This window comes from Mus musculus, chromosome 9 (genome assembly GCF_000001635.26).
Source record: "Mus musculus strain C57BL/6J chromosome 9, GRCm38.p6 C57BL/6J".
NCBI classification, from domain to species: domain Eukaryota; kingdom Metazoa; phylum Chordata; class Mammalia; order Rodentia; family Muridae; genus Mus; species Mus musculus.
This window is the reverse complement of record NC_000075.6, coordinates 57,346,901-57,468,796: the sequence shown is the minus strand read 5'-3', so window position 1 is coordinate 57,468,796 and position 121,896 is coordinate 57,346,901. Positions and strand designations below refer to the sequence as shown.

Sequence of the window (121,896 nt, the reverse complement as noted above, 5' to 3'; positions counted from 1 at the left end):
CCTTCCTTTTTGAGACAGTAGCTCATGTGTATCCTGGTAGTCCAGTACTTCCCCACTTGCTGTGTAGATAAACTGGCTTTGAACTTGCACTGACCCCATTGCCTGTGTCTTGGAAGGGCTAGGAATATTGATGTGAATCAACCCACACACCTGTGCTCTCTCTGTCTCTCTCTGTCTGTCTCTGAGATCTCACTATGTAGCTCCAACTGTCCTGGAACTTATGAAGATTAAGCTGCCTTTGAACTCACAGAGACAAGCACTCTGGATTTGGATCCCCGGAACTGGGGTTATGGTACTACCATATGGGTGCTAGGAATCAAACCCCAACCCTTTGTAAGAGCACAACAAGTACACTTAACCACTGAGCCATTTCTCCAGCCCCTCATCAAGCTGTCTCTTCCTCTTTCCCGGTACATCCCACAGGTCCCTGCGATTGGTATGGGGGTTATTCTTCCCACTTTGCAGATGTGGAAGTTAAGGCACTAGTTGCTGGCACTACTGTATGTTTCTCCTTTCTATGCACTCACTGTGCTCTTGTCCCCAAGGTGCCCACCTAGCACCTGGACGAGGAACGGCCGAATATTTAGCACCACGGACAGCTCCTGCAAGGTGCGGAGGCGCCGGTGCCTTGCTTCTCGCGAGCGCTCGTGGAATAGCCTTACGAGCAGTGTGGGAGTCTCGCGAGAGTGGTTGCAGCAGGCAGGGCGGCACGGGAGCGCGCGGGCCCGCCTCGGACGCGCGCGCACGCTCCCCGCCCCCAATCCGGGAGCCGCTCGCGGCCCGCTCCGCGCCTGATCGCCCGGTGCAGCGCAGCTCAGCGCGGCGCAGCGCGACTACCTTTCTGCAGCCGAGCGGTCGGGGCTGGTGAGTCCTGGGCCTGGAGACCCAAGGAGGGCACTGCGGGGAAGCTACGAGCTGGGTTGGAGAGGTGTCAGCGGCTCCAATTTTCTGCCTTCAAAGAGTCCCTCTTCATTTGAGGGGGTAGGTCGAGCTTCTGGAGAGGTGGGGAGTCGAGGTGACCTTTCCTGCTTGGGGTGGTAAGCGCTCTTTGTACACCCCTAAATCCTCCTCCCCATTCCTGTTTCCTCTTTCCTCTGTCCCCGCAGAGGGAGCCCGGGATTTGGGTGACGTCAGGCCCTTGGATGGAGCCTGGGCTTTGGGCCCTCCACCCCACAAACCCCGAGTTCCACCTGGCATTCCCTGGAAGCCGGCCTCCTCCTTTTGGGATGGCGCATGCGGCCGGGGATGGGAACGTCTGGAATCTAGTGACCGTGGTATCACAAAAGGCACCTGCAGGTGGACCCAAGTTGTACTCATCCCTGGAAGGCCGACCTTTGTACCGCGGGTCTGAGCAGCCTGGTTTTTGGAGGAGGGGGATGGGTGCACTGCCTAGGGCCCGGATACCACCAGGGCTTTGGGGAGTGGGATGGGGGTGCTGGATGTAGCGCATCCAGCATTAGCACCAGTCAGTCACGAGGAAGGAGGGGAGATGTGTAAGAACCAATCCCCGTCCTTGCCTTGAGGTTCTCCTGATCTGGAGTCTGGGGGAGTCAAGTAAGACTAGGACTGATAATTGGTTGTTAAAGGCCGACTTGAGGAGATCAGCAAAGGCCAGGGCTGGAGACAGAGACAAGAGGCAGCAGCTGTCAGGAGGAGACTTTCTGGAGGTGGGATTTGGAAGGAGGCAGAGGCGAGAGAGGGCATCTCAGTGTGGTAATGGACAAAGTTCAGAGGTGGGCATGAAGCACTGCTGCTCCACCCCAGCCTGTCTGTGGTGTGTGTGGGAGGGATGGTCTAGAGAAATGTGCAACCCGTGCGTTACCCATTATGTCTTCTCCATCAGGACTGTGAAAGAGGGAGATGATTCTGGCAGGGCCACGGTTGGCAGAGAGATTTTGCTTGGGGTTGCTAGTTTAGCGTCTGTGGGAACTTGGAGAGATAGGACCAGCTCTCCATTGCTGAGAGAGAACCGTGGCAGGGATGGGCCATCGAAAATGGAGTGTTAGTAGAGGGGATTAGGAGTCCTGGGACTTGTGGCCATTTCTATTTTTCTTTCCTTTATGTTTTTAAATTGTAATCTACATATACATATATATGGGTGTTTTGCCTGCTTGTATGTGCACCATTGTGTGCAGTGTCCTCCGACCCAGCGTTGGAGCCCATGGAGTTACAAATGGTTGTAAGTTGCCATGTGGGTACTGGGGAAAGTTTGGTCTTCTGGAAGTGCAGTCAGGGCTCTTAATCACTGAGCCATCTCTCCAGTGTGGTTGTCTCTTTAGCCCCCTCTTTGGCTGGTCACTGCTGAACAAGTTGATACCCCTCTCTGGGTATCTTTCTGCTAACACTTTCTCTAGGGACAAAATAAGTGGACTAAGTAGTGACCTCCCTTGAGGAAGTGTCTTGTTCTGTTTAAGAGAACCCTCTGAGTTCTCCCTTTTCCCTCTTCCTCTCTGCCTGTCAGGCCTCCTCTCCACGATACACTTCCTGCCTTGCTGTCAGTTTGGGGTCTGAAGCGTTCCTGAAGGAAGTGATACAGCTGGCTCAACAGAAGTGCTGGCCTTTGCCTCTTTAGGGGAAGGCACCCGTCTTCCTGGGGAGGATATCCAAGCTTTAAGTCTTAAACATGGGGTGGGTATGCTCAGTGTGGGGCTCAGTCTGCCTGATCTGAAATCTTCTCTCCACCATGGACCTGATTTTTCCTACTGCAGGGCCTGTCCCCTGACTTCATACTAAGAAACAGAACAAGTTAACATCTGGGTTCAGCCTCCAGATTGTGTGGTGTCCAGTAGGAAGGCACATGCTTGTAATCCTAGCAGTTAGAAGGCTGAGGCAGGAGGATTACTGGGCATTTAAGATCAGCCTGGGCTACTGAGCAAAGCTCTGTATTAAAACAGCTTCCATCTGTGAGGGATGGAAGACGAGACTGGATGGGTGAGATAAGCACCAGTGACTGCTTTAGAATTTATGTGGTAGGATGCAGAACAGTGATGTTTGGGAAGGGTCCCAGAGGAGGTGTGGGAAGTGATAGGGTTAAGGAAGGTGATAGGCTGCTGGTTTGGGGTCACTGGGGGTGACTAGACATGGTATTCTCTAAAATGTTGTTATGTATAGAAATTTCAGCCTGTGGTAAAGAAAGAGGGTAGCGGGGAGGAGGGATTTGTATATGATTGGCATAAAGCTTCAAAATGCCAGGTGCAGGATCTGTGCCTGCAGGAGGGCACCACAGCGTTAGCAGCAGCACGATGATAGCACGCCCAGGAGAGTGCTGGTTTTTGAGGGTGATTCATAGCGTTGGGCTTCAGGACTGCAGATGGGATTGAGATCAGGAGAAGAGGGTCAGAGGTCAAGCAGGAAGTAGAAACGTCTGTCTTAGCCAGTAGGCAAACAGAAGAATGATCACTTCTGTGCCAGAGATGAGGGGCTCTTGTTGGCAAGCTGAGAACACTTGGAACTAGTGTCAGGCCCCTGGCCGGACCTGGGCCAGGCTTGCCCTCCTTTCATTGACCACCGACTTTCATTTTCACGATTGCAGGACCAGTCACACTAAGGAATTGATTGAGTTACAGTCTAGGTTTCGTAAACAACCTTCACTCAGGTTCTGTTGGATCAGGTGTGATGGTGAGTGCCCATACTCAGCAGCTGGGAGGCTAAGGTGGGATTGCTGAGATTTCAAGGCCAGTTTGGGCTAAATAGTGAGTTTCAGGCCACCCAGGGATACCTAGCAAGAGCCTGTGTCAAAACAAACTAAAACCTAACCTACCCAAAATTTCAGTTATGTATGGTATCTTTTTTTTTTTTTTTTTTTTTTTTTGGTTTTTCGAGACAGGGTTTTTCTGTGTAGCCCTGGCTGTCCTGGAACTCACTCTGTAGACCAGGCTGGCCTCGAACTCAGAAATCCGCCTGCCTCTGCCTCCCGAGTGCTGGGATTAAAGGCGTGTGCCACCACGCCCGGCTAACATGGTATCTTATGTGATAATAAGATGCTTTATTAAGCCTACATTTTTCAGAAGTGGTGTAACCTGCTCCCCCCACCCCCTAATTACAAAAGATTCTCACCTGAAGAGCAAATACTAATCCTCCATTAAGAGTTTTGTTTATAAAAGCCAGTGCTTTCTTTCATTTCCAAAACCACTCCTTTCTCCAAGAAAAAGGTAGCCTTGTCCTAAGGACAAAGGACCCCCAGACTTCTGGTTCTGTGATCTCAGCCTCCTGCAGCCCCTCTGAGTCCTTCCTTTCAGACACAAACTAGATTTCTGCCCTGGATCATTCACGGACGGACGGACGACTTTATGACTTCTCTGTCACTGACTGCTCACCTTGGAGAAATGACTTGGGGCCTGTGATCGGGGTCAGGCTGCAGTGAGAGCTGGGGGAGCATCTTCCCTTGAGGCTCCTATGACTTAGTTTTTACCTCCACTTCCCTACTTGTCTACCTTGTTTTGCTGGAGGCCTTGATTTTGGAAACAGGTTCTCATTCCATATCCCATTCTATTTGTGGAAGGCGGTGCCCCTCAGCCACCCCATCTTGTTCTCACTGGCATATGGTCGCTCACGTCCTTGGGTTCCATGCCCTCAATCACTGGGCCATTTTGCCTGTGTGTCCTACTGAGAAGCAGATTCCGTTCTGGATGCTCCATTCAGAATATAGAAAGCGGTTAGATCAGGGCAGTGTGACCCTGCTTTCACCAGGGTGTCCTGTCTTAGTCATAACCTTATGTCATCGAAAACACCTAGAAAGTCTTCCTCACTCTCATCTGCTCTCCAGTCTGTCCCATGGCAGGAATATTTCAACCTGGACTGTAAGCCCAAAGACCTTTACTCAGGATGCAGGTGATGAGGGTGATGAGGGAGACGGAGCCATGCCCCTGTTCCTGCCCTCTTCCTGTCCACTGTTCTTTTTAAAAGTAAGAGCGTTAAACTTTTAACATTTTATTTCCATTTTATGGTGTGGGTGTTTTGTCTGCCTGTGTGTCTGTGTATCACTTGCATGCCTGGTGCCTTTGGAGGCCAGAAGAGGGTGTTAAATTCCCTACCCTGGTTGTGAGCTGCCACGTGGGTGCTGGCTGGGATTTGAAACTGGTCCTCTGGAGGAGCTGGCAGTGCCCTTAACATGTGGGTTATCTCTCCAGCCCTTTTCTTTTCCTTTCTCTCTTTCTATTGAGACAGGGTCCCATCATGTAGCCCAGGCTGCTGTCTGACCCATATTGATCTTGCTGCCTCTGCTTCTCAAATGCTGGGATTATAGGTATGTGCTGCCACTCTGGGCATTTCTCATGCATCTCTTGAATTCTAGCAAGGAGGGTCCTTGTGGAAAGCCCTACACACTACGTTGGATACTGACCCTTTGTGTGTCCCAGAGTACCACTGCCTGTCAATCATGTCCCTCACTGCTGCCTCCTGAGCCTCCACCCTGCTTTCTTTGATGTCTTCCTCCTGGTTTGTTAAGGTAGCTGTGTTTCCTGACCTGGAAGAAAGCCTCCTACCCAGTGTCATAGCTGTTGTAGTTTTGTCTCCTTCTGTAGCCCAGGATTAACTTAGCCCTTTTTTTTTTTTTTTTTGGCAGGTTATGAGGTGGGTATAGGGAGGTCTTTTATAGCACAGGATGGTCTGTAACTCACTGTGTAGCTGTTAATGACCTAGAACAGACCTTCTTGCCTTTGTTGCTAGAACTTTGGGTGTGTCCCACCACACCTATTCTGTAGGGCGTTGGAGATTGAACCCTGAACCTTGTGCGTGTAGACAAAGCTCCAGCCCCAGTTTGCTTTGCCTTGTTTGGTTTTGAGATGGGATCTGGCCACCTGCGTTCTCCTCCCAAGTGCAGTTACGATAGGCATGCACCATCAAGCCTGGATTTTTTTTTAAAGATTTTATTTTTGATTGTGTGCGGGTGTGTGTGTCTGCCTGTGGGTATGTGCACGTGAGTGCAGGTGCCTTGGAGGTCAGAGGCGTCGGGTCCCCTGGGGCCAATATGTGGGAGCCACCTGCTGTGGTTTTAGCCACTTCCATCCCTTCTGCTCCTTGACACATCTCTTCTTTTCACTCAGATTTTCCCAGTTTCTTGGTAGCATGGCTCTCACTCTGTTGCTTCCTGGACACTGTGACTTTCTGACTGTCGGGTCAGCCTAAGTCACATCTGACTGCTCTGTGGCCATGGCACTGTTGACCTAGTTGGCCAGTCATTAAAAAGATTAAGATAGATCTGTACTCATTAATAGGAAAGTTTTTATTTCCTTATTTAAAAAGGTTTTTCTTGGGGCTTGAGAGGAGATTCAGTGGTTAAGAGCAATGACTGCTCTGTCAGAGGACTTGGGTTTGCTGGGGAGATTTTCCGACTCTTTCCCAGCAACCAATATTGATTGGGCTCTCGTGAGTTCTTGGGGGTCTACTAGTATCCCGAGACCTGAGCGAGAGGCTCCTCATTGAGTCTTTCAGGTTTAGTTCCCAGTACCCACATGGTGGCTCACAACCATCTGTACCTCCAGTGACAGGGGCTCCAGTGCCCTCTGACGGCGGCGGTGGCAGGTACCAGGCATACACCTGTTGTACATACATATGTGCACACAAATCACATATACACATAAACTAAATTCTTTAAAAAATATTTTTATGGACTGGAGAGATGGTTCTGTGGTTAAGAGCATTGGCAGCTCTTCCAGAGAGGACTGTGTTCAGTTCGTTTAGTTCCCAGCACTCACATGGTAACCCTAGTTCCAGGGGATTTGACACTCTCTTCTGGCCTCCACAGGGCCTGCACACTTGTGGTGCACAGACATACACACAGGCAAAACACCCAACACATTAAATAAATCTTTTGTGTATTTTTTTCATTTATTTGTGTGTGTATGTGTGTATGTATATGCTATAGCATACTTATAGAGGCCAGAGGACAACTCTCAGAAATCTGTTTATTTCTTCTGGCATGTGAGTTCTAGGGAACTCAGGTTGTCATGCTTGACGGCAGGGGCTTCACCCGCCGAACCGCCATGCCACATGGCCGTCCGTCCTTCCTTCCCTCCTTTTTTTTTGAAATAGAGTTAGGATTCATATTTATTTTACTTGTTTGTATTTATTTTACATTGAATTCATTCCTCATGCAATAAAGTCTTGTTTCTTCCGAGAGACCTTTTTGCTCCCTTTACTGACTTGGGACCGTTTTGTTCCTCTTCGGTGAGAATCCTCTCAGTGTGGGAGGGGGCCTTATGCATGTGTTGAGTCAGTCATGAGGTCTCTGTAGACAGTGGTGCATCTTGGGTACTTTGCCCAGTTGGCTATGTTGGATGACTAAAGAATCTGGGTTGAGGCTGGGTGGTGGTGGCGGCGTACACCTTTAATCCCAGCACTCAGGAGGCAGAGGCAGGCGGATTTCTGAGTTCAAGGCCAGCCTGGTCTACAGAATGAGTCCAGGACAGCCAGGGCTATACAGAGAAATCCTGTCTCGGAAAACCAAAAAAGGAAAAAAGACCCTCCAAGAATCTGGGTTGAAATCCTTAGGTTCTGTAGTACTCCTTTCTGTTATTGTTGTTTGGTTGGTTTTTGAGACAGAGTCTCTCTATGTAGCCCTGTTTGTCCTGGAACTAGCTATGTAGACCAAGCTGGCCTTGAACTCACAGAGGTCTGCCTGCTTCTGCCTCCAGAAGAAGTGCTGAGATTAAAGGTGCCATACCAGTTTCTGCTTTATTCTTTGCAAGTGCTCGCTCCTTCCCCCTTCTCTTTGAGGCCCTCCCATGTGCTAGGGCTACAGGAATGAGCTTCTTATGGTTTTGCTTTATTGAAAAATTTATTTTATTCAATTATGTATGTATGTATGTATGTATGTATGTATGTGCACAGGTATGTGCATGTGAGCATAGATGCCCTTGGAGGCTAGAGGGGCCAGATTTCTGGATGTCTAGACTTTCTCAAGGGTCTAAGCCTTCTGATGTGGGTGCTGGGACGCAAACTCAGGTCCCCTGCAAGACCAGTACCCGCACTTAATTGTTGAGCTAATTTCTTCAGCGACCACCACCATAGCCCAAGATGTTCTCAAACTCAAAACATAGCCCAACTATGACCTTGAACTTCCTGAAACTTTTGTCTCCATTTCCTAGGTGCTGGGATTAAAGTATGAGTCACCAAACCTGTCTTAAAAAAAAAAAATTCAGTAGCTGGTGTGGTGGCGCACGCCTTTAATCCCAGCACTCTGGAGGCAGAGGCAGGCAGATTTCTAAGTTCGAGGCCAGTCTGGTCTACAAAGTGAGTTCCAGGATAGCCAGGGCTACACAGAGAAACCCTGTCTTGAAAAACAAAAAACAAAACCAAAAAAAAATTCAGTATTCTCTTTGACCCCGTGTCCAGTCGCACTTATTGGCCTGGGCACATCTACTGACTATGCTCCTGGGCCTTCAGAATGATGCTCACTGCTATTTTAAAGGGACAGCTTTGAGATACTTGTTGGCTTTCTAGGTATGCATGCCCTGGAAACCATGCCTGGAAACCTTGAGCAGTTTCATGGGTGAGTTCTTAAAGTGAGCACAAAAGTGTGAAGCTACTGATGCCATGATTCTGTGACTCAGGGTAGAGATGACCATTTTCACAGATCACCTTATACCACATAAGGAAAGAGAAAGTGAGAGTTTATTAAGAAAGGATTTGAACATAGCCCTAAGCATGAGCATTAAGAGAGAGGGGCACTTAGGAAAAGGCTAGGCCACACCCAAGTCTGGGTATAGGCTTCTCAAGAGAGTTGCATTGAAACATTTTTATAAGATGTTATTGAGTGGGGCTGAAGAGATGATGGCTCAGTGGTTAAAAGCACTGGCTGCTTTTCAGGAGGACATGGGTTCAATTTCCAGCACCCACATGGCAGCTCACAACTGGCTATAACTCTTAGTCCTGGGGATCTGATGCCCTCTTCTGGCAACTACAGGCATTGCACGCACAAAGTACAAGACATTCTTTTCAGACTTAAGGGGGGGGGGGCAGATGAGAAGAAAACATTGGATTATGATAAGCCCAAGCCAACCAGAGCTACACATTGAAACCCTGTCTCAAAAAAAAAAAAATCAGAATATGACACAGCATATTCGATCTCATATTTGTGATATAGTTATAGCTATACATTAAATGAAGCAGAGGATCTGGGGCTAGGAGTTTGGCTCAGGAAGAGAGTCCTTGCTTAACATACATGAGATTCTGCTACAAAACTAGCAAAACTGGGATGTCTAAAGGTTAGGCAGTTTAAGGATGAGTGCAGAGAAAGTAGATTTTGGAATTTCCTTTTTTTAATTTCATAGACTTAAAAAAATACTGTGGTGTGCATGAGCACGTGATATTTCTGTGGGGGCACATGGAGGTCAGAGGACAACTTTGGGGAGTCGTTTCTTCTCCACCTTTATATGCAGTCCAGGGATGGAGCAGAGGTTGCAAGGCTTGCTTGGCAAACACCTTCACCCACTGAGCCGTCTCCAACCTGTTCTTTTGTTTGTTGTTTGTTTTTTTGAGACATGGTCTCTGAAGATCTCATGATAGCCCAGGCTGGCCTCCTCCTAAGGTCTCATGATAGCCCAGGCTGGCCTCCTCCTAAGGTCTCATGATAGCCCAGGCTGGCCTCCTCCTAAGGTCTCATGATAGTCTAGGCTGGCCTCAGACGCCTGATCTTCAAGCCTTTATGTCCCAAGTACTAGGTTTATAACTATGTGTCCTACAAATGTTGAATTTGTTCTTTAAAAAATATTTTTTTTAAGGAGGGAGAGTCAGTATTCCCCAGGAATGAGCTGCCTAATTGGTTATCCAATACCAAGTCAGCCCTAAACATATGTATATATGAACAATAGTAAATGGACTTAGCAGGTGATTGTGTTTACACAGTTAAACATGCATACACACATATGAGAATAATAATTTTAAAAATCCATGAACATGAGGGGGCAGGGAAAGGGCATAATGTAAATACAGTACTCATATATAAATTCTAAAAAAAAAAAAAAAGAAAGAAAATATTTTTCCTACAGTGTGGTGGTGCACACCTTTAATCTTAGCCATTAGGAAGCAGAGATAGGCAGATTTCTGCAACTGCAAGGCTAGTCTAGCGTACATAGTGATTCTAGGCTAGCCAGTATAGTTATATACTGACTATATACACGCTAGCTATATAATAACACTCTGTCTCAAAAAATTAGATTTATTTGTGTGTGTGTGTGTAATGGGGGTGGAGAGGGAGGGGGGCAAGTGAGCGGGAGCAGAGGCATGCATGCACATCATGGTACATATGTGGAGGTAAGAGGACACTTTCGGAAGTTGCTTTTCATCTTTCATCTCGTTGTTGTTGAGACAGGTTTTCTCTGTGTGGCCCTGGCTGTCCTGGAACTTGCTCTGTAGACTGGGCTGACTTTGAACTCACAGAGGTTCACCTGCCTCTGCCTCACCACAGCTGGCGTCCACCCTGTTTTTGAGACAGGGTGTCTCCTGCTGAGTCTGCTCTTCCTGCCTTAAGCAAGCTTGGCTTCAAGCTTTCTAGAGATTTTCCTGTCCCTACCTCCCATCTTGCTATAATGGGATTACAAGTGAGAGCCTTAACCACGCCTGCCTGGGATGCAGGGATTGATCTCATCATCAGATCTGTGTGGCCAGCGCCTTCACCCACTGAGCTATCTCCCCACCCCTCAGAGTTTTATTTATTTATGATAAAAATTTTAGCTTTTTGGCTGTATAAAAGCTGAGTTGGGCCTTTGGGAGGATGTTTGTTATCTCATCAAATGCTGAGGCAAGATTGTCATGAGTGTGAAGGTAGCTTAGGATACATAGTGAGTCCTGAGCCAGCCTAGGGATACAGTGTGATAACCTGTTTCAAACCAACTGACCCACCAACCAACCCCAAAGTAGACTGAGGGTTTTTGTGGTTTTGTTTTTTGTTTTTTTATTGTTTTTGGAAGGACAAAATCCTTCATTGTGTCCCGTGGCTTTAAGGGCAAAGCCAGACCTTGCCCACAGCCTTCGAGAAAGGGATGACCCCGTTTCCTTTTCATCCCTTCCCACCTTTTAATAATAATGATAATGCGCACATGTGTGTGTCTGTGTATGGGTGTGCACATGTGCATACACATGCCCAAGGAGACCGGAAGCTGTTGGATCTCTTGAAGCTGGAGTTCCAGGAGGTTCTGAGCTGCCTGGGAACTGAACTTGGGGTCAGCAGTAGTAAGTGTTCCTAACCACTGAGCCTTCCCTCCAGCCTCTTGCGCCTTTTTACCTGTCCTTTCGTCCCTCCCCTGAAGCTTTCTGTCCCTCTGCCCCTGTATTCCTTGCATACCTGAGGCCACTGCTCTTTTAGCCTCTTCTGTTCTCCTCACTCCTTTGCCCAGCTAACTCCTATCTGACCTTCCTGTATTCAGATCTGGAACTGCTTCCTCTGTGGCAGCAGGTACCTTAGAGGTGTCCTGATTCCCACAGCTTTCCGAGTTACTGTCCAGAGCACGTAGACTGTGTTCTGACTGCCCATTTGCCGAGTGCCCTGTTCTTGCCTCCTGCCTCTCATTCCAGCGAGTACAGTGGCAGACTCCCACTGCATCCCAAGGCCCCGCACTTGCCTGCATCTGTTTCTTACCACCTGTTCAGTTCATGGCTTGCCCCACCTACTTGCATCAGAGACCCTCCCAAAGCTCTTCTTGTTCAACCCTCCCACCCCCCACCCCACCCCCATTGATTACCTTCTTTAATTATTTTTCTATTTTTGTAAATTTGACTCGGTATCTCATAGTGGCAGTTGTCTTTCTGTAAACAGCTGCTTTTCTTTTTCTTTTAAAGAGTTGTTTATTTATTTATATGGGCACATGTCTTCAGCCACACCAGATGAGGGCATTGGATCCCATTACAGATGGTTGTGAGCCACCATGTGGTTGCTAGGATTTGAAATCGGAACCTCTGGCAGAGCAGTCAGTGCTCTTAACCACTGAGCCATCTCTCCAGCCCTGCTTTTCTTTTTCTTTTCTTTTTCATTACTAACTAAGGACCCTTCTTTGTGAGATGGGGCCTTTGGTAGTTCAGCTTAGTCTTGAACTCCTGAACCTGCTGCTGCTTCCATCTCGTTATTGCTTGCACTATGGGCATGCTTGGCCATGCTGGCTCATATTTAACTTTCAGATTTAACACTTTTTGGCAACAATGTTACACAGATGATTGTGTGTCCTTCTGTGGATACATTGTGATTTCTATTCTGTCATCACAAATGCTAAGTTTAATCATTTGGTCTGCCAGAGTCTCTCATTTTAGGGATAGCTTTTCTCTCAGAATTAATAAGCAGTCTAAAATGTGACGCTCGCACTGTTGCTTCTCCATAGCAACCGCCTCACAGTGATTGAGGTAGCCAGGTAATCTCCGCCTGTGTCTGCTATGTCTGTTGTTATGCAGGGATGGCAGAGGAGGGTGTGTACGTGTGGTATGTGTGTGTTACATTGGTGTGTGTGTCCTTACCCGTGTGTGTGAGTGTGAATGTGTGTGCCCATGTGAGTTCACCCAGAGGCCAGTGAAGGATCTCAGACACCCTGATCTAGCCTTCTCCACTGTATTCCCTTGAGACACAGTGTCCTACCTGGAACTTGCTGGGCTTTGGCTAGGCTGGTTGGCAAGTCCCACTGGTTCTCATATCTTCTCATGCCAACAGCAAAGGGTTACAGGCGCATATAACCATATTCAACTTTTTATTTAGGTGCTGGGGATTCAAATTTGGTCTCTCATGTTTGTACAGAAAGCCACTGAGTGATATATCTAGCCCCAGAATGGTGATTTTTTTAAAAAAATTCAGTCATTTCTTCTGCTTTATCAAAGAACTCTGTAATGACACAGTGGTAATAGCACTGGCTGTTCTTCCAGAGGACCTGGGTTCAATTCCCAGTATTCACATGGTGGTATTGCCCCGTGCCTACTTCCCCCTTGGATAGCCAGGCCTATAGGGGTTCAGGATGCCATCGATGAGGGTAAAGAACACAGTTGGGGATCAGCTTCGGGGACCTGGTTTGGTTTATTGGGTGGGAAAGGGCATATCCATGCCCCTGAGGAGTTGGCCAGGGACTCTGGGGCAGGATTTGTGTGGCTGTGCACCGATGGCCAGGGAAAGGGTGTTGGAAGATGTGTCATCTACATACTTTGGAGCTATAGGGCGGGGGAAAGGGAATCTTATAAGGTCAAACAAGGAGTGAAGCCTGATAGCTGTCAGGGTCATAACTTCCTGCTAGGGTTGATGGTGGGGTGCTGGCTTTGTGCTCTGAGGTGGGATGGGCAAGGTAGTCAACTCCTGCCATCTCATATCTTAGGTATCTGGGGTTGAAGCTCCCTCCACTGTTCTTCCATAACCCTCGGCCATTACAGTCCCACATGGTGGCTTGTAACCATCCACAACTCCATTCCCAGGAGAGTCAATGCCCCTTTCTGATACTACACACATGGGGAACATAGACATATGTTCAGGCAAGACACTTAGACACATAAAATAGTAGACATTAAAAATAATGAAAAAGGACTTTGCTCCAACACACTTTTTTTTTTTTGGTGCTGATGGTTACAACCAGGGCCTCCCTTGTTCGTTCGTTCTTTCTATCTTTATCTATCTCTATCTATCTTAAAGATATTTTTAGTTTAGTTTATGTGTCTAAACGATTGGCCTGCGTGTGTGTGTGTGCGCGCGCGCACACGCACGCATGTGCACACCTGCTGGGAACCATGTGTCTTTCTGGTTTCCACAGAGGTCAGAAGAGGACAGTGAGTCCTTTGGAACTGGAGTTATGGACAATTTTGAGTTATAATGTCTGTGCTTGGAACTGAACCTGAGTTTTCTGCAAAAGAAGCCGGAGCTCTTAACTACAGAGCCATCTCTCCAGCCCCTCCCCCCCCTGTAATTTTTAAATTTAATGTGTGTGCATGCACATAGGCAGGCATACAAGCCTCCTGGAATACTTGTGGAAGTTAGAGAACAATCCGTGGGCGTCGTTTCTTTCCTTCTGCTACGTGAGGCCTAGAGATTGAACTCACGTCATCAGGCTTGGTCTCAGGCACTTGACCTGCTAAGCCATCCTGCCTGCTCAAGCCTGTACATTCTAATCACGTGATCTACCCCTGAGCGATATCCAAGGTCCCTTCATTTCCTTCCGTCAAGCCCTGTATCCCAGGCTGGCTTTCACCTTGTGCTCCTCCTGCCGCAGCATCGTGAGTGCTGAGGTCACTAAGGTGTATGCGCCGCTCTGCCAGGCGACACCTTTTCCAGTGTTTTGTGACCCATTATTAACATTACTCATATTTGCCTCTAACTTTTTATTTGGAAACATTCACACCACTGAGAAGGTAGAAGGATAGTGAGGATGCCGGGTGTCTTCTCTCAGATGGATTCACTGCTAACACTTCCGCCGTCATCAGACTCAGAGGTGGCTTTTATCCGCTGAGCTCTCTTACAGACTGTGTCCTCATGTTTGACATCATAGATTGGTTTTTCTTAAAAACAAAACAAAACTTTATATCAGCCAAGCTTAGAAAGTGGTGAGTTGCCATTGTACTTGACTGTGGACCCTTTTTTGGTCTTGATTACGTACGTGTTCCCTTAGAGTGCTGTCCTAGCAGGTGATTGCACAATGGCTTTCTTTAGCATTATGTAAGCGTGGGCTTTTCTACCCATACCCCATTTTCTTAATAACTATTTGGAGGCTTTTTTTTTTTTCGTATTAAAAAAAAAAAGTTTCTCTGTATAGCCCGGGCTGTCCTGGAACTCACTTTGTAGACCAGGCTAGCCTTAAACTCAGAAATCCATCTGCCTCTGCCTCCCAAGTGCTGGGATTAAAGGCGTGTGCCACCACACCCGGCGCTATTTGGAGGCTTATTATTTCTGAATAAATGCCTAGGCCAAGTTGGGTCTCTTCCCTGATGAGCTTGTAGCTTACATCATCCCGTTTATACTGCTCTGTGTCTTCCACACAGTTACCTTTCCTTAGTTTCATAGTCCTACTTCCGCAGAGTCTGGGTGGGATTCTTTTCCCATGCTTGACTCTCTCCCAGAGTTCCTCTCTTTGCCAGATGTCCCACCTTCTAATCCTGCCTCAGCTCATTGGCCATCAGATTTTTATTGACAGGTGATGCTTCCACACAGTACAGAGGAGATGATCTCTACAGCCTTAACTGATGACTTAATGCATGCGCCAGGCAGGCTTCTGCTCAGTTTCTGACCCCTTGTACTCCACATGCCGGCATGAAGCCCTGCCTGCCAGTCTTCCCACCATGGCCACAACACAGCTTGGCTCCCCTGGACCCTGGACCACTTCTCACCCATGCTTCTGGTTGTGGGCTATCATCATTTGCCCCATGGGCTAAGTGACTGGGAATCTGGCTTTTTTCCTTTTATTCTGCAGACTCACCTCTGGGTCCCTTGTCCCTTGCCTCTCACTTACTGCACCTGTCTCCAGAGTGCTAGGGCCTCAAGTGCGAACCAGCCCAGGAGGCTGGTTTCTCCTATGTGACTGACAGCAGGGGGCTATGGACTGCTTCGTGTGCAGGGCAGGAGTCACATTTGTCTTGATCAGAGAACCAAGTGGGTCGTTATGTTTTGTTTTGTTTTGAGACAAGGTTTCTCTGTGTAGGACCTGGATGGCCTTGAACTCACAGAGATCTGCCTGCCTCTACCTCCCAAGCACTGGGATCGAAGGTGTGTGCTACCACTGCCTGGATAATGAAGTTCTACTAAGTGAACACAGGGCAGGAGGGAGGGCAGGAGGGAGGGCAGGAGGGAGGGCAGCTTAGTCTGCAGGGCAGAGGATGGGATGCCCTTGCCTACCTTCTGTGAGCTTTCTTTCTGTTTATTTGTTCACTTGTTTATTTCCTATTGTTTGTGTTACATGTGATGAGAGGACAAGTTTTGGGAGCCAGTTCTCCTCTTCCACTATGTGTTCCAGGGCTCTAAGTAAAGTCATCAGATGTATGCCACTTTTCTCCAGCGGAGTTATCTCGATAGCCCTGGGTGGGGTTTTCTGAGGGCAGACTTTGTGCCTCGAAGCAAACAGTGGTTCTAGTTTCATTTCTGTTGCGATTATAAAACACTCTGACCAAATGGGGTTGATAGTACATACCTTTAATCTTCCTATTCAGGAGATAGAGGCAAGTGATCTCTGTGAGTTCAAGACCAACCTAGTCTATATAGTGGGTACCAGGCCAGCCAGGATTGCATAGTAAGACCCTGTCTCAAAATAGAACAACAAAACAAAATATGCTGGCCAGAAGTGACTTAGGGGATGGAAGCGTTGGTTATGCTTATACTTCCAGGTTATTATTTATCACTGAGGGGAAAGTCGAGGCAGGAATGTAAACAGCTAGTTACATCCCGTCCATAGTCACGGGCAGAGACAAGGAAACGTGGAGGCACTGCTTGCTTACCACCTATGTTCAGCAAGTTTTCTTCACTTACATAGTCCAGGGTCACCTGCCCAGGGAATGGTGGTCTGGGTCTTCCCATATGGATCAACAGTCAGTCCCTCACAGACACACCCATAGACCAGCCTGACCTAGGCAATGTCAGTTGGGGCTCTCTTCCCAGGCGACTCCAGATTGTGGCTAGTTGACTTTTAAACAGCTAGAAGGACGTGGCCGATGCGGACTCCCCGGGGTGAAGAGCTGCTGCACGTGGGTTCATTCCCGCAGTGGGGATGGATGGGAGCATGCCATGCCTCAGAGATGGAGAAACACAGCGGGAGCGGGAGGGAGCTGAGGCAGACGGTGTGCTGATCCTCATGCTCATCGAGTCTTTCTTTCCTTCCAGGTCAGGACAAAGAGGTGTGAGCAGGCTTACTGAGCTGGCTGATCCATCATGGCGGGTAAGGAGAGGCAGGGTCATGCTGGGGTAGACATGGAAAGAAAGCATAAAGTATCTGGCCCTGGTCCTAGCCTTCAGAAGTCTTGCTTTTTATGTGCACTCTTGTCTACTTGTCCCCCTAACTCCCAACTGTGGCTTGTCTGTCTGAGAATGTCATAGCTCCATCTAGCCCTAGGTTAGATTTTGAACCTGGGGACCTGAGTTGAGCATCTTGATAGCCCTGTCTTACCTGACCAAGTCGCAGCATGGTTGGCCTATCCCATTCTCTGGTGCTGATAGATGCTGTTTTAGCATCTTTGATTTATTTGGGTGGCCTATTCAGGAAGTAGGGACATTTGGGTGGGGATAACAGAGCAACCAGGGCACAAGGCCAGGAGTATATAGGATCTATAGGCAGTCGAGCCAGGAGGGGAGGGACATATAGGACCTATAGGACCAAGAAGGGAGGCCAGGGGAGATATCCAAGGTGATGCCCTGTGCTGTGTCTCACCCACAGAGAAAGTGAACAACTTCCCACCATTGCCCAAATTCATCCCACTGAAGCCATGTTTCTACCAAGACTTCGAGGCAGACATCCCTCCTCAGCATCTCAGCTTGACCAAGCGCCTCTACTACCTCTGGATGTGTGAGTGCTGTGGGGATGAGGGAGAGGTGCTGGCCATGGGGAGGGGTGCTTGCACACCCTGCTTTCCAGCTGTAGCATCTGCATGGCCTGGGAACACCCCCTGCTGGTCCCGGCAAGCTCACTTTCACTGGCCACTTGCCTTCTGGGCCTCAGCTTCTTTCACGTAGGCCTCTTTTCTTCCCCTCCGTGTTCTCTCTTGTTCAGAGTGCGGTTTCTTTTTGCACTGTTATTTCTTTTTGCTTCTTGACCCCCTTCCCACTGGAATACTTTTCCAGGGAACCTGTGGTGCATTTGGAGAAGAGCCTTTCTTTTAAAGCCTCATGTTTGTTGATGTGTTTCTCAAAGAGAAGAGCATTCAGCTGGGAGTTAGGAGACATGGAATCTGGCTTGGGTGCCCTACTTCCCAAACAGCAGGTTCTCTATTGTAGAAAGAGAGTACAGCTCAGGGATAGCTACGGTTTCCGATAGCTGTGTGGTGTAGGGTTCTAATGCTCTGAGGATTTAGGGATGAGAGTTTAGAGGTGCCTGTTTGTCATGGTCTGAGACAGGCTAGTGGAATGGTGCTGTCATGAGGTCTATAGACTTGACCTTGCTCAGGGCAATCAGAAGATACTGCTTAGGAGTGTGAGGGAGGACAGGCTGTAGTGTGTCTGCAGTTGGCCTCTGTTACAGGTGGCACTGCCTTGACTCAGTGCCCGTGCTCAGTTGTGTCAAGAGAGTAGTAAAGAATGCTGTCTTGGGCTAGTGGGTATCTCAGTTTGGGAAGGAGGAGTGAACACTCTAGGCCCACAAGCCCAATAGACCTGGAGCCCAGGTATAGAAAAGTTGGATGTGGTGTTACACACTGTGATCCCAGTCCAGGGCAAGCTGGGAGGCCGAGGTGGGAGACAAACACCTGGTCACTGGGAAGGCTGGCTGAGTTTGGAGTACAAAGTGCAGAAACAAGAGGGACCATGCCTTTACAAGGTACATGTAAAGAAAGGCTCCCAAAAGTCGTCCTCTGACCTCCCTATGGCAAATATACACGGACACAGACGCAGATACATAACACACACCAGAGAGAGGGAGAGGAGAGAGAGACTGAGAATAAAAAGCAAGCAAACAAAAATCACCGTCTTTACAACATGCCATTCATAGGCGAGTAGTCAGTAATAGCAAAGGGTCATAGACTGTTCCATGACCTGCCTTGGCCTATGAGCAGAGAAGGGTCTCCTGCCCTATAACGTGAGAAGAGGAGAAGTTGGACAGATATGGGTAGCCTGTAGCTACTGGAAGGAAAATGAAGTTACACCTGATAGCTTTTTTCCCCCCATTAAATGAGGAGGGGACTGGAGAGATGACTCTGCAGTTAAGAGTACTGTCTATTCTTCAGAGGACCAGAGTTCAATTCCTAGCTCCAAGATGGAGGTTTACAACTGTCTATAACTCTAGGTTCTAGGCCCTCTTCTGGCCTCCACAGGTACTGCATGCAAATACAGATAACATATGCAGGCAGAATACCCATACACATAAATAATAAAAAATAAAGGTTAACAGTTTTAAAAAATATATGGAGGAGGTCTGAGGGTGGGGGTTTTGGGGAACGTGGGTGGGGTTAGCATCCTTGCCTTTGTAGCAGAAGGTGAGGATGCTAAACCCAGCCTCCAGGATCTCAGAGGCATGCACAGGGTCATCTGAGGTTTTCTATGAATTTCTAGTCCTTTCAGGCTTCTCCACTGCAATACCTTTTTTTTCTTAGGGGCATTCAGCTCAGGTAAAGATGTGCATTAAGGTCATTCTGGGTTAATGCACACCTTTAATTCCTGCATATAGGAGGCAGACACACATGGATCTCTGTGAGTTCAATGCCAGCCTTGTCTGCATAGTAAGTTCTAGGTCGACCAGAGTCATATAGTGAGAACCTATCTCAAAAGAAGAAAGAAAGGGAGTATAACAAAGAATTGCAGGCTCTATAGAGCTGGACAAGGAGAAGAGTAAAGACAGAGTGCCTCGTGGCTGGAGAAGTACTTGCTGAGTCAGGGGGTGCCCATCCCAAAGACAGAGAGGAGAATTGCAAGATACATGCTAGAGTAAGTGAGCTAGAGACGGGTGAGCCTGGAAAGAGCGATGCTAGCCAATATGATAACGGATAGTGTCTTTTCTATGTGAACAGCCAGGCCAACAGGCCAACTCTGAGTTTGGTCCTTAGAACCCATGTAGTGGAAGGAGAGCACCAACTCTGACTTTCCCATGTGTGCACCATGGCAAACACAGACACATACACATACACACATACACATACACACATACACATACACATACACATACACATACACATACACATACACATACACATAGACACAGACACACACACAGACACCACACACAGAAATTGCTGTTTTAAAAAAAGCAAACAAGGGGGCTGGTGAGATGGCTCAGTGGGTAAGAGCACCCGACTGCTCTTCCCAAGGTCCAAAATTCAAATCCCGGCAACCACATGGTGGCTCACAACCATCTGTAACATGATCTGACGCCCTCTTCTGGAGTGTCTGAAGACAGCTACAGTGTACTTACATATAATAAATAAATAAATCTTTAAAAAAAAAAAAGCAAACAAAATCAGTAAGAACAAAGCTCTAGGAAACTTTGAATCAATCAACAGGAGTGGAGGAAACACCTGATATGCACAAGAAATATCTATATTTGTTATAGGGTCCCTGAGATGGGTGTAGCTGTAGAGGTGACATAGTCAGGCTGGGTCAGAGTTAGGGGCATTCTGCCTGGCCCTGGGCTCCTGGAACTCCACCTACATGAGAAGATCTTGTCCAGAAGCTGGATTTAAGAGCTATAAATATCTCCTTAAGTCCTTGCTAGGTGCCTGTCAGGTGCCATGGTCCTGAAGAGAGATGTATCTGAGCCTTGAGACTCAGAAGGGGGAGCAGAGGTGGTTGGCTGAGGCCAAGGTTGAGCCCACCTTCCTTTGTTAACTTGCAGGTCTTCGGAGCCTCATCCAGGGTTCGAGGAAGGGCTCTCTGAGGTCTGAGGACCTGGGTGTGTGTCAGTGCTAACATTTCTGTCAAAGGAAGAGTCTTTAGACCTCTGCTGGGTGTGACTGAGTGATATGACTTCTAGGATCTTCTAGGTGAGGTGAGAAAGGAAGGAGTCTGGATCTCACACTGAGGAATTTCTAGTCTGGGTGACAGATTGGGATTGCACTTGGGGAACTGCAGGGCAGCCCAGATCTGCAGGTCAGAGGAAAGGGTCATAGGTAAGGAAGACATCTTGGAGGAAGAAGATAGTAGTCTAAGAAATGTCTCAGACAAGGACTGAGTTCCCAGCCACTGCTGTCTGCCCTACTGAAGTGCCAGGCAGGTAGCCCCATGGTTTGAAAAGATGTTTTTAGGTCTTTTTCTCCTTCTATTTCCTGTCCTTGCTTTGTAAGAAAAGATAAGATGGTCTCTTGCTTTGGGGTTAGTGATCGCTGTGGATCTGAGAGGACCAAGGGCTGACCTGTGGTCTTATGTATAGAATCCCGGTCTCTTGCATGCTAAGCTAAATTCTTAACACGGCCCTCCCAACCCCCCCACCCCCCCAACACACACATCAGAGGCCTTGCTTACTAGGATAGGACCCTGAGGCTTTGAGATCCTTCCAGGGGCCTTGCTGGGCAGAAGCTCTGCGTTCTTCTTGCTCTAGAGACTCTTGGTTGTTGGGATTTCTCAGATTCCTAAGGGTGAATTGGGGAAGTGTTGACCAAGCTCCCAGCTTGCTTTCTTATAGTCTATACTCTTGTGTGTGTGTGTGTTTCTTGTGTATTCATTGGTATGGCTTGTGGGTCCCCCCCTCCCTCTCCCTCTCCCTCTCTCTCTCTCCCCCCTCCCTCTCCCTCTCCCTCTCTTTCCCCTCCCTCTTCCTCTCCCTCTCTCTCTCTCTCTCTGTGTTTGCATTTATGCATGTATGTCCACATATGTCCATATCTTGCTGCTTGTCTGTGTTTATGCCATGTATTTGTTTGTGAGTCTATATGGAATCCCTGGTGTGTGTCTCCATGTCTGGACACTCACGTGTCTCTGTATGGACTTTGGTGTCTGTGTGTGTATCTGGTTTCTATCTCTGTGTGTGCATGTGCTCCTGGGTCTGCAGTGAACAGCGTCACGCTGGCCGTGAACCTGGTGGGCTGTCTCGCGTGGCTGATCGGAGGCGGGGGAGCCACCAACTTTGGCCTGGCCTTTCTCTGGCTCATCCTCTTCACACCTTGCTCCTACGTCTGCTGGTTTCGGCCCATTTACAAGGCCTTCAAGTAAGTGGTTGGTGCCGACCCCAGCTCCTACCCCTATTTCCCTCTGACTGCTGTTCCACACTCTTATCTTCTGTTTCCCTTGGGATTCCTGGGAGTTCCTGGCTGGGTTGAGAGGGTTGGGAGTGGGACCTTCCTTAGTTCCTTCCTTCTTCAGTTTTCCCTTCTTGTTAAGTTTTGCCTATGGGGCTGTCTTGGTGGAGCTGTCCATCCTTGTACCAGTGGGGAATGACTGGTTTGGTACCAAGAAAACCCTTTATTCACGTGTCAGTGGAAGTGGCCATCTAAGACCCATGGATGCTATTCATGGGCCAATGATGCCATCCAAGCCTGTGCCAAAGGGAATACCTATCTATGTATTGATGGGGTGCCAGGGAGTGTCTATCCAGTGCCAACTGGGATTTCCATTTTTTGTGCCATTAGAGCTGCAAGACAGCAACAAAGCTGTCTTGGTGCCAGCAGAATATACATTTCAGTGCCATGGAGCCTTAAATCTCTTTATCGACAGGACTCACCATCTATGTGCCAATTAGCTACTGTTTGGTGTCAGTAAGGTCTCTTTTCTATGCCACCGAGACTTGCTGTTTCTGAGTCTATAGAGCCACCCACCCCCATTCCAGTTCCTTGATAATGGAGCTGCTTGCTTTTCCCACAACAGAGCCAAGTATCGCTATGCCAGTAGGGCCGTTAATCTATGTGCTACGGATGGACGGTCCTTTTATGGGGGCAGCCCTTTCTTGCACACAGGCCTAGCTCATCTCTGAATGAAGGCCATCCTTTTTACATTCTCATTCAAAGCACACTTGTGTTGTTTGCTCGTCCTTTTGCCCAGAGGAGCTTTGGGAGCTCGAGTGCAGGGAAGCCCAGTGCCTCTGCCCAGGTGACAAACCATCTTCTCTGCCATAGGACAGACAGTTCCTTCAGCTTCATGGCATTCTTCTTCACCTTCATGGCTCAGCTGGTCATCAGCATCATCCAGGCTGTGGGAATTCCAGGCTGGGGTGTCTGGTAAGTGCCAAAGGTCTGACCTGGGCTGCTGGAGTAGCATTCGGGCTGTTCGCTTGCCTGGGTGCTAAGGTACTTTGCTTTTATGGGCACTGAGTGGCTTGTTTTCTGTTTTTTGTTTTTGTTTTTGTTTTTTGTTTTGTTTTTTCTGAGACAGGGTTTCTCTGTGTAGCCCTGTCTTTCCTGGAACTCACTCTGTAGACCAGGCTGGTCTCGAACTCAGAAATCCTCCTGCCTCTGCTTCCCAAGTGCTGGGATTTAAGGTGTGTGCCACCACTGTCCGGCCACTGAGTGGCTTGTGTGAATAGAAAGAGAGGCTTTGTGGTAGTGGAGTAGTGTTCACCATAGATTGGAGGGGAAGGAGACCTGGGAAGGGGTGTCTTGGGTAGCCAAGGCGTGTCAGATTTTGTAGGAAAGCTGGGGAGGACAAGCCTTCTGGCTCAGGGGCTCTGGGAGCATAGGCTATGGAGTATAAGAAGTGTGGCCACTCTGTGGCTCCTCCCTGTGGCAATGAGATGACCCTTGGGATGGCTCCTGGGTTCCCTTTTCCTACATCACAGCCCCACAGCTGGCTTCTTCCTACAGCGGCTGGATTGCCACCATTTCCTTCTTCGGGACGAACATCGGCTCAGCAGTGGTGATGCTCATTCCCACGGTCATGTTCACAGTTGTGGCCGTCTTTTCCTTCATTGCTCTTAGCATGGTATGTGTAAACATCAAGGGTGAGGGGGTGGCTGAGGGAGGGGACTGTGACCTGAAGCATTCCTCGTCTGGGTTACAAGAGGATTCAGGAGGCTGAGGAGATGGTGGGTAAAAATGCTTGCTTCATAAGCAGAAGGTCCTGAGATTGGAGTCCACAGATCCATAGCAGGTGGCAAATGATTGCAACACTGTAGCCGGGGAGCAGAGCAGAAACAGGCAGATTCCATGTCTTAGGGCCGGTCAGCCTGGCCGAAAGGGAAGGCTTCAGATGAGGAGGCCTTCTCAAACATGAGGTAGAGAGCAATGGAAGAAGGTAGCTGGTGTTGACCCCTGCCCTCTACAGACAGGCAAGTGAACCTCCTCTGTGTTTGCATACAGCACACACAAGTGGGCTGCTGGGGAGATACCCCAGTGGGTAGATATGCTTGCTGTGCAGATGTGGGGATCTGAGTGTGATTTCCTGGAACCTGTGTAAAGCCAGGCACCGTGAGCTGTAATCCTAGCGCTCCTGTGGCAAGATGGGAAATGGAGACAGGAGACCTGTGGGCCAGCTAGCCTGATGCACACGGTGGCAGAAAAACCAAGAAACCTTGTCTTAAACTAGGTGGAAGGCAAGAACTGAGACTAGAGGTTCGTTCTCTCTCTCTCTCTCTCTCTCACATAGACACACACACACACACACACACACACACACACAACACACACAGACACACAGACACAGAACACAGAAGTCTGAGTTACTTACTCCGTGAGCTGATTTTTCTTTTCTTTCTTTCTTTCTTTTTTTTTTAAAGATTTATTTATTTTATGTATGTGAGTACACTACTGTAGCTGTCTTCAGACCCACCAGATGAGGGCATTGGGTTCCATTACAGATGACTGTGAGCCACCATGTGGTTGCTGGGAATTGAACACAGGATCTCTGGAAGAGCAGTCAGTGCTCTCAACCGCTGAGCCATCTCTCCAGCCCCCAAGGAGGACTAATTTTTCACAAAAGGATCCTATCTGTTTCCTGAATAGCTGCCCACCCAATTTTTTAAAACATTATTATTGTTTTGTTGTTGTTGCTATTGTTATTATTGTTATTTTTGGCTTTTTAGACAGGATTTTTCTGTAGCCCTGTCTGGCTATCCTGGAACTCACTCTGAGGACCAGGCTAGCCTCGAACTCAGAAATCCACCTGCCTCTGCCTCCCAAGTGCTGGGATTAAAGGCGGGTGCCATAGTGCTCAGCTTCAATTTTTTTTTTTTTTGAGATAGGGACTTATGAAACCCAGGCTGACCTCAAACTCAACATGTATTGAAGAATTACGTGCCATTGTCTCCCCAAGGGCTGGGGTTACAGGCGCGTGGCAGTTACCGCTCCTGGCCTTTTATTTATTTTTATTTTTGTTTTCTAGACAGCCTCTTAAATCATGATCCTCCTTGCCCCTTTAGGGCTTGCAGGGTGCAACACTGTGCCCTGCGTGCTGTCCTCTGCTTAACCATTCCCTGTGGTTGCTTCTGCAGGTTCATAAGTTCTACCGGGGTAGCGGAGGCAGTTTCAGCAAGGCTCAGGAGGAATGGACCACTGGAGCGTGGAAGAACCCACATGTGCAGCAGGCAGCCCAGAATGCAGCCATGGGGGCTGCTCAGGGTGCCATGAATCAACCGCAGACTCAGTATTCTGCCACTCCCAACTACACGTACTCCAATGAGATGTGAGCCAGCCAAGCCCACCAGGAGGCAGGGCTGGGGGCCAGTGGGACAGGGGGCTTAAGCCACATCTTCTGTGTGGTGACCAAGCAGGGTTCCCCCTTCCCTTTTCTCCTCCCCAACTTTGTACAAAGAATCAGAGTTATATATATATATATATATATGTGTGTACGTATATGTATATGTCTATCCCTGCCCCCACCTTTGGGTCCTCTGGGAACTTTGCACTGCACAAGAAGTGTTTTCTGTGCATTGGTAGCCAAGCCTATGTCCCCTTGTGAGATAATGTACAGTGGCGATCTCTTGTTGTGGTGCTAGATGTATGTTTAGAACTAAACCAGCCCCCTCCATCCATCAGGTTGTCCCCTCTGACCCTGGCCCAGAGACTCCACAGGCCAGGGGGAGGCCTAGCAGGGAGCCAGATACCTTGTGCAGGGTGATGAGCCTAAGCTATTTCTGCCTTTAGTCCCATTGGGAAGCAACAGTATTAGTGTTCATGGTGATAGGCAGGTTCTAGGCGATGGGACAGAGAGGATGTCCCCTTGCTCCCTGTAGTCCTCCCTCCACCTCCTCTTCCCCTCGTTCCTCCCTCATTGTGAGATTCTTTGTGCTCATTTCCCTAGCTGGCTCCTCCGTGATCTTTTTCCTCCCCATGTAGCTTTTCGTTGTCTTCCTAAAGCGGGGTGTCTCAGTTATGTCTGCTTTTAAGACTACCCAGATACCCCCAATCCGCTCCCCAGTTCCAGGAAGCTGACATGGGAGCTCAGCCAACCCTGACGTGGAAGGGGCACCCAGCTTGGGGATTCTGAGCCCATTTGGTACTTGATACGGGGGAGGGGGGGGAATGGAAATGCAGAGCTGATCTCCTTGATTCTGCAAGCCTGGCCCGCAGAGGCAGGCATCTCCTTTTCCCTCTCCTGGCTTCCACCCCTTGCTGCCCAGATCCACCTTGAGCCGCTCTGCATTTCCCGCTGGCTTGTATGAGGCACTTGCCAGGTGTAAAGGCCGTGGTGGAACAGAGGGCATCATTGGTCGCTGGGGGAGGTGTGGCTGGCCCCAGCTCAGAAGGGCTTCTAGCTTCTCAAAGTGACCACTGGATTCCTGGAAGGAGTAGCTGTTCTAATTGAGTCTGGCAGAAAGGATAGAGGTCAGAAGGTTAGGTCTGAAGGGGGAAGATCTGAGGAGAAGTCAAATAGGACCCATTGAGAGGGTAGTTCACCTCTCCAGTCTCCCTTGTCCTGGCTACAGGACACATTCTGCAGAGATGCTCCCAGGCCCAGTTCAAGCTGCAAGCACAATGTCCTGAGTAGGATTCCTGGTTGGCAGGAGGAAGGGCAGGATGGCTCTGCCTTTAGTTTTTAGTTTAGTGTTCTGTCCTTCCCTCCTCTTCCATTCACGAGAACGACAGGATTCGATTCCAGGCCTTTCCTTAGTTCTCTTAGAACCCTCATCTCTCTCTAGACTGATCTTAGTTCCTGGGACTGTATCTTTCAAGCAGGGTGTGGACATTGTCTGGTATCTTATTCCTCTGCATGAGGCCTGAGGTGGGTAGGCCTTACCAAGGAGCAGCTGGCTGTTTCTCATCTCCTTGCAACAGAAACCCACCTAGGCTAGGGAGACTGGAAAACCATACCACATTGGTTTGCCTTGGACCCTAAGACTTGGTTTCAGGCCACCTTGAGCTTTGATTTTTCAGCTTCTTCCTTGTAAGAGAATCCAAGAGTGTCTGGAAAGTTCCTTTCCTGTTGACTCCCTAGGCTTAGTTGATTCTCTCCCCTACTGTTTTCTCTATGGAGAGCAGTTGTCATAGCTCCTGCTACCCTGAGAGATTCTAGGGCTAGGCTCTTCCTCCTCTTCCCTTCTCCCAGCTCCCTTTCTCTTAGTCCTCTGTTACTTCCAGGAAAGCTGTGATCCAGCTGCCAGCCTAGCATCCACAGCTGTTGGGTGTTACCCCCAGTCAACTTCCTGTCCTATCGGCCTCTCCTCTTTCCTGGCTCACACCTATTGGCCATGCCTGGCACTGCCCTTGGGAAAGCCTGTCACCAGTGTCTGGCCCAGCTGCTCAGGCACTGGGATGCTGCATCTTCAGGCAACTATGCACTTTGATGAGGAGAGAGTGAGAGAGATGGGGCCGGGCACAGATGGTTTGCTTGAGGGGTGGGAGGGCCTGGTGGATGCTGGGAGTCCTCCTGTCTGTCGCCAGCCAGTGACCTGCTTTTGCATTCTCCTGGTGCCCACTGCCCCTTGTTTCTGAGAGACACAAACTATCCCCTCATTGGCAGTTGACCTGCCCGAGCCAGTGTCTATCTGTGTAACTGGATGAATATAATAAAGGGATCATTTGACCCTGTATGTCCCTCTGTGTTACTTGTCTCCATGTGGGTCTCAATGAAGCCTTGATGTGGGATGTGAAGCAGGGTTGTGGAATTGAGTTGAGTGGATCTGTGATGCCAAAAACCATGTATTTTGTGATCCTTCCTCTGAAGCAGCCCTGAGTAGGCCATGAAGTAGTTGCCACAACTACCAGTTAGGAAATAGGAGTGGCCTGTAACACTGAGTGAGGCGCATGGCCTGACTGTGTCTGTGACTTAGGGTTTCCATTGCTGTGAAGAGACACCACGACCAAGGCAACTGTTATAAAAGGATAACATTTAACTGAGACTGGCTTGCAAGTTCAGAGGCTCAGTCCAGTATTGTCAAGGCGGGAAGTATGGCAGCATCCAAGCAGTCATGGTGCTACAGAAGCTGAGAGTTCTATAACTTATTCCAAAGGCAGTCAAGAGAAGACTGGCCTCAGGTGGCTAGGAAGATATATTTGCCCACCCCCACAGTGACACACTTCCTCCAACAAGGCCACACCCACTCCAACAAGGCCATACTTCCTAATTGTTCCTAATTCCCTGGGCTAAGCATATTCAAACCACCATAGCCCTTAGTGTTAGGACTAGAAGACTGGCCTTCCTTAGCTCCCATGGTGGGTCTCTTGAAGCTGATTGAGTGGGCTCAATGAACATGTAAGTTCTTGAAATTTCTGATTGCTGCAGGGTAATGACTACAACGATTCGAATGTGCCTAGGCTTTGCCAAAGATGTGCTCTCTAAGAATGTTGTCTAGATCCTCTGTGATGGTCATCTCTCAAGATTCCTCTCAAGTAGCAATGGGCACGGTAGCACACCCCTTTGATCCCAGCACTTATGAGGCAGAAGCTGGCAGAGTTCTAAGTTTCAGACATGCCAGTTATTGAAAGAGAGAGAGAAAGGAAAGAAAGAAAGAAAGAAAGAGAGAAAGAAAAGAAAAAGAAAGAAAAGGAAGGAAAGAAAAAGAAAAAGAAAGAAGGAAAGAAAGAGAAAGAGGGAGAGAGAGAGAAAGAAAGAAAGAAAAAAAAGAAAAAAAGAAAAAGATTGCTCAAAGTGAGCCTTTCAATGTCGCGGCTCCCCTGCCTAATGTGGCTTTAGCCTTGCACAGGGAGCCCCAATGACTACAACTCCCAGAAGCCACAGAAATAGACCACGACTCCCAGAAGGCCATGCGATCACTCGCTTTCTCTGGAGTCATTTAGAGCCGGAAAGGCGCCTAGATACCGCGATACTTGCGGGTATCCTGGAGCTGGTGAGCAGTGGAAGGGGCGGGAAAGCTGTGTCGGTGGTGCCGCCGGGTGGGGCGGTGGGAGAAGCTCCTCTGGTCGCTGTGGGTCCGCGTGAAGGTCCATGTGTAATGTGTCAGATGTGGGGCTATAGGTGTGACTCCAGTCTCAGAATTGGGGGCTATGCAGCTGCACCGGTGCCCGCAGATATCATGCTCTATCCTTAGTTTAAAAGACACCCACACTTGACGCTTACCTTTGAAAAACTGCAGCATAAGGTGCCCCCCTCCCAAAGATTTAGGACCGCCCCGAAATACAAACTTTTTTTTTTTTTTTTAAATTACGTTTATTTTGTAAGAGGGGTGGCTGTCACAGCGTGCGTGTTGAGGTCATAGGACGACCTGCAGGACTCAGTTCTACCCTGTAAGTCCCGCCCTCATTCAGGGCCTCAGACTTGTCTGCAAGCTACCTTGCTGAGCCAACGTGCCTCAAATTGTATTTTATAATCATAAACGAGAGAAAGGAGAACGCTGGCAGTATTTAGATGCTTAAACCCTAAACTTGCCGAGTGGCATTTCAAATTAGAGTTAGAGCAGTTTTTGTCAGAAAAAAAAATGTCACCGTCACCGACGTTTGGAATATTGGAAGCCAGAACTAGATAGTGGGCAGGAGAGATTCCCAGCTGCAGGAAGTGATGCGTGTTTGGGAGCTGGGGTCTTCTGCTTCTTTCTAGCAGCTGGGAACCAGCAAGGCTGTGATGTATCTTCCTGACACGTGTCCTCAAGAGGTGTACAGATGAAACTGCAGTAACTTTAGAGGCAAACATGCCTACTTCCGGTTTGAGACATCCATTGGAAAGCCAAACATTTTGGCTGCAACCAGCATTCCTTAGGTGCAGTGTGGTCACACTTTCTTGGCTACAGTCTTGCCCGTATCCTGTGGTCACATTTTCTTGGCTACATTCTTGCCCATTCTATTACTGGTAGGTATACATGGAAATTTTATACTTTGTCCTTGATTAAACTGAGAGAATTATAGTCTCACACAGAGGCCTCTTTCTCTGCTGTGTATGTGTTCTCTCTGTGTCTCTCTTAAATTTCTCTCTCCCTTCCCCTCCATTCTCCCCCTCGTTTTTTTCTCTTTCCCTCCCTCTCCTCCCTCCCTCTCCCTCTCAGGGTCTCACTGTGTAGCCCTAGCTACAGGACTTAGTATGTTCGAATCTCAACTCCTAGAAATCTGTTTGTTTCTGCATTCCAAGTGCTGGGATTAAAGGCATGTGCCACCAAACCCTACTTTTTCTTGAAATATACATAAGACTAAGTGTAAGTTCTGTGGTTATAATAAAGGTCAAGTAAAAATATGAAAAAAAATTGTTCCCTGCATATGCAGCTTAGAATATAAGACTGGTCTAGGTAGCCAGCGCATCAAGTGTATCCCTTGTATGTGTACCTCAGTCTATGAGGGTGGGAAGAAAAATTAATCTGAAGTCCAAGGATGGCCAAGAGTGACTCAAGCTCGACTCTGGAGGTTGAAAGGGAACATTGCACCATGTGATAAAATAAGCTTGTTTTTTGTTTTTTTCTTGGGAGGGTCAGTAGTGGTGGGAGAGAATCAGATATTATAATGTTCAGATATTATAATGCTGGACACTTCTGGACCAGCATGATAGGTCAGGGAATGCAAACATGTACAGCCTTATCTTGGTCTGAACCAGTGGGCTCTGTGGTTAAGATGGAGGGTGGTCTACCATCTTAACTGTCTGCCAGAGCTAAAGGAAGTGTGCAGGAAAATCCGTGCTCTGAAGCATCAGAAGGGGCGTTGTTAACCAGCTAGGAAGAAGCACAGATAGGGACCGTTTCTACGTGTGCAAAAGTTTCTCTCTGGCTACTGTGTTTTGGAAGTTATACTTATTACATAAGCAGAGGATCTTTGTGTCTCTCTGAAGGAGAGAGAAGGCGCAGGTTTCTGGCAGTGCTTTACCTTCACGGCTGGCCGCCCTCATCCCTGAGCTTAGGAATCACAACCCTTCAGTCTCATAACCCGCTGCCTGCTTGTCCACTCTTCTCTGCTGTTCCTGTGAGTGACAGGAACCCAGGAGGTAAGGTACTGCTTCTAGTCATCCTGACTGTGTTAACAAATAAAACATTTAAAAGTCAAAAGGCGTTAGTGGAAACTGGATGGAGAAGGAGACTAAACTGGCTGGAATTTGATCTTAGAGAGCAAACAACCTTTTGCTACCGGCCACCTTTCCTGGGACTCAGGATGAACAAATCAACCTTGCTTCCAAATGTGGGCTAAATAATCTGGTTTCTATTCTCTCTCTGTGTATCTCTCTCTGTGTGTCTGTCTCTGTCTCTCTATCTCTCTCTTTCTTTCTATCTCCCCCCAAACCCTTCGCCAAGAAGAATGGTTTTGGTCCTGAGCAAAGCTTGGGCCTCAGAACAAATGATGTTTCTTGGGCCGCAGAACATTGTGCCTTCTGTGGAGAACAGCTGAGTGAGCAGCAGAGTCCTGCCTCCAGTTTAGCCGACAGCTTTCTGTAACATGACTCTTAGGAATGTTATCTTTTTGAGGTCCAGGGACTGCACATGGAATTGTGCGTCTTTTTTACAGGACTCTCCTGTTCTTGCCACATTTGACTGAAGAAGGACAACGGGGTCAAGGTTTGAGGACTGACAGGTAAGTTTTCCTGGAGATTCAAAACTGTGCTTTTCAACAAGCATTGGGGCTCAAAGTTCTGTCAGTTTGAGGGCAGCCTAGTCTACAAAGCGAGTTCCAGGACTGCCAGTGGTCTGTTACACAGAGAAACCTGTCTTGGAAAACCAAACCAAAAAGAGAAAAATAAAATGGATGTGCTTCTTATGGAGCTGGAGAGATGGCTTCTGTTCTGCTCTCACAGAGAACCCAAGTTCTATTCCTGTCTCTGTGTGTACACCGAGTCACGTAGCTCACAACTGCCCAGTACTCCAACTTCAAGGTGACCGGATGCCTCTGGCCTCAGAGCACCTACATTCAAGTGCACATACTCACATGTACACACATAATTTAAAATAATTAAACAATAACAAAACCCAGACCTGTCTCTCACCTACTAATGATGTACTCTGGGAGAAGCTGGTAGTAGGTCCCATGGACATTGTCAGTTGTTAACAGCGCTCCCCAAACTTTGGGTGGGCTCATGTCTCTTAACAAGCCTGGTCCTGATTACAGCTCTTTATTGTAGCAAGGATTCGGTATTGGTGGTAGGGCTTGGGTAGAGAGAAGGCGCAGTGGTTAAGTGAGCTTTCTCTTGTAGAGGACCTCCGTTCAATTTTTTTAGACCCGCGTGGCAGGTCATAACCACCTATAACTCCAATTCCAGAGGACCTGACACCCTTTTCTGGCCTCTTTGGGCACTTTTCACAAGTGATGCACAGACATACATGCAGTCAGAATACCCACACACATGAGACATACATGCAGTCAACCGTCAGACAGACCTAAACAGTGCCCACACACATGAATAGTGAATATATAAAGTAGATCTTTAAAAAGTACTGGCAAGGTGAACTTTACGGTTGGGAGTTGTGCCTAGGGAACTAATCTGTGCTTAACCCCTTTGAGATGGGTACCTGGAATCACCTCAGCTCTAGTGGATATATACCTAAAGGTTACAGGCAAATGCAGAGAGGCCCCCTGTGGTTACCCAGGCATGGAGGGAGCTGGAGCTACTGGGTTCTCCTCCCGTGGCTGACCTTGACCTTTCATAGAAAGAGCCACTTAGCACCATCTTTTGCATTGATTCACGCTGCACTGGATGAGGCTTCAGAAATCAACTGTTCCTATGCCTTTCATATAAGTAAAGGGTTTGGGGGAGGGAATGATCCTGACGCAAGATCACACACCAGGTCAGGAGTACAGCCTTGGACAGGACCCGGGACTCTTGCTTCCCAGGGCAGGTACTGTGTACTGTTTATTCATCCAGCAGATAATCAGGGCCGTGATGGTGAGGTAAGAGGTGGGTGGTGGTTAATCTGGTCATCCTTAGGGAGATTGCTGGTAGAGGAAGAAGCAAAGGCAAAGGCCTGACGTCTAAACCGCGAGAGATCATTGAAAAGGTTCCATGGAGAAAAGGGCCATCCCGACATCCACAGAGTCCCTAAAAGCAGCAGTGCTGTCTTCCACACTTCTCTGCTCAGGGTTTGGTTCTCAGTGACTGTGGCTGATGGAGCGAGGTGTGCTGGCCCAGCCTCCAGGGTAGAGGTTCTGATGTGAGCATCAGCCGGAGGAGGAACCCAGTCAGCTGCTCCTGTGGAGTGGCCCACTGCGTCGTATTTGACTCTTAGAAGTCAGTTTGTGTTTTGGAACTCAGCCTGGTGCACAAGGATGGGACAGGCTACAGAGCTGGCTCCAGACGAATTCTCCTTGCCTGTGGTTCCAATCCACTGGCATCCAAGTACCTTGTCCTCTCTGTCTGCTTCACCAGCCAGCCAGCCAGGCACACCCCAGTAACTCCCCCCGGTCTCGGCCCTCTCACACATCACCAGCACCGACATTGCTTTCTCACAACAAAGCACCAGGTTCTCACCTCCCTTGATATTCTGGCCCAGATCTGAGGGACCATGCAGCCCGGCTGGTCCCTCCTACCCCTCCTCGGGACTCTTCAGCGTCTCTCATAACTGACACCGTGTTCTCTGCCATGCCATTCTCCTTCAGACCTCTGCACTTTGCAGGGTTATTCCATTTGAAGTCATTTCTTCTTGCCTGAAAAAGTGCTCATCCTTCAGACTCAGCCTGAACGGTACCTTTATGTGACACGGTCTCTGAGACAGTCCCTGGGCAGCCATGGCATAGGTATGGCTCTTAGAGCAGTGTATGGAGAGGAGGCCTGACTTGGTCATCATACCGCGTGCTCCCAGAAGCTGGGACTTTTAAAGCCCACAGCAACTCCGGCATTTAGATGGCCTAGGGCATGCCACATGCCCCTTGTTCTGTGACTGAATGAAGAGGATGCCCTTTCTTCTCTTTTAGATTCTAGACCCAGGCTTCCTCAGCCCCCAGAAAGCCACCAGACCTCACATGGAACCAAAGGCCCCATGCCCAGCCGCCGTCCCCTCAGAGGAGAGGAAGTTCCGTGTTCTTGTGGGCGTCACTGGCAGCGTGGCCGCTCTGAAGCTGCCTCTCCTGGTATCTAAGCTGTTGGACGTTCCTGGGGTGAGTATCTTCTCAAGATGAGTGCAGTGGCTTCTGGCACTAAGGAGTCCTGCGTCTGCAGGGCATGGGATTTTCTTTCCCCTTAATCCTGGTCTGTATAGAAGGAGATCCTCTGTGTGTGCTGGTGAGTGAGGCACACAGGAGACAGACTAGTGTATAAGATAAGCAGGAGCTAGATTAAGTGAGATGGTGTAGGCAGGGTGTGACCCCACACACTGACCCTGAGGGCCCGTGACAGCCTGTGGTCTGAAGGGCAGAAGGGTCTCAGCACTCCATGCTCCCCCACTCCCGCTCTTGTTCCTCCCTGAGCTCTGAGGCTCAGCTCTCTCTCCTTGTTAGATACCTTGCTTGTTTCTAACACACCGAAAGCCCCAGGGGCTGCTCACTGCTTGTACCTCTTGTTTCAAACCTAACTCCTTCCAGTGTTCTTAGATACTCCAGAAGCCACTCCTGTGTGATGGGATGGGAGATTTTTTTTTTTTTCACCCTCTGTTCTTGGCTAGGCCACCTCAACGTTGACTAATTTTATATATGAGGATGCAGGAGCAGAAATTCCAAGACTGAACTATGACCAGCTCCAGCAGGTAGATGCTTCCCTTCCCCAGAATCCTCTGTGGGTCTGCGTAGCCTCCTGTTGTTCCTGTGTTCCATCCAATGACCACTGCTGTGGGTTGGCTCCTGCATATAACTGCTCTTTCTCTTCACTTTTCAAATCTGTACAAACCCTCCACTCACACACATCTTCTCTGCCTGTTCCAGCCTGGGTGGTTTTATTTCCATTTAAACTCATTTGACATAGTCCAGAGGCTGCGTTGGTCACTGCTTGTGTTAGTTAATCTAGCACTAGTTTTGTGGGAGCACACATTAAGACACAGCCGAAGTTGCTTTTCCTTCCTTGTGTCTGAATAGCCCCCGAGGTGGGGCTACCTAGGTGGCTGTATCCTGCATGTCCAACAGAGGGCGCTTCTCTCACACAGATGACTGCTGTGGGTCCTTCCAGTCTGGGACTGGAAAGGCTTGTTTTTTTTCTTTCTATAAACTTCTACTGAGAATGAACCTCCTCTCTTTAAGTCCCTCCCTGCCCGCAGGCTAAAATAAGTGATGAAGATGCCAACCGTGCCACAGTCAGGAGAAGGGAGACTCTCATGGCTGCCCTCTGCTTCATGTGCCCCAGAGCTGTTGGCAGAAGCTGATCAGATAGAGCCTGGAAGGCAGAAGGCCTGGAGAGGGGTTTTGACGTTGTCACTGCCCCCTGGGGAGAGAGTCTCTCAAACAGTTCGTTTTCCCATAGCCCCAGAGCAAGTGAGTTTCCGGGTAGGAGGATGGGGGTAGGGAGTCCTATCCCAGGACACAGATGGGCAGCCTCAGAGCACAAGGGAATGGCAACACCACCACTTCCTCCTAGCCCACGCATGTGTGGGGGTGTGAGGAAAGGACTGCCTGCAGAGTAGTGGCTCCACCTACCCCAGGCTTTTTTAGCCTGGGCCCCTGGGAGGGAGGACAGGCTGTGTCTGGAACAGGCCTTGGCCCGTTCTTTCTCTGGCTAGGGTTGGAGCCCAAGTGAGGCAGCCAGAGGGCACTGACCTGTGGAGGCCTCTCCTTCCCTTTACTCTGGAGAGCTGGCCTTTCTTGTTTCCAAGTAGGGATGATTCCTCCTGCCCATCCCCCAGGTGTGGAGATGGAGGGCAGATGGCACAGTTAGACAGCAACTTGGCACAGGGCTTGACACGTGGGAGCACTTAACAGTGTGTGTTTCCTGCCTGGCACTTCTCTTCTGCTATATGTAAGGGCCTCTGGGCCAGCACACGGCTTGAGGTACTGAGACTGCTGAAACACCAGCACGGGAGAAGCCCCTGGAATGACAACCTTTGCATTTGTGAGGGTCCCCAGGCCGTCATTCTGCAGGTCGGCCGCTAGCTGAACCAAGCTTTGTCCTGTAGGGCTCCGAGGTGTTGTAATGCCCTGTGGGCGTAGCCTGTAGCTTGTCTGATGGACACTTCTCTCCCTTCTCCGTACTCCTCCCTTCAGTTGCTCCCCTGGGGGACTGGGCTTCCCAATGCCCCTTTTATATCAGGGTCTTGGTCCCTTGGAGCAGTCACCCTCAGCTCTTTGCTGGGGCAATCATTCATGTGAACAAGGTTTCCCCCAGTTCACTTGAGGACAGTCAGCTTATGAATGGGCAGTAAGCACCTGGGCGTGGGTTGTGGGTAGCTAGCCATTCTACACACATACAGCTAGTGTGGCAGCATGTGTGGGTGTCCTGGGAGAGCCTCAGACCTGGAGGCTGTGCCATCACACCACAGGTAGGCCAGAGAGATCAGAGTGAGGCGGGGATAAGTGCTGGCCTTAGCTGATGACCGTATACATAAAGTCACCTGCAAAGGAGTCCAGGAGCCTTTTTGTGAGGCAGAGGAGTGTGCCTACAGGACCGGGAGGGACAGTTCTTACTGTAACCCACCTGTAAGCCGAGCATTGGGACCAGGGGGTGAGGATTTAAGGGTCAGCCTCAGCTGCAGGAATAGAAATGTGGCTCTGGTGGTTGACTGCGTGCTGCTAGGGACAGAGGCCTGGAAATTGTGATCTCCAGCCCACGTCAAACCAAGTGTGCTAGTGCAAGCCTGTAGTACTAGCACAGGGGAGACAGAAGCGGGAGACTTGGCAGTTCAAGGCCATCCTCAGCTACATATCCAGTGTGAGGCCAGTCTTGAAAACAGACAAGAAGGAGGAGGCATAGAGGTTTCACAACCCTGGGACCCTGAGCAAGTTTACTTCTGTTTGTGTTTCCTTTCTCAGCCTTAGTTATCCACGCAGTGAAGAGGAGGCAGGTAGACAAGGGGTCTCTCCTGAGCATCTCTTTGGCACTGGTGTTAGAAGATTCTAGATGTGACAGCAAAAGGGACCAGGACAGAGGTCACCCAGGAGGATGTTTTGCAAATCTTTAATTGTCATGTACTTGGACAGCAATGCCATCCAGGTTGTCAACTCAGATTTTACACCTTGGCAGGAAGTCCGGCTTGAACCTTTCAGACCAGTGTGGTGGAAACAAGACAGACACCATAGTTGCTTTTCAGGGCAAGTGGGAGCAGGACTGAACACCAAAGGGAACATCCCCCACAGAAGGAGTTGTGGTAGTCCTTGGGTTTACAAGAAAGATAAGTTTCTAGCATATCTATCAAGACACTTGGGGCTGAAAACGAGAAAGGAGGACCTTGCTCATAGGTATATGAAATAAATTCTGCCTCTCCAGACAGCTTGTCAATATATAGAAAAAGTGTAAACGCTCAATAGCCTTCACTTCACTCACAGAGTTAAATCCCATGGTTGCAAAAGCTCACCCGAGTACGAGGATGCCCACTGTAGTAAGTATTGTTGATGATTTCAGAACAAAACTGAAAACAAGCTGAAATCTCTGTGCACAGCTCTGGCACGCCCACGGGGCAGCCTCCATGGGTTCTTGCAGTGGTCTGGAACTGCAAGATCGCTTGAAGTGATCGCTTCCTACTGCTGTGCAGCACTCCGCAGGGTGTTACCAAAGGGCAGGTCACAGTCCATGCCCCAGGAAGCCATCCTCAGCAAGATTACAACAACAAGACCGTAATAGTAAAAAGTGGAAAAGATTTATTCAGTCTGGCCATACTGGGAAGGGGCTAAAGAGATCCCTTTCCCTCCAGATCTGTCTTCCGGGCCTTAAAGTGAGATTTCTATTTAAATAGAGGACCCTAGATTTGCATATCTAAGCAGTTCCAGCTGAAGTGCAGCCTGTGCACAATCCTTTCCCCCTGGCTAGCCCAGGCTTTAAGCTTTCTCTTCTCCCAGCATGAGGCTCCTGGGGGAGTTCAATTACTTGGGGCTCTACTGTTTGAGCAGTTTGATAGCCAAAATAATATCTCTTCAAAATATCTTACTTTCTGCCAGGCCGGGTAGGGGGCTAGAAGTGAAGTAAACCATAGAGCAGATGGGAGCGTCCACAGGCCGTCTGGGCCTTAGCCTCTTTTTGTATAACCTGCAACTAAGAATGGTTTTTAAATGCTTTCCCTTTTTTTCCCCCAGCGCTAAGAATCAACCCCGCAATGGTCTCATGTATGCTAGATGAACAACCCCCTACTAAACTGCATCTCAAGCCTCAGTTTTTACATTTTAAAATAGTTCATCAAAAGTAGCTTTTAAAAGTGGTATTTTATGGCTTATAAAAGTATCAGGGATGGTGGCACATGCCCTTAATCCCAGCATTTGGTAGGCAGAGGCAGTTAGATCTCTGTGAGTTCAAGGACAGCCTAGTCTGTATAGTAAGATCCAGGCCAGCTGGGTTACATAGTGAGATTCAGTCCACAAACGAGCAATCAAACATGCCAGGAATGGGCTGGGGATGTGGTTCAGTTGGTCAGGGGCTAGCCTACCATGCTGAGGTCTAGCTTCAACCCCTAGCACCACATAATCCCGGCATGTTCCTGTAATCTCAGCACTCAGCAAGCAGAGGCAGGAGGATCCGAGGTGCAAGCTCGTTTTCAGCTACATAGCAAGTTTGAGGCCAGCCTGGGCTACATGAAACTTTCAGAGGGGTATGGAGAGGTGGTGAAGAGCCAGCCTGTTCCATCTTACTCCTAAAAACCATCTTATAGTAAAGACTAACTAGGTTCAGTCCTGTTTATGATTAAATCTGTTTCTCAAGGATTGGGCTGTGCCCCACCTGTAACCTTCACTACAAATGGTTCTATACTGCCTGTTCCAGGAATGGCAATCATGTCTTTGTTTCAAAAAGTTAATAACCATCTTGGACCCTACCTTTGTTTCTAAAGGTTGTTATGGTTGCCTTGTTATGACTACCTGTTGTTATGTTCCTCTTGTAACTGTGTCTTTCAGGAACCCGTGCAAGACTAACTTGTTATGGCTATGTCCTGTTCCTGAAACCTTGCCTATTTTGCCCTCCAAATCCCCCATTTGTAAACCCCCTACCCTAGAACTATAAAAACCTCACCTTCCTCACCTCCGATGCTGTCCTCTCGAACCTGCCTTAAGGGAGGCAAGCAGGCAGCCTGTGTACACGAATCAAAAAACTTGCTTTAATTAATTGCTCACTTTAATTAATTTGGCCATGAGGATTTGCATCAGTTGTCTTTCTCTTCCTAGCTTTGGGATTAGCAATGGCTCAGTGACTTCAAGCACTCACTGCTTTCCCAGAGGACCTGAGTTTGTGTCCTAGCCCCCATGTTGGGTGACTCACGAGTGCCTGTAACTCCATTTCCTGGAGATCAGCCCAGCCGTCTGTGAATGCCCACGCTTATATGTACTGTGATAGTGTGCGCAGGGTCCTTTGGAGGTGGTTGTGAGGGAGATGGACTTCATTTTGTGTCAGGGTTCTCTACTGCATGTCCCAGTCAAGAGGCCCCATGCTAAAGCTTTGATGTGTTGTCTCACCACAGGATAAGCACAAGGCAGACGGGGTTTGGGTGCTGTTCCCCATACTCGAAGGCATTAGAATACTTGGCCACAGTTGGTGGTGCTGTTTGGGCAATTTAGGAGGTGTGGTCTTGCTGGAGGAAATATGTCACTGGGGCAGGCTTTGAGAATTCAAAGATCCCTCTCATTCTCCATTTGTTACCTCTGGTTCTTGCTTGTGATTTAAGATGTGAGCTCTCAGTTTGTTCCTCCTGCTGCTATGCCTGCTGGCTGCTCCTCTATAGTAATGATGAGGGACTCTTACCAGCTGGAGGAACCAGCAGCCCCAATAAACCCTTCCTTCTCTAAGTAGCTTTGGTCATAGTGGTCTATCACAGCCATAGATTAAGTAACTGATGCAGGGGGTATTTCCTCTTTCAAGTCCTTTGCTCCTGTGGGAACGTTATCACATGCAGGCGAGAGACTCCCCTCTCTGCCTGTGCGGAGACTTCAAAACAGTGCACAGAGCTGGTTCCATTATTACCATGAGTTCTTACTGGTTAATGTTTTGAGTTCATGGTTCTCTACTAGAGCAGCCATGTCTCTAGGGACCCCTGAACAATGTGCAGAGACAAGTCTTGGTTACTAGTAGAGAGCAGGGATGGAGGCCATGGGATTGTCTCACACTATGACTGTGAAGTATATCTACATAGGTTTCTTTGTTCTCTGCCATAGCCTGGACCAGACTAGGGCCCTAAAGTAGAGGCATCACTGAGAATTCTGTTTCCATTGCCCTCTCCCTCCCCCATCTTTCCAGAGACCCAGATTCCAGATTCAGCAGAGAAAAGGAAACCAGCCTCGTGAACTGGTTTCAGGAAGGAATCTCTATAAATGCTAGACACAATGCAGACAGCTTATGCAATCATGTCTGGCCAGGCTTCAGTCACATCGCACAAAGAAGTACCAGTTAAAAATACTTGATACAAAACCTAATCTTCAGAGGGATCTCGGTAGGGGACCAAGCACAGAGCTGACTCTCGGGAGTTATGCAGTGTGGGGGAGATTTAATGCACAGCTCTATTCCACCAGGACCCACAGGATTTCAGAGAAAGCATGGGGGGGGGGGGGTTCTGCCTTCAGGACGTTTTCTGCCCTGCCAGAACGCCTTAGCATTTATTGCCTGATGTGAATGAATGAATGAATAGTATATAGTGTGGTGTGGTGTGTGTGTGTGTGTGTGTGTGTGTACATGCACAAGTGTGCACGTGTGTGTGCATGTGTGCATGTGCTGATCCAGGACCCCCCCAACCCTTGGCACTCAGGACCTTTTTGCTAAGTGAATGAAGGTGAAAGAACAAACCCGACAGGGCTGATGAGTCAGATCAAATGGCATCTCTTTAAAACCAGAGAAACTAGCCTGGGCTTGCCTGTTAGCACTGGGGGTGGGGAAGGGCATAGGGAAGCCCTGCCTATCAGATATACGCCACATTACTCCTTAGGTGAATACATTCCCCCCAGGAGGTTCCCTAGCAGCGAGGCTGTATACCTTGGGAGGGTAGCCAGAGTGTGGACTGGCTAAGAAGTAGTGCAAAAATCTTGAAGGAAAGATCTCAAGTAGAGTTGTTGCTTAGGGTAGGAGCCCTAAAGGATGATCCAGGTCATCTGTGGATCCAGGCTGACCAGGAGATCCTCTGGAGGTGGCATGTTTGTGGAAAGGCAACGTGAAGGCACTGGGGTATTGAAGGATGTTTGGAGAGGAAAGCAAGTGAGGCGCCAGAGGAAGCCAGGACCCCCTAAGCAAGAACAGTACCAATTTGGGATGATTCCGAGCTAGCCCTAGGTAGAGTCTTTCCTTACAGCTGGCAGAGGCTTTTGAGATTAGAGTGGAGTCCTTTGATCTTCAGAGAGTAGCTTTCCAAGGAGGCTTACAGCGGAGAAAGTATAGACCCAGTGTTCACAGATGACTGGGAAGTTCTTAGAAACGGAGGGCGAAAATCCCTTACTGCAGTGTGTTAAGTCTGGGCTGCATGAAACCTTGTCTTAACAACCACAAAGCAGGTGGCGTGTGCCTTTATTCTCCACACTCATGAGACAGAGGCAGGTGAATCTCTGTGATTTCCAGGTCAGCCAGGACTGCATAGTCAGAATGCCTTATTAAAAAAAGAAAAGAGAAGAAAAGAAACGTGAGTTCTGTAGGGCTCACTGGGATCAGGCATGGTAGGACCAATTTTGTTGTTGGTGGTGGTTTTTTTTTTTTTTTTTTTTTTTTTTTTTTTTTTTTTTTGAGACAGGGTTTCTCTGTGCAGCCCTGGCTGTCCTGGAACTCACTCTGTAGACCAGGCTGGCCTTGAACTCAGAAATCCGCCTGCCTCTGCCTCCCAAGTGCTGGGATTAAAGGCGTGCACCACCACGCCCAGCTGGTAGGACCAATTTTATTCATATGTGTGCATATGACTTCAGAAGCTAGAGAAGAGCATCAGATCCCATAGAGCTGGAGTTACAGACCAGTTGTGAACTGCCGTGTGGATGCTTGGAAGCTGAACCTGGGTGCTCTGGCACAGCAGCAAGCCATCTCTTCAGCCCTTAAGCCATAACTTAGACTTGAGACTGTAATTTTGGCTTTAGGTGTTAGGTAAGCACTCGATCTCTTAGCTGAATCTCCTAGCCCTAGAGGAGATCTTTAATGGATATCTTCCTAGACCCCTGGAGATGTTTGTCAGGCTGTTTGTAACCAGTGAAAGATCCTATTAGAAAAAGGCTGTTCCTGTTGGGATGCAGCTCAGTTGGTAGAGTACATGCTCAAAGCCCTTTGTCGATCCCCACAACCAGGTAAAATGTGAGAGATGATAGAACTCTATAATACCAGCACTCAGGAAGATTAGAAGTTCAGGGTCATCCTTGGATTTATAGGATGTTCAAGGCCAGCTCGGAATACCTGAGACCCTGTGTCACACGCAAACGAGAAGGGTACAATCCCGATTCTCTTTTATCCCTCTTTCTTTCCTCCTAACACGTGGCCTTGTGGGAGGTCTCTTGTCCTCAACTGACTCAGCATCTTTGGGGGCTTTGGGGCATACTGATGGTGGTTACAGGTGGAGAGGAAGCCAGGCAGAATAGCAGAATTAAGATTCTAGGAGCTGCCATAGACCAGGCAGACAGCTGGCTCTGTTAAGTGGGCATTTATGAGAAAACTGAGGGATGACATGCCTGATTGCACGGACGAGGACTTCGCGGAGCTCTTGCTGATTGCCAACCCCATATGTACTGGTGGGAGTCGTGGTCGGTGCTCTGTGCCGGTGTGCATCTTCTGAGACAGGGTCTCTGTACCTCAGGCTCCTCCTTTCCCTCTCCTTCCTCTTCTACCCTTCTCCCTTCATCCCCCAACCCTCTTTTTTTTTTTTTTTTTTTTTTTTTCTGTTTTTGAGACAGGGTCTTGCTGTGTGCCATGAGCTAGTCCCAAATTCATGCCCTCCTGCCTCAACTTTCAGTGCCGAGACTCTAGGTATTGTCACCACACCTGGCTTAATTTAACAGGTTTGATTTTTTCTTTTTGTGTTTTGTTTTGTTTTGTTTTGTTTTGCCACATTTTCCTGTTTTTCCCTTGTGGAATTTATTAGTCAGATTCCCCTCCCCTCATTGGTCTTCTGGTATTTTTTTCATAGTTTTATATTTTTGTTCAAGTATATACCAACTTTGCATTGAGTTAACTCTATTAGTTTGTTTTGTTTTGTAAAATGTTTAAGATTGCTTTTTGGCTCTTGTCTCAAGAGTCTCGCTGTATAGACTTGGCTGGTCAGGACCTCACTAAGTACATCAGCCTGGCCTTGATCTCTCAGAGATCCTATGGCCTCTGCTACCGAAGTACTGGGATTAAGGACGTGAGCCACCATGCCCAGTGCACTGCATTTTTTTTTTTTTTAATTTTTTGTTGATTCCCAGAGAATTTGACATCACGCACCCCAAATGTCTCCCAGTCCCTTCCTGTCTTCCTCCCACCCATACAGACCCCCACACCCTGCAGAGAAAACAAAACAAAATAGAATAAAAAGAAAATCTTGTGGAAGCTGTGCTGTGTCACAGTGTGTCACACATCTCCACTTGCAAATGTTCCCTGCAATGAGTCATGAGTCTGCCTTGGGGCCTCTGGCCTCTGCCACACCATCTCTACCAGATCCTCACAGGAACTTCTCCCGGATATCCTGACATTGCCTGGTGTCATAGAGATCCTGTAGCTTTGGGTCTGCAGGCCCAGCCCTTTCACAGGCTCCAGCAGATCCTAGATGAACCCTGGGTCTGGGACTGGGAGGCAGCTGGTCTGGTCAGCTCGCCAGCTCTCCTGTGCTCAAACCACCAGGGCCAGCCAGCTCTCCAGTATTGCCCTTGCTAGCTCAGCCCGTGCCTCAGCCAGTAACGGGCAGGGTCAGCTCTCCTGCTCTCAAGTCCTGGGTGGTGGCTTACCTGTGCCTTTGCCCAGGGGAGGTGCAGGACCCACTCTCCCGAGTGCTGCAGCCAGTGAGCGGCAGGGCCAGCCCTTCCAGACTCACCTGCACCCACCCCTCCACATAGGGTCTGCTCTACTTTGCTGTCCAGATGAGGTACATTGAATTTCATATTTCTTTATAATTTTAATTTCCAGGAGTTCTTTTTGGTCTCTAAATAGATCTTTAAAAAAATAGCACTATGGAGCTCTAGAGGTGGCTCACCAGTGAAGGTCCTGGCTACTCTTACAAAAGACACGGGTTCAATTCCCAGGACATGGATAGCTCATAACTGTCTGTAATTTCAGCCCTGGGGTGGGGTCTGCTTTTCTAGCCTTTGAAGGCACTGCATGCTCATGGTGCTTGGATATACATGCAGGCAAAATACCCATACACATGAAAAGAAATACAGCACTAGGTCAGCGTCTGCTGGGTGCATCCCTCAGCTCTGAGCTCTCGCCTTGCATCGTCTTGAGTTTCTGCATTTAGTTGTTTGATTTTGTTTTCTAATGGAGAGGGTTCTCTTCAAATGTCTGATATTCTTTAGCTGCGCCTATTTAGTCGTGAAAAGCTGGGTGCCCAGACTCAGTTGGGAATGAAAGATTCGGTTGGGAGCCTTCAGTATTTAGTACCTCACAATTTCTTCCCTGAAAACCCCCTAGTAGTCCAAGGGTGGTTGGGTTTTCCAGAAGGCTCCCGGGTCTCCTGCCTGTAGACACAGTGTTGCGAGCTTGGTTGGGAATGCCCGTGCCTGGGATTCCTGTAGATGACCTCTAGCCCAGGGCTGCTTGGCTGCTGGTTGACAGCTCAGAGGGCTGCTGGGCTGGGCTGCTCCTCTGCTCCCTGGGCTGCCTCCCTCCTTTCCTCTGGCGGGCTTGTTCTCATTGATGTTCTGGGTCTTGATCATTCGGTCTTCTAATCTCATCTGCTCATGTTTCCTCCCACTTTAATTTCCCAGAAGTGTGTTGATGGGTCATCACTGCTGTCATTCCCTCCTCTGTCCTTCAGAGTTTCATTTACTTTACTTGGCCGAAATGTATTATGTATTATTATTCTATTTATAGTATTGGATATCAAACAAAGGGTTCATGCGAGCTAGGCAAACACTACCACTGAGCAACACTGCCAGTTCTTTTCCTTCTTATTTTGAAACAGAGCTTTACCAAGTTCCCAAGGGGACTTCCTAGCCTCCTGCCTTAGCCTCCTGAAAAGCTGGGTTGTGGGCATGGGCCACTGTACCCAGCTTGAGTGAAGATGTGATTGTTTTTTACATGTTTATTTATTTATCTTGTATGTGTACATACACTGCATGTATGGAGAGATCAGAGGACCATTTGAGGGAGTCAGTTCTCTCTTTCCAGCATCGGATTCTAGGAATTGAACTCATGTCTAGGTTTAGTGTCAAGTGCCTGTACCCACTGAGCAGTCCTGTCAGCCCAGACAATGTGTAGTGATGTGCAGATTATTATGTATTTACATTGATCACATTTGGACCTAGTTCTGCCATCTATATTTTTTCCATGTTGGGAATTGAACCCAGGGCCTCTACGATGAGCCTATTTCCTAACTTCTTCTTTTTCCAGCCCCCCTTTTTTCCTTGGACAGTCTCACATATCCCCAGATGACTTTGAACTAGACTTCACTATTTTGCCAAATGTACCTTGAATTTCTGATCTTGCGTCTACACCTCCCTAAGTGGAGGGATCACAGGTGTGTGACACCCTGCCTGGTTTTACGCAGTGTGGGGATCAGACTTAGGGCTGTGTGCAAGAGAGACAAGCACTCTACCAACTGAGCTATATCCCCAGTCCCCTCTGGTTTTGAGACAGTGTCACTATGTAGCCTGGGCTGGCTTTGAACTCATAGTCCTCCTGCCTCTGCCTTTTGAGTGCTGAGATTGCAGGTATGTGCCACCACATGTGGCTACCCCTGGCGTTGTACTTAGTTCTTTCTACCGACTCTGTCTTCTCTCTGCTGCTTTCCCTTTTCATTCCTTTGTTATATAGACTGACTTTCCTTCTACTTGGAAAGTTACCTGTGATGGAGTTCATGTGTCATTCTCACAGTGTAACGTATTAAGCCCATACTTGAGCTTTTCATTGTCTTGACCCTTACATGGTCTCCCCTTTCGTCCATTCTCTCTGCCATTGCTCAGAACTGGCAAGGTTGTTCCTGGGTGCCGTAAGAGAGGCCACCTCAGTGAAGGTCTAGTTTAAAGCAGTGGTTCTCACTCTTCCTAACACTGTACTCCTGAATACAGCTCCTTATGTTGTGGTGACCTCAACCATAAAGTTATTTCCTCTGCTACTTCGTAACTGTCATTTTGCTACTGTTATGGATTGTAATGTAAATATCTGATATACAGATGGTCTTAGGTGACCCCTGTGATAGGGATGTTCTATCCTCAAAGGGGTTGAGACCCACAGGATGCATACCACTGGTTTAAAGGCTATCTAAAAACATCCCTGAGGTTTTGGGTATGATTAGGGATGGTAAGTAGGAGACGTGAGGCACAAGGGACAGGTGAAGAATTCTGAAAACTTTAGACCTGCGGCTACTCCTTAGCCTTCATCTTTGAGATGTCTGCTTTTTGCCCCAGCTTGGCTCTAAAGAGTTGTGCAGAGGGCTGATGAGATGGCTCAGCAGGTAAGAGTACCCGACTGCTCTTCCGAAGGTCCTGAGTTCAAATCCCAGCAACCACATGGTGGCTCACAACCATCCCTAACGATATCTGACTCCCTCTTCTGGTGTGTCTGAAGACAGCTACAGTGTACTTACATATAATAAATAAATAAATCTTTAAAAAAAAAAAAAAAAGAGCTGTGCAGAGCATGGTCCCCCCACCCCACCCCACCCCACTCTGTGTAGGGGAGAAACAGCCAAGGGAAGGGCTGGTGACCTGGCTATGTGCAGAGAGGCTCCCTCGACCTGAATCACCAAGTTCTTATCAGGCAGCCAAGTGGATGCAGCAGAATTGGAGCTGTCAGGGTTTCTCCAGCGGCCAGGATACTGAATTTCCTTTCTGAGATCTTCCAATTTATACATTCATTAAAACTTCTTACAGCTGTCTAGGCTACGTGACGGCCCATGGTCAGACACTGTGGCCTTTGCCCACAGCCATGGCTGTCAAATGATTCTTTCTGTCACCCTTGACTGGCCTTCCTCCTTGATGAATGTCCTTCCCTGAGTCAGTGCTTTAACACAGGTTAAACAGCCCCCTCATTTGCGTCAATACTTTTCCAGTGATTGACAGGGTGAAGACACTCATTCTCCCCAACGAGGGCACAGATTTTATTTTCCCAGAGCCTGTCTGCAGCCTGAGGCCCCTTCCCACACCAGACCTTGTTTCTGAAAGTAGGTGAGGGGACTCTGCTGTCTCAATGGAACATGGATTGTGGCACCGTAGGGCCCACGACTTGGCCCTGTGAGTCTCCTTGGTCACCCACCCCCCCACCCACCCCCACACACCCCCGCTGCCTACAGTAGGCTTGAGTTCCCTTCCATTCTCTGCTGCCACTGCCTCCGGCCTCAACTGCAGAGAGTCAAGAGCCGCTGGTTATATACCCGAGGCCGGAGGTGACTCATCTCTCAGCAGCCCCTTGAACAGGGAAGTGAGATGTGTGCACCTGGCAGGGCCTGGCCTTTGAGTGACAGCGGAAGTAGCTGTGTAAACATGAGGTTCATTGCTAAGGGGAAGTCCTGGTCAGCGCCAGGCTGTGAGGAGAGCATCTGCCTTCTGCCTGTACTGGCCCTCATGTGGCCTTTCCGCCTGTAGGTCTAGTAATGTTTCCATTTCTTCTCCCTTCTCTCCACTTTCTTGGTGACAGCTGGAAGTCACAGTGGTAACAACAGAGAGAGCCAAACATTTCTACAGCCCTCAGGATGTCCCCGTCACCCTCTACAGTGACGCTGATGAATGGGAGGTCAGTGTGGGCCCATTGCTTTTCTTCCAGCAGGACAGAGCTGTCTTCCCTGCAGCCTATGGCCCTGGCTGCTGGAGCACACAGCCTGGGCTCAAGTCGGTGGTCAGGGCCATCTGGGTAGAGGCGATGAGGAAAACATCTGTCTAGCTCCTGGCCTGCGGGAGGCCTGTGGTACCGCCTTCCTTAGGCAGAGCTCAGCTTTGGCCCAGTGCCCTGGGTTGTGTCCTTGTACTTATCTGGGCTGATGAAACCACAGAGGCGCTCTGTTCCCACCACCCCCATCCACGTGGCCCTCAGCATCCAGAGTGCCTCACTTCCCACGGCCGCTGGCCGTGCCTCTGCCCTCCTGCGGTGGGGTGGGCACCAGTGGAGTTGCCAGGCACGGAGTGTGGGCCTCATAGGGCTGTCCTGCCAGGACGTTTAAAACATTTCTGGCTGGGCTGCCCTTCTCCCCCTCCCCCTCCCTCTCCATTTCTCACCGCCCCAGAGTTCTTCTACTGGCTTGGACAACCCAAGCATCCGCCTCAAGCAGACAGGCCAGGAGTTCCCTGCCAGATGTCAGTTCTCCTGAAAACCAAACCATAAAGGGAATACGCTGAGAGAGACAAGGAGCGTTTGTTTCCTCAGGCCTGCTTTCTGTCAAGCTGCTGGCTCCGTGGCCGGTGCTCGCCAGCTTTGCTGTGAGAGGGGCTAGGTGGAAGTCCGAGGGAAATGGAGCTGGTTTCCTTGGCTTTTTAGCTCACTGTACCCAGCCTGTGTATGTGACCACCATCCCCTCCTCATGCACATACTGAGAGGGACTGGATTGGTGACCCCATTTCTTTTCTCTGGCAGATGTGGAAGCGCCGTTCTGACCCGGTTCTCCACATTGACCTGCGGAGGTGGGCTGACCTCATGCTAGTGGCTCCCCTCGATGCCAACACTCTGGGGAAGGTGGCCAGTGGCATCTGTGACAATTTGCTTGTGAGTGATTCCTGGTGTCTGTTCTCTCCAGCCTTGTTCCCAGTCTGCTGAACTGCAGGTTTCACTGTACAAGGAAGTCTGTTACTATGGGAGCAGGTTGTCGAGCATCCCCCCTGTCACTATGGGTACAGGTTGTCGAGCAGCCTCCCTGTCACTATGAGATGCAGGTCTATCGAGCAGCCCCCACCCCCGTCACCATGAGATTCGGGTCTATCGAGTAGCTCCCCTGTTACTATAGGATGCAGGTCTATTGAGCAGCCCCCCTGTCACTGTGAGATGCAGGTCTATCGAGCAGCGCCCCTGTTATTATGGGTGCAGGTCTGTTGAGCCCCCTCTGCTCCTGTCTCTTTAGCAAGAAGGTTGAAAATCTGGGTCCAGTGGACCATCTGGCCTTGCTGCTGGTATCTGGGCGTGTCTACCTTCTCCTGCCCACAGTGGTCAGCCAGGCGCCCCGCCCTCAGCCCTCTGCTCTTCCATCATCCTTCCTCACAGGTCTCCCTCTGCATGCACCTCCATTGAATTCCCTGCCTTTACTGCTTCCCCGTCAGGTCCTCCTTCCCACCGGCATCTAGAAACACCCCAAAGCTAAGACCCAGTTTTCACATTATCAGGGAAAGCTTGGGGAGAACGAGAGGGGAAAACTGGGTGAGAAGTGATTGCCAGATTGGCTTAGGCCTCTGAGACCTCCTGGGAGCTGCTCCCTTCAAGAGCATCTGTCTTCGTTTCTGTGATAATCCTGGGAAGGTCTTTGGTCACCTCTCCCTCTGTTTCTTGACCTTTCACCTCTCATGTTCTGGAGACTTCTACTGGGGACACGGGGAGTGCTGGCTCTGGAGAGAGGGTTGTGATCACCATGCAGACAGGGGAAATTTCCATGCTGAGCACTGTAGGCTCAGGTGAGCCCATTAGTCTTTGGAGCCTGCTTGGTGCTAGGCACTAAGTAGACCTTTAATAATACTGCTTGTATGTGGTAGGAAGTAATTCTCTCTCATAAATATTTTTTGTTTTTGAATTTATGTTTGTGTTTGTGTGTGCTTGTGTGTAGGCTTGTGTCAGACTTTTGGCAGTCCTCCTGCCTCTGCCTTCTGAATGCTGGCATTACTGGTGTGTGTTACTCAGCTCAGTTTTAGAGTTGAAAATGCTGAAGAAATAAATATTGAAGATGCATCAAGAACTTTAGGATATCACATATGATGGGGGCCCTTCATCTGGGCCCTGTGGCATAAGCCTGTAATCCTGGCAACTTGAGAGGCTGAGGCAGGAGGATCAAAATCTCAAGGCCTGGTGGGCTACAGAATGAATCTCTAAAGAAAGTAAAGAGGGCTGGAGCAGAGTGCTTGTGGCAGAGTGCTTGTGTAGTGAGTGGGAAACCCCAGGCTCACTCATTTCCCAGGATGGTGTGTAAAAGAAAGGCGGACACTAGTATCCTTATTTGCTTATGAGGCGCTCTTCTGGGAAGCTGCTGGTGACCCAAGCATTGTTAGACTAAGAATATAGGATGGGAGGAACACCCTCCCTGATGCTGTGGCCAGGAGCAGACTGGGAAGGACAGGGAAGCAGAGCTGGGTATAGCATGGTTGTCACTGCCTAGTAGAAACTGGAGAGGGGGTACTCAGCCGTGCACCCTGCTGCGCTCCCATTGGGAGGTTAGCAGCAGCTGATGTGATAAAACACTCCAACCTCAGAGCTGAACCCCAGCCACTTTCTTAGGCTTCCTCCTTCCCTCTGAAGATGCAGGCCACCCCCCTTGTTGTTGATGTTATTGTTATTGCTGTTATATGCGCTGCTCCTCCCCCATTAGAAACAGTCTTGAGCTGAGTTGGAGAGATGGCTCAGAGGTTAAGAGCACTGGGTGCTCTTTCAGAGGACTGGGGTTTGATTCCTAGTACCCACGTGGAGGTTCACAACTGTCTGTAACATCAGTCTCGAGATCTGGCATCTTCTTTTGGCCTTGGTGGGCACCAGGCACACTTGTGATACACAGACATATATGTGGTCAAGACATGTAAAACAAATATAATGTCATGTAGACCAACTGGCCTGGAAATCCTGATCCCCTCTCTCTTCCTTCCCCAGGTGGGATTGCAGGCATGGCCTGAGGGCCTGGCTTTTTTTTCTTCCAGGCTGCTTGCTACACCTCTGTTTTTGAGGTTTTCTTCTTCAGAATTGGCTGGACAGTGGAACATGTTCCCCAAACTAAGCATTTGCCTCAGTTTCCCTTGAAGACAGATGTCTGACACAATCCCTGGTGTTACGGTTTGAGCTGTTGGCACTCTAGGTGGTGTGGCCACCTCCTCCTCAGTATCTTCTTAGAGACCTGAAGGATGCTCAGCCTGCTCCCTCTTTGCAGGCAGTTGTCTCCAGCATTGGAAGGATGCTGGAGAGGAGCCTGCTAGATGTTCTCAGTCCTGCTCTCCAGGCCCTATGCCTGGGGATGGCTGTCTCCGTCTGTTCTGGCCTGGCTTCTGTGCTAAGTTGTCAGGTCCAGAAAGAGGAGTCGATGCCCCAGGTTGCCAGTCTGACGCTAGTCTCTGGACTGGGATCCAGCCGTCTGCCATGCCTGAGCAGATTCCCAGGGCCAAGGCTGAGGCACCCAGCATGCTGCCAGCCACTTGGCTGGAGCGGCAGTGTCCTCTTCCCTTCCTACTGCTAGTTGCTTCAGAGGAGCTGTGGTTTGTCCAGGAAACACTGAGCTGCGAGTCAGACAGTTGGGAAGTAGCCCTGCCGAGGGCAGACAGGTTGGAGTTTGCTGTGGTCAGCATGCTCTGTTTTGAGGGTTCTTAGAGCCCAGCCCCACCCCGTTCCTACACCACTCATCAAGGGTCCTTTCTAGGTTTGCTTATGACTCTGTCAAAGCAGCAGGTAGCACAGAGCCAAGAAGAAATGTGACTGAAGGTGTCCACCCACAGCCAGCTTGTCTTCTTGAGAGGAGCTGGTGGGAGACCAATGTTGATGCCTGGGACGAGGCAAGCAACCAGATTCCAGACTGTTTGCTGTCCCAGGAGGGGGCAGGGGCACTCGGGACTCGGGACTCTTTCTGAGCAGGGGTGTCATAGTTGCTGTATCCCCGGGAGCTCTCAGGAGGAGGTGGCTGCTGAAGTCAGAGCACAGGAAACCCGTTTCTTCAGGAGCAGTCTGTGGCCTCCCAAGCCTGGGCCTGGGGTAATGCAGGAACCCTAGCTGTGGGACCCGTACTTAGTACCAGGCTCTCAGCTGAGAATGTTGAAAGCTTTTGCATTTTTGCTGGGACCTGGGGGTACCCACCGCTGACATCAGCTCTTAGGAAAGCAGGGGACCAAGAGTAGAAGGTCTTCTGTCACATTGTCAGTTCAGAGGCCAACCTGGGCTACGTGAGATTGTGCCTCAAAAAACTACTACTATACCACACCACCATTAAAAACATTCACAGTCTTTTTAATTAAAAAATTATTTTATTTTATTTTGAAACAGGATCTATGTAGCCTTTGGTGGCCTAGAAGTTGCTATGTAAACCAGGCTGGCTTCAAACTGGGAGAGCTGTGTATGCCTCTGCCTCCCTAGGGCTAGGATCAAAGGAGTATGCTACAGTGCCCAACTTTTTCCTTTCTTTTTAAAATGATTTTCATTTATTTGTTTGTTTTATTGTATGTGGGTACACTATAGCTAGCTGTACAGATGGTTGTGAGCCTTCGTGTGATTGTTGGGATTGAATTTTTAGGACCTCTGCTCACTCTGGGCTACCCTGCTCCGGTTGGCCCTTCTTGGCTTGGGTAGTTCCTTGGCAGGCTCGGTCCCTGCTCGCTCCAGCCCAAAGATTTCTTTATTATTATAGATAAGTACACTGTAGCTGACTTCAGTCGCACCAGAAGAGGGCGTCAGATCTCATTATGGGTGGTTGTGAGCCACTGTGTGGTTGATGGGAATTGAACTCCGGACCTTTGGAAGAGCAGTCAGTGCTCTTACCAGCTGAGCCATCTCGCCAGCCCCAAGATTTTTCATAAAATAAAATAAAAATGACAGGGTCCTGGTATGTATTCCAGTCTGACCCTGAACTTGAGATTCTCTTGTCTCAGGCTCCAGAGGGCTGATATTACAGGCGCATGTCACCATACCTAGCATTCAACCATGGTTTGATATCAAGCTTGCATGACTTCAGAATTCAAAATCTCAAGACTCTGAGTTGGAAATAATCAGGGAGGGAAGGTCTGAACTGGTCTGCTCTGGTGTGTGACCTGGTGGTATGGTCTGGCTTTGGGAGATGGTGAGGCTGCCCAGTCAAAAGGATGGCTGTATAGGTCGCTGTTTGTATCTGTGTGACCTTGGACAACTGTTTATCTCTCAGGGAGCTGCAGCTTGCCCATCTCTGAACAAGGGACAATACCTTCCTTATAGGGCTACAGTAAGGGTTCTTGAGATAATGGATGACGAAGGGTACAGTGTGCTGGATGTTTTCATTCTCAGAGTTTAGTTGTAGAACTGTTGCTACCCAGAAGTAGAACTGTTGCTGAGTAGAGCGTGAACAGTCTGGTTCCTAGCTTTCCAGTGAATAGTGAAGCTGGCCTCCTGTCCCCCTGGGATTGCTTCTCTGTCCTTCAGTTGTGAGCCTGTGTGGAGACTTAGGCTGTTGGGCAGGGTCATTGTATACAGGATGGAGGTCTGTTGGAGGTATCTGGGTCACTGTGGGTGCTGATTGGGTATCTCCTGTGTCTAGGACCAAGCCAGAGCCTGAGTGGAAATGATGAGGGATGAAGAGACAGCCCTCCCTCCCAAGGATGCAAGAACAGATCTCTGTAGATGGGTGATACCCCGTCATCCCTAGGCAACAGCTGCTCTGCTGACCATGGCAAGGACAGTAGGGAGGATTTGGGAGGACCGAGAAGGGTTAGTAGGCAGAGCATCAGCATCTCCCCCCACTCCCCTTCTTTATAGACCTGTGTCATCCGGGCCTGGGACCTAAACAAGCCCCTACTCTTCTGCCCCGCCATGAACACTGCCATGTGGGAGCATCCTCTCACCGCACAGCAGGTAGCCCAGCTCAAGGCCTTTGGCTACGTGGAGATTCCCTGTGTGAGCAAGAAGCTGGTGTGTGGAGACCAAGGTAGGCTTCTGTGGTGCAGTGGGTCTCTGGCCCATTGTGACCTTAGACAGAGCTGTTTTCTGAGCTCAGCTCTCTCATCTAGAAATGAATCCTTGTCTCTTAGGCTTGCTAGGCTGAAGCGAGACAGTATGTGTGAAGTGTCTGGTGGAGCCCCTGGCAATAGAACACTGTTAATGGAGGGACTCCCGGGCCTGTCCTGGGCTGTTTTGGAAGGGATAGATATGGTAGCTCAGGCAGAGCTGGACTTGTGCTTCTCAGCCTTAGGATGTGGGCAGAGTACACAAGGGAGATCTGCGTGGTAGCCACAGGCCAGGTCAGCTCGTCTGGTGCCTCTTAGTCACGGTAAACTTTGCTTCCAGGTCTAGGAGCCATGGCTGAAGTGGAGACCATTGTGGCTAAGGTGCAGGCCGTGCTCTCCCAGCATGGTAGCATCCAGCAGAGTTGACCTGGGATTTCTGCCGTGATGCCCCTGCACCCAGTGAGTTCAGCCTGAGCTGTTGAAGAAGGATATCAGCACAGTATGAAGCGCTTGTGCTGGTTGACGAGGGGCTAGCCTGAACCTTCTTGGGATTTCCCTTCAGTCTAACCCTCTTCAAGCTACACGGAACCACAGACCCAGGTCCTACCTTCTTTCAACCAAGAGATGCCTGCTTCCTGGAGGCCCTCCCATTTCTTTCTGGGATAGCCCAAATAGACTAGGCAAGCACGCTGCTACTGGAAGGGTAATTGAATGACTGAGGGACCTCCTGCCTGGGAATTGCTTTTAGACACACCATGGATGAAGCTGGGCATGGAGGCTCACATCTGTAATCCTAGCACTCAGAAGGCTGAGGCAGGATTGCTACAACTTTGAAGTTGGCTTGGGTTACATAGTAAGCCAGGCCTTTGAGTGTGATAGCCTATATCAAAACAAAAGCAACAAGAAGAAACACCATAGCTCAAGATCCCTGACATAGCAGGACACAGCAGGCTCCTGGTCAGGCTGGAAGCATCCAGTCTTTGGTGCCCAGGTGTCGCACACAGTCAAGAAGTCTGTGAGGTGGCCAAACTCTTCAGATTTCCCACAGTCTGTACTGAGAGTAGGGGCACGAACAGGTCTGGGAAATAAAGAAAAGTGACCTTTTAGGAGACTGTGTCCTTCTTTACATCCTGTCTGTGGCCTCAGAGGTCAGGGGCATGGCCATGTGAGGCCAGAGAAGGTTCCAGGCTGACGACTGACTAGCACGCCCACATTCCTGTGCAGTCTCAAAGCAGACAGGTCAGATTCAGATCTCAATCCCACCTCCAGACCCAGACTGACCCTCGTTTTTCCATCTGCTGGGTCATGCGTCCATAACAGAGCTGCCGAGAGGATTAAGTGAGGCAGATGTGAAAAGTGCATTTGTCTCTTACACCCACAGGGGATACACGCTTGCTCCCAGCAGCTCCTGAAGCCAGAACGCCATACATTATGACGTCTTTCTTTACATAAACTGTGACAAATTTTAATTTATAAATTAGGCCCAGTAAGAGATCAGCAACAATAATAAAATAGAACAGTTATTCACTTTGTTCTGTAATAACTTATTTTCCATGCTGAAAGAAAAATAGAACAATTAAAAATATAATAGAGCCTGGCAAGATGGTTCAGTGTGTAAAGGTGTTTGCCACCTTGTGTCACCAAGCTTCACAGTGTGAGTTTAATCCCTGGGAGTCACGTGGCGGAAGGAGAGAACCAGCCTCTGGAAGGTGACCTCTGACCGCCACCTCCACTCTCACACTGTCACAGGTACTATCTGCATGTGTACACACATACAAAACAGATACAGTAAATATTTAAAAACTTGTGTGAACTCAACATACAACTTTAAAATTGTATCAAGTCAAGAACTTAGACTTTCTGTTGTTTTGTTTTGTTGTCTCGAGACAAGGTTTCTCTTTGTATCCCTGGCTGTCCTGAACTTCCTCTTTATACCAGAGTAGCTTGGAACTCGGAGAGCCTCCCGTCTCTGCTTCTCGAGTGCTGGGATTAATAGTGTGTACCATCACACTTGGCCCAGAACATCAAAGAAGGTTGATGCTTCTCTGGCTTCCCCGAGTTGTCTGCGTCCCGAGTCGTGGGCTGTTCCTGAGGTGAGAGGTTGCTTGAGCGCAAGGGCTATGCACCAGTGGTACTTGATTTGTAACGCTGCTGCAGTAGCGGACTGTCAGTCATATTCAGCACGGACATGCTAGACTAAGTGATGATTCCTGTCTGGGTTGAGATGGAACAGGAAGTGTGGTATTTCGTGCTCCTCAGCGCAGCGTGTGACTTAAACTATGGATCGTTTTAATGAACTTTGGTATTTCAGGCTACGGTTGACCAGGTAACAGAGAGCAACATTGCACGTAAGTGGAGACTTTTCTAACTGCTATGGAATACCCAGAATAATAAATGTCAAAAAAAAAAAAAAATGAGTGTGAAACCTGTGAGTGCATACATCCCACAAGCACACATGAGTGTGAAGAACTTCCCTGACATGAACTGAACAGTCCATCTCATGTCTAGGGAAATTAGCCCCAGATCCTCCACTGACACTTTATGGAGTGACAGGTAAGCCATCGGCAGGCTGCAACCTTTCCTGAGCTCCAGGACTCAGACTTGCCTTCTGCTCTCCATGCTGGACCTCTGGCTCCTTCCTCTCACCATGTTGCGCTTGTCTGGAGATGCCTATTTACGTACACTAGGCCAGAGGACTAGTCTCTGGAGAGGCTTTGGCTGAGAAACCTCTTGCTGTCTCCCTTTGATCTAGTGACTCCGATATGGCCGCAGTGAGGCCCTCTCTGTGCATTTGTAGCTGGAGTGGGGGCTGCTTCCTGCTCTGGCTCCTGGACTAGGCAGAGTAGGCAGCCCATGGATATCCTGGAAGCATCGCAGGTACAGTGTTGATGTACCTGAGCATGGTCTCCAGCCGCCTCCAAGAACCCTTCTATCTTGACCTTAATCTGCCATGGACCACCCCAGCTGGTTGTGGGGGTCCCTGGAATGTAGGTTCTCGAGGCAGGTGGATAAGGATTTGGCTGTGACAAACAGAAACAAATCACAGAGGCAGTTTGAATCTGAGTGTATTTTGCAGCTCTCAAGCGAGGGTTTTTTTGCATAGAGAAACAGGTATTACAGCACTGAAAAGCTGTGTTCAGTGAAGCAATCAGGTAGAACAGATATTAGGATCATTTGATACATCAAAATACAAAAATCATCTAAGGGTAGTGGCAAATATCCAAAAACAAACTAATAAGTCTTTATAATCAGTTACTATTTAATATGTAGTTCCTGTTCTTCTGTAACTCTTCAAAGCATAAATTTAAACTGTTTTAATTCTTTTCATTTAAGGCTTTTTTATTTGTTTGTTTGTTTGTTTTCTTTTTGTTTTTCGAGACAGGGTTTCTCTGTATAGCCCTTCGTCCTCGAACTCACTTTGTAGACCAGGCTGGCCTCGAACTCAGAAATCGTCTGCCTCTGCCTCCTGAGTGCTGGGACTAAAGGTGTGCGCCACCACGCCTAGCTTATTTAAGGCTTTTTAAAACAATATACCAAAACCTACTTCCGATGGCACACGTGCATCCATATAAAATATTATTGTTGGGAAAGTTTATATTTATCAATACTATCATATACATGATTTATAAAGGGACACGCTGGTTTTCTCGGAGATGAGGTTGTGTTTAGTGACTCTATTTCAAGGGACGGGTTTGTAGCCATAATACTGGCTTAAGATCTTGGCCTAGGCTATCATGAACATCTCATATATAGGAAAAAGAATAGAAAACATAAAACAGATAAGTTGCCAAGAGAACTACTGCTCAATAATCCTTCTCCGGTGAAGAGTTCCACAGCCGGTTCCAGGAGGCCTCCCCCGTTGATGTCGGTCGCCTCAGTGTGTGGAACTTGTCACACAGATCCTACTGGAGTTGGTGTGGCATTAATCAAATGACCCTTAGAATAAAATCCCCTTAGGTCACTAAAGAAAATGGAACCTAAAAGTAGCATCAAGATGACTCAACAGGAAAAGTTGCCTGCCACCATGCCTGTTAGCCTGAGTTCAATACCCGGGACCACAGCAGGGAAGGAGAGAGGCATTTCCTGAAAGTTGTCCTCTGACTTCCACATGGGCATAATGACATGCACACCCACATGCATACAAAATAAATAAGGAAATACTAAAAACAGACAAACAAACAAACAAACAAAAAAAACAAAAAAACCTCAGCTGGGATGAAGCAACAGAAGAGGAGTGCTTTCTGCCTAGCATGTGCAAGGTCCTTGATGGTAGACTAAACCAGAAACCTTCAAACATCGAATTTGAGGCCTCTCTACACTAAAAAGTGAGTTCTGTGGCAGTCTGAACTGCACTGGGAGACCTCCTCTCCTTTCCTTTCCCCGCCTGCCCTGCAATGCTGTGACGGGTTTCTCAGAGACAGTACATGGGGAAGAGAGCCTGCAGCACTAAGTGTCAATAGGTCTTTAGGCAGTTCCCAGGTGTGTCTTGTCACCTCACCCTTTACCTCAGAGCCCTGCTCCTGAATGGGAGGAGTGATTTTTAAAAGTCGCTCTTCCTTTCTGCTCAGTGTGTGTAGGTGAGGCTCTGTGCTAGAGCACTTTAAGGAAAGCAGGGCCAAAGGTGGCTTCTGGTTACCTCAGTGTAGCATGTGTAGGAGCAACCAAGTGACAAGTGTCTTTACAATAGAAGTAGCCATAGACTACCTGTATCTTAGGGTTTCTATTGCTGTGATAAAACACCATGACCAAACACAACTTGGTGAGAAAAGGGTTTATTCCAGTTTTTAGTCCATCACCAAGTAAAGGCAGAACAGAAACTCTAGAGGAACCTGGAGGCCAGAACTCCAGGAACGATGCTTACTGGCTTGCTCCTTGTGGCTTGCTCAACCTGCCTTCTTATAGCACCCAGGACTATAGTACTCAGGTGCCCAGGGGTGGTACTGCCCTCAGTGAGCTGAGCCCTCCCACATCAGTCATCAATCAAGAAAAGTGCACTACAGGTTTGTCACAGGACAATCTGGTAGGGTCATTTTCTCAGTTGCAGTTCCCTCTTCCCAAATGACTCTAGGTCTGTGTCAAGTTGACATAAAACTAGTCAACACAAGGTATAAAATGCTGTTTCAAAGGCTATGGCAGAGCCAGGCATGGTGGTGTATTACATGCCTCTAATCTCAGGACTCAGTAGGCAGAGGCAGGCAGATCTTTGAGTTCAAGGCTAGCCTTGTCTATGGACACAGTAAGACCCTGTCTCAAACAACAACGGTGAAGGGAAGGCAAGCATGGCGGTGCATGCCGTTAACCTCAGCACTGCAGAGGCACAGGCAGACATAGCTCGGTGAGTTCTAGGCCAGCCAGTGAGAGGCCATGTCAAACAAATGCTGAGAGCAGAAGATGTCACCGTGCCTGGTCCTGCCACTGAGGTTCACTATTACTGCCACCTAGGGCAGTCCTGCATATCTGAGCCAAATGCGACCAGGAAACGCAGGACAACTGTCAGGTGCTGTGGTGGTAGTAACAAGACAGTTTCTTCTGAGGCTCTGTGTTTTTTAAATCATCATGGGCAGAATTGTTCTTCAGAGAATGTGTTTTAGTTTCTTTTTTTTTTTTTTTTTTTTTTTTAGGGTACACAGCATGTATAATTTTGATTTGTTATGCTTATTTGCTTGTTTTGATTTTTTTTCTTTCCATTTTTTATTAGGTATTTAGCTCATTCACACTTCCAATGCTATACCAAAAGTCCCCCATACCCACCCACCCCCACTCCCCTACCCGCCCACTCCCCCTCCTTGGCCCTGGCGTTCCCCTGTTCTGGGGCATATAAAGTTTGTGTGTCCAATGGGCCTCTCTTTCCAGTGATGGCCGACTAGGCCATCTTTTGATACATATGCAGCTAGAGTCAAGAGCTCCGGGGTACTGGTTAGTTCATAATGTTGATCCACCTATAGGGTTGCAGATCCCTTTAGCTCCTTGGGTACTTTCTCTAGCTCCTCCATTGGGAGCCCTGTGATCCATCCATTAGCTGACTGTGGGCATCCACTTCTGTGTTTGCTAGGCCCCGGCATAGTCTCACAAGAGACAGCTACATCTGGGTCCTTTCGATAAAATCTTGCTAGTGTATGCAATGGTGTCAGCGTTTGGATGCTGATTATGGGGTGGACCAGAGAACCGGACAGCTTCTGGGACGGGCAGAAGCACAGAGCCGCTGAGGCAGCACCCTTGGCGGGCCGCAGACAGCCGGCCACCTTCCAGACCAGAGGACAGGTGTCCGCCTGGCTTGGGAGGCGGCCTCAGCCTCAGCAGCAGCGGTTGCCATCTGGGTTCCAGGACTCCGCGGGACCTAGGAAATTAGTCTGAACAGGTTAGAGGGTGCGCCAGAGAACCGGACAGCTTCTGGGATAGGCGGAAGCACAGAGCCGCTGAGGCAGTACCCTTTGCAGGCTGCAGACAGCCGGCCACCGTCCGGACCAGAGGACAGGTGTCCGCCTGGCTTGGGAGGCGGCCTCAGCCTCAGGAGCAGCGGTCGCCATCTTGGTTCCAGGACTCCCTGGAACTTAGGAATTTAGTCTGCACAGGTGAGAGTCTGCACCACAGAAGCTGACAGCTTCTGGGAACTGCCAAAGCAACACAGCTTCTGAGAGAGGCCCTGTTTTGGGCCTTCTTCTTCGACCAGGAGGAGGTCCAAAAACAAGATATCTGCGCACCTTCCCTGTAAGAGAGCTTGCCAGCAGAGAGTGCTCTGAGCACTGAAACTCAGAGGAGAGAATCTGTCTCCCAGGTCTGCTGAGAGACGGTAACAAAATCACCAGAAGAACAATCTCTAAACAGAGTCAACTATAACTACTAACTCCAGAGATTACCAGATGGCGAAAGGTAAACGTAGGAATCCTACTAACAGGAACCAAGACCACTCACCATCATCAGAACCCAGCACTCCCACTTCGCCCAGTCCAGGGCACCCCAACACACCCGAAAACCTAGACCTAGATTTAAAAGCATATCTCATGATGATGGTAGAGGACATCAAGAAGGACTTTAATAAATCACTTAAAGAAATACAGGAGAACACTGTTTTAGTTTCTTAATAACTTACAGAACTCTGTAAGTTTGGCAGAAGAAAACATTTGGGTCTGGAAATTGCAGTCTTACTTAGAAGCCTGCATGGCGTCTTCCTAGGATGCTGCTATGCTGGGCTCCTCCAGATGTTCCTCTGTGCCCACCAGATGTTCCTCTGTGCCCTCCAGATCTTCCTCTGTGCACAGCTCACCTGGCCCCTCGGCCACTGTTTCGATGCCTCAAGATAGGCCCTGACCTTGCTCTTCTAACTCTTCCCTTGACCAAGAGCCAACCCTGAAGGGCCCCCTGTCCGCTGCCAGAGTGGACAAGCCATGTTCTTTCCTGCCTCTTATCTTTGCACATGAAGCTCTATTGGAAAGACATTTGTCACCCGGCTGACTCACAAATGTGTTGCTTGCTCAAGGTAACCAGAAGTCACCTCTGCAAAGCCTTCACTGGCCCACGTAGGCTGGATTAAATGGTCCTTACCCAAGTCCTTGTGTCCCTGTTTATTAAAACACAGGATTAGAATTGTCTTTCCTTTGTGTCCCTCTGCCATTGGGCTCTCTTGTACAGCAACAGTTATCTTGTGCCTTACAGAACCCAGAAAGTCATTTCAAGTTTATTGTGCTGTCAGGTGTGTGTGTGTTTGTGTGGGTGGGGATGTGGGGCAAGAGTAAGGGTCATATCCTGTTCCTTTCTGAACAAAGATGAAAACAGCAAATCATAAAAAGCAAAGATGGATAGATTTGACTATAGAAAAAACAAACAGGTTGCCAGTACAGATGCCCAAGGGACTCACCCGCAGCTCTTACGATATGCAGGATCTGTCACTGACGTATGTGTTTGAGACAAGGTCTAACTATGTAGCTCAGGCTGGCTTTGAACTTGAGATCCTCCCTCTTCAAGCATCCCAAGTGCTGGGATTACAGGCATGCACCACAACACCTGGGTCTCTGTTTTTGTGTTGCTGAGGGTCAAATTCAGAGCCATGAAGCACAGTACGGGAGGCCAGAGATACAGTCATTAAAAAGAATTTACAGTGTAGGAACAAAGGGAATTTATTGAAAATACCACAAGGGAGCAGCTGGCAAGTTCCAGGGAGGAGAGATGCAAGGGGACACGCAGATATTCTTTTAGACCAGTTGTGTGGGAAGATATTGGTCTTTATCCCCCTTAATGTTTTATTTATATGTGTGGGTGTTTTGCTTGCGTATGTGTTATGTATGACTGGTCTATAGTTATGTATGACTATGGGCTGCCATATGGCGCTGGGAATCAAACTAAGTGCTCTTAACCGCCAAGCCATCTCTCCAGCCCCAAGCTGTGTGAGCTTATCATCATGGGACTTTTGTGTGTGTGCTCGTGACTGAGAGAACACACAGACCTGGGGTTATCCGGTTAAGTAGTAAACCTTACAGCCTAGGCTTTTCTCGAGATTAGCCATTTGGATAGGGTCATAAGTCAACTGCAGTTAGAGTACAGAGTACAGATGCCTATATAAGATATATGTTACCAGAGACTGGTATATACTCCAGGTGGTCATCAAGTGACTATGGGAATTCAGTTCTCTGTTTTTTGTCTCTACCCTAGGATCTCACACCTGCCAGGTAACAGCACTGAATCACATACCCAGCCCATATTTAAGCTATGAATTTAGACGCTGCTTACTGACTAGAAACAGACCAAGAACACAAGAGTAATAAGAGGATTAAGAGTTCGCGCTAAGCCATGATGACGGGGCATACCTACGACCCCAGTACTTGGGGAGTGGAGGCAGGGGAGTCAGTTCAGACATTCTCAGGTACATCGTGAATTTAAGGCCAGTCTGAACTATCTTAAAAAACAAAACTCAGAATCGGGTGTGGTGAGTCACCTCTTTTAATCCCAACACTTGGGAGGCAGAGGCAGGTGGATCTCTGAGTTTGAGACGACCCTGGTCTACAAGGCGATTCCAGGACAGCGAAGGCTGTTTTGTTCCTAGACAAAAGTCTGGGGTCTGAAGTGTTGGCTCAGCTGGTAAAGACACTTGTGGCCAAGCCTGGTCACTGGCCCTATGGTGGGCAGGGAGAACTAGCTCTCACAAGTTATCCTCTGACCTTCACAAACACCATAGCTTTAAAACGTTCACATAGAAAAACAAACACATGAATTGTCCTTAAACTATGTACCCACTTATATGATGAGAGTGATATCAATCAAGTCACATTCAAATGAAAGGTTTTTCTCTTAGACATCATATATGTTTTCTCATCATATATGTTGCTAGGAACTGTAGATTGATGCAGTCTTTCTAGGAGACATCTAGAAATATATACCACAACTCTGTGTGTCCCTGCTTTAGTTCCTGCCTCCAGGTTCTGGCCTGGAGTTCCCACTCTGACTCCTCTTCCCAAAAGACTGCAGTGTAAGCTGAAATAAAGCCTCTCTCCTCTCCCCTCCCCTCCCCTCCCCAAGTTGCTTATGCTCACTGTGTCTGTCCGTCCAGCAGTAAAAGGCAAATTGGGAGAGCAATGGAAGACTGGAAACTCTTCACTGTGAAACAACCAGAGACTGATTATGACTAAATAAGTTGGAGTCTGCCTGCTGGACCACTACACAAGACACAAAATGCAGTTCTAGGAAAGCTCCTAATCTGGGAAGATTTCTGAGGCGAAGTACAGGAAAAATCACGTATGGCACGACAGTTTGTGTATAAAAAACCTGAGGGGAGGGGAGCTGGTTGGTGGCACATGCCTTTAACACCAGCACTCTGGAGACAGAGGCAGGTGGTCTCTGAGTTCGAGGCCAGCCTGGTGTACAGAGTGAGTTCCAGACAGCCAGGACAAAATCCTGTTTTGAAAAACAAAACAAGACAAACAAACAAACAAACAAAAAAGGAGGGGGAATAGATTCATACTGGTTTGTGTGTGGAACAAATATATACTGGGAATGAGTAAGAAACCCTTTGGCAGAGACTTTGAGAAGCAGTGGTGGGAGGCAGACTTTGTTTTAAAATCTCAAGCCAGATGAACATATTATCTGACACAAAACTAGTAAATTGTTTTAAAAGGGTTCTGCAACACTTGTCACCTGTAGGATTACCAGGGTTGTTGAGTCAACTGATATGGCTGTGCTTAGTCAGGGTTTGCTAAAGGAGCAGAACTGATGGAGCATATATACATACATACATATACATACACACACACATATATACATATGTATATATGTATGTGTGTACACATATGCACATATGTATATATCTATATAGTGTGTATACATGTATATGATTTATTTGTGTGGCTTCCTGTTTGTAGTCCACCTACTCCAACAATGGCTGTCTCTTGTTGGAAAGGCCAAGAATCTCTTGTGGAGTCCCAGAGGATTCCTAGAGGGCAAGATAGACTTCAGTCTTCATCAGAATTCTGAGGAAGGAGATTCTAAGACCAACAAAGGAATGCTTCAGTAACACAACAGATGAACTTGCCAGCAAAAGTATGGGCACACAGAAGAAAGTCAAAAGCTTCCTTCTTCCGTGTCCTTTATGTGGGCTGACACCAGAAGATGTGGTCCAGATTTAGGGTGGTCTTCCCATTTCAAATGATCCAATCAAGAAAATTCCATAAGGTGCCCAACTGCTTGGGTTTTAGCCATTTCAAATCGTAGTCAAGTTGACAACCAAATTTAGCCATCACAGGCTGGCTAGGCAAGTGTTCCCTTCCTTTCTTCTAACTGAAGTATGATAACCAGGATGTGGGTTTTGTGCATAAAAGACAGAGGCTGTAAGGCTTAGGGTTTCATGATTTGGGCAAGTTCCCCATGTAGCCACCAGCCATCAATAAAGACTTCCTGTGTATGTGGTGGTCTCTGGTGGGACGTACCTTGTAATACAACATGTGTGTGTGACTTGGAAAGCCAGGCGGTGGTGGTGCACGCCTTTAATCCCAGCACTCAGAGGCAGAGGCAGGTGTATTTCTGAGTTCGAGGCCAGCCTGGTCAACAAAGTGAGTTCCAGGACAGCCAGGGCTACACAGAGAAACCCTGTCAAAAAAAGACTTGGTAATGAGTTAATGCAAGGCAAAGCAGGGAGAAGACTTGGTGGAGTCAAGAAGAGATTTTCATCAAGGTCTTTGGAGTAGAAATGGGCCCATTGTACCTGTCACATGACTTCCCTGAGTGTTCCTAATAAGCCATTGAGGTCTCTGGCCTCAAGGAACTTATCATGTAAGAAGAAGATTAAAGGTCGGCCTGGGCTACAAGAGATCCTGCCTGAAAACAAACAAACAACAACAAAAAGCAAAAAAAAAAAAGAAAGAAAGAAAGAGAAAGGAAAACAGGAAGAAAGAAAAAAGAGAAAAAGGATAAGCAACAACAGAAAAAAGACTAAAACAGCATTTTTGTGGCAAGTTGGGGTGGGAGAGAGGGAACTTAATGGCACCTTTGTGTTGGAACTAGATTTATTCACAGGCCAGGCTATATATGTTAATAATGCTTTGCTACCTGTATTTCTTCTTTCTCCTGACAGGACTGTGTCCTTGTGTTCACAGGAATTTTGGTGTTAGGAAAACAGATCAGGACTCAGAACTGGGAAGGTGGGAAGAAAAAGGAAACAAGCCTTGTTGTTTGGGTTTGCCCGGATCTCTTTTGTTGTGGCAAATTCTGGCAGTAGGTAAAGGAGTAATAAGTTAAACCAAGGAATAAAGAAACTAGGCTCTTATGTTAACTATGTAAGAACTGAGAGGGACCTGTGTACAATCGGTAGTCTCAGGCAGGATGATGGCCAGGGGCTTGACTTAAAATAGGAGTCTGCAGATGGGTAGGAGATGAAGGAATTTTTGAGAAACATTGCTGAGAATTGTGGGTTGGACTCACTTTATATTCTCCCTTGGCCGGTGTGTGGTTTTAGATGCACAGGACTGAGCCACGTGGAGCCCCAGATTAGACAGGTGTCGTATGTGGTCTGCGTGACTAAGGGTTTCCCTGATCTCAATAACTGCCTTCATAGTGCAGCTCCGGATAGTTAGGGGGCACAAAGAACTCTGTCTTAGGGTGAGAAACTGAGCGCATGCCCTTCTGGTTGTGTGGGCTTCTCTTCCAGCCTTGCAACCGTCTCCCAGCATGCTCTTGCAGGAGACCTGCTCCTTAGCATTCTCCTGGTATCAGCCGGAGCATTCCTGTCCCTGTACGTGGACACCTCTAGACACCTGCTTTTCCAGTCTTGATTTAACAGCTCCTTCATTGCATTTCCTCCCATAGCTTCCTTCACAAATATACTGTAGTTTTGAGGTCAGCCTCAAACCCCAAAAATGCACACTTTGAAACAAAGCATCTTGGAGTCAGACCCCAGTGAGAGGCAGGCTGTGTATCCTGAGAGCTTCCTGATGGAATGAATAGTCTCTGATAATCTAGCCAGGCTTGGTACCACCCGGGGTAAAGCAAAGGCACTTAGAGGTCGGGCCAAGGGAACTAACTACCCGTCATCTCATAGCAAAAGAATGTTGGTAGCAGGTGGGTGTGGAGGGCAGCTGTCCAGTGGGAAATCTGAGCCTTTGGGAGTCTCGCAGCTGTGATGCAGGTGTGATCTGGAAGCTTGCCACCCCTTGCCGCCATGGACTGTACTTATGGTGGCTTCTTATCTGCTGAGATTAGGTGGTGACCTTTTACCTGCTAGCCCAGATAGTAGGCCCCTGGGTACCGGAGGCACAGCAGATTCCCTTCTGTCCCTCGAGATTCCTAGAAGAAGGAGAGTTTCAAAGGTGCCTTTCATTTAGGGTGACAAACTGAGCACATGTCCTTCTGGCTGTGTGGGCTTCTCTTCCAGCCTTGCAACTGTCTCCCAGCATGCTCTTCAGTGGTCTCAAAAGTGAGGACTAAGGGATTTCCAGCTGCCTTGGTGGGCAGAAACTTACAGACATACACTCAAGGAAGATGAAGCAAAGGCACCCCAGTTAAGAACAGGGCCAAAATCATTTCTTGCTCTTGTACTTTGAAGAGATCATGGTTAAGTCTGAGCTTGGAATCTCACATGTCACTTGGATCTATTGAGAAATCATTTTCCCCGGCATCAGAAGCAGAGGTATGGTGAGGACACTGGCAGGATGGGGGCAAGGGGGAGAAAGTACTGGAAGGGAGCTCAGGCTTATCTGGTACCTGGCCTATGGCAAATGTTTGCTCCTGCCTCCTATCCATCCTTCAAGGTAAGCATTGTTAACCCCATTTTTACAGGTAAGAACCTGAGGTTCTCAAAGGGAAGTGAGGGAAGGCCAGCAGTCTCTCTGTGCTGATGGCCTGAGTCATCCTTTACTAGGAAAGAACCTATTCGGCTGACTCACAGCAAATCTCTGGATCATCTGAGTTTTGTCTCCTGATATCCCAGGAATCATAAGTCTGCCATGTGGCATGGTGCGAAGAAATCAGGATCTATATATATATCTTCCTAGTTTGGCCAAAATGGTAACTAAATTACTTTCTTTTAAAAAAAAGATTTATTTATTTATTTATTATATGTAAGTACACTGCACCTGTCTTCAGACACCTCAGAAGAGGGCATCAGATCTCAGAAGAGGGCTCAGGTGGTTGTGAGCTATCATGTGGTTACTGGGATTTGAACTCGGGACCTTTGGAAAACAGTCAGTGCCTTTAACCGCTAAGCCATCTCTTCAGCCCACTAAATTACTTTCTATTAGCAATTTCAGTGTTTTTTGATTGTCTGCTTGCTTGCTTTAAATTTATTTGGGATGCAGAGAAAGTAGGCAGTGGATTGTGAATCTGAACATAGTAACAGAAACATAATGCAGACCTGGCCAGTCACAGGGGGAGGGGGAATGATGGTAGTTAGTTCTCACACAGGCTGGGCCTAAGCTGAATAGTGTTACCACAGACTTTATTGTCTGTCAGGGCTGGAGAGGAACATGGTAGTAGAGGACACCCATCTTCAACAGGCTAATCAAAGGAACAAGTAACAACAGAGAACTGTGGCCACATTGAGAAAAACAAAGAGGTCTGTGACATCTACCAACTGTCTTTTGTTCTGAGATAAGAAGCTACAGCACCTCATAGTAAAACAGTGGGAGGCTAGATAAAGTAGCTTTTTTTCTATCTCAGCAGGAATTGTGAGGCTCTTACCTGAAGTCTCCAGAAGAAAAGGGGAGAGAAGCCTGTCTCTGCTCCTTGTTCTCAGCCCTTGTATGACTTTCAGAGTGCATGATCACATGGTAAAAAGTTCACTACGAGTTTGCACATAAATTCAGGTTATAAATTGAATAAGAGGCTTGTAACAGAGAATGTCTACGTGTATATCCACTAGGAGAAATTATCTGGCTAAACATTCATCATTTGTTACTAGCTTACAGATTCATGGAGAGTTAAAAACAACTAAGTTGTTCTTGAAGTTTTGTATAGATAAACCCAGTCAATAGTTTATCTCCTGTCCTTGCACCTGTGGTGTATATCCTCAGCTCCTTCTTTATGACCTTTAGTTAATGGTTTTTATAACCCCTTGGAATGTGCTTTAGGTTTTAGAAGTCTGTTTGTTATCTCAGAAGCAACTAAGCTGTTCTGTTATAAAAGGGGCTTGGATGTCTTTGGGTCACCATTCAGAAGCAGTGGTGACCCTAGCATGCTGGTTGTTTCTGCAGAATAAACACTCTTTGTTCTTGCATACTATTTGAGTCTGGGATCTTCTTTTAATGGTTTTCAAACCCTAACAGCAGGTATGCATAACTTAGCATGGTCAGGGCACAGTCCCATCCATGTTGGCCCATCTTTGACTATGCTCCAGTCTTTTCTGCAAGGTAGTCTGTGCAGCCTCTTTCTCGATGAGACAAGTGTTCCTCTGGGTACCATCAGGATTCAGCCTTTCTCTTCTGGTAAATTCCAATTTCTTGATGTCCATTATTTCAGTAGTCTGATAACCAAAGGAAAGGGGGTAAATGTCTCTCTTTATAACACCTTCCCTCCCACCAAAGTGGTAAATAGAATAATGTCCACTGTTTCTAGAAAAACAAATTAAGATCTTAAACTATTTGTCTTAGTCACTGTTCTATTGCTGTGAAGAGACACATAACCAAGGCAGGTGTTATAAAAGAAAGCATTTAATTGGAGGCTTTCTTACAGTTTCAGAGGCTTAGTCCATTATCATGGCAGAGAACATGGCTCCACATAGATAGGCATAGGAGCAGCAGGAAGGAGGAGGTGGGAAGAAGACTGAGAGCTTTCTTTAAAAAAAAAAAAACTCTTTTGGCTTACTGTTGGCTGTTGCTCTTGCTAGGTGTAACCAGTAAGTGCTCAGTTAAAGAATGTTTGAGGATTAATAACATCTTGCCTGGCCCACAGGAATTTGAGGTCAGTGGTGCAGGAAAGGCAAGAATGTAGAGGAACAAGTCCCCCCCGTCCCCCCCCCCCGGCCCTGAAGGGACAATCAGCAGGGACCCAGGGCAGGAGAGAAAGAGAGAGAGAGAGAGAGAGAGAGAGAGAGAGAGAGAGAGAGAGAGAGAGAGAGAGAGGAGACACGAAGAATGAGAGCAAGACAATCATACTGATCAAGCTCTGAAAACTGGAAGAGCCTGGGAGCTCTCTGAAGGTCAGGTGGCAATCTTTAGCTCCTGAAACCAACGGTCACAGTGTCTTCTTTTCCCATAAATATTCTTACTGTTATGACCACGAATGTTCTCTCAGGATTGTTTATGTAAGCTAGAAAATATCCACAAGGCCATGGCTGAGGCCATGGCTCCCGGCAACAAGTTACTTTAGTTTTAGAAAGCAAGTCAGGGCTCAATGTTGGGTGTGTAGGGGTTTGAATAAGAATGAACCCCCAGCTGGGCAGTGGTGGTGCACGCCTTTAATCCCAGCATTTGGGAGGCAGAGGCAGGCAGATTTCTGAGTTCGAGGCCAGCCTGGTCTACAGAGTGAGTCCCAGGACAGCCAGGGCTATACAGAGAAACCCTGTCTCAAAAAAAAAAAAAAAAAAAAAAAAAAAAGAATGACCTCCCCCCCCCCCCCAAAGGGTCATATATTTGAATGCTTAGTCATCAGAGTGGCACTATTTGAAAGGATTAGAGGGATTAGGAGGTGTGGCCTCTTTAGACTAGGTATGGGCTGATTGGAGGAATTGTGTCACTGGGGATGAACTTTGAGGTTTGAAAAGCTCATGCTGAGCCTAGTCTCTTTTTCTCTGCCTCTCTGCCTAAGGATCAAGGTGTAGCTCTCAGCGGAAGCTCTAGCACCTGCCTGTGTACTGCTGTGCTCCCCACCATGGTGATACTGGACTAAAATTGTAAGTAAGCTGTCAGTTAAATGCTTTCTTTCATGAGAGGTGCCTTGGTTATTGTGTCTCTTCATAGCAATAGAACAGTGACTAAAACAGGCATTTGAGTTTTCTGGAGATGACCCACTGTTTTTGCGTGGCTATGATGGGTGAGCTCTAAGAGTACAGGGCCTCTTAGAGACTTCATCCCAGGATGGTTTCTTGCTGCTGATATGCCTTTCCTGCCACTATTCCATAGCCTAATGATTCCTGGGCTTCAGCCCACCCTATTGGCTAGATTTTCTGCACATCAACATGAAGATGTACTTTCATGTAGTAATGCTATGTAAACAAATTGATGATTTCATAATTCCTGACCATGGTTTTATAGAACTTCTAAACTGATATAACTAATCTCAAGCCCCCTATTGAATAAAGGCTGCAAATAGAGATCTGTAAGCCATCATGTGTCACAGGCTAATTGCACTAGGAAAAGAAAGCAGGCTTGAGACAAATTTATGGTCAAGGAAAACATTCCTTCTAGGTTAGGTGTGACTGGTAACTAAAGGTCATAAATTGGGAATAGACAATTTATCGTAGGTGCAAAGATAGAAAATAAAATATTGACTAGTCTATACAAGACTTCAAAATAATGAAACACTAGGCAGATGATTTGTCTCCTGACAAAACTATGCTAACTTGTGATACAAAATTTATTGCTTTGAACTTATAATGAACTTATGGGGGGTTAGTGACAGATAATGAATATTTAGTCAAATACTAGTCTTAATGGAAATACATGTAAAAATTCTATTGTAACTCCTAAAACCTTTCAATCTATGACATGAATTATTGCCTTAAGCTTACTATGAACTTATTGGAATGCAAAAGTGTTTAGAAAATCATGTAATAAATCATCCTGCTGTAACCGTTCTACCTGATAGTTGTATGAGGTAATTTTTTAGAGAAAGTATAAAAACCAAGAACCACATAAAACAATGAGGTAGCTTTCTTCAGCTTCATACAGCATGTGTGTCTTTGGTCTTTCTTTTCTCTTCTCTTCTCTTCTCTTCTCTTCTCTTCTCTTCTCTTCTCTTCTCTTCTCTTCTCTTTTCTTTTCTTTTCTTTTCTTTTCTTTTCTTTTCTCTCTGGTTCACTAAGAGTTAGTGAACTCCAAGCCTAGCCAGCAAGGGGCATTTGACCCAGAGAGAAAAGAGACAAATAACTAAGATTTTTTTTTTTAAATCCCCTGCTGCTAACACAAGTTTACTGCCAGAAGGCATCAGCTTTTGGCTATAGAATAGCAAAGAGTTAAAGAAAGAGAAAATTTACCAATCGCAATTGCAACTTTAGGCCCTGTAACTGCCGATGCCACCCATCACTGCCTACCTCAGTCTACCTGGATGCTGGGCTGGTCACTGGCACTTGCCAGAGGTTAGTAGTGACTACTCCATATGGATGACCTAGGGTTTATCCTTTGTTAGTTCTCAGGCTGATTAGGCTACCATTTAAGTTTAGGAGACCATGTCTACATCTCTAACCCTCCAGCTCTGCACTGCCTGGCGAGCACACTCCACATCACAAATTCTCCTCTAGGACACTTTCCCTTCTATGGGTTGAACTTTGCCTCCAGGATATTCTTCAGAGGTGAGACTATAGTCTTATCCCCAAGGCTGCTCATACAGTTTAGTTTTTGTGTATTCTTTAGCAAGATGGCTCCCCTGCAAATGTTGGGTAACAAGGTCTCCAGAGGATCACAACCCTTCCAGTGAAGTTTGAGCCAGAAGGGGAAAAATGGCCTCCCATGCCATGGAAGCTATAGTACTGCTAATGTACCCAGAATATTAGCAAAGCTTGTGTCTATGTGTTCATGGGAGGAGAATATGCTCTCACTGGCTTCTTGGGTCTCTTCATGGCCTCCAGTCCTTGCCCCACTGGAATTGCTCACTGTTTCTTCCTCACCCACTGTACTCTGTTCCACTCACAACTTCTCCTCCAGCTCCTCCAGCTAGCCTTGTTTCTACCTTTGCACACAGCACAGTATTGACTGGAAATGTCCTCTTTACACATGGGATTGGAGTTCATCTGTCACCCTGTGAGGTGAGTCCTTTTACCAGTTACTTTCCCAGTGAATAAACTGAAGCCGGGAGAGGTGAGGTCACTCACTAGGTACAGTCTTAAACCAGATAGAGTTCTTGGGTGACATGCTGTTTAGCTAGTCCTCAACACACACACACACACACACACACACACACACACACACACACACACACATAGACCCACAGACAGACACACAGTTCTTTCCTGCCCTCATTCCTTTCTTAGCTAACGCTATAGCTCTTTTAGAATTGTCCTAATTAGTTTTATTGTCAACTAGAGACAACCAAGAATCATCCAGAAAGAGGGGATCTGTATAGCCCTGGCTGTCCTGGAACTCACTTTATAGACCAGGCTGGCCTCGAACTCAGAAATCCGCCTGCCTCTGCCTTCTGAGTGCTGGGATTAAAGGCATGCGCCACCACGCCCGAAAGAGGGAATCTTAATTGAGGGATTACCAGCTCAGATTAGCCTGTGGCCATGTATGTAGGATACTGTCTTGACTGTAGATTGGTGTAGAAGGGCCCCACTCATTGTGGATGGTGCCAGTCCTGGGCTGGCTGTGCTGGAAAGTATAGGAAAGCTTGAGGAGTAAGAGCCAGAGCAATAAACCATGTTCTTCCAAGATTTCTGCTCTGAGTGCCTGCCTTGTGTTCCTGCCCTGACTTCCCTCAATGACAAACTGTGATCTGAAAGTGTAAGTGAGATGGTGTAAACCATTTCCTCCCCAAGCTGCCTTTGGTCATGGTGTTTATCACAGCAACAGAAGACAAACTAGGAGGAACACCCTCGGGAGGTGCCCTGCAGGGCTTGGCATCCTGGGATCTCTCACCTCTATCCAAGAATATCCTCCACATTCTACTTCCCTGGGCCAGCTGCAAGTGTTTGAAGCAGTGCTGGGCCTTGGTGCAGAGCCAAGTCTAGAACACAAAGTTTGAACTATTAGTGAATGTGCAGAGGTTACATAGGAAGGCTATGGGAGCTGCCTGGACTTTTTATCATATACTCACATCCAAAAATACTGCTCCAAAACAGTTTATTAATCTTCATTCATTAAACATGACCAACCTTCGATTATGAAGCTCTGGCTTGTGGAAACCTCAGGTTATTGTACTTGTATGAGGTACCCTAGGCAATTCGGCCACTTCTGAAATCAGGAACCTTCCTTCCCTTGAGACCCCGTAGTACACTGGCAGGAATACTGTAAAGGGACATGTGGACCTTACCCTTATGCTATTCAGGTATTGAAACAATGGACTCCAAGAAATTGGAATTGTTCTAGGAGTCCCAAGCTGGGAGAAGGAAACGGCTGAAGACTGATGTCAGTCAAAGGAGGGACCTTGTCTTCTTCAAAGAGATTTCCTGCAGTCTGACAATGTGTCACACCACCTTATGGGAGAGACTGGAGCTAAGACAATGGTGACAGGTGGGACCACACCAGGCTGGGACTGCTAGCTATGTTTCCTCTTCCTCACCCATCTCTTTCTCCTCTTTCTGCTTGTGTGTGTGTGTGATATGTATATGTGTGTGTGGTGTGTATATGTGTGTGAGGTGTGTATATGTGTAGGGGTATGTATATGTGTGTGATATGTTTGTAGATATGTGTGTATATATGTGTATATGTATGTGTGTGATATGCATATGTGCAATTTATATATGTGTATGTAATTTGTCTGTTATGTGATATGTGTCTATGATACATGTGTGATATGTGTATGTATGTGATATGTGTATGACTATGTGTATATATGTGTGTATAATGTGTGTATGTGTAGGTGTGTAATAGGTATGTGGTGTGTACATGTGTGTGTAGTTTGTTATGTGATATATGTATATGTGATGTGTTTGATATGTGTGATATGTGTATGATATGTGTGTATGTGTATATGTGCTGTGAGCAACATGTGTGTGGGTATTTATATGTGTGTGATATGTATTTGTGTGTGGGTATTGTGTGGGTATGTGTAATAAGTGTGTGTGTTTGTGTGTGTGTGTATGTATGTGTAATGTGTATGTGTGGGTTTGGGCACATATACATTTCTGTGAAAATAAGAGGACAACTTCTGGTGTTGATCCTAACTTTGTTAAGATGGGGTCTCTTGTTATTTGATGCTGGCTGCAAGCTTCCAGGGTTCTCAGATCCCTCCTCTCATGGTGGTTAGAGCACTGGGCTATAAATATGCATAGGCTCTGAGTTCTAGACTCAGGCTTTTATACTTGGAAAAGCCTGTTACCCACTGAGCCATCTCCTCAGCCCAGTTATGCACTTGGCTGGCCCTCTTTTTACACCTAAGCCTAAAATGAACTTCAAAGATGGGCCTGGCGGCACTGCTGGGTTTCCATTTGTTCCTTCAGTTCTTTCCTGTCTATTGGCAGTGGAAGGATGGAAGCACAGCTGCATGCTGTTGCCCACAGCAACCTGAGAAGTTCCAATTTGCCTTAGGGACCTCCACTCAAGCAAACCCAGTATTCTTGTCTTTACCACAGAAAAAAAAATGTCGGGATAAATCAGTATGAAGAGGCAGAGTTGGAGTTTATTAAGAGATTACAACACAGATTTTAAGCATGATGGTTAAGAAAAAGAGGCCCCCAGGAGAAGACAAGACAGAGAAGACAAGACATACCTGCGTGTGGTTGTGGGCTTCTTGAAGGAGAGCTGAGCTTAGGTGTGTTTACACTGGTTACGTAGGAGCCTGAGCCTTTCTAGATTACCGATCAGAAATTGTAATTTACAGCAAGGTTTAAAGATTTGCCTTTTGTAAGCAAAATTGTAAGGTAGATTTGTGAGGGGTGTTCCTTATATTTGGGATAAGAAGCAAGTGTCAAAAACCCATAATTGTAGATTATTTTAGTCCTATATGAGCACATTTGATTTATTGTCTTTGACATCTTTGATTGTACTGTTTTTCAGAAGAACACGCATTGTCTCAGAGGGGATTTTGGCTTAGTCAGTAGTGTCTGAAGTTTCTTGATGCTGTTAGAAGGGTAGCCAAACCAGATGACAAAGTAGAAGAGGCGTTTTACAAAATTATTCTTATTTTATGTGCATGAGTGCTTTGCCTGCATGTATGAATGTGTACCCTCTGTGTGCCTGGTGCCTGCTGAGACTGGGAAAGGGCATCAGATCCCTGGAACCGGAGCTACAGATGGTTGTGTGTTGACATGTGGGTGCTGGGAATCGACCAGTAAGCTTCAAAGGCCCTTTTTCTTTATCAGTGTTGAGGTTCAAGGAGTTCATTTTTCATATCCCCTTTTATCTCCACTCAGAAACTAGGCCATGGACCATTTGCTCTCTATCCTGAGTGTAAGGTACTTTACTGCTACAGCTGATCAGCTTGTCTGAATTGCTCTGGGACTGGAGGCTTCAGCCTCCCGGTTTGGCACCTTGTGGTGAGAACAGCTGGAGGCTAGGTAAAAAGACTTGCAGGGAATTGTGCTTCTCCAAGTTAAAGTCTTGGGGAGGAGAGGGGAGAGGGACTTATCTCTGCCTTTTGTTCTCAGTACTTGCATGACTCTCAGAGCATGCATTCACATGGTAAAAAAGCTCACTGTGAGTCTGCACATAAATTCAGTCATAAATTGAGTAAGAGGTTATAAAAGAGAATGCCTACATACATATACACTAAGAGCAATCATCTGGCTTAACTTTCACCATTGGTTACTGGCTTTCAGGGTCACGAAAAGTTCAAGACAGTAACTAAGCCATCCTTGAAATTTTGTTTAGACAAACCAAGTCAATATCTTATCTCCTGTTTTTGCACCTGGGGTCCAGTGGTGTATGTCTTCTTTATGACATTTGGTTAATGGTTTCTGTAACCCCTTGGAATGTGCCCTAAGTTTTAGAAGTCTGCTGTTATCTCAGAAGCAATTAAGCAGTCCTGATATAAAAGGAACTTGAATGTCTCTATCTGGGTTGCCAATTCTTGGTGGACTCTGGCATGCTAGGAGTTTCTGCAGAATAAATGCTCTTTATTTTTGCATACTATCTGAGTCCAGGGTCTTCCTTCAGCGATTTTCAGACCCTTATAGGTTTAGATGTTTGTCACGGTGCCAGCTTTTCCAAGGGTAGAGGAGATCCAATTAACCCATCTTTCTTTCTTTTTTTTTTTTTTTAACACTTTTTTTTAAATTAGGTATTTTCCTCATTTACATTTTCAATGCTATCCCAAAGGTCCCCCATACCCACCCACCCCCACCCCATCTTTCTATTTTGTTATTTTTATTTTTAAAAAATGTTATGGACCAGTGATATGGTTCTTCTGGTAGAGGTACTAACTGACTCCCATAAATTGTCTGCCACACATGCACAAGTACACTTGAGTGTGCATGTGCACTGTGCTTTCACACAAACTAAATACAAATGCAATAAAATAATTTTTTTCCAGTTACTAGGAGTTGAATCCAGGTCCTCACACATGCTAGGCAACTAACAACACAATATCACTGAGCTGCACTTTTAGCTCCTTTTAAAGTTTTACTTAATTTTGGTTTTTCAAGACAGGGCTTCTCTGTAGAGCCCTGGCTGTCTTAGAACTCAGTCTGTAGACCATCTAACCTTGAACTCAGATATCTACCTGCCTCTGCTTCCTAAGTGCTTGGATTCAGGGAATGTACCACCACCACCCGGCTTAAACATTTATTTTGAAATGGTACTGCTCTGTAGTCCAGACTGGTCTTGAATTTGCAATCTTTCTTCCTCAGCCTCCCAAATAGCTCAGATCATAAGCATTTACCTCTGCTTACAGCAAAAGTAACTTTTATGATACAATAAATAGGCCAGTTGTGTGTGGTGGCCCTGTAGGATAAAAAGTTTCAGCGCATTTCCTGGCTTTGAAACCCCACCAATCCCTGAACTCGAAAACTCACCAATTTCTGGGCTCAGGACTTGAAATCCCATCAATCTCCATCCTGGAAAACTCTACCCCCAACCCTCCCCAACAAACTCTATATAGAGCCTACTTTGCCTGGCTCTCTGCTGCTCATCCCACCCCACACCCCACCCGGGACAGAGGCAGCTGCCCTTTGTGTCTTTTCCAATAAATCTCTAGTGTGAGGTTTGTTGTGAGGTGTGACTTTGTAGTATTTCTTGGTTCTCAACTGCCAGATTAAGTCCCTTCAGAGCTGTACTACTTACAAGCACTGACCAGGAATCTTAGTACTCAGGAGATTGAAACAAAACAAGAGGATCAAAAATCACGAGGCCATTTTGACCTACATACCAAAAGCCGGTCTCAAAATCAAACAAATAAAATGCAATAAACATATTTGGGAAAGACAAAAAGTAAATAATTAAAGTGAGTTTGGTAAGAGTTCAGGCACAGTGAAAGAACAAAAACCAAAGCAACTTCTTAGCAGGATCGCTCTGTGCTGTTATGTAACAATTTCCTCTGAGATTGAAACATTTTATCCTGCAGAAAGCTCCTTAAGCAGGAAGATAAACAACTCAAAATAGCTTCAGGAAGTTCCTGAAAGTAACCAGATTCATTAGGCTCCTCCTTACCATAGTAAACAATAAAAGCTAAGACAATCCCTCTCAGAGGAAAGAAACTGAGCTGCAAAGATTCTGAGACAAGATCCGCTATGTGGGAGAAGCAGAAACCAGCTGAGCGGCCTGAAAGAGATTTAAATCAGTTACTTGGAAAGGACACTCTCCACCCAGTTGAGCGGCCCAAAGGCTGCACATTGTGTTCCAAGTTCCCAGCTTTGTGAGCTGTCAGCCATGCTTGGTGATGTCAGCCATGTCTTGGTGATGCAATTGTCTTTGAGTCATTTCTGCTCCTATAAGTAACCTCTCACCCATATTCCTGTAATTAATCTCAGTAAAATTCATTAATTCACTGGATTGGACTTTATCCATATTTTGTTCTTTCTGGAGTGAGTAGGTGTGTATTGTGTCTCCCAGGAAGAGTTTGGTCACACAGTAAATGCCAGTCTGGGGTACATAGTGAGTTCCAATCCCCAGGGCTACAGAGTGAGACCTAGACCTACTATCTCCCCCCACCTCATCCTCTACCAACACACACACACACACACACACACACACACAGAGAGAGAGAGAGAGAGAGAGAGAGAGAGAGAGAGAGGATTTTAGACCTCTAAATTCTCAGTGTGATAGTTTCAATGGCCTCCATAAGTTCATATATTTGAATTTTTAGTGTTTAGTTGATGGAACTATTTGAGAAAGATTAGAAGTATGGCCTTGATGAAGAAGATTTCAAAAGCCCACATTTTTCAGTTTCTCTCTCTCTCTCTCTCTCTCTCTCTCTCTCTCTCTCTCTCTCTCTCTCTCTCTCTCTCTCTGACTAGGCTCACAGGCTACTGCTCCAGTGCTATGCCTGTCTGCCTGATGCTCACCACCACAATGATCATGGTTACCTTCTGAAACTATTAGCCCCTAAATTAAGTGCTTTCCTCTATAAGTTTCCTTGGTCATGGTGGTTTGTTTTTTTTTTTTTTTTAAGATTTATTTATTTATTTTTTTGTATATGAGTACACTGTAGCTGTTCAGATGGTTGTGAGCCTTCGTGTAGTTGTTGGGAATTGAATTTTAGGACCTCTGCTTGTTCTGGTCAACTCTACTCACTTCAGTCAACTCAGTCACTGCTCGCTCTGGCCCAAAGATTTATTTATTATTATACATAAGTACACTGTAGCTGTCTTCAGATACACCAAAAGGGGGCACTAGATCTCATTACAGGTAGTTGTGAGCCACCATGTGGTTGCTGGGATTTGAACTCAGGACCTTCGGAAGAGCATCCAGTGTTCTTACCCGCTGAGCCATCTCGCCATGGTATTTGACATGGTAATAAAAAAAAAAAAGAAAAGAAAAGCAAGATACTCAACAAATTTCTAAAATCATATTAAAATTCACAAAGCATTTTGAAAATAATGAGACATTTATATTTCACCTAGCAATTGGCAGACTCATTGTATAGAGAAATTTGGTCAGGTGACGGTGACACACACTTTTAATTCCAGCACTCTCTGTGAGTTTGAGGCCAGTCTGATCTAAATAGTGAGTTCTAGGACAGCCAGGGCTACAGAGTGAAACCCTATTTTGAGAAAGGAAAAAAAAAAAAAAAAAGAAAGAAAAAACCCCAGCAGATTTGGGTTCAGTAGTATAGAACTTACCTATCATGTGTAAGGCTCTAGGTTTGATCACCTGAATGAGTGTTCCTGGGTGAGAGTCTCTCATTAGGTAGACTAGACTGGCTTTGAACTTCTGGCCATCCAGTCCCAGCCTCCTCAGTGCTGCTGTTGCAGAATTGTGCTGGAGAGATACAAGGCACCCTGCCCTTGTCTCTGCTTTAATCCTTGGCACTGAGTCTCACACTCCCTTTCATGCTAAGTCAGCCAGCCAGCTCCCCCACCCCACCCTCGGTGCAGATGCCTCCTGCCTTTGAAGGAAGGAGAAAATTAGTGCCCTTGAAGTGATAAGGCCTCCACTCTAGAGCTATGGGGGAAGAGGCAACTAAGTGTTCCCAGACAGCTGTGGCCAGCTTGTAAAAATACACTAGCCTCTGATAATGGAATAAGTTATTTCTTCCCAGGTCAAAAAGATTCTTTTCCTGCTGTATGGTCCTGCCTTGCTGTCTGAACAAACATATTCGGTTCTGAAGGATACCATTCCTTTACCCTCTACCCAATCATGTAACACCAAGGCTCGAAAGCACCAGCTTATGCATCTCCCATATATACTCCAAACCCCTAGACGTGAGCATCGCATTCCTAACCTGCAAAGCAGGGAAAGCTGTGATCTGAGTCTGGATTCGAATAAAGGCTCTTTTGTGTACTTGCATCGGTGTTATGATCTCTGGTGGTCTCCTGGGCATAATAGTGCTACCAAGACGTCTCCCCACCCTTGTATATTAAAGCACAAATGTGTGGAAAAGGGTAACAGAAGGCAGAATAACAAATAAATCACAATGCCTGCACTTCAGCTTTTCTTTCTCTGTGGGCCATGGCTGGAAATTACAACTTAGTGAGTGAGGAGAAAGTCCTTTAACTTAATTAATTAATTAACTAATTTAATGAGGGGAGAGAAAGGGCTTAGGGTGACAGTGTCAGAAGACAAGTCCACTCTTCCTTCTACCTCTTCTCTCTCTCTCTCTCTCTCTCTCTCTCTCTCTCTCTCTCTCTCTCTCTCTCTCTCTCTCTCTCATCTGTCAGTTTCTGTCTACAGGGGATTAGTTGTCTCTAGAGCTTCTGGCTGATTCTCCTGTCTCTCTGTCCCATATCACGATAAGGATGGAGGAGAGCTACTTCATCTGGTTTTTACATGAATTCTGAGGCTCACACACTGTTCAGCAGGCTCATACAACAAACAGTTTTCCTTGCTCAGCCAGCTCTCTATCCCTGAAAGTCCTTTTAAACAAATAGTCTCCAGGTAACTTATCTATACACCAAAATAATAAGTAAATATACTAAGAAATAGATTCGTACCAGACTTATAATGTAGACAGTCACCTTCTCATTGTGTACAGCAATGAGCTAAAAACGATCACAGATCTAAAGTAAGTAACTAATATAACAAACTACAAAAATATAAAATATATACAAAAATAGAAAAATTAGTCTTGATCAAATATCTCTTAGATATGACACACACAAAAACCATGATCCACACAGATGTAATGATTCACACCTATAATCTCAGCACTTAGGTGGCTGGAGAAGAGGGATTATCCCAAGTTTCAGGCCAACCTGGGCTGTATAGCAAGACTCTGTCTCAAAAACTTAAAAAACAAAAAACAAAAACAAACAACCCCCCCCCCCCCACACACACAAAACTTTTGCTTTTCAGAAGGGAACAGAAAGAAAATAAAATATAAATTTCAAGCTGAAAGAAAATGTTAGCAATTGCTGTATCTGTTAGTGGACTGTTATGTTGTTTGTTTGTTTGGAGATAGGGTTCCTCTGTGTAGTCCTGGCTGTCCTGGAACTTGATCTGTAGACCAGGCTGACCTTGAACTCACAGAGTTCTGCTGGCCTCTGCCTCCTGAATGCTGAGGTTCAGGGGCACACCACCACCACCTGGAAGTAGATTGAGTTCTTAGAGTTGGGCATAGCAGCTCATCCCTGTAATCCCAGCATTGGAAAGACCAAACAAGAAGGATCTCTGTAGGATCATGGCCAGCATGGTTTACATAGTAAAACCCTGTCTTTAAAGGGGAAAGAGAGAAAGCAAAAATGAACTCTTACAACTCATCAGGAAAGCAAGGAGGACAAAGCATAGCTCAGAGGTAGAGTGCAGGGTTAGCATACTCCAGGCCATGAGTTCAATACCCAGTGATTTCGTGCTCTTGTGATCCCTGTCTAAATGGCCCAATTTAAAAGTAGGTAAAAGGGTAGTAGCTATTTAACCAGGGAAAATTAAATATATGCTTACCTAGTAACCAAACAATCTCATGCCTAGTTATCAGCCCCAGAGAAATGAAAACATGTGTTTCTACAAATACTTGATTCCCACAATCAAGAAACATTATTCATAATGACCTAAAATTGGTAGCAGCCCAAAAGTTTATCAACAGGAAAAAAGCCAGGCGTGATGGCACATACTTATAATCTCAGCACTTGGAGCTTGGAAGCAGTTCAAGGCTGGCCTTGTTCTATAGTGGGTCTGAGGTCAGCTGCATGTGGCCTGACTCAAACACACAGGGTTTAATATTATATTTTGGGGGGGGGGCGCGGCATTTTGTGCTGTGTCACACATGTGGAGGTCAGAGGACAACATGCAGGAGTCAATTTTCTCCTTTCACGATGTGGGTCCCAGGAATCAAACGCAGGTTGTCAGGCTTAGTGGTGGGTACTTGCCTCCTAGTGAGTCATCTAACAGTGCTCCACCTTCTTTTTAGATGTCTCTTATTTTATGTGTACGAGTGTTTTTACCTATATGTATGTGTGTGCCCAGTGCCCATAGAAGTCAGAAGAGGGCATTGGATCCTCTGGATCAATGGATTTGGAGCTGGGGATGATTGTAAGCCACTGTCTGGATGCAGGGAATCAAACCCTAGTCCTCTGCAAGGGCAGTCAGTTTTGTTAACCACTAAATCATCTTTCTGGACTTTGTGCCCCCCCTTTTTTTTAATTAAAGAGAGAAAGCAAGTTTATTTAGTACATTGCAAAGAATATAGCAAAAATAGCAATAACAGAGAAAACCCTAGTTTTAAAGAGTCAGAAATATTTTAATCCCAGCAAAAGCATAAATTATATAAATGATGGTAAAATAATTTTTTTTGGTCGTGGTGGGGATATTATTCTGTAGCCCAGGCTGGATTTTAACTCATTGTATAGTTCACACTGCCTCAAGCTCACAACAGTACCCTTGCCTCTGTCCCTCAATGGCTAGGATGCAAGTTTGAGGCAAGCCTGGTCTATGTAGAGAATTTCAGAATAGTCCACCTTTGGTAGTTTAAATAAGTAGTTTATATATTTGAATGCATAGTCACCAGGGAATGGTATTCTTTGATAGGATTAGAAGGATTAGGGGTGTGACCTAGTTAATAGACTCGTGTTACTCACTGAGTGTGGGCTTTGAGATTTCAAGAGCCCATTGCCAGACCCAGTCTCTCTCTCTTTTTGCCTCTCTGCCTAAGGATCAAGAGGTAACTCTCAGATACTGCCTTAGCACCTGCTTGCATGCCACCATGCTCCTTGTCATACTTGCCTTGGTGATGGTGCCTCTTCACAGCAACAGAACAATGACTAAGATACAAGTCTATACAACAAAGCCCATCTCAAAAGAAGAAAAAAAAAGGAAGAAAAGTGGGAGTTGGGGATGTAACTCGGAGGTAGAGTGCTTGCCCAGCATGCATAAAGCCCTGGCGTTGATGCCCAGCACTCCTTAAACTAGGTGTGATGCCAACCAACTGTCAGCCAAGCACTTGGTAGGTTAAGGTAGGAGAATCAGGAGTTCTAGATCAGCCTCAACCATAGAACAAGGTTGAGGCCAACATGGGCTACATCACACTATGCCTCTGAAGAAAGAAAGACAGGTGGGGGTGGGTGGAGAAAAGGCCAAGTGTGTGATCAGGAGCCCTTGAACATCATTGAGATTGTTGACTGAGATGGCAGCCAGTGTGCTGAGTGGATCCAAACATCACAATGGTGTGACCACTTGAAAGGCAATTTGGAGGTTTTGTACGACGTCAAGTATAGGGGCAGGAGAGGTGGCTTAGTGGTTAAGGGCACTGGCTGCTCTTCCAGAACACCTAGGTTTGATCTTCAGCACCCATACAGCAGCTCACAATCATCTGTAACTCCAGGGGTGAAGATGATATCTACTTCTGGTTCTAATAGAGCTCTCTGCTTCCTGAGCCACCAACAGGACGCAGCATGATGGGCCCATTGCCACAGGTGATCCCTTCTCAGCCTCCATGTTGAAATCAGCTGAACTGCCTGGAAGAGACTCACACTAACTGAGCCACCTGGAGGACAATCTCCAACCTGCTGAGCTGTCTGCAGGCTGTGCAGTGAGCTCTAGGTTCCCTGCTTTTGTGAGCTGTCAGTCATGCTGGGGTTGGCTTTGGTGATGCAGATGTCTTACAGTCATTCACGCTCCTGTATGTAACCCCAATAAACCTCATTGGTTCACCAGGTAGGACTTTGGTGATGTCCTTACTTTGGTCTGCTGTTAGTGCTCTATCTGGGGTGAATGGGCTGTGTCTGCCCAGGGATAGTCTTGTCACACAACCCTGGGACAGGTGAGGAGTCTTTACTCCTTTAAGTTCCTTGGCTGAACTTATTTGCTTTCACACTCACCAAGATACAAAGTCATTGAGTTGAGTTACAGTGACTTCCCTGTCATAATGGGATGTACTTCTGAACTTGAGCCAAAAGAAGGTTGCTCCTGTCTGGAGTTTAGTCATCAAGACAAGAAAATTAAGCAATACATTGCCCAAGGGAGTTGCCAAATGCACTTTAGATTAGAGTAACGTAACTCCACATGAGACCAAATCACAAAATAAGATGAGTTTAAAAATAAAACAGACAAACGAAAAGCCCCACAGGCTCTGGAAAGATGGTTCAGCTGTTAAAGTATTTATTGCTCTAGCAGGGGACCTGTGATCAATCCTCAGTAGCCACATAACAGCTCACAACTATAAATAACTCCAGTTCTGGGGATCTGATACCCTCTTCTGACCAGAACTCTCATAGTATACAAACACATACATGTATGTGTGTATTTATGCAGGCAAACACATACATAAAATAAAAACTTAAAAATCTTAGCCAAAATTCAAACCTCTAAAAAAGTATAAAAGTACAGTGTCTGGTGTCTAAGTTGAAAGTTATGACATATGCAAGAAATAGTGGGAACATATGACATGTTAATGATGAAACAAATCAACAGAGACAGACAGGAAAAGGCCAGAAGTAATAGAGCAGTAGACACAGACATTAAGAAAACAGTTACTGGCTGGCATGGCGGCTCATTCCTGTAACCCCAGTGTTTGGGAAGTAAAGTGAGACAACTGGGAGGGAGTTCAGGGTCATGCTGGCCTACACATGGAGTTTGAGCCCAGGCTGGCCTACACATGGAGTTTGAGCCCAGGCTGGCCTACACATGGAGTTTGAGCCCAGGCTGGCCTACACATGGAGTTTGAGCCCAGGCTGGCCTACACATGGAGTTTGAGCCCAGGCTGGCCTACACATGGAGTTTGAGCCCAGGCTGGCCTACACATGGAGTTTGAGCCCAGGCTGGCCTACATGAGACCCTGTCTCAAAAAACCAAAACAGAACACTCTAAAAATATAAGTGTAATCCATATAATTAGGAAGGTAGGCAAAGCCCAGCGGAGGCCCTGGAGAGTGGCTCAGAAGTTAGCTTAGTTTCCAAAGGGATGCAGTGGGCTGAGTTCAGGTTTTGGGCTGGAGAGATGATGTTGGCTCAGTGAATAAGAGCATGTGCTATTGTTCTTCAGTAGTTCAGCCCAAGCACCCCTGTCAGATGGTGTTCATCCCACCCGGCAAAAAATAAGGCATTACCACAATATTTGAGCCACATTTGAAACAAGCTTTATTTATTAAGCACTGGCTAGGATGATGGGCACTGGTCAGGTACATATCTGGGACCCCAGAGAATAGTCATAAATTAGGTTACTCGGGTGCTTATAAAGGCAAAACCCCTAAGGCTACAAACTTCCAGCCTTCATCCAATCAAGGGCAAGTATACATCCTGACCTACTTGCTGCCTACACATCTCCTGCCTACCTGTGCTAAAGCACACCCTGTGCAGTTGGGGCAACCAAGCTTGCTTATTTAATGAAAACACATGGCTTGTTATCTTATATGAACCATGCCTCCCCAGCATTCCTGGAAGTTATCCATCCTTAGGTAAGTGGGACTTAGAGTCTAGAGGGATTTTTTTTTTTTGTTTTGTGTTATAGATCTCTTAAACATAGTAATTAAAACTTAAAACAATTTTAACCCTTACAATGGCTCACAACCACCTTTACCTCCAACTCAAGGGTATTGGATGCCCTTGTCTGGACTTCTCTGACACTTGCACATATATGGCATGCACTCACACAGATACACAGACACACACACACACACACACACACACACACACAAATAAAAATAAATCTTAAAATATTCCCAAATGTAGATGAATATAATGGTGTATATCTGTATCCCTGGCACCCCAGATGGAGACAGGAATTCCTAAGTTCAAGTTCATCTATGAGAACAGATCAAGTTCAGGACTAACCTGGAATATATGAACTATCATCTAAAACATTATCTAGGCTATATAAATACCTCTGCTAATTTTTTTACATTTATCTACCCATTTTCTGTGTATATGTGCACCCACACATGTTATGGCTCACACAGGATAGAGGACACCTTACATGAATTGGTTTTCTTTTTCCACCTTTTTCCACCTTGTGGTCCAATTTCAACTCAGGTCTTTAAGCCTCTAGTCTGTGCCTGCAGATCTGTCTCTGCTGACCCTATAAAGAAGCTTAATATCTTGATAATAAAAACTCAAACTGCCCTCCAAAATGATTTAAGTGGACACCGTGTAACGCAAATTTAGAAGCTGCTTCTGCTAAGAAGCAGAGACTCCTTACTCGGCCCTGCAGGGTAACCACGGTGGGGTACGGCAGGCATCTCTGTCTTGTCACCATTGCTTTAAGACAGACTCCTGCTCAACTCTGTAGGTCTGTTCATCACTCAAGGGCGGTCTGCCTGAAAACTGGTGACCACGTTGATAAGCCCTACATTCACCTAACTGTTCAAAGGTACAAAGAAGAGCGCTGAGAGCATTTCACCTTTGCTTAAGTACAAACAATCTTCTCACGGCCCCCTTAGCCACCTTCCAAAGCCAGGACTGAGATCCCCAACAGTCAGAACACAGTTTGGCTGAGACTGCTTCATCATGCAAAAACCTGTCTCCATGCCTCAATTATCCATTTAAACCTAAAGCCCATGCCAATATCCTAAAGGTGACTGAAATGTTTGATCATGCTGATTAAAAGTCTTTTCTGCCAACATTACTTTTGTTTGCTTTCTTGGGGGCAAGTGGGCAGACCTGACTTACTGGAATCAGTCAAGGCCTTGGACCTTGGTTAAATCTCCACTAAAAAAGATATAAAAGTTGGACATGATGGTATATGTTGGGGGATGGTTTTGTGGAGTGTGCATTCAGATGCTAATTTCTGTTAGGGTTCAGAAGTTGCCCCACAAACCACATGAACAGCAATTTCAGTCATACTAGGATGGTTAATTGAACACACACCTAAAGCCTGATCAATCAGGGCAACAGCTGAAAGCTGTGTGTTGGACATTTCTCAGGGTCAACTTATAAAGATTAAAACCGCAAAACCCACAGTGAGCTCATATGCAGGTGCTGGAAGTGCTGCCTGGTGGTCGGCCCTGACTCAAGCTATTTTAGACCCAACAGTTCATACTGACCTTTAATTTGATGGGTCCTAAGTGAAGCTTATGGTTGTGGAATTTCTTAAGATTAACAAACCTCATAATATACAGTACATAACAGTGTATATGGTCAGCATGATCCTGCTATGAGTCAAGTTATTTTTCTGTGTCAATGACTGGCAGGCGTGTTACAGCAACAATATGAAATAGCTGGCAGGCATAGAACAAAATGGCCACAGCTACGTTAGAAGGCAGGCCTCAATAATTTCTATGCCCAGACACCAGGCTGTAGTCTGGTTTCCATTACCTCTGTTTGGTTAACAAAAGAGTTGATCAGAAGAGAATAGGGAGGTTTTCCAGTCCTACTGAGGAGGTCCCAGAGAGACAAGAGAGGACAGAGGACCATGAGAGAACCACAAGAATAAGGTGTGGAGAAACCGTGTGAACAGACAAGGAGGATTTGCCTTGAGATCACCATGAGAGAGCAGCCATGAGGACACACATGGATCAGAGAGAGGCAGAGCAAAACCAGATGGCAAATTAATGGGGCATTTGTATGTGTATTAGCAGCCTAGTCAGGTTAGAATAGCCCAGAACCTGTCCCTCTTAGGCTTTCAGCTTGCTAATAAAAATACCAGGTCTCTGTGTATTTCAGGAGCTAGAACAGGCTGTAACAGGCATAGAAACACCCAGTAGTTTTTTTAAAACTGGGGGTGAGGTGTAGAAGATACCCCAAAGGACTTATACATTTGATGCACTAAACATGGAGCAAAAATTTATGCAGAATCCAAACTTAGAGAGAAATCCAATTTAGCACAATCAAAAGTCAGAGGTGGAAGCCTGGAGACAGCACACATGGACCTTGGACAAACAGCAGAACAAAGTGGGGGCCAGGGGCACAGCTGGAGCCTGCTGCAGAGGAGGGGGTCACCTAGTGAGCATGACCTCAGATTCTCCTGCACTGCCATGGGGGAGGTTGCACTCCTGCCTATAACTGGGACATACAGAGCCCATACCATGGACATACAAAACAGCTAAATTCAGCCCCAGAAAGTGGCAGTAGGCTGTGAGGAAGGTGCCCAGAATCAGGTGAGGCGCAATTACTGGTTAAGCCCCACAAATGGAAGGCTGGGCAGACACTGGTTACAAATACATGGAAGGCAGAAACACCTCTCTCTCTGAAAGAAAAGATGGAAGCTCAGCTAATCACAGCACAAGGTCTAAGCTGAACTATAGAGAAAGACAAAATACACAGAAGAAATCTAAGCATAGCCAAACTTCAGATGAGGTTAAAAAAATGTTTGAAATTCTGTTTTAATTATAAAGAGGGAAACTAGGTATGAAAATTCATAGACAGGTATAAAGAATTTAAAATTAATAAAAATGAAAAGGAATAGATGGGGCATTTGTATGTGTATTAGCAGCCTAGTCAGGTTAGAATAGCTAACCTATTTAGATGGCACCCCATAGATATACTAGATTTGAAAATTTTAAGGAAAGTATCACCAATTATGGCATGCATTCACTGTGGAGCAGATATTAAATTCTTGGGCAATTAAGATAGAATAATCCCCCAAGACTGAGAAGATATGACAAGAGCAATATTAGAATCTGGTCCTTAATTACAGTGGCATTCATGGTGGAGAGAAGAGGCTAGGGAGATTGAACAGAGAAATAGGGCCAGAGGTGTCAATATCTCTCAAGATCAGCTACTAAGTGGAGGACCATATGCTGAAGTACAGATGCAAGTCATATATAATGAAGCAACCTTGGTATTATGTCACATGGCAGTTTTAAATGCATGGGACAAGGTTGAGGAGTCAGAAAAAAGGCTTGAACCTTTTTTACTTAGATTATGCAAGGTCCAAAAGAAACTTTCACTGACTTTTTAGAAAGATTGACTTCGGCTGTAGATAGAAGAGTTTCAGATCCACATGCTAGGACACTAATTGAATCTTTAGCTTTTGAAAATTCTAATTCCAAGTTCAGAAAAAGTGATTAGTCCCTAAAGGCAAGATCAACATCAATAAATGAATGGATTAGAAATACAGTTAATATTAAATCTCATTCATATGATATGACTTTAACAGAAGACGTGATCTCTATAGGCTTTGAGAAAGTGAAAACTCTCAAATGTCTGAACTGTGGTAAACACGGTCATTTCAAAAAGAATTGTAGAAAGAACAGAGCTAATTCTGAAAAAGGACCTGTGCCTTCTGGAGCATGCAGAAGGTGTGGCAAAAGCTGACACTGAACTAAGGAATGTAGATCAAGAAGAAGCAGACAGGGTAGCCCCTTGTTGGGAAATGCCCAGGGGACCTCTTGCAGGCCCCAGTATAAAATTCAGATCAGCTTTCTTCAGTCAACAGTAGAGAAACTCATCTGCAGAACAATTACACAACAAACTGCTCTGAAAATAGATATTTAAACGAGATATCAAAGTCAGAACTGTTTCTATAGAAAAAAAAAGTGTTGAAGCTATCAAGAAACATGTATTTTAACACACTTCTATAGATGAGCAGAGGCCAAAACTAAAGGTATTTATAAATGATATTGAAGTTGAACATTTAGAAGACGTGGAACAGATGTAACAACAATCTTATTAAACCTCAGCCTCCAGATATGCCTCTTTGGAAGGTAGATATACAATTTCTAGGGGGTTAGAAGTATATCTCAGATAAAACAAAGTATAAAATGACTTAAATGTATAGGGCCAGAATGCCAAATAGGAAAGCCATATGTGGCTGATATAGCCACAAATTTATGGGGAAAAGATCTGTTGAAACAGTGGGAAGGATGGACTGCCCTGTCCTCCAATGTCAGAAACAAGCCATAAAGTAAAAGATGTTCCTGATGAAGGTATTAAAAAAATCTTATCAAGAACAGCCAAAGACTGTCCAAGTTGTTCATAAACAGGACGCAGCAGGGGCTGGCTCTCCAACTTTATATGGTGCTAGCAGAACACCAATGACCCTTTCACTAAAGGTGGTTGATTGACCAACCTATTTGGATAGAACAATGGCCTATGGCAAAAAAAAAAAAAAAAAAAAAAAAATGCAAGCACTAGAACAAGCCACTCCAAGAACAACTAAAGGCTCAACACATAGATGAGTCCACCAGTCCTTTGAATTCTCCAGTATTTGCCACTAAAAAGAAATCTGGCAAATGGAGGATGATGACAGATCTGAGAGCAATAATAAAATCTTTCAGCCAATGGGTTTTTTTTTACAGCTTGGAATCCCATTGCCTTCATTGTTACTTAAGACGTCACCCATTATAGTGATTGACTTGAAAGACTGCTTTTTTCACAGTCCCTTTGCAAGAGCATGATAGAGAAAGATTTACTTTTACTGTGCCCACATTTAACCACTCCATGCCAACAAAAAGATATCATTGGAAAGGGCTCCTGCAAGGAATATTAAACAGTCCTACATTATGCCAATCTTTTGTACAATACATGTTAGAAATAATTAATAAAAAACTTCCTCAATTAATTATTTACCATTATATGGATGATATTTTGCTGGCTGATTCAAATGGCGCTACCTTAGCAAAATGTTTGGTGAAGAGAATTTTGCTTTGTTGGGGGATTACAAATTGTTCCTGAAAAAAAAAATACAAAGAGGAGATTCTTTTAATTATCTAGGATATAAGATAAATCTACAGAAAATTTGACCACAGAAAGTACAAATCATGAGAAACCAAATAAGAACTCTTAATGATTTTCAAAAATTGTTGGAAGACATTAATTGGCTAAGACCCATAATTAGATTAACTACTCAAGAGCTAAGTAATTTATTTCAAACTTTACAAGGTGATAAAGACTTAACAGTCCAAGAAAATTATTAGCTGAGGCTGAGAGAGAATTGGCTCTGGTAGAAAATAAATTACAAGATGCAAATGTAAATCATTTGGATCCAAACATGGGTTGTATTTTAGTTATTTTGCCTTCTACACATTCTCCTGCAAGAATTCTTATGCAGAGAAGATTACAGCTTAGAATGGATATTTTTAGCACACAAACAATAAAAAATTAAAGACACACATATATGTTTGTCTGAATTGATTCTAAAAGGAAAAATGAGACTTCATAAATTAGCAGGAATAGATCCATCAGAAATTTTGGTGCCTTTAACTAACCCTGAAATTGTCTCATTATAGACAGAAAATGAATGTTGGCAAAGAGCTTGCAGTAGTTTTTGGGAGAAATTAACAATAAACATCCCCAAAGCAAGCAACTTCAGTTTATAAAATGAATTGGATTGTCACTCATAGTAAAAGAGACACCAATTTCTGCAGCCTCTACATTCTATACTGATACAAATAAATCATGTAAGGCAGGTTATAAGTCAGAAAAATAAAATACATATACATATATATTGTACTGGCTAGTTTTGTGTCAACTTGACACAGCTGGAGTTATCACAGAGAAAGGAGCTTCAGTTGAGGAAATGCCTCCACGAGATCCAACTGTAAGGCATTTTCTCAATTAGTGATCAAGGGGGAAAGGCCCCTTGTGGGTGGGACCATCTCTGGGCTGGTAGTCTTGGTTCTATAAGAGAGCAGGCTGAGCAAGCCAGGGGAAGCAAGCCAGTAAAGAACATTCCTCCATGGCCTCTGCTCAGTTCCTGCTTCCTGAACTGCTTAGTTCCAGTTCTGACTTCCTTTGGTGATGAACAGCAATGTGAAAGAGTAAGCTGAATAAACCCTTTCCTCCCCAACTTGCTTCTTGGTCATGATGTTTGTGCAGGAATAGAAACCCTGACTAAGACATATATGTAAGTCAGAAAAATAAAAGACATAAAATAATTCAAAGTTCATATTATTCAGTTCAAAAATCTTATGTTATTATTTGATTTTCCTGAATCTTTTAATGTTGTTTCTGACTCAATTACAGAAAGAGTTGTTTTTCATAAAAGAACTGCTGAATTTATTCAGGATGATTCATAATTAACTTTATTATTTATTCAACTAATAGAAATCATCCATTGTATATATCATATATCAGATTCCATACGGGTCCACCAGGTCATCTAGTACAAGGTAATGATGAAATTGATCAGCTATTGATAGGAAACATGCTAGAAGCTTCAGAATCTCATAAGAAACACCATGATAACAGCAAAAGTTTTAAAAGGGTTTTTTTTTCTATCACTTGGCATCAAGTCAAGGAAAATATAAGAAAATTTTGTACTTGTTCTTTGTATAACCAAACTCCATTACCTCCAGGGAGTAACCTAAAAGGTACCCAAAGAAATGAAATTTGGCAAATGGATGTGTTTCACTTTGCAGAGTTTGGAAAATTAGCATATGTTCACCATACTATAGACACATATTCAAGATTTTAATTGGCAATGGTTTTAAGTTCTGACATGGCTGATTCTTTAATCACACATTTATTCGAAGTTTTGACTGTTATGGAGATGCTTGTACAAATTGAGAGCGACAATGCTTCAGCACATGTCACTAATAATATGAAGCAATGTTTTACAGATTAAAATATAAAGCATATTACGGGTATACCACATAATCTTATGGGACAAGCATTTGTAGAGAGATCTAGCCATATTTTAAAAGGGTGCTTAGCAAACAGGAAGGGGTCCCCAGAGATAGTTTACATAGTGCTTTATTTACTTTAAAAAATTTAAATGGTAATGAAAAAACAACAGCTGTTGAGAGACATTGGATTATGGAAAAAAACTGCTGAACTAAAATCAGCCTGTTTATATTAAGGATGTTCTAACTTCAGAGTGGAGGGAAGGAAGTGTGTTATGTAGGGGGAGAGGTTTTGTATTTGTTTCCAACAGAGAAGAAAAACTATGAATTCTTTCAAAATTAATAAAAAAATCAGATTTGACAGGAGGAGACCTACTGAAGATCCTGACTACAATCATGAAAGAAATCAAGAACAACAAAACAGGTAAAGTATATGTAGATCCCTCTTCATGAGAACAGCTCTGAGACTGGCTGAAACATGAAAATGTCTGCAGCCAGGACATCAGCTCAACATAGCAAATACATCTTGTTGGCCATGGAATCCTCTGGGCTTATCATGCTGACTTTTCAAATGGCATGGATAAAAATTTACATTACATTTTGGTTATACAGTCCAAACTAAGTTATAAAAGAAAGACAGCTGCCTTACCTTCTCAGAGAGCAGAGAGTCATCTTTAGCTGATTGTGCACATTGCACACCCCATACATATGCTAACATATAAATATATATTGCCTTTGAATGGTTATATGATTACAAACACCAATGAAGTTAAGCAGCCCTGATTCACGTTGAGGATGCTAAGAAGGATGCTGACATGCTGAGACATATTTATTCCAGCATCCTGCTTCATCAACCTCAGACTTACCTCATTAGCTGTTTCATCAAAACTTGTGTCCAGGACAGATGCAAAGCTGTTATCCCCAGGTGGTCCAGCCTCTCAGACTGTTAAAGTCAGGACTTCATTTTGGCTCTGCTCTTTCTCAGCACGCAGAGACCAGACAATAAATGTTACAGCTAGCTTTCTTAAGACTGGCCAATATCCCAATTTTCTTGGTTCCTCCAAAAGAAAACAATGCACCCCCAGACAGCTGGAAGCAATTTCGAGAACACCACCCCATTCCTAAAAAGTGGGGTGTGTGTTTTCTGGTTGTTCAGTGGGTAATGGATATTTGTTATCATTTTAGGGGAATTGGTTTCAAGTTGTTGATAGTCTTGGTCAGGGAGGAAACAAAGTAAGGGAGATTAGATTCAGGGATTTCTTTTTTTTTCTTCCCTCCTATCTCCTATCTAATATTAGGGGGGAAATGGGAAAGGGGATGAAAAGAAAAAAGGGGGATATAAAAATGATAAGAGGTAGATTATTGAGTCTACTTTTAGGCCAAAGAACATTAATAACTCAAATAATTTACATTTGGTGTAGACTTTATATATTGATACAGATTTAAGATTGTATTTTGTTACTACATACTGTATTTATCTTTCAATTCTTATTTAAGGTATCATACCTATGTAATTCTTAAAAATACAGTGTTAAATTCTAGTCCTTTTGAAAATTGCCTTATAAATTGTTTAGGACAAATAAGAAATGCAAGTTAGTAGTCAATTAAACTATGGCTAAATTACATATTAGTTTAGTTAATTACAGAAATTAGCTTCATTTAAGATGCTTTTAAATTTAAGCAGATAGTAGATAGCTAAAGACAATTCAGAAATATTATAGATATATAAATGGCTTTTTAAAACCTCAGAGATCTACAGACTATGGCATTTAAAGTTGTTTTATTAATTTAAGGCCTTTTTGACAGTGACATGTCTGTTCCTAGCAGCACCCCCATTCTACTTCAAAGAAGATTATAGGCATTGAAGAACTTCCTTATGGAGTTTGCTTCTAATGTAGCAAGCTACCACTAGGCAAAAAACTGCCCTTTAACTGCAGAGAACGCTGTCCAAGATATGGACAAGTAGGTGCAAGAAAGTTGAGCTTTACCAAGACAAGGTAAGCAGTCCTTCATAATTTCTGCTTTACAGAAAAATTTGTCAGATATTCTGGGCCAAATGGCCAAAGATGGATGCTCCTATGATTCAGAGAAATTTTGGGTAACTATCCAGTTAGCCACTTTTGCCATTTCTGTAGTTTTGGAAGCTGTTTGCTCTGCAATTCCTGCATACTCAGGAGTATTTATTCCTTCTCAGGCCTCTTATGGCGTTGAAGACTAGATAGTTACACAATAACTATAATAGTCTCACAATAAGCCTAAATTATTTAGGATTTGGGAAAATGTTTTAAGATCTCAGAAGTTATTCTTAGGTAGTCTTAGGTTATACCAGATTTGATAAAAAATGATTTAAATACAGAACTCTAAACTCACCAAGATAGGAAAGATAATAGAGTACTTTTTCAAAGGTTGCCAAATACAAATGGACTGCACATTGTGAATGTAATTTTTACTTGATAAGTCTTTATAATTATTATTATCATTACATATAGTTTATTAATATAGTGAACACACCTTTTAATTGATTAAAAGAAGATAGTTTGGGGGATATTTTTGTGCACTGTATATTCAGATGCTGATTTCTGTACCTAGACATCTGGTACATCCAGTCTGCAGGATGGCATGGTCAACCATCTCTGGTCTTTAAGTTACGTAAAAATTGTTTTCCATCACCTCTAATTGGTTAATAAAAGAGCTGATCAGCCAGTTAGCTGGCCAGAAGAGAATAGGGAGAGACTTCTTATCCTACTGAGGGGTCTAAGAGAGACCAGAGAGAAGAGAGGACCATAAGGAGAATAGGGTATAGAGAAACCATGTGGAGAGAGACCAGGAGGATTCTCCATGAGAGAGCAACCAGGATGACACACATCAGGCAATGGCACTCGAGAAGTAATTCATGGAAAAACAACTGGATGAGCTTTAATCAGCTGCAAAATGGGATCCTTAGGGAAATGATTATCCATCTTTCCCATAATGCTACATCTCAAAATTGCCCAATCATCAACAGTAGCTGATAATACTTCTATTTGCTTCATATTATATGGAACAATCAATTCCTGAGGGGGACTGCCAAAATATTGAATACATTGTTGTAGGCCAATCAAGGCCAATTGTGCTACCGAGGCAGGGTAATAAGACAAGATTTTTGCGGGTGAAATCTTGGGATGTATCCATAGCAAAGGGGCGCCCTGCCAGAGGACTCCAGTAGGCTGGGTCTCCAAGGGCAGGATGCACAAAATAATAGGACTGAACAGATCTCTTCTCTTTAATGCTGCTGTTTGAATACTCTTTTCGACCAAACTTAATGCTACACGGGCAGAATCAGTAAGCTGTCGGGGAGAATTTAATTCTATATCTCCCGGTAAAATATCATATAATGGTTGTAATTGTTTATTGGTTAGGCCCAAATAGGGACGTAGCCACTGTATATCCCCCAATAGCTTTTGAAAATCATTCAATGTCCTCAAATTATCTGTCCGAATCTGAATTTTCTGGGGAGATACTTGATTATCAAAAATTTTAGTTCCTAAATAATTCACCACTTTTCCTTTCTGAACCTTTTCTGGGGCTACAACCAATTGCTTTTCTTTTAATTTTTGGATCACTATACTATATGCATGTTCCAACATCTCCTCTGTGGGTACAGCAAGAAGTATATCATCCATTTAGTGATAACACTTCAACCTAGGAAATTGATCTCTTACCCCTTTAAGAGCAGAATCTACATAAAGTTGACATATGGTGCGGCTATTAGCCATGCCTTGAGGCAAAACAACCCATTCAAATCTCTCATCAGGCTCAACATGATTAATAGAGGGCACTGTAAAAGCAAATCTGACTGCATCCTGGTGATGCAATGGAATGGAAAAAAAAATCCTTAATATCTAAAATAATTAGAGGCCAATTTTTAGGTAAGGCAAAAGGAAGGGGTAATCCCCTCTGTACATGTCCCAAATTACCATTTGTTTATTAATTCCACTCAAATCATGTAATAACCTCCATTTTCCCGACTTTTTCTCGATAACAAAAATCAGGGTATTCCAGGGGGGAGTAGAGGATCTGATATGGCCTAGGTTCAACTGTTTCCCTAACCAGCTCTTGTGCTGCTGTTAATTTCTCTGAGGGTAGTGGCCACTGAGGAACCCACACTGGTTCCTCAGTCTTCCAAGTAATGAGTAGAGCTCCCTCAGTGGCCCCTAGGAAAAACCCAAACCAGCTCGGTCATTCTTCCTCTCAACCGGTATTGGGGATAGTCTACCTTGTAAATAGCGACCCAAACCTTTACCAGGCTTATATCCCGAATGCAACATCATTTGCTGGGCTTGGGTGCTATATTGTCCTTCATTGGTCAGTTTAAACCCCATCTTTTTCATCAAATCACGCCCCCATAATGAAATAGGGACGGGCAGCACATAGGGCTGGAAATGCCCCAAATGCCCTTCCTTGTCACACCAACTTAGATGGCGAGAACTCATTTCTGGCATCTGAGCATATCCAAGTCCTCTCAGGGTTTGCTCTGATCGCTGATGTGGCCAACCAGAAGACCAATCCTTGACGCTGATGATACTGCAATCTGTGCTAGTGTCCAACAGCCCAGAAATAGATTTTCCCTCTATTATAAGCTGCAATAAAGGTCTTTCATCTAAATCTAGGGAGCAAAAAATGGCAGAAGTGCTAGTAGAGCCAAATCCCTTGTCCCCTCTTTCTTCCTCCTTAGCTGGAAACTGAGAATGACAACTAGGTAATAAAAGCAACTGAGCTATGTGATCTCCAGGGGAGATGGCTACTATGCCCCTAGGTGAAGAGACCATGATCTTGACTTGTCCTGTATAATCTGAATCTATGACTCCAGGATGGACTATCAGGCCTTGCATTGTGACAGAGCTCCTTCCTAAGATCAACCCTACTACATCTGCTGGTAGAGGGCCTTTGAAATCTGAATCCACCAGCTGGACCCCCATATGGGGGGGGGGGTTAATACGAGTCGGGTGGCAGAACTGAGGTTGAGCCCTGCGCTTCCTCTCGTGGTCCTCCTGGGTTGTTCCACTGCATTGGCAGTCTCAAATTGGGCCATTCCTCTGTGACTGCCCCATATATTTGAGGGTCCTGAGGTCAGGGTCCCCGTCTCCCATTTTTTGGCTGAGCGCCACCATGCTCCATTGGCTGCCCATGAATATCCTTCACTGAGCGACCTGGGATCAGGATATGTTATTAGGTAAGGGAAGATTCGCCGCTGCACAGATTAACTACCCTATACAAGTTTATGAACAAATTAATGGGCCCAATGATTTCCCTTTTTACATTTTGGACAAAGTCCAGATACCTGAGGCCGCTGGCCTCCCGTTCCAGTCTGTTGCGGGCATTGTTGCCTCATATGACCAGGTTGCCCGCATTTGAAACAGCCTGTGTCCCTGGACCCATTCTTTCCTTGGGAGACCTGCACAACTGCAGCAGCCAGCCCTGTGTTAGTTAATGGGCCTCCTAGATCTCTACAGATCTTCATTCATACCTCAAGCCCCCTATGTTTATATGGGTTAATGGCTTGTCTACATTCCTTTGTACATTGTTCAAAAATCAGCTGTTTCACTAATGGCATCGCCATGTCAGGATCTCCAAACACCCTCCCTGCCGCTTCTACCACCCTGGCCACAAAGTCTACAAACGGCTACGTGGGTCCTTGAAGGATTTTTGTTAAATTACCACTAACCTCTCCCCTGTTAGGGAGGGACTTCCAAGCCTTAGTTCCTATTTTATTAATTTGTTCATAAACTTGTATAAAGTAGTTAATCTGTGCAGTGGCAAATCTTCCCTGACCTAATAACATATCCTGATCCCAGGCTGCTTGTCCTGCACTCGCGTTCTGAGCGACCTGTTCACCTGAATATTCTATAAAGAATGCTTTCCAGTCAAGATACTGTCCAGGGGAAAGACAGGCTCGTGCCAGATTCTGCCAATCGCTGGGAGTTAGACAATAGCTATGCAGAGATTCAAGTAGAGCAATAACGAAAGCGGCACTGACCCCGTAGGCTCGTACCCCTTCCTCCAGTCTTTGAATTACCTTCCAATCTAGTGGCTCATGGACTTGAGCATCCTGGAAAACTGGGAAGCAGTGAGCACTTAGCTCTCTCCATGCTTCGGGATGCAAACTACGCCCTGTGGCGCCTTCGGGAGCATAAGGTGGCGGCCGCAGCAGCACCCCGGAACTGATAGCTGCACTTTTACTTTCACTTTTTCTAAACTGTCCGCTATGCTTTCCAAGTCATCTTCGGACATGTCCCCTTCGCTAGAACTGCTTTCATCATCGGACTTCTGTGATCTCTCCTCTCTTACTTGGTTCAAAGTCTCATTCCCCTTCTGCAGCTCAGCTCCACATCTTTCCTTGTCCTCTATACAGTTGCGAACTAACTTCCATACCTGTAGGATTCCCCGTTCCTCTGCAAACTTCAAATCTTTTCCTAACTTCTCCCAGCTCGGTCCGGTAAGGTGAACAGAGACTGGGAACCATGGGGCCATCTGATCTACCACTTTCAGAATTTTTTCCAGGGTTTCCCCTTTCAGCCCAATTCCTTTCACCTTTAGGAGGTCTTTCAAGGCCGGACGAACAGAATGTCCTGATGTTGTGTTTCCCATATTGCTTGGTGTAACTTTAATTGTCTCACTCTGAGAACCTTAATAGTCCCTAATCTGGGAATTTAATAGTCTCTAACCGAGAACTTGAATCGTCCCACTTACCTGGGAGCTTACCAGCCGGCTACCCTGACTGCCAAGAGTTCTGGCTATCATGGAACTTGCTCTGTAGACCAGGCTGGCCCTGAACTCAACAGAGATCTGCCTGCCTCTGCAGGTGCTGGGATTAAAGGAGTATACCACCACCACCCAGCTGGATCATATGTTCTTTTAAAACTTGAAGAGTGTTTTATTTAATTTTTAAATTTTTATTTATTTATTTATTTATTTATTTACTTTTTTACTTATTCACTTTACATCCCAATCACTCCCCCACTCCCGGTCACCCTCTCCCACAATCCTTCCCCTATCTTCCCTCCCCTTCTCCTCTAAGCCACTGGGGCCCCCTTGTGTACACCCTCTCCCCCGGCACTTCAAGTCTCTGTGAGGCTAGGTGCTTCTTCTCCTACTGAGGCTAGACAAGGCAGTCCAGCTAGAACATACCCCAAGTACAGGCAACAGCTTTTGGGATAGCCACTGTTCCCGTTGTTCGGGACCCACATGAAGACCAAGCTGCACATCTGCTACATCCCCATATGTCTATGAGGAGGCCTAAGTCCAGCCTGTGTATGCTCTTTGGTTGGTGATTCAGACTCTGAGAGCCCCAAGGGTTCAGATTAGTTGACTCTGTTAGCCTTCCTGTGGAGTTCCTATCTCCTTAGGGGCTGCAACCTTTCCTCCTATAAGAGTCCCCTCATAGTCTTAATAAAGCAACCATAAATGAAATCTTCTAGATGTTGTTTAAAAACTTTTCTAAATTTATGCACTGTGAAAATGTAAAAAGATTTTTTTTAAACTGAGAAACTGGGGTTGGAGCTCAGTAGCAGAGTGTTTGTCTGACATGGGCAAGTCCGTGGCTTCAATCCTCAGCACCAGGGAGAAACTCTCAAAGCAAGAACTTAAAAAACTATGGAAATATGGGTGTCCCAGAGAAACCCCAAACAGTATAGTCCATTGCTACTGTTCCTGGTTGTGACCAGAACTCCAAGACCTTATAGAGGCTTTAGTTGCAGGACATGGAGGAACCAAGTTGGTACTGACCAGGATTCTCTCTGCTGCCTATCTTACGTAGTACTGGCAGGTGCCAAACAGGTTGTGATAGGAGAAAAGTCACCAGTGTTTACCCATCTGTGAACCACGGGGACTTACAATAATTACTTGTGTGGCAAGATATGCCTATGTGCCCGATATGATGTAAATGTTCTCAGCTTCTTTCTGATAGGATATAAGGCCCATTTTACAGAGGGAAATCTAGCGCGCGCCCGACTTGACCAGCAAGAACGACGCTGCAACAGGATCCTTCTGCACACGTTTATTGGGAGAGCTTGATTGCAGAGGCGAAGAGACCCCGAGCCCAGAACTGGTGCTGCTTATATAGGCCTAGGAGAGGCGTGTCTCACACCCGGATTGGTTATGCACTAAGCCTTATTTGCATGTTCCTCATCTGATTGGCTACTCTCTCTCTCTGTACCTCACAGAGCCTCATTATCATACCTCATTTGCATGTCTCACATCTGATTGGTTATACTCTCAAAGCCTCATTATCATGCCCGGGCCAGGCAGTGTCTTTGCAAAAAACTTTACTGCTTGTCCAAACTTATGCGTGGTGGCCAGTAGTAGTCAGCACCACTCTGCAACGGCACATGTGGCTTCCCACAGGGAAACACATAACTGTAATATGGCTAAGAGCCCATGGTTGGAGAACTCATAGACCCCAGGAATGAAGCTACTACTATTATTTTGCTAAAAGGACATAGTTTCAAACTGCCACTTAAATTTGTGTATCTCATACCCATAGGTTAGTGCACCTCTCAGATTTCGTCAGAGAAGTTTCTTTGTACAGTGGATGATGGTTAGTGAAGAATCTCCTAGTCCGTTGAAGGGCAGAGAATACGTGGAGTGCCCAGTGACAAATGGCCTGGGCATTCCCATTTGTATCTGTATCACACACTCTCCTCCGAGGTTGAGGGACCATCATAGAAGAGGGGTCAGAAAGGATGTAAGAGCCAAAGATTGGGAAGGACCAGAGTGAAACAGTGTCTTCAGGACATAACAGGACCACTGCACTCATGAGCTCACAGCAAATGGTTGCCTGCACCAGACCAGCACAGAGTCAAGCTGTCAACATTACAACATGGAGTGTCTTTAGTGCCTGGTGATACCATGTATCATGGGTCTTACATACCGCTTCTCTTGCTGAATAAGGGCTGAATACCAGCCATGTGTAATGCTCTGGTGACCTTGGCTTGGAGGCAGTCCTCATCTGTTGCTGGGTTAAATACAAGTCTGTACCTTTCCCCTTCCTTGCCGACAAGGTCATGTGGGATTGTCTTCATCGTCTTAAGGGTTCAGGAAAGTTATTTCATCCTACACAGCTCAAAGGATACATCCTGGGTAATTTGGCTAGACTTTGCAGAGGTTGGCTTCAGAGTTGGTATGCAATCTTCTGTTGTGGTACACCCAGCACTCAGGAGGCAGAGGTAGGCAGATTTCGGGGAGTTTGAGGTCAGCCTAGGCTACACAGTGAGTTCCATATAGTGAGACTAAGTCCAAAGAGATAAGTAAATAAAAAGAGTTGGTGTGTGCTGGGCATGATAGTGATGCCTCATACACCATAGTCCCAGGACTCTGGAGGCTGAGGCAGGAAGAAAGTGGCAAATTAAAAGCCAGACTAGGCTACTCAGAGAAACAGAGAGAGAGAGAGAGAGAGAGAGAGAGAGAGAGAGAGAGGGAGGGAGAGAGAGAGAGAGAGAGAGACTTGGCATGTGTGAGTTAATGAAATTTGAGCAAAGTGTAGGAAGGAAGACAGCCTAGGTATTAATATTTTTTTTAATTTATTATTATTTTTTAAGATATTTTCTTCATTTACACTTTAAATGTTATCCCCTTTCCTGGTTCCCCCTCTGAAAATCTCCCATCCCCTCCCACCTTCCCCTGCTCACCAACCTACCCACTCCAGCTTACTGGCCCTGGCACTCCCTTGTACTGGGGCATAGAACCTTCACGGGCCAAGGACCTCTCCTCCCATTGATAACCGACTAGGCCATCCTCTGCTACATACATATGCAGCTAGAGCCATGAATCCCACCATGTGTACTCTTTGGTTGGTGGTTTAGTCCCAGGGAACTCTGGGGATACTGGTTAGTTCATATTGTTGTTCCTCCTATGGGACTGCAAACCCCTTCAGCTCCTTGGGTACTTTCTCTAGCTCCTTCATTGGGGACCATGTGCTCTGTCCAGTGGATAGCTGTGAAAAACCACTTCTGTATTTGTCAGGCACTGGCAGAGCCTCTTAGGAGACAGCTATATCAGGCTCCTGTCAGCAAGCTCTTGTTGGTATCCACAATAGTGTCTGGGTTTGGTGGTTGTATATGGGGTGGATCCCCAGGTGGCTGCCTAGGTATTCTTGGTGCTATAATGAAATATATTAGAATGGGTCATTTATGAATTAATTTATTTATGATTCAAATGTATGAAGTCCGAGATCAAGGCATTCACAGCTTTTCATTTGATCAAGACTTAATCTATGCTTCAAGACACCTAGTCACTACCTCTTGCAAAGGGGAAGAGCATAGTTCTCAGGGTAGAAGGCACAGGAGGGCAGGAGGGCAGCTAGTCTCCTCTATTTAGCCCTTTGTAAGGGTCTGGTCCCATCCATGTGGGTAGAGCCCCATGATCTCATCACCCCTCCAGGCCCACTTGTACTGTTGCGTGGGGAATTAAGTTTCAGCTTGTATTTTAGAAGAGACAGACATTCAAACATGAAAGAGACTTTGAGGAACGTTTCCTTGCTCTCCAAAAGAGACTAAAGACTCTGGCTTCTCTTCCTATTGTATAACCTATCACTTTTTGAAACAGACAAACTGAATACAGACACAGACACTCATAATCTCAGTACTTGGAAAGAGGATCACAAATTCTAGGCTAGCCAAAATTACATAATGAGTTCAAGGTGAGCCTGATCCACATAGCAATACACAGCCTTAGAAAAAAACAAACGGGCTGGGGGAGGGCTAAGCTGGTAAGATGCTTGCAGGGCAAACATAAAGATCTTACTTCGGATGCCCAGCCACCTCATAAAAACCCAGGCATATCAACTGGTATTGTCATTGTTCCTGTCTTGTTTAAGCAGCCATATTATTGAGATTATTGTGGGTATAGCTTCCCTGTCTTAGCTAGAAGACACAATATTGCAGCAGACTTCTTGGCCTTACAATTGTTCTGCACCCTCTTCTGCAGTGTTCCCCAGCCTTAGGTGTAGGGATTGTGTTGTGTTACAGCTGTATCAATTAGGAGCCCAATCCTAGATCAAGAGCAGACAATGACTAGAGGACCAGAGCCAGCCTGGTGCCTACCCTCACAACAGGTGGCTACAATCACCCGTAATTCAGCTCCAGGGGATCTAACTCAGTCTTTTGGTCTCCATGAAATCAGGCATGCATGTGGTGCACAGACATACATGCAGCCAAAACATCAATATGCATTAAAAAATAAAAAAAGAACTTACAGATGTCCCAGGACTGTTGTGTGGACCTGAAATCCCAGCTATTTGGAAGTTGAAGAAGGAGGACCACAAATTCAAAGTCTGCCTGGACTAAAGAGAGAGCACAAGGCTAGCCTGGATAACTTATTGATACTCTAGCTCAAAGACGGGCAATTGAGATGGCTCAGTGGGGAAAGGTGCCTGGCTTAAGATAGATCCCCAGAGTCCACATGATGGAAGGCAAGAACTAACTCCTGCAAGTAGTCCTCTAATCTCCACATATGTGCTGATGAGCATGTGTAGCACACATACCCACACACAAATAAATGTAAAAAAATCTAATGAAAAAAATGTGATGTAGAGATAGGAGGATCAGGAGTTCACAACCAGCATCAGCTACATAACAAAGAGAAGAACCTGGGAACTGGGAAGATAGTTCAGTGGGTAAGAGTGCTTGTGTGTGTGTGTGTGTGTGTGTGTGTGTGTGTGTGTGTGTGAGAGAGAGAGAGAGAGAGAGAGAAAGAGAGATGTGTTATGTGTATATGGTACAATGTTGTGTGTGTTGTGTATGTTTGTGATGTGTGGGGTTTTTTTGTTGTTGTTGGTTTTTGTTTTGGTTTTTCGAGACAGGGTTTCTCTGTGTAGCCCTGGCTGTCCTGGAACTCACTCTGTAGACCAGGCTGGCCTTGAACTCAGAAATCTGCCTGCCTCTGCCTCCCGAGTCCTGAGATTAAGGCATGCACCACCATGCCCAGCGTGATGTGTGTTTTGTATATGTGTGTGTTGTGTATGTGTGTCAGGTGTGTTCTGTGAGTTGTATATGTGTGTGTTGTGTATGTGTATTTTGTATGCTTGTGGGGTGTGTTGTATATGTATGTTGTGTATGTTTGTTGTATTGTGTGTTGTGTGTGGTGTTTGGTATGTTGTATATGTGTGTTATATATGTGCATATATTGTGTGTTGTATATGTGTGTGCTATGTATGTGTTGTATGCTTTATATGTGTGTGTTGTGTATGTGTGTATATTATATGTTGTGTAGTATGTGTCGTGTATGTGTGTTGTATATTGTATATGTATGTGTTGTGCTTATATGTATGTGTGTGTTGTATATATGTGTGTGATGTGTATGTGTATATGATGGTTTGTATATGCTTGGCCCAGAGAGTGGTACTATTAGGAGGTGTGGCCTTCTTGGAGTAGGTGTAGCCTTGTTGGAGTAGGTGTGGCATGCTGGAGTAGGTGTGTCACTGTGGGTGTGGGCTTTAATAGCCTCATCCTAGCTGCCTGGATACCAATCTTCTCCTAGCAGCCTTTGGATGAAGATATAGAACTCTCAGCTCCTCCTGTACCATGCCTGCCTGGATGCTGCCATTCTCCTGCCTTTATGATAATGGACTGAACCTCTGAACCTGTAAGCCAGCCCCAGTTAAATGATGTCCTTATAAGAGTTGCCTTGGTCATGGTGTCTGTTCACAGCAGTAACTAAGACAATGTATATATACATGTATGTGTGTATGTGTTCTTTGTGTGGTGTGTATGCGTGTTTTGTGTGTGTGTGTGTGTGTGATTATGGTATATGTGGTGTATGTATGTATGATTGTATGTGGTATATGTGTGTGGTGCATACATGTGTCTGAACAAGTGTCTGTACCCTACGAGCCATCTTACCACCCCTTCCAGTGCCAGCCCTCTTTTATTTACTTTTATTTCAAGACAGGATCTCACTAAGTTGTCCAGACTGGCTTTCAACTTGCTCTGTAGCTCAGACTTGCCTTGAACTTGTAACCCTACTGCCCCAGCCTCTCAAGAAGCTGGGATTGTACTCGGCACCACCTGGCTCGAGGTTTTGTTGTGAACTGAACTAGATGCGAATCTAAACATCTGAACTACAGTGAATCGCCATCATCTTTAGAGTTTTGGCTTTAAGCTTTATGTGGAAAACACTTCAGCGTTAATATTTGAGGCTGTCATAGCGACCTTGCCCTTTGCAGGTGTTTTGTAGGCCGTAAGAGCAGGTTCTGGTGTGGAAGCATGGTTACTGGTCATTTCCTTCCTTGGAAGATGGTGGAGCCAGGAAAGAGGAGAGTTCTGATAGATATGTAGAATGTACTCATTAGAACTAGTTAAGGTAACTTGAGTATTAGGACTCTTTGCTCTGGGTAGTTATAGACACTGCTGTTTATAGACAGCCCCTAGCTGGTGTCCCCCAAAGATGATATGAGTATTAAAATATCCTCTGAGTAAAGAGTGCTGAGTCTTTTGAGACCTTGGGTTGGCATAACAGTAGGTAGAAAGTAAGCTGGCAGACTCGGTCTGGACATGGGCAAACCTAAGATAACTATGTGGCTTTATGTGACCTATGTAAGTGGTGGGAACCACTGTAGAACTGCTGGGATGCCTTGAAAGTGCCAGAGGTGCTATCTGTTGCAAGATACTTGACCATATTGTGATTCTTGATATTGTGAACTATAAGAATCTGTTTCTAATTCTGGCTCAGTCTTTGATCCTAGAGCTTTTTGTTTACTCTAAACAAGCACTTGTGTGGCTCAGCCTTAGCACTCATCTTTATTCCAAGGGCTAAATAAAGTCCTCCTTAGGTCAAGAGGCAGAGCAAGCAACCAGCTGACAGGGAGTGAAGATAAGTAGAAAGGAGAGTCTTTGAGTTGAAGGGTATCTAAGACAGCATGGGGAAGTAACTTTTTCCTTCTTGGACACTGGTGGAATAGGAAGGTGCTTTCTCTGCCTCTCTGATCTAGCAGGCTTTCACCACAATGTCTGACTCCTGAGTCTTCATTTGGTAGAATCCAGTGGCTGGGACTTTTGTTTTTTAAAACAACAACTAGCCATAATGGAGGCAGCAAACAAGTTGGTCATGGGAAAGTGAGAGAATAATACAAATGGTGGCTGAAACAGGGCAAAGCCTCTACTGTGTGTGCTCAGGAAAGCCATCCATCCACAGGAAGCCAGCCACTCATGAGCTGACAGACTACGGATAAAAACTGAAATTAGAAAGAGATGCTGGGTGATCCAGGATACAAGGATACACTATAAAAACCTGAAATCTAGCCTGAGACTATGGGCTGTGACTTGTCTGTAGTGCGAGGTGTGATCTACTGACTGAGACCGAGGTAGAGGGTTAGGAATAGGTTCATGGTGTAAAATCTAAAGACCTGGGAGGAATGCCCAGGGGAATTAGGCCTGAACAACTTACCAGGCTGATGTCCTACACACTTCACTGAGCTCCCCACAGCTCCTGTGGAATTAATGAATCTGGAAGCCAAGTTCAGGCAGACACATAAAGACAAGGTCCCTATCTTGATGCTGATACTGCGAGACACAGGAACTGATGGCATTCTGATTACTGTGTATCTTAGTCAGTGTTTATTGCTGTGAAGAGACCATGGCAAACCTTATAAAGGAAAGCATTTATTTAAGGCTCACTTCCAGTTTCAGAGGTTTAGTCCATTGTCGGCACGATGAGAAGCATGGTGGCATGCAGGCAGACGTGTGCTGGAGAAGTAGCCAAGAGTTCTACATCCAGACCCACAGGCAGACAGAAGGGAAAGACTTTGGGCTTGGCATGAACTTTTGAGACTCAAAGCCTACCCCTCAATGACACTCCAACAAGGCCAAAACTCCTAATCCTTTCAAACAGTGCCGTTGCCTGGTGAACAACCATTCAAATATATGTACCTATAAGGGTTTCAGTGAACAGACACGATTACCCAGGCAACTCTTATAAATGCCAACATTTACATTGGGGCTAGCTTACTGGTTCTAAGGTTCAGTCCGTTATCACCATGGAGGGAAGCATGGCAGTGTCCAGGCAGGCATAGCGCTGGGAGAGCTGAGAGTTCTACATCTTGATCTGAGGGCACAGGGGGGAAGACTAGCATCCTCAGGCAGCAAGGAGGAACCTCTTAAAGCCCATCCCTGTAGTCACACACTTCACCCAACAAGGCCATACCCACTCCAATAAGGCCACACTTCCTAACAGTGCCACTCTCTGGGCCAAACATATTCAAACCACCACAGGAGGCCATTCTTATTCATACCACCACAATGGAATAGAGCTATTAGGCTGACACATATCAAAACTCACTGTGACAGACAGTGGCTATACTTGGTGTCTGTAAAGAAAGCATTGGCTTATTGCTAGTATAGCTAGTTGTCACTGGTAGGCAGAGTTGGCTTTACATTGGAGTCATCCCCATGCTGAGGAGCAGTGCATGGTCATTTATGGAGGAGTTATGGTCATATTTGAGGGAATTTGATAGGAAAAATGCAATGTATGTTCAGTCTTCTTTCCCTAATAAATATGACTTTTTACAGCAGGTATGAGAGACATTCTCTTACATATGGCTCCCCCGACTGCAAGAGACTCTGGACTGTCTTACTTATAACATCCCTGACTGTGTGAATCTCTGCTACTATACTGTCTCTTGTGGTGTGTCAACAGACTTAAAGAACCACTCAAATGGTGGTAGATTGCGGGGAAACATATCTAAAGGAAAGTGACCAAAGGCAGAGATGTTCCTTGCTCAGAATATAAAAGAAAGAAGCCTATTAAGGCACACATGCCCTCAATTCCAGCACCCAGCAGGCAGAGGCAGGAGGTGCTCAGCAAAATCTTGCCTAGCCTGGATTACATATCAATTTCCATGTTATAGAGTTATAGAGTTATAGAGTGAGGCCCTGTCTCAAAGAAGAAAGGAGAGAGAGAGACAGAGACAGAGAAGGGGAGGGAGGGAAAGAGGGAGGGAGGGAGGGAGGGAGAGAGAGAGAGAGAGAGAGAGAGAGAGAGAGAGAGAGAGAGAGAGAGATCAGTTGGAGAAATGTCTCGGCAGTTAAGAGTGTTACATTTCTGAAGTAGTATAAAGAGACAGAAGGCAGAAAGAGACCAGAGTCTGACTGTCAACAGCTGGGACTGTACTTACTAGCAGACACAGCAAGGGGCAACCTCTCTCTTAAGGGAAATTGAAGGGGTATGGAAGGGGGAAAAGGCTGACTGTGACCCTTTACAGGGGTGGGATGAGGGGCTTGGAAATTAGGAAACTGTTACAGTCATGGGGGCTACGTGTGGGTCTGCAGTCTCTCTTTCCTGGAATTGCCTGCCTCTAGCAAGACAGATTATCTTAGGAGATAGGCTGTCTCTGTGAACAGTCCTTTCTTCGAGAACTCAACAGCTTAGCTAGTTCAAGTGTAATCTCACAGGAATCCTGCTTTTCTATCCAAAGCACTTATCAGAGAGTATTTGCTATTCCTGCAGAGGATCCACTTCAGTTCCTAGCATATGGTGGCTCACGACTGTCTGTAGCCACAGTTTCAGGGAATCTGATGTCTTATGGCCTCTGAAGGCACCAGGTACTCACTCAGTGCCCCCTCCCTCACATATGCATTTACTCATACATACACATAAAAATAAATCATCATCATCGACATTATCATCACTGTCTACATCATCATCATAGTCGTCGTCATCATCATCATCAAGAACAACAACAACTCCCCTGAGCTGGTTATGGTGATACATGTTTGTAACCAAAGCACATGGAAGGATCACAAGTTCAAAGTCATCCTTGGCTACATAGCACATTTGATACTAGCCTGAGCTACGTGAGATCCTGTCTCGAAACAAGTCTCTGGAAAACAGATAAAGATCGTCTTGGTGAAAGGGCGTAGATGGGAATAGAGAAGGAAAGAGCCAAATGCTGTACTTTTTCTGAAGCAGCTCCCTGAGGAGAAGAGGTTCAAGCCACTATCCTCAAGGGAGGAAGAGACTACTGTTGGAACTCTGGAACGACTACCTGGCCCATGTGAGTGCTACCAAGAAGCGAGACTTCCAAACTGTAAGAGAAATCCGGGTCAGTAAGATAGATCAGTAAATAATGGCGATTGCTGCCAAGCCTGATGACCTGAGTTCAATCCCTGGCTCCCCGCATGGTGCAGAGAAAGACCTGACTGCGGTAAGTAGTCCTTTGACCTCTACATGCATGTTGTGGTATCTCCATGCACACACATAGATAATTGTAATTTAAAAAGAAAGTTTGAATTAAAAAGAGAGAAAACAGAAATACACACTGCCCAGCAGAGCATAGCTGTGCTTGGAAAGAGATAACAAAGGAATCTGTCCAATTGTGCACAGGGTAAGCCAGTCAACCTAATAAGATGGTATAATTCATCCCTGGTCCCTGGCACAATGCACTGCATAGGATATGATCTGGTTCCAGGCATCTCTCTGGGATAAGCACTCTGACACCAGAGAGAGTGGAAGAGAGGAGGTGTCCCCATGAACCGAAGCCAGGACAGCTCCTGAAAGGCTTCAGTTCAGCTTGCGTTCTTATTTTACGCTCTAAAACCACAAGGTGGGGTGGACAAACAAGCCAGATTTTCAGAAGCGAGTGTGGCAGACCACAGGTTGTTAAGGGCAATGGCCCATTGTTTCGGCTGTTGCTCCAGGTCATCTTGTGCTGAATAGCAAGTGAACTCATGCTTGGAGACAGGACAGGCAGTTCTTTAAGAAAATCACAAATAAAGCAATAAATCAGCATCTTAATAATTGGGCTTTTCTACCTTATTCTACTTTAATCCAAGCAAAACCGTGGGCAGATTCTCCATACCATGAGGTTCTCTATGGATCTGTGACCAACATGACTAGTCTTACCTACCTTACAGCTGGACAGGGCAATATCTTTGGAATTGGTCATACATCCCTGTACATGTTTTAAACAAACTGTCTTATACCTGAAGCAAATGGACAGTTAGGGCACTACATTCTCTATGGGAGAAAGCTTCTTTGTAGTATCTATCTAGTACCTGCATTTTTATTTCAAGTTGCATTAATAGATGTAGAAATATCCATGTGTCCATTCTAGCATCACATGCCACAATGGCTTTAGCTAGCACCAAGGAGCAACATCTCTCACAACAGAAAAGAACGTCCTGTGTTCCTTACTTCCCCTGCCATCATGACAAAATGCCTGACTCAAGGCAACTAAAGGAAGGAAAGGTTAGTTTTGGCTACAGATGTCGGGTACATAGTTATGAAAAGGCCCGGGGCGTGTGGCAGCTGGCCACCCAGTATCTACACTCAGCAAGCAGAGGCTGATAATGCTGGTCCACTCACTTTTTTCTTTACGTTCATCCTGGGAACACAGCCATCAAACAGTGCTGGCCATATTCAGAATGAGTCTTTCTTCCCTGTTAAACCTCTCTGGAGCAGCTCTCTTAAACCTTGGCAACCTCAGGGGTTGGTTTCCAAGGTGATTCTGAATCTGCTCATGTTGACATTGAAGACTAACAAGTCACCTGACACCCAACGTATATCCTTTTGTTTTATTTTGTTTTGGGTTTTGAGGCAGGTCTCATTATGTAGCTCAGGCTAGCCTGGAACTCACTTTGTAGACCAGGCTAGTTCTGAACTCACAGGGATATGCCTACCTCTGCCTCCCAAGTGCTGATATTAAAGGTGTATAGCACCACAGTTGGCTTAAAAACATATTTTTTAAACAATAGCATTTTACCCTTGGTCCTCAAAAGTTATGGGGGTGTGGGAGGGACAACTGAAAGGATGGCTCAGTGGTTAAGAGCATTGATTGTTCTGCTAGAGGACCCAAGTTTGATCCCCAGTACCCACATGGTGGTCAGAACCATCTGTAACTCCAAAACCATGGGATCTAACGTCCTCTTCTGGCCTCTGTAAGTACTACACAGATGTGGCACACAGACATGCACACAAGCAAACCACCCATATATATAAAATAAGAAGAAATCTCAAAAGGAAATCTCATAGACATCTTATAATGCATTTAGTCCATTTGTGACAGGTTTCCCCCTCCAATTCTGAACAACTCTATACAGAGGTCTAAAGCCCAAAACTTTCACTATAAAAAAAAGGAAAAAGGAAAAGAAAAGAAAAGAAAAGAAAAGAAAAGAAAAGAAAAGAAAAGAAAAAAACCGGGCAGTGGTGGCGCATGCCTTTAATCCCAGCACTTGGGAGGCAGAGGCAGGCAGATTTCTGAGTTCCAGGTCAACCTGATCTACAGAGTGAGTTCCAGGATAGCCAAGGCTATACAGAGAAACTGTTTCTAAAAAAAAAAAAAAGTTACATGTTTTGAATATGAAATGCCCAGAGTTAACATTTCCATTCCAACAGGAAGGAATGGGGCAAAGAATAGAAAGATAAAGTCAACACAAGATTGTAGAGGAATTTTAACCCAGCAATATGGCTGGTCTGGCAAGATTATATCCAAAGACCTCTAGGTCTGTGTGATCCAGCTAGAATGACACACCTTTAATCTCTCTGGCTGGAAGAGTACTAACAATGGAGGTAAGGTTAGTCTGTAGAAAGAAGCAGCCATGTTTGGAAGTAATGTTCAATTGAGAGGCAGACAAAATGACAACTCAGAGACAGATTTGACAGAATGAGTCAGAGATAGGATGTGCCCAACTCTCATGAGAAGAGATAGGAATGAGAGGCGACTTAAGAGAGCAGCACAGAAAGAGAGAGAGAGGAAGCAGATTACCAGAACAGATTGCAGTTCTGTAGAACAAGCCAGAGAATGATAAGGAACTGGAAGATTAGGACAGGCTGCCAGAGTCCATTTGAGGCCAAATAGAGCAATTCAGTCAGAAGACAGCCAAAAGAAGCCAGTTTGAATCAGTCAGCTTCGAAAGGAGTTTTGGCCAGAACAGTTGAGATGAACCAGCCAGTCAGCGTTTAGAAAGAGCTAGAAAGAGTAAGCTTACTCAGCAGTGAGCCTCCAAAAAGACAATTACATCTGGTGAATAAAAATTACTTTACAAAGATGGGATCCCAGCCAAGAAGCCTTAACCTAACCCAAACCCTAAAGCTCTGTGTCTGACATCTGGAACTCCAGATGACTTCCTTTGGGCTCCACGGCCTTGGGTACCCCCCTCTCCCTTCAGTTCTTCTGCCTGCAGCATAAACTCTCTGGCTGGCTTCACTCTGTATCTGCAGGTTTCTTCATGGATGCCCATGTACGTCCACTCTCTCTCACTATAGATCCGATGAACAGCAGCAAGCATTAGCCACACCACATCCTGGATATGTTGTCTTGAAACTTCCTTAACCAAATAACTTAGCCTATTACTTTGAAATGTAGCCTCATTTAGATTTTCAGGATGTGGGAAGAGCACAGCCAGATTTGGGGGCCGTGGGGACAGAATGCAACATAAATAGCCTCTGGGGGATTCTTTATTCTTCTCTGAAGCCTCATGAGCCAAACCTCAACTTGTTTGAATTTCTCTTGGCATTCTGCTCCTCCAAACTACCACCGCACAGCCCATTAAACCCCTTGTCAGCATTTCAGGTTTTCTCTTGCCCTCACATCCAAACTCTCCCAAATTTTCCTCTAAACCAGTCGAAGGCTTGTTTACTACCCAATAAGGTGCCTCACAGCAGCAAGCCCACCCCTCAGCACCAATCCAGTGTTGGTTTCCTTTCTCATCACTGTTAAAAAATATCTGACAAAAGGCAACTAGAAGAATCAAGGGTTTATTTTGGTTTAGTTTGAAAGTCATCATTAGTCCATCATGCGGTTAAGGAGTGACAGGTACAGGACCTATTTGCTGGCTAGTTTGCTGTCAATTTGATATAAGGTCATTTGGAAGAGGGAATCTCAAGAAAACTCTCACATACGACTGGCCTACGATGCATTTTCTTAATTAGTTATGGTAGTGGTTTGACTATGCTTGCCCCAAGGAGTGGCATTATTAGGAGGTGTGACCTTGTTGGAATAACTGTGCCACCGGGAAGGGCAGGGAGTGAGACCCTCTCCTAGCTACTTAGGAGCCAGCCTTCTCCTGTTTGCCATTAGAACAAAATGTGGCACTCTCACCTCTTCCCACACCATACCTTCCTGGGTGCTGCCATACATGATAATGGATGGAACCTGTAAACCAGTCCTAATTAAATGTTGTCCTTTATAAGAGTTGCCTTGGTCCTGCTGACCCTTCACAGCAATGGGAGCCCTAACTAAGTCAGTGATTGATGTAGAAGAGCTCAGCCCATTGTGGGCGGTCTCACCTCTGCACAGGTGGGACTGGGTTTTATAAGCAAGTGGGCTGAGCAAGCCATGAGTACTTCTCAATGGCCTCTGCATCAGCTCCTGCGTTAAGCTCTTGCCCTGTAGAGGGCACAAGCTTATAGATAGCACAGAGAAAGCAGAATTGTTAAACACCCAATGCAAAATGTCAGACTCCCTTTGTCAGCTAGGCTTCCTCTGCTCTACTTGGGGGATACCAGATCCCACACTCCCTTCCAGAGGAATGTCACATAGCCCTTAGAGAAATCACAGATCCAAGACCCTTTCTCCCCAAAAGAAACCCATTCATCAAACATTTGAGATTCTTGGAATGCCTCCCCATGCTAATGTGTGGAGAACTTTTGGGGTGGCCTTGTAGGAATTTGGCAGGAATTTGACATTGGGCTAGGACAAGGAAGTAGGCTCAGATAAGAATCTTCACATTTGGGCTAATACAAAGCTCTGGGTAAACTCAGCTGGGGAATGTGTGGCATTCTTTTGATCTTAGTCAACCTGATATGCCCATAGAAAAAGTGATCACAGGACTTTGTGTCCTGTTTATTCCTTGACCTAGAACTGACCTCATTCTTTGAATGTACTTAAAATGGTATAAAAGCAGACTGGGAAAAAAATAAACCCACTTCAGCCTCAGCACTGGCTGGAGTCATGTTTTAATGTTGTCTAATTGTCTTTTTCTTTTCAATCCTGGCTTCCTCCCTTGAGACCTGGGTGACTGACTGATCTGGCTTGGTCACTAATGAGGTATCTTAGTATCTTAGGTAGCAGGCAAGGACCTCTACCCACCCTGGATATTCGTACCCCCTCCCCCAACATTTTATATAAGCACCATTCACCCTGAATAAGGTTGAACTGTCTTTCTGAAACTGATCCCAGAGATAAGTCTGTCATCTCAGTCACACTATGGGCTGTCTGAAACCCCATTCGTCGACTCTGTTCCCTTTACCCTCATGGGATGGTGGCCAGTTACCCTAGGGAGAAGGGAGGACCACTTGCAGTTAGAAACAGAGGGAGATAACCACTGAGCTCCACTTGCTCTGTCCTTGTGTTCAGGTGGTGCCCAGTCACCCACATTCAGGTTGGATTTTCCATCCTCAGTGAAACTCTCTGGAAATGTTCTCACAGATATACCCAGAAGTGTCTCTTATGTGATTCTTTTTTCTTTCTTTTTTCTTTTTTAATTGGATATTTTCTTTATTTACATTTCAAGTGTTATCCCCTTTACTGGTTCCCCCCACTCCTGGAAACCCCCTATCTTTGTTAGGGTTTTACTGCTGTGAACAGACACCATGACCAAGGCAAGTCTTATAAAAACAACATTTAATTGGGGCTGGCTTACAGGTTCAGAGGTTCAGTCCATTATCATCAAGGTGGGAGCATGGCAGTAACCAGGCAGGCATGGCACAGGAGGAGCTGAGAGTTCTACATCTTCATCCAAAGGCTGCTAGTGGAAGACTGACTTCCAGGCAACTAGGCTGAGGATCTTAAGCCCACACCCACAGTGACACACCTACTTCAACCGGGTCACACCTATTCCAACAAGGCCACACCTCTAAATGGTGCCATTTCCTGGCTCAAGAATATACAAACCATCACATCCCCTATCCCATCCTCCCTCCTCCTGCTTCTATGAGGGTGTTTCTCCACCTACCCACCCACCCACCCCCACCTCTCTGCCCTCAATTCCCCTACACTGGGGCATCTATCAAGCCTTCATAGGACCAAGGTCCTCTCCTCTCATTGATGCCTGATGAGGCCATCCTCTGCTACATATACAGCTGGAGCCATGTGCACTCATTGGTTTATGGCTTAGTCTCTGGGAGCTTTCTGGGGGAGGGGGGTGTCGTTGATATTGTTGTTCTTCCTATGCCGTTGCAAACCCCTTCAACTCCTTCAGTCCTTTCTCTAACTCCTCTATTGGGGACCCCTCGCTCAGGCCAATGGTTGGCTGCAAGCATCTACCTCTGTATTTGTAAGGCTCTAGCAGGGCCTCTCAGGAGACAGCCATATCAGCCTCCTTTAAATCTAGTCAACTTGACAGCGAGGATTAACTATCAAATCACCCAATGTGGAAGAGAGTCCAACAAAGTAAGATGGCATTAGAAATATTGATAGCTGCGCAAAGAGGTGTATATTCTATGTTGATGACTGAACACCAAGTGTCCATCAGATAAGGAAACCAATGTACCAACCAGACTAAAAACTAAAGCTGCAAGATCTTGTCTGCAGACCTGGTACCACAAAGAAGCCAGTTCTTCCTGTTCAAATGGCAATATGTTCTGCACTTGCTCAGCCTGGCACCATGAAGTGAGTCTATGAGAGGCTATTGGTGAAGCCTAGTTGCAGTGGAAGACTCCAGTGTATTGGAGATACCAGTACCATGGGATGACAACCAAGAACAGCAGCAGCAGGGAAGTGGAGTCAACCAGGACCTAGAGTGCTACAGAGGGCAGAGCTGGAGAAGTGATGTAAGTCCTTTGGAGAAGCCCAGAAGACTATGTGTGAATCTCAGACATTGCAACAAAAAAATCTGTAACGTTGAAGTTGCTTTGGAGACCCCAAGATGTTTGAGATGCCAGAGCTATGGGATATCTGCTGAAGAAAGCTGCTAACATGGAGTGGAGTCCCCAAAGAGAATTGTGCTGCAGCCAACAAAGCAGAGAGGAATTGGACAGTAGACATGGAGATGCTGAGTTTGGAGTTTGCCTAGCTAGTTTTTGGTCTTCCTTTGGTCCAGTGTTGCCTCACTATAACATTTTGGAATGCTAATATATATCCTGTGATGTTGGAAGTATATGATCTACATTTCTATTTTTATTATATAGGGGATTGCAGCTAAGTGATTGGATGTATCTCAGAAGAGACTTTGAACTTTGGAATTTTAACACTGTTAAGACTGTGATAGACTATGGGGAACTTTGAAATTAGAATAAATATATTTTGCATTATGCTATGTCTGGGCATGGCTCCTATAGATTCATGTGTTTAAACAAGCCTATGGGGGCCAAGGAGTGGAATGTGGTGGTTTGAATATGCTTGGCCCAGGGAGTTGCACTATTAGGAAGTGTGACCTTGCTGGAGTAGGTGTGTCACTGTGGGCATGGGCTTTGAGATCCTCCTCCTAGCCATGTGGGAGACAGTCTCCTCCTGTCTGCCTTTGGATCAAGACATAGAACTTTTGGTTCCTCCAGCCCTACATCTGCCTGGATCCTGCCATGCTCCAGCCTTGATAATAGACAGATCCTCTGAACCTGTAAGACAGCCTCAATTAAATATTGTTCTTTATAAGACTTGACTTGGTCATGGTGTGCCTGCACAGCAATGGAAACCCTAACTTCACTTGTAAATACTGTTGCTGCTTTTAGGCACCATGAGGGCTGCAAACTCCTCTTGCATCCTCTGAATACTTTGTATATTGAAATAGAATTTTCAGGCTTTTGAGGTCTTGGATTGTAGAACTTACCTTTTTAAACTAATTAATTAGTTATATGCACAACAGTGTTTTGCCTGCATGTATGTTGTATACCATGTTTATGCAATACCTATGAATGCCAGAAGAGGGTAGCGTTGTCATTTACCCCTTTTTTTTTTCAAGGGAGGACCTTTAAATTGTTCCCCAATCACTAAAGGAGCAGCTTGAAATCCCTATAGATACCGTGATTAGTCTAAAATAGGATAGTATTGGCATATAACCTGCCTCCTGTATAATTGTGACTCCTTTCTAGATTGCCTATAATTCTAACATGATCTTAACACTGTGTGTTAGGTTTAGCCCCACCCCTCTAGACTGCCTATAATACCTAACATGATCTAAACACTATATGTTAGGTTTTGCTCCACCTCTCTAAGTTGCAGTGCTGGTGACAGTGTCCTAAACAAAAGGACTTGGTCTAACAGGGTTGTTATGAGATAAACAATCTTAAAGGTGGGTTTCTGTTTACCAGAAAAGTGAATCTTATAAAGTGGGTTTCTGTTTACCAGGGTTCCCTTTAATCAGCCCCAAAGGTCAACTATCACAGACAAGGGTATTTAGTTCCTGGTCAGTCCCAACAACTCAAAGACTTGCCTGTTGAATCAAAATCTGCATGCTTTTATACTGTTTTGCTCTTCTCTCTACCCCAACCCATGGCCTTAGTAATATGATTTCCCAGTAAACCTTTCTTTCCATCCATGGACTGGGTCTAGTTCACTGGTTTCACTGGGCCCTCATTTACACTATGTGTATAGCTGTTATACTATGGTTAGGGAGTAATGACAGTAAAGAATTCTATATGTTTACAGTGCATATGCAACCATTTATCAGCCCTATAGCTGCTCATTTGCTACTTTATGGGTTCTTCTTTATTCCATCCTTTCAACCCCCTAACATTAGATAAGAGAGCAAAAAGAGTAGAGTAAAAGAGGAATGACATTATCATTGGACTACTTCCTGCCAACTAAGAGTGTTTTGGGGGACAAGTTTGATCTTCACCATCAGGATAGCTAATTTCTTCTTGTTGTTTCTTCTTTGTGCATGACTACTTAACAAACCACAACCACTAACCTACCACCACTAACCCTGCCTCTTGAGGCTCTAGGATATATATATATATATATATATATATATATATATATATATATATACCCTCTGAAAATTTCCCAGAATTCCAAACATCACACCCCTGCAAGAACTCGAGGCAAATCGTCATCAACTGCTGTGGACAGTCTGAAGCAACTCCATATCCCATAACTGGGATTAAAATGAAAACATATTCTTATAATATTCCTGTGTTAGTTAAAGAAACCAAAATTCTCACTACATTACCCCTCTTCCGTTTTAAGCCTTTCATTGTGCTGTGTTTAGCAAGAAATTATAAATAGAGGCATTTCCAGATCAGTGGCCAGGGTTTTCTGGTGAGCTTTCCTACTGAATTCTAATCCTTAGTAGTTTTGATGGTATCCTCAGCTTTTCCTTTCCTATGGAAATATAAACAAACCTGAATTTCCAACACAAAACTTTCACAAGCTTCCATTCTGATATTAATACATCCTTATAGTATATAGGCTGATTTAATTCCAAAGATTTTCTATAATTCAGTGCCTCTTAGCTGCTGCTGTTGGAAATGGCTCCTACGTTTTGCTGCAGGTCCCCACACTATGTCCCCCATTTGCTTCCTGATAGCAAGAAATTACCTTGGATGACTCTCTTGGACCTACACTCATCAGTCCAATGGCTGCCCTTGCCACATTGGCTGCACACCTCTGGAAGCCTAGGCCTTCTTTCTGGCTTATAGTTAGAAATTGCTGCTAGGAATGGCTTGTTTACTTTTCCAGGGCAAAGTACTGGGCATTTTGAGTCCTCAAACCTTTAGTGTTTTGGTCAGAGTTTCTCTTTGCAAATGGTCATATTTTCTTCAATTGAAGCACCAGGAACTTTGATATTAGCGATCTCTAGCTATATCTTGACAGATGATGTTAGCATGGTACAAGTTAGAACCAACTGATTATATCCTTTATGCACTCATCCATGGGTGCTGCCTGCAGGTTTGATGGTCTAATTTGCATTTTCATATGCCAAGATCTTTATCAACACCTGTCTTGCACCAGAGTCTGATACAGTTTTGTTCACACCTGAGACTAATCTTTAAAACAAACAAACAAACAAACAAACAAACAAACACCACCAAAGGCCTCTCTAGAGATTTGTATAATTTTATAAACAGGATGGAACTTTTCCCAGGCTCCTCAACTTTGTCCCAAGCTCTTAAAGCTGTTAGGTGGCATTGTTCATAGTAACATTGTCAAATTGAATTTGTTCTTGTATATCAGAATACAGTTTTCACCCAGCAACTGGTCTTTGACAATATTCATTTCCCATGCTCTATTTTACTGTTCAATAATTGAGGCTTCTTCCCTCCACCATGTTAACCATTGCAATTGCAGCCTAGCATCTAGTACAGCTGCCACCAATTCCTTCCAGCCTTGGGGAATAATTCTATTTGGAGTAGCCCAGTTTTTTAAAATTTGCTTCACATAAGGTGAGTGCATCCCATATGAAATCATAGGCTCTTTATGATGCTTTAGATCTATCATTTCTATAGGATGCCTTCCTATCTTGTTATAACCTAAGGCAAGGGACATCCCATATGTCTTAGTTAGGGTTTTACTGCTGTGAACAGACACCATGACCAAGGCAAGTCTTATAAAAAACAACATTTAATTGGGGCTGGCTTACATGTTCAGAGGTTCAGTCCATTATCATCAAGGTGGGAGCATGGCAGTATCCAGGCAGGCATGGCACAGGAGGAGCTGAGAGTTCTATGTCTTCATCCAAAGGCTGCTAGTGGAAGACTGACTTCTAGGCAACTAGGGTGAGGATCTTATACCCACACCCACAGTGACACACCCATCCCAACCAGGTCACACCTATTCCAACAAGGCCACACCTTCACATGGTGCCACTCCCTGGGCCAAGGATATACAAATCATCACATTCCACTCCCTGGTCCCCATAGACTTGTTCAAAAACATGAGTCTATGGGGGCCATACTTAAACATAGTATAATGCAAAATGCATTTAGTCCAACTTTCAAAGTCCTCATAGTCTATAGCAGTCGCAACAATGTTAAAAGTCCAAAGTTCAAGGTCTCTTCTGAGATTCATTCAACTTAATTAACTGTAATCTACAAAGCAAGGCAGGAAACCAGATGGGCAAACTCCAAACTCTGCATCTCCATGGCTGATGTCAAAGCGGTCTTCAGATCTCCACTCCTTTTTCATCTTTGTTGACTGCAACAAACTGCTTTCTCCTGGGCTGGTTCCACTCCCTGTTAGCAGCTTTCCTCAGCATGTATCCCATGGCTCTGGCATCTTTAACATCTTTGAGTTTCCAAGGCAATTTCAATGTTACAGCTTCTTGTTTCAGTGTCTGGGATTCCACTTGATCTTTTGGACTCCTCCTAAGGGCTGGCATCACTTCTCCATCTCTGTCCTCTGTAGCACTCTATGCTCAGGTTGATCCACTCTACTACAGCTGCTGTTCTTGGTGATCATCCCATGGTACTGATATCTCCAATACACTGGGGTGTTCCACTCCAACTAGGCTTCACCAATAGCCTCTCATAGGCTCTCTTCAGGGTGCCAAGCCTCAAATCCTTTGCATGACCCCTTCAGTCCTGGGACATCAACTACAGCTGAGGCTTCACCTTCTCCAATGGCCTTCCCTGGCCTCTCACAGTGCTAAACCTCAGCTTCTCTCCATGATCCCTTCATTCCTTCACAAGCAGTACCACCTGAGTGATTCTTACACATTACCAAGTCCAGCCACAGCATGAGGTACAAACTTGGGTATCTGTGGAACACAGACAGCTTCTTTGTGCTTCCAGAAAACACTTTCCAGAAGATTTCACCTCAGTGATGCTGGTCTCTTCTTAATCACTGCTAATTCCTTAGCTCCAGCTAACCAGCATCAATTTTCCCAGTAGTTCCTTCCATTCTTAACTCTAGAGCCAGAGCCACATGGCTGAAGCTGCCGAGTTCTGATGTTTACAGGAACTAGAACATGATCCCCTTGTACTATTACATTATCACTAGCTTTATGTTTTCTAAATCCTTCACTGCCTAAACTTGGCTATCCTGGTTCTTGCTCTGTAGATTGACCTTGAATGCAGAGATCAGCATGCCTGTCTCATGGGATTAAAGGTGTGTACCACCATGCCTGGTTCTAAATTCAGCTGGGTAGGGTCTTGCCCCAAGGTCCCACTCCCTTAATCTGTTATTTCCTAGAACACGGGATTTTGCTCCATTTCACTTCTTGGTATGCCTTTAATACTCGAACCATATATTTTATATTTTGCCTTTCTAAGCTTACTATGTTTGTTCAAACTTCTCTTTGTGAGACTTAACCAGAGAACAAAGTCTCTGCTGGGCTTTTTTGAAACTTCCTTTGTCAATGCAATTAACCCAAGTCTCTTCACCTTAGTCTCAGGCAGACTTTTTAGACAAGGGTAAAAAGTTGCCACACTCTTCACCAAAATACCACAAAAACAGTCTTTATGCCACATACTGAAATTCTTCTCCTTTGAAATCTCTTGGGCCCAGTCAACACAGTTCAAATTACTCCCAGCAACTAAGTCTTCCATATTCCTACTAGGATGACCCATCAA

The 121,896-nt window shown here is 45.8% G+C and overlaps 2 protein-coding genes and 1 long non-coding RNA gene across 28 annotated transcripts; 2 read left to right on the top strand and 1 right to left on the bottom strand.

Moving 5' to 3' along the window:
- Positions 1-736: 736 nt before the first annotated feature.
- On the top strand, positions 737-27,470 carry Scamp5 (secretory carrier membrane protein 5). 4 transcript variants are annotated; one of them, NM_020270.3, is made up of 7 exons: positions 737-864; positions 16,763-16,817; positions 17,313-17,441; positions 21,564-21,720; positions 22,624-22,725; positions 23,308-23,425; positions 24,933-27,470. In NM_020270.3, exons 2-7 carry the CDS (start codon positions 16,811-16,813, stop codon positions 25,125-25,127), a joined length of 708 nt encoding a protein of 235 aa, NP_064666.1. In that variant the 5' UTR covers positions 737-864; positions 16,763-16,810; the 3' UTR covers positions 25,128-27,470. The 4 variants fall into 4 exon arrangements, with proteins under 4 accessions (NP_064666.1, NP_001288563.1, NP_001288564.1 ...); NM_001301634.1 differs by having other exon boundaries at positions 737-981; NM_001301635.1 differs by lacking the exon at positions 21,564-21,720.
- Positions 27,471-28,639: 1,169 nt separating this feature from the next.
- Positions 28,640-83,702, top strand: Ppcdc (phosphopantothenoylcysteine decarboxylase). Of its 23 annotated transcripts, XM_030244502.1 has the most exons (9): positions 28,667-28,727; positions 29,435-29,683; positions 30,647-30,799; positions 31,315-31,380; positions 33,712-33,894; positions 47,576-47,671; positions 48,506-48,634; positions 53,543-53,711; positions 54,071-55,298. In XM_030244502.1, the coding sequence occupies exons 5-9, from the start codon at positions 33,760-33,762 to the stop codon at positions 54,154-54,156; spliced, it is 615 nt and encodes a 204-aa protein (XP_030100362.1). In that variant the 5' UTR covers positions 28,667-28,727; positions 29,435-29,683; positions 30,647-30,799; positions 31,315-31,380; positions 33,712-33,759; the 3' UTR covers positions 54,157-55,298. The 23 variants fall into 23 exon arrangements, 19 of the variants coding, with proteins under 19 accessions (XP_011241094.1, XP_011241092.1, XP_011241093.1 ...); XM_006511361.4 differs by lacking the exon at positions 30,647-30,799; XM_006511363.4 differs by lacking the exon at positions 30,647-30,799 and having other exon boundaries at positions 28,669-28,727; positions 29,438-29,683; positions 54,071-56,144.
- 4930430J02Rik (RIKEN cDNA 4930430J02 gene) lies at positions 68,433-77,727 on the bottom strand. Its single transcript, NR_040729.1, has 3 exons — positions 77,604-77,727; positions 72,936-73,023; positions 68,433-68,668 (listed from the first exon to the last, which is right to left on the bottom strand). It is a non-coding gene; the product is annotated as an RIKEN cDNA 4930430J02 gene (long non-coding RNA).
- Positions 83,703-121,896: the final 38,194 nt, after the last annotated feature.

Excerpts from the sequence above, each read along its gene's own strand:
- Scamp5 (XM_030244475.1), top strand. The coding sequence starts at position 21,245 with ATGGCTTGTGGGTCCCCCCCTCCCTCTCCCTCTCCCTCTCTCTCTCTC. Across the intron at positions 21,721-22,623 it reads CCCATTTACAAGGCCTTCAA|GACAGACAGTTCCTTCAGCT; the intron begins GTAAGTGGTTGG and ends TCTCTGCCATAG. Across the intron at positions 22,726-23,307 it reads ATTCCAGGCTGGGGTGTCTG|CGGCTGGATTGCCACCATTT; the intron begins GTAAGTGCCAAA and ends TTCTTCCTACAG.
- Ppcdc (XM_006511363.4), top strand. The coding sequence starts at position 33,760 with ATGGAACCAAAGGCCCCATGCCCAGCCGCCGTCCCCTCAGAGGAGAGG. Across the intron at positions 33,895-47,575 it reads AGCTGTTGGACGTTCCTGGG|CTGGAAGTCACAGTGGTAAC; the intron begins GTGAGTATCTTC and ends TCTTGGTGACAG. Across the intron at positions 53,712-54,070 it reads GCTGGTGTGTGGAGACCAAG|GTCTAGGAGCCATGGCTGAA; the intron begins GTAGGCTTCTGT and ends CTTTGCTTCCAG.